The sequence below is a fragment of the Lepisosteus platostomus genome, chromosome 4 (genome assembly GCF_059453375.1).
Source record: "Lepisosteus platostomus isolate fLepPlt1 chromosome 4, fLepPlt1.hap1, whole genome shotgun sequence".
Classification (NCBI taxonomy): domain Eukaryota; kingdom Metazoa; phylum Chordata; class Actinopteri; order Semionotiformes; family Lepisosteidae; genus Lepisosteus; species Lepisosteus platostomus.
The window spans coordinates 51,079,218-51,223,396 of record NC_142614.1 but is presented as its reverse complement, the minus strand read 5'-3'; the positions used below and the strand labels follow the sequence as shown (position 1 = coordinate 51,223,396).

General features: G+C 36.8%; 2 protein-coding genes across 4 annotated transcripts; both read left to right on the top strand.

Moving 5' to 3' along the window:
• Positions 1–10,494: 10,494 nt before the first annotated feature.
• Positions 10,495–18,534, top strand: nfil3 (nuclear factor, interleukin 3 regulated). 3 transcript variants are annotated; one of them, XM_088629808.1, is made up of 2 exons: positions 10,495–10,685; positions 16,631–18,534. In XM_088629808.1, exon 2 carries the CDS (start codon positions 16,788–16,790, stop codon positions 18,210–18,212), a length of 1,425 nt encoding a protein of 474 aa, XP_088485934.1. In that variant the 5' UTR covers positions 10,495–10,685; positions 16,631–16,787; the 3' UTR covers positions 18,213–18,534. The 3 variants fall into 3 exon arrangements, with proteins under 3 accessions (XP_088485934.1, XP_088485936.1, XP_088485935.1); XM_088629810.1 differs by lacking the exon at positions 10,495–10,685 and adding an exon at positions 10,743–10,766; XM_088629809.1 differs by lacking the exon at positions 10,495–10,685 and adding an exon at positions 11,350–11,664.
• A 14,222-nt stretch (positions 18,535–32,756) lies between these two features.
• auh (AU RNA binding methylglutaconyl-CoA hydratase) lies at positions 32,757–116,195 on the top strand. The gene is made up of 10 exons (XM_088629812.1): positions 32,757–33,026; positions 34,309–34,376; positions 34,458–34,545; positions 52,933–53,019; positions 71,877–71,969; positions 81,940–81,996; positions 107,377–107,564; positions 109,266–109,316; positions 113,586–113,633; positions 114,766–116,195. Exons 1-10 carry the CDS (start codon positions 32,783–32,785, stop codon positions 114,841–114,843), a joined length of 1,002 nt encoding a protein of 333 aa, XP_088485938.1. The 5' UTR covers positions 32,757–32,782; the 3' UTR covers positions 114,844–116,195.
• Positions 116,196–144,179: the final 27,984 nt, after the last annotated feature.

The following is a 144,179-nucleotide window of genomic DNA, read 5'->3' as shown; positions in this document are numbered from 1 at the left end:
TGAAATCAATGCAGACAAGCATGTGGTGTCACTGTGGCACTGATGACAGGGATGATGAGGTATGTGCTTAAAATTAATTACTACTACTTGAAAAAGAAAATATATTGTTTAAGGCTTGTTTCATTACTTGAGTGGAGGGGTGCTATTTCAATAGTGGTTTCAATGAACATATGTATCCTTTTTAGCTTATGTGAGTTCTGTGTCAATTTAAGGTAAGTGGCATAACTAGAATTACTGGGAAAGCCTAGACAGCCTAGGCCTTAGTGAATAGAAACAAAGTCCCTTTAAATGACTAATATTTTTTGGTTTTGTTGTATGAAAACCTTCTGCCTTTAACATATATTTACCAACATTTTATCCAATAATAATTATATAATAACACTATTACCAAGACTGATTTAGCTTGCCTTCTTATTACATCTGTATTGTATCTTACAGTATATTTAATATATTAATAATTTTAATATATTATTAAGTGCTTGCTGTAAAGAAAAAAACATTAGTATGGTATAGTGGTTGGAGTATGCTACAGATCAAGAAATGCAGATATTGACCATGATCCAATACTGTATAATTAAGAATTTACATGTCTTTTAGAGGAGACTTCAACTTTCCCCACATAGATTGGGATGTCAAGATGTATAGGACAGTCAGCAGAAGAAACTTAAATGGTGAACATGATTAATACATTTCTTACCTAGTGTTTGTTGCAGGAAATGCCTGCATCGATCTTGCCTGCTCAAAAAATCAAGACAAGACACACAAAGATGAAAAAAAAAACTATTAGGGAAAGTGCAGAATGAGACACCGTTCAAAAAAATTAAAAGGGGACAGGATAGATGTTAAATCCAAGAAAAAAGAATGGAAACAGTTATTCTCCTTGATGCACAAAATAAATGTATTCCGAAGCTCAAACTATGACATCCCAAAAGATAAAAGAAAATAATTAGGAACTGTATAATGGAAAAGACTGTGATGGATCTAGTGTGTATCCACCTTACACATTAACAAGCTCCGGCACTAACTGTTTTGTCTAAATTAGGCAAAGTGGTAAGAAAATGCATGAATGGAAAATGGAAAAGAAATTGGATTATAAAAGAATAATGGATAGCTTAACGAATAGCACACAATAAACTGCATACTAAGGTAAATACTGAAATTGAAAAGAATATTGTGTTGGAGATTAAAATAAATGAAATTATTTGTCAGCACTACAACAGCAAAATAACTGTCAAGGATGAGGTAAACTATATCTGGGACAATAATGGGGAACATTAAAGGAAAATGGCTGATGTATTAAATTACTATTTCAGTCAGGTATTCAATAAGAAAGAAGTCAACATCATGTCTCACGCAATTGGAGGACACAATTATGTATTGGATAGTTTTAGCATAGAAGAGGAAGAAGTGTTTTGGGTACTAGAAGTACTCAAGATTAATAAATTCTCAGAGTTTACCAGCTATACTTAAGGAAACAAGAGATATTATTCAGGAACAATTGACACAACCCTTCCAACAGCTGTTCAAACTAAGGGTACTACTCAGGCACTGAATGCTGATGTAGTGCCCAATCAAAGAGCATAAAACCTTAACCAACTAATTACAGACCTGTAAGTCTGACTTCAATTACATGTAAGGTTATCTTATCTGAGTATTACACTGTACACATAAGGTTATGGAAATAATTAATAGAACTAAATTAGAAGATTGTCTACATAGAAATATTATCATAGGAAATGTCAGACCAACAGATTTCTTGTATGAATGAACAGTGGATCATGACCCATTTCATGTGACTAAAAAAACGAAAAATCATCAATTTCAGTAAGCTGAAGTCTACTCAGAATGGTACACTATTCAAGTTATCTTGAATGATTCGCTTTTAATGAATATTCTGAGGTTTTGTATCTCTACCAGTACTTCTTACACAATCTCCATTACTACGTCAATAGATGCGTCGAACTATGTTTCTATCTGTGTCATGGCTAATTATAGCATTTATGCAGAATATTCTCAAGGCACTGTCAGCATTAAAGGTCTTACTGGTCCCTTTGCTGTAGTGGTGACATTTCCACTGATGAACATGATAATTTTGGGTCTAAATTACAATATCAAGATGTTTGGATATCCATCATGATTTTGGCCACACTCTGACACCCATTAAAACACAGTTAGGTCAGGACTACTCAATAAACTATATTCCTATATTTCTACCCACTACATTGCTCTATCCTAACTTCCAGTTTTCTATGAATGAAATCAGGAGCCAGTGGTTTTAAAATTATATAGTGGAGTATATTGGAACAATTGCATGATGAGTGGTCATGATGTACAGTAGGTGAACCTCAAAATATTGGAGCATTACCTACTGAATTTCTACTAATTCAATATTACAAAATGTATGCTTCCAAGATAGAATAGGAGTTCAGAGTAGCAGATGCAAATGGATTGTGGGTAAATGGGTAAGAATACCTATAAATAACTGGCATCCTGTCCAAGATATATACCTCCTTGTGTCCATTTCTTGCCGGGATAAGCTCCAGCATGCCTGCAACCCTGTATTGGATTACAAAATGGTTAGAAAATGGAATTAGATGGAGTACCCATAAATAGACATAAATGCAGTGAAATGCATAAATATGTAGTTATACTGTAGTTATGCATTTACTATTATAGCATCATAAATACAAATCAGAATTCCATAATGTATAATGTAAGTTGTTCTTGCTTCCAGAGGTTTAGAAATTCACAACAAATAATACATAAGCCGGAGGACGGGATAGTTTCTCTTTTTTCAGTGCCAGTTTCACTATAGTCCCTGCTTCTGTTTGTGCAACTTTTACTTATTTTACTGAATGAGTAGGATGTCTAATATACAGTACCTTTACAGCAGTCTACACATAATGTTCTATGTACTGTATGTTAAGTATAAACATAATCATCAACATGACTTCCTTCCATCTAGACATTTTCTGTCCAGTTTTCCTTCCAATGGTCACAGTTTTAGAAGTGCTGTGCATGTTAAGAAAGACTGCATTTATTCTGATAAAATAATTAGAAACGTACAGTGCTCTAAATATTTTTTTTCCTTGTTTGTTTGGTTTTACTGTGATCATTGTAAAAAAGCAAAAACTCTATTTGCAACTTAAACAATCTTTGGACTTTTCTATCCATCGTTAACATCGTTAAAAAACATTAAAACAGTACTTAGTTTCACAGGAATATAAACACTTCAAAAATGTGATTGATGTCCTATTTAATTCCTTTACCTTTTTAGAAAAATGTGTCTGGAATTACTTACATTTGACAGGAAATTGTGTTCCAATAATTTGTGGACTTCTGTTGAATTTAGTAACTGAAATACACTATCATTCCCTTGAGAAATACTTTAAATACTACCTCTTGCAAATACAATTTCATTTATATTACCACAAGGGGTATACTGTGGCAAAGTCTTTGGAATAGGCCAGGAATGTCAAGTACATTAAGGCATGGCTTTTAATTTTCTTAAAGTTTAATTCTGTGCTGTTTAGTTTCTGCTACATGAAGCCAAATTTATCACAGTGCACAATAGAGGTCACTATTGCTGTTTGACTCATATTATACTAATATAACTTTGTACCCTTACATGTGTCTCATTACAGTAAAGAGACCGAAATTCAACTGGTAAAGGCACATGAAACCTGGATCTCACCATTTCAGGTATCTACTATTTAGTTAGTTGATTGGTTAGAATTTTTTAAGCAGTGACACTTCACCGGCTGAGCATTGACTGGGTTTTACTGGACTCAGATCAACCAGGACATCTTGAGTTTTCCACATAACAGTAATTCTGTGGCTTGTCCAGTGCCTGTCATTTCTTTGTTAGTTCTGTGGGATTTTTACTGTGAGAAATAACAAAAGGCTACACTGTGCAAATATAAGAGGAAAACCTGCTTCTCACCCAACTTTGAGACGAAAATTCACCTTTCAGCAGGACAATGATCCAACACACACAAGGGCAGAAATCCCTGGAGTGTCTATAGAATAAGAATGTCTTTGAGTGGTCCAGTGAAAAGTCCTGAGTTATTAAGATTCTGTAGAAAGACTTGAACCTGCTGTCCATAAGCTACAGTATCATCAATCAACTTGAGACAGCTTCAGCAACTTTGTCAAGAAGAATTAACAAAAAATGCATCAAGATGGCATGCAAAGTTAAAAGAAATATTGCCCAAAAAGGCTGAGGCTGCGATTGCTGCCAAAAGTGCTGCATTCAAATCTCAAATATTGAGTTAACAGGTTTCAATATCAGTATTTTATATATACAGTATATCAACATATTTCCATCTTGTCTCTGGGTTTTGTTCATTTATTGTATCTTATCTTACCCTCAGAAATTTTCAGTCTGAGCATTCGGATTTGAATAAAATACTAAGTTTTCAAAAAATGTAGTTTTACAAAATAGGAAGGATCCTTAGGAAGGATCTGAAGTTAAGTTGCAAGACTGTTCGTACATTTAAAAATGATACCAGAAGGCAACTATGAAGCAAGAGAGGAAAACAAACCTTTGACATAACGTTACATCATTCCCCACACAATAATGACATTCACTGAGCAGCTCTTATTCACAGGGCAGTATGTCTGCTATACTGTATGATCTGACTGGCTCCGTTCCAACAAGTCAGAGTCTGAATGTGTCTATCAAACCAGTATAAAGGTTCACATCATAGCTGATACACAACTGCTAATAGTTATGGCTTTGGAAAATTTCAGGAAATACACAAAATATAGTTCTAAAACTATACTACACTACAACCAACATTTATGGATAAGGGACAATTTTGTTTAAAAAAGGCTAGAGAGAAAAAATATTTTTTTCAACCTTTGGTTTAGTGACAAGGAAAAAAAAATAAACCTGTAATTATATCGTACATATTTCCTCGTGGCAGTCTTAACTTCAGGTGTTTCAAAGTGAAAGGTAACAATAACAATTTAAAGGAAATGCCATAAATGTCATATAACCACACAAACGTCACTTCAGAGAAAACACACTATTACAAACTAAAAATGTGAATATTGCACAGCACATATTGAAAAACTGCTGAAAGCATTGGGAGCTCAGTAAAGAACACTGAGAAATACATTTTCAAACATAAACAGTGGTAAACGGGCTTTCCATTACACATTACATTGAGTTGAAGGTAAACCAAAAACAAAATGAACAAGTCGTAGCTTTTACAACTGAATGCCTGTATGTGACCTGTGCTTCCAAGACCATATGTTAGCATTAATATTATAGATTCCCTTCCATGAACAGGAAGCAGGGGAGCCAGAGCCTTATCCACCAAACAATGGGTCCAAGGTGGAATACAGCCTAGATGGGGCACCAGTCCATCACAGGTCTGGCCCAGGACACAAAGCCACAAAACACATTCATACTCACAACCGGAATAATTTTCCCAGGAACCAATTAACCTATCAGTATGTCTCTGCACTGTGGGACGAAATCGGAACACCCAGACAGCAGCATGGTAATTGAACCCAGGGCTTCAGCGCTGTGAGGCGGCAATGCTAACCACTGCTTCACTGTGCTGCCCATAACACAGATTTTTGCCTTTTTACATCAGAAAAGAAAATGTATTTTAATAGCAGAAATGTTTATCTGTATATTTTAAAGGTGGATAGTCTACTCTAGCTCAAAGTTTTGTTTGAAACACAGAGGACCAAGAGATTACTCCTACACATAAACGTCACTACCTTTTTATGATGCTGTTTTATGCGTGAGCTTTCACATATCACTTAATTCCACTAAATATGTATTGATTTTACCACTGCAACATTCTGAAAGAACATTTAACACAAAGACTGTTCACACTTTGGTTAGTGAATTACAAGCGTTGAAAGCACATATTTTAACAAAGTGAAGTTGCAGTCAAGGTACACATGGTGTTATTTTAAGATAAGATCATTTCAAATGCTGTTAATTAGCATCATGTTCAAATGCCAGATGAACTGAAAATGGATGAGTTCGAGGGAGTTTATACTTTTAACATGTTACACAGTCCTGGAGTCCTGGATTAGTAATATTTACTTTACCTAACTTTGGAAAAATAAATTACACAATGTTTGTGAATAATGAACACTCAGTATAGCTTGTCTAAGCTTGTTGACTGCACCTTTTTATGAACCATTTATTGTATTGTAGAAATCCAAGTGTTACATAAACGAGTCTGTGTTTGCTTGATAGACATAACTATTAATTTTCAGCGTGTGTTAGATTTATCTTGTAGCTAAGATTTTAAGCATATTGCCCTATGAATTAAGTAATGATGCACTCTTGTGACAGGGAGGCTGCTCAGTTAATGACTTCATAGTTTGTTGTTGGCAGCCATGTGAATATATGAGGGAAATTCCATTTAAGTTAACAAGTTCACTTCCTACACACATGGCTAATTCAATTTAGGCAATAAGTTAAATGTCTCCTCTTTTAGTTCAAATAGTTCCAAAAATGCTGGTGGGTAGTAAGTACTCAACAGCTCTGAGTTGCTGTCCTTATTTCAGACTTAAATGTTTGTTCAGAAACTGGTTTTGGTTTGCTTAAAGGGGGCTGGGTTTTGTTTTGCCTAAGAGATAAACCGTTTTCAGTATCAGGTCTCCTCACACTGGTTCCTGGATTGTTCAGTTTGTCTACTGAGTTACATTCTGATCTTTTTATAATAAAGAGAGCAACTCAATGTGATTTTTTTCAGTTCTGCTACTGTGCTTCTGTATTTGTGGTATATACAGTATATACAGTGCCTTGCGAAAGTATTCGGCCCCCTTGAACTTTTCAACCTTTTGCCACATTTCAGGCTTCAAACATAAAGATATAAATTTTTTATTTTATGTGAAGAATCACCAACAAGTGGGACACAATTGTGAAGTGGAACGAAATCTATTGGATTTTTGAAACTTTTTTAACTAATAAAAAAATGAAAAGTGGGGCGTGCAAAATTATTCGGCCCCTTTACTTTCAGTGCAGCAAACTCACTCCAGAAGTTCAGCGAGGATCTCTGAATGATCCAATGTTGTCCTAAATGACTGATGGTGATAAATAGAATCCACCTGTGTGTAATCAAGTCTCTGTATAAATGCACCTGCTCTGTGATAGTCTCAAGGTTCTGTTGAAAGCGCAGAGAGCATCATGAAGACCAAGGAACATACCAGGCAGGTCCGTAATACTGTTGTGGAGAAGTTTAAAGCCGGATTTGGATACAAAAAGATTTCCCAAGCTTCAAACATCCCAAGGAGCACTGTGCAAGCGATCATCTTGAAATGGAAGGAGTATCAGACCACTGCAAATCTACCAAGACCTGGCCGTCCCTCTAAACTTTCAGCTCAGACAAGGAGAAGACTGATCAGAGATGCAGCCAAGAGGCCCATGATCACTCTGGATGAACTGCAGAGAACTACAGCTGAGGTGGGAGAGTCTGTCCATAGGACAACAATCAGTCTTACACTGCACAAATCTGGCCTTTATGGAAGAGTGGCAAGAAGAAAGCCATTTCTCAAAGATATCCATAAAAAGTCTCGTCTAAAGTTTGCCACAAGCCACCTGGGAGACACCCCAAACATGTGGAAGAAGGTGCTCTGGTCAGATGAAACCAAAATCGAACTTTTTGGCCACAATGCAAAACGATATGTTTGGCGTAAAAGCAACACAGCTCATCACCCTCAACACACCATCCCCACTGTCAAACATGGTGGTGGCAGCATCATGGTTTGGGCCTGCTTTTCTTCAGCAGGGACAGGGAAGATGGTTAAAATTGAGGGGAAGATGGATGCAGCCAAATACAGGACCATTCTGGATGAAAACCTGTTGGAGTCTGCAAAAGACCTGAAACTGGGACGGAGATTTATCTTCCAACAAGACAATGATCCCAAACATACAGCAAAATCTACAAAGGAATGGTTCACAAATAAACGTATCCAGGTGTTTGAATGGCCAAGTCAAAGTCCAGACCTGAATCCAATCGAGAATCTGTGGAAAGAGCTGAAAACTGCTGTTCACAAACGCTCTCCATCCAACCTCACTGAGCTCGAGCTGTTTTGCAAGGAAGAATGGGCAAGAATTTCAGTCTCTCGATGTGCAAAACTGATAGAGACATACCCCAAGCGACTTGCAGCTGTAATCGCAGCAAAAGGTGGCTCTACAAAGTATTAACGCAAGGGGGCCGAATAATTTTGCACGCCCCACTTTTCATTTTTTTATTAGTTAAAAAAGTTTCAAAAAACCAATAGATTTCGTTCCACTTCACAATTGTGTCCCACTTGTTGGTGATTCTTCACATAAAATAAAAAATTTATATCTTTATGTTTGAAGCCTGAAATGTGGCAAAAGGTTGAAAAGTTCAAGGGGGCCGAATACTTTCGCAAGGCACTGTATCTCACATCGCATCACTGTTTTGCACATGCATCTGCATCAGCTCTTACCTGACGCACAAGTCCAAGCTACTAAGCACTGACATGCTCTGTGCTCTGTTTTGTGCCCAACATTGTGTCAAACTTTATATCTCTGCTATTTAGGCTGCAGATTTCAGTGTGGCAGATAGTTTTATCTTCATAATCCTGATGATTATCATTTTATATACTGCAGCCCTACAGTTTAATTTAGAATCACAAAAGAACAGAACATGAATTGAACACTGGACCCAAGGGGTGTGAGGTGAGACAGGAATATGTTTGGGCCACTCAACTAGTAAAATCATCTTTATGAAATGGTTAAAAAGTTCTCAAAAGAAAAGAGCACTTCCTTGTTTAGCCCTCTCCGATGCTTGTTTATCCAAACCCTGAAAGAAAAACCTTTTGAGTACTCAGTATTGTGGAGTAATCCATATATCAATACTTAATAACTAAAGATTGCAAAAACGTATTGTTTGTTACCGCCATATACTAGTTATAGTGTAATGTTATTTCCATTTGCTGAAATGTTTTCACATTACTGAGTAAAAGACTGCATTTTCTGTGTAATGTTAAGGCCGCCACAAGACAGTCTTTAAGCAAACTGAGAATAATCTCCAATTGCTAGTCCACTACAGGTGAACATCTCCAGCAGTACAGGTATCCAATGGTACATACTGGTGGACTGCAGCAATCAGTCTAATCGATCTCCAGTTTAAAAATATACAACAGCAAAGCGCTACGACATTGAACCCATAAACCACAACCCAATAGTAATGAATGGATCCAGAGCTGTAAGCACTCACACTGTCTTTGTGAACACATCAATTAAAATGTGAATTTACTCCAGAGTTACCTACAGTATATCTAACTATACAGGAATTCTATTAAACAACTTTACTATAATAAAGCAGATTTCAAGTCAGTTTATTCTGAAAGTGTAGAGTTAAAAAAAGTTAATTACAAACATATACACCATCCCCTTCTAACATTTTTTACAAAATACTGTACTTTTGCAATAGCTTACTGTATCGTTTCTATTTTATCTATGCCGTATTAGGAAATACATTTGTTTGTATTTGCTTTTGTAAATGCCAAAGATTGGAAAACAAAAAACAAAATTACTGCCAGGTTTTGAAACTGAGATAATGTTGGCTACTTTAATGTATTTGTTCACCTCCGTAACACACATGCAAAAAGCAAATACAGGAGAAGATTTAACACTGAAGTCCAGCAAATAAAAGTGAAGGTTGTACTCAAGCTTTATGCCTCGTCAGGTCTGAACAGTTTTCTGCTGTGTGACGTGGAATTGAGAATACGTTGATCTCTCTGAATAAAACACTAGTCTATCACAGGGCAATGCAGAGTCATATTTAGGACTGGTGGGTGGACTGGAACAATATCGGGATAGCTACCTTTTCCAAGGATATAACAATAGTATCCATTGTGTTGTGGAACCTTAAGCCCTAGAGTACAGAGCCTTAACTTCTACTCAGCGTCACCCTCATTAGTCTGGGATGTTACAAAACCTTGTGAAAAAGTATGCATCTTTTTCTCTCTCTTTGCTGCGGACACATGGGTAGATAAGTTGAATGTGTTTTTGCACTGTCGTTACCAAGAGGATTTTTAAAAACAAATTCAAGTACTGTAGAAAGAAAATAAAGACAGACCTTCTACAGTGAAATGTTATGTTTACAGTCCCGTTTTGAGCGCATGATCCCCGTCTGCATTTCAACGCTTTTGAAACTTCCAACTAGTTATTTTAGTGTCCTCAGAACTCATCTGAAAAAATCCTTCAAATAAGACCCCGTCACACCCCATTGGTAATCCTACCGGGCTAAACATCTTTCTCTTACTACATACAGTAGTCACATTATACATATAACTCCGTTCCTCTCTAGCTTGTTATGCAATAGGTGCAAATTCGGTGCAGAAGATACACTCTTGTGTACCAGAGACTGGTTTCGCAGCTCGGGTAGGTCATCATTGGTTGAAATCAGATAATGCCTTTCTCGGATTGGCTGTTTTAAGTGTCAATAACACGCTGTGTTGCCAATACGTTTCTTGACTGACCTACTAACACAGATCTGTGGAGCAGACACTCCAGGACTGGAAAGCTAGGGAGAGAGAGGTTTTACTTCAATGCAATTGGATTTTGACCACCAAGGAAACTTAACTTGTTTTTTTCTTTGTACCGACGTGTATTTTAAACTACAATGTCACAGGACGTCACATCTTTGACATTTAGGTCGTGTTCGATTGAAAAGGTAAACCATTACTTGTTTATTGAAAACCTACAGATACTTAGTTTTTGAGGATTTATTCAATGGGATAATCGCCACCTTAAGGTAAATAGTTACATTGCAGTGTACCAGAGTGGCACGTAGTCTTTTTTGAACGTAATTTATATTTGCCGTATAATAATACAGTCTAAGGATCCACTGTTGCGAATTCCGTCTCTGGGTTTTAATTCATAAGCTTTGATGACTTTTCGGTGTCTGTGTGGAACGAGGTCCTGGCTGTGGCATGATTTTCAGGTTGTGTAAACATCACCGTTGTAACCATGACATAGTGACCCAGAAAATTAATCATGTGCGCTGTTCTGTATAGAGACGTTGATGTGATAAAAGTCATGATCCTGCCATTGTTGCTTTGTGGTTCTTAATTTATACGATCAATGACCAGTTAGGAGTGAATGTATTGTCTGAGACCTATGAATGCATACACGAACGCGGACTGGTGAGTTTACCAAGTTTCTCACTTAAAACCAGTTATGAATGGTGATTTTTATTTACTCAAATGTACATTATGGGCTTAAGCGTAGGTTTACTTCCCAAGTATTAGTAAAAGAGACCCTGAGGGGAAATAATTCAGAATTAAACACTTTGGGCTAATTTAGCCGGAATTGATGGATTTGATTCGTACGTGTGCCCGTTTAATTAAATGAAATACATAACATTCCTTCGTCATTGCGTATTTCATCAATATTATCAGTCACGGTTGTTCTGAGGACATACGACAGAATCGTTCCTGGAAATATTGCATAATGCAGCCACAGAATTTGCTGGCAGCTGGTGGAAAGAAAAGGGGAGCTGATTACGCGATTTTGTAATCCTGACAATAAAGGAATCTGGGACATAGACGTGAACAATGTTTAATTCACCCATGCGAATGTAGGCATTAAGGATTGTTTGACTAAAGATACGCTTTCTCTTACTGGAAACAAAATCACAAAACTTACAAGGGGTGAGTTGTTGTTAAACCTGCCGGCGCAGAGATTTTAAGTTTTCTTCTCGATTTCGGAAATCTTGAGTCTTGTTTGAATTACCGAGTCAGATAAGTGAGGCAAGCATTTGAAAATGCCAATCTTAAACCTGAATTGAACAAAACAACCATGAGGCCATGTTCCGAGCACTTCTTTAAACGAGGTGCAACGCACGCCAGAAACGGGTTAACCGGTAAACTCGTCTTTGAGCTAGCAATGTTTGCTCTCTTATGTAATAGTAGAATAGTTAAGTTACACTTTTGTGTTGTGATAGTATCTTTTTTTTTTGTGTGGCGCATAGCTAGTGGGATGTCAAGGGGCGTTGGTGTTTCGCATTCTTACGCAGGTCTGGCTAGACCGTTGTCCATAAAAGGGGAGCTGTAGTGTGGCTTTGCGTACGCTAACATCTAAAAAAGGCAAACCAGAGAAATACATATTTTTTCCTGTGCGCATACAAAATAATCTCAGCAACTTAAAAAAAAAACGAATCTGGGCTTGAATACACCAAGCTCTGAAAAGATTTTTAGTCTGAGAGGAGAATGGTCTGAAATATTAATATTAAAAGCACGTGTTTTACGTCTAGCTCACGAAACCTGACATCTTTTATATGTGCTTTAATTCCCGTTTTTTTCCCCTATCGGCTGCATACACGTGTATGGATGGCAGGGTGCATTCCTTTGTTCCTGGTGCGCTAATAAACACGACTGGCTGGCGTGAAAGCAGCGAGTCCTACGAGCTCCAATGGTGCCTTAGTCACGTACTGTACGTCTACATGTACAGTGTTGCAATGAACATTTAGCACAACAGCACATATTATAATATTGCTTAACAGTCCGGGAATCCAGTCAGGCAGCCCGCCCTAATCCGTACGATGAAATTTCTTTTAACCACAGACAATTAAGATACAATCCGATCAGCAACTGTCACCTGAAGGTCATCTGTGTAATTCAGCCTTATAATTTCCGACATGAATCCAAATGTTGTTCAGTATTTAAACGTCCCACAGATGCTATCCCGACGGATACTTAACTTCTTTTCACCCTTATCTATTTTTAGAGTTAACGCCGGGGGAGCTTTTAAACTATTTTTATCAGTGCAAGTGTGTCGAGCCGTTTGTCTGTTTTATGCGTGAGCTTGGCTTTATTTATTTTTAGTTTACAGAGAGGTAAAGTAATTGTGTAATCGGGATACTCCGATAAACGAGTGACATAATTCGAATCCGAGAGGCTAGCCGTAGTGAGAGTTGCTGAGGCAGTTGCATAACAATTTGCATTTGAGCAATAGTGCAGAGTTCAAGTAAGGCGTGCCAGATTTTCCAAAACTGTCAGAGTACAGCTTCAAACTGTTTGAAAAAATGCCTGAGCTAACAATGGAAACGTTTTACTGCCCAAAGTGGGTAACTTTTGTACTGTTTTTATTTTTAATACTTGGATGAGTTATTGTTACCTTTATGCGGTTATTTCAATCTTTTTATGAGGGATTTAACGGTGGCTGCTTTCTATGTTTTATATAAAACGTTTTATATTGTTCTTCCCGTGTTTTTTGTTTTACTTTATCTTGACGACTTTTTAAAAATCTCACCTTTTTTATCTCTACCTATTTTATGCATATTGGTTAAATAGCCCAATATATCTCTGATGCGTCTTTACTTTATCCATTATTCCCGAGGGTTTCTTTTCATTTTTTAAGTGAAGACATAATTAACTAGAACATTGAGTCCAGGAATCACTTACACTTATGTCCAAAACCTGATCATATTGTTCATTCATAGGTGTGTCGAGTCATTAAATGAATTGTATTTATGAATAAAATACTGTTGACTGTATGTTATTGTATAGTGATTTAAGTTATTATTCACTCAGAACTGTCAAATGTTCAGTTTATGAAATCATAATATTTTAATTATGGAGCCCAACTGAAACGAATGAGTCACAAATAGCAAGTCAGGAATAAATTAAAACAGGATGTGTATTTTTATCTTAACTCTGAACTAAGTTTAAAAGGACTTTTGGTATCTCAAAATAGTGTATTGAACTTACAAGTTAGTCAGATATATGTATACAGTATGTCTATAACAATCACTGTTATTGTGATTATTCATGTTATTTGATTAACTTAAGTCCTCCTGATTTTCTCTCTTATCCTCTCAAGTATGCCCTACGAAACCAAATTCAAATATTGTGGTAGCATCACCAAAGTTTTTGTTTCAGATTTTCTGTAGTAGCCCATGAAAGGTCTAGAGAAAATGCACAACGTTCACAATCCTTCCTAATAAGATGTACTTGCTTTTTTTATAAATTTAGAATAGACAGACGATTTTCAAATAGCCAGTGGCTTTGTTTAAAGTCTCATTTTCCTGCCAAGAACCCTGTGACCACACATGGGGAAAGTGTAGGGAGACTACTCCCATCTGCCCAATTCCTGCCATTTGTCTTTTCACATGTCACTGGCATCACAGCCCCTCACGAAAGGTTCAGTACCAACTGGACGATTGGTCCTTCCCTTGCCGACAGCACTGTATGCCAGGAGGCCACAGGTGTCAATATGTCGCTCGCAGCCAGTAGAGCCCACCTGCACTTGATGACACTCAGCCAGTGGTCCCTGTTGCAGTTGACTAGTGACATGATTCGGTCCTGATTCTGTGATCACAGAGCTTGGGCAAGGACCTTTGCTGGTTGAGTCACTGAGGTGGACCCAAAGCACCTACTTTTTGCGCATTGCTTTGCATGCTTTAGGTGTTTCACTCGGCATATGTAAGAGGTCTTCTAATCTGTAAGAGAACAATATATTAAATATAATCAAAATGTGGTGCAAGCCTTTATATCAGAGCACATCTTATAAATAAAGCACTGGCTGCTGACTAGGTTGATCTTACCTTCATCAGAGAACAGATGGTCTAGGTTTTAAACTATCCGTCCATTTTCTAACTGCTTCATCAGGTTAAGGGTAATGGGGGAGCCGGAGCCTAACCCAGCAAGCAGCTAGGCTAGGCGAGATATGCCCTGAATGGGATGCCAGTCCATCACAGGGCACACACAGACACATACACACTCATGCCAGGGCCAGGCTAGGTTTCCCAGAAACCATCTAACCTACTAGTATATCTTTGGTTTCCCAGAGAAAACTCCATTTAGATAGCATTCTAGGTTCAGAAGTGAACGCTGTGCCCCCAGCATTGTGAGGTAGCAATGCTAACCATTACAGCTCCCTACAATTTCAGGGATTTTTTTTTTTTTTTTTGAAAGCTGGGAGTGGGATTTGAACTTGTGCTCCTAGAACCATTTGGGCACCTAAGACTGTGGTTTAACTCATTGAGCTATCTTGTCTGGTTTTAAACTAGTTTCCGGAAAAAGTTAATGTCACATACCACTTAATATTCACTCCTTGTTACTACCTTCCAGGTCTTACTCATCTGGGATACAAGTTACTCATAAATGTAGCCTACCATGGCCCTCTGGGACCATGTGAATATAACCACTTTACTTCTTTATTTTGCCAGTTTTCTTGTTTTCAGAAAATGAGCGCGTTTTGTAATTGTCTTATGAATTTGACCATGGGTGTCTTAGTACACTTCAGATTTCATGTCATATCTGTCTTGTTCATTGAAAGTGACAATGTAATTTTCTAATAAGTTGAATACAGTGATGTGTTAGTGATATTGCAAGCTGGTATGATGATTCTTTTTTTTACGAGTGTACACGCACCCTTTTATGATTGAATGCAAATTAGTAGCCCTATGAATTAGTAATTTGCATTTACCAGTTGTAAATCTCTTCCAAGTACTGTTAGTTTTTATTTAAAGGTGTCTTCTGTGAAAGCTTTGATTTCTTTCCTTTTTAAATGAAGATTTGTAGCATTTGTAGGTTGTAACATTTCCATCATTTATATCACCCACATACGGTACATGGTGCAAAAAGACATTGTCATTAATCTGTGATGTTGTGAAAGAGCTATGATTAAATCTTGAAACATATGTTCACAAATTTGTATTAATTCATTGAGCTCTGATTAAACCACATTTTAGAATACCTACAAGAAAACAATAACTGTTAATACGTTTTGCTTTTGTAAGATGTATATCAATACATTTGATCTATTAATTATTTATATTTTAGATTGTAATACTCTAACATCATGAAATAGTGGACAATCTCAGACCCTTAAAGAATCCTTATGAAATTTAGTAGAATAGACATGAAGAGATTTTTAGGCAGAGAAAATGAACCTCTTTGTACTTGAGAGTACTAAGTATTTATTAAAGTTCTGAACAAAAAACACGTAAGTTTGGAATTGCTTAGGTGATGTGTGACTGCCTTTTGAAGGTAAATGGAACATAATTTTATTTCTTAAAGTGTCTTTAAAAGACACTACTCTGGGCAGTAGCAGTTGTCGCATTTCACTGGTGTAATTACATTTGAACTTGAGTGCACTTTAGTCAGGTTGAACTAGTATATGCTGCGCTCTTTTTATTAAGTTTGCTTTCATTATCTATAAAGTATGCCAAAGGGAACATTGAATTATGTTGTAAGCCACATCAGCTTCCTTTGAACAAAAACTGTTTCTGTAATCATATGTAGTGACCAAAGCTTAAGAGTGTACATTTTTTTAATAAATGCTTTTATTTTATGAATCTTGTTCAGTGTTTCCACTTCCATTATGATAAATAATGATTCTTATCAATGGTAAGCAGGACCCCAGAACTGCAGGGAGGCTTATTCTGTTTAAAACGGTATTCATTCAGTGTACTTTGCGTACTCCTTTTTCTCTGACAAAACTCTTTAAGGTGTTCTGCTAAATTCCCCTAGTTACTTGCAAAGGCTGACTCATAAAATAAGATCTTTAGTGCATTGCAGCTGTACTGAGTCAGAGGAAGTTACACTTGGCACATTGAGAGAAATCAAGATTCCAATTATTTATGACGTCTGCCTCTTTCTTCCCCTCTTTTAGGTATTGTAGAACCTTTGCCACTGAAGAAAGAAACCACCGTCTTCTGGAAGTAAAAGGCATTAAGAAGACTGCTGCATCTGAGTCTTACCTGTAGGAAAAAATGAAATCCTTGTAGAGCCTTTTTCAAAGCCAAAGCAGTGTTTTGAAATTTTGAAATATGCAATCGATTAAAAAAGAGCAGAGGACTGTAGACTCTTGCGGTGGAGATGATGTTTTAGTGCTTGCGGCTGCTTTACAAGGCTCGGACAGGGAGTTGGTGGGTCAGAAATTACCTGGTGTGGCTTTTAAGCAGAAGACCTCGACGTGCCGCAGGAAACGCGAGTTTATCCCCGATGAAAAGAAGGATGACCAGTATTGGGAGAAAAGACGGAAAAACAACGAGGCTGCCAAACGGTCTAGGGAGAAGAGGCGACTGAATGATATGGTCCTTGAGAATAAACTGATGGCCTTGGGGGAGGAGAACGCTACCTTAAAGGCCGAACTGCTGTCCTTGAAACTTAAATTTGGTTTGGTCAGCTCATCAGCCTATGCCCAGGAGGTACAGAAACTTTCAAACTCCACAGCTGCGTTTTATCAGGATTTTAACTTGCCCAATACAAGCAGAAGCTCTTACTCAGGGGAGTCGGAGTCCACCTTGCTGAGCAGCAGTTGCATTTCAGTTATTAAGCACTCCCCACAAAGTACTCTGTCTGATGTGTCGGAAACGTCTGTGGTTGCCCAGGATAGTCCTTTACGAAATACTTGCAGAACCCCTGAAATAATCAAACAAGAACCACTTGAGAATGGTAATTACACACGGGAAGCAAGAGAGGAGAATATCCCCTATGACCCGTACCGGAACTATATGGGAAACCCGTTCCCAGGAAGCTACTCTCAGCCTTCTCCAATTTTACAGATTACAAGGTCCTCCAGCAACTCTCCCAGAACCTTGGAAGGGGACGAAGGTATGGTGAGCAAAGCCTCGGATGGGGAAGATGAGCAGCAGGTTCCAAAAGGGCCAATTCCTTCTCCCATCGACCCAAAGAGCATTGGCGTCTCCACCGTCAAGGTACCAGATACAAACTCCTCAGCCCTGCCTCATAAACTCAGGATCAAAGCAAGAGCCATTCAGATTAAAGTGGAGGCCATAGATCCTGACTATGAGTCCTCAGGAAAACTGTCATCTCCCCTTGACATGTCTGCTAAAGGATGTTATCAGATAAGGAAACACACGACTTCAGATTTAATACAGTCCTCTATCAGTCCTTTATCTCTCCAAGTGACTAATCTCCAGGACTGGTCTCACCGGCCAGAACACTGGCACAACAAGGACCACCCAGTGACTGTTCCAAGCAACTGTAATAACAGACTTTGCCCTGCCTCTCCAGGGCCTTTAACCAGCAAACTAATTGTGGACCTGAAAGACAATTCTTACAATGATGCCGATTCTGAAAACTTGTATTTAAAACAGGGTATTGCTGACTTGTCAGCAGAAGTTGCATCTCTAAAAAGACTCATTACAAAACAGCAAGTGTCTGTTGTAGAGTTGGGCAAAAGCACTACTGATCATAGCTCTTTGTCTAAAGGATGTTACACAAAATGAAATCTGTGTATTTGCTCAATGGCCTGTTTCCACTGGAGCTCTGTTTGTTTTTCACTGTTGTGTTATTATAGTGTCTTATTGATGCAGTATGTTTTTAATGAATGGTGTCCTGTGCACAGATTGTTGTAGTCGGTGTGTATTGATTACTCTGTACAGTCTTAGTCAGGCTTCAGGTAAATGAAATGTTCACTTTTGTTGTAAATTGCAAATTTACATTTACAATAAATGTCTGTAGATAAGCACTGAAACTTGTGTTTTTGAACAACAGTATCATGTATTTTACAATAATGAAAGTAAAATCTAAAGTTTTTTTTTGTCTTAAGTGGTTTATTGTACAAATCCTTTGCAACCTTTAAAATGGCCAGAAATCTAATTGATTACAGATACAGAGAGGTGTGTGCCAAATTGTAACAACTTAAAATGCTAGAGCTAAGAGTTTCTCAGACATTTAGATCAATTGAAGTACAATATTCATTAAGAATGTATATTAAGTTCTTATTATAGTAAAGTATTTTGAAACATGGACAGCGGTAGCAGAGGATGACTGGCAGATTTAAAGGCTCTAGGTCCTGAAAGTTGTAACAGTTTTTGATCCCACAGCAATTGTTCACTTTGTGAAATGAAAACATTCTCTTTCCATTGGGTAGAAATGCAAGAAGCGCTGCTTTACAATTTGACATGTAAGCTAAAATGTCTGTTGTTGTCATTACCTGTTCTGTGGAGATAAGTGTTTTACCATATGGACAAAGTTCAGTGCTGCAATTTTTATCCATTTTATATGCAGTTAACATAGGTAGCATTGGCACCTTGTGTGACCCTTATCAAGTTTTACATGATGTTAATATTTCAATAAATTGCAAAAGCACATTTACAGTAAGTACTAAGTGCTCTGATTTAATAATTGAACAACATTAGTTTAAAAAAACAAGGGAATTGAAAAATATAATACTGCCCATAAAATAATTGTATTGAATATCATGTTTTCTAATACAACTCTTATTATTTTGTAGTAGAATGTCTGAAAATTAACAACAGATAGTGGTTTTAAGTAATCAAAATAGTGAAGTAATAAAGGGAAATGTACAGTAGCATAATAATTATTACATCAAATTATAAAATTTGGGAGTGTCAACGCAAAGTATGTTAACCAAGGAAATGAAACATTTGAAAAAAATGATGTCAAGTCATGATAAGGCAAATCATGAAACAAAAATACAGTAGATTTCACTATGTATGAAACACTAGTTAAAATTTCAATAACTCAACGTATGTTCAGTTGGAAATTCGAGTGGCAGCAAAAATCCAAACTTGTCAGTTTTTCTTTTTCTTGCCTCTGAGGAGTGTTGAAATGTTAGGTATCATATTAAATTTCCAGCAGCCATATCACCCTGCAACTCACATCTGGCAACCCACTGAAACTAAGTAGGTGTGAGCCTGGTCAGTACCTCGATGGGAGACCTCCTGGAAAAAACTAAGGTTGCTGCTGGAATATGTGTTAGTGGGGCTAGCAGGGGGTGCTCACCCTGTGGTCTATGTGGGTCCTAATGATAGATAGATAGATACTTTATTGATCCCGTGAGGGAAATTGCAGTGCAACAGCAGCTTAACACACACAACACAGCCACAGTGTAACGAATTATATACTAATAGTACAATACATACAATACAATACAAGAGTTACTCACAGTCCGGACACACAAGAGGAAACTAGAACAGAACAGTACACAGAAAATCGTATCACACGTATGAATATAAATATAGATGTAACCATAGATATAAATATAAATATAAATGTATTGCACAGGTCCCTGGCATATATTGCACAAAAGTGGTTGTAAACAGGAAAAAGAAAAAGAAAAAGAAAGAGAACAGATGTAGCAGTATATGTGTATATGCGTTTAGTCCAGAAACAGGTCACTGTCGCTGTTGCCTCTGCCAAGACGCAAGGTGGATGCGTTGTACAGTCTTATGGCAGACGGCAAGAATGACCTCCTGTAGCGCTCCCTGTCGCACCGTGGGTGAATCAGTCTATTGCTGAACGTGCTCTTCATTCCTGCAAGCCTGTCATAGAGGGGATGGGAGAAGTTGTCCATGATGGCCTCCAGTTTGGACATCATTCTCCTCTCAGCCACTACCTCCAAGGGGTCCAGGTCAGACCCAATGACAGAGCTCGCTCTCCTGATGAGCTTGTTCAGCCTTTTGGAATCTACTGCTCTAATCCCAGAGCCCCAGCACACCACTGCGTAGAAAATGGCACTCGCTACCACCGACTGATAAAACATGTGTAGCATCTTACTACACACATTGAAGGACCTGAGCCTCCTCAAGAAGTAAAGTCGGCTCTGTCCGTTCTTATAGATGGCCTCGATGTTCTTAGACCATTCCAGTCTATCGTCGATGTGCACTCCCAGGTACTTGTACGAGTCCACCATCTCCACGCCACTCCCATGGATGTAGACAGGAGTAGGTTTGACCTTTTTCCTCCTGAAATCTACCACCAGTTCCTTTGTCTTCCATTCCATTATATTGATGGGGACACTATACTGCAAACAGGTGCCGTCCTTTGGATGAGACGTAAAACCGAGGTCCTGACTCTCTGTGGTCATTAAAAATCCCAGGGTGTTTCCTGAAAAGAGTAGGGGTGTAACCCTTACCAATCATGGCCTCCTAATAATCCCCATCTATAAAGTGGCTACATCACTGTTCTTCTCCCCACTGATAGCTGATGTGTGGTGAGTGTTCTGCTGCACATTGGTGGTGGTGGAGGGGAGTCCCCATTACCTGTGAAGCGCTTTTGAGTGGAGTTTCCAGAAAAGTGCTATATAAGTGTAAGCAATTATTAATTATAAATTTATTGTGAGGTTTCATACAGTAAATTTGAAGGTTATTAATGGGCAAAATACCTGCATACTCTATTTGAATTACTTTTTTAAGTTTTCCAAAATTAAACATTTAAGAATAGTTGTCTGAAAGCTATTAGAAGAGGGGAATTCAGACCGTTCTAACAAGTCCAATGCCAGACCTAACTGAGTTAGTTGCTATTTGCTAAATATAACATAACGTCCTGTGTTGAGATCCTTTCAGTAATTTCTCAGAGCTGTTATGCGCTTCCTGTAATTAAGTTTCCATTTAGATAACATAGAAACAAAGGTGAATTGGGTTGTTCAGTAGTGAAAGCAAGTATGAACGGTGAAAGCATACCTCTGCCAAAGTATTTTATTCTGAAAATCCTTTGATAATGTACTTTTCTTTTTGCTTTTTGTTTTGTGTAAAATTGCTTTGGTGTTACATTTTGTTTGGTTGCCAAACTTAATAAGAGTAAGACTTTCTGTGATGGAATACCTCTAAGGAAATTCAGGTTGCTGCTGTATGTGGTGTTGGTGGACCAGTAGGTCACACACTTCCTTAAGGATCAGAGCTTCCAAGCCAATGGAATTTGGGACAGAGTTACAGAAGGTGTCGCCCTTTTGAATGAGGTATTAAACTAAGGTAATGACTACCTGGTCATTAAAGATCCTATGGCACCATTTAGAAGAGTTGGGATGTTACTCTACTTTCAGTGTGTAAAAGGAACCATTGAGGATTAAGTAAAATGTGCCCCGAGACAAATGTAAACTAGACGATGAAAGGGAAATTAAAGATTTACTAAACAAGTATTTCTCTCAGGTGTTTGCAAAGAAAGAAGTCAACATACCGCAGACAGCAGCAGGATTTAGTTTGTTAAATGGTATTAGAATAGAAGAGGTGTTTTAAAGTACTAGAAGGACTCGATAAATCTCCAGAGCCCAATGGTATCTTAACAATTTTACTCAAGAAAATAGGATATCATTCAGATGCTATTAATGTCACTCTTCTATCAGTTGCTCAGTAAAGAGGTAGCACCCATGTACTGGAGAATTTCCAGTGTAGTGCAAATCTAGAGGAAGGGTGACTAAGTCTGACTTCTATTACATGTAAGCTTATCAAAACAATTATTCAATCTAGAGGAAAACCTACTTTATATGGAAATAATATCCATTGGAGTAGTCAACATGAATTAAGAAATGTGAAGGGTTGCATAACCAACTTAAGAGTTAAGAGTTCTTTGAACAAGCAAAAACAGTATTTAGATTTTAATTTGGACTTCCCATTAAAGATCAATTCTTATATTACAGGTTGCTGGCATTCAGGGAAATGTGTGCATTTAGATTGAGGATTGGTTAATAAATAGAGGGTACAGATAAGGGGCTATGGTTAATATTATATGTATTTCTGGGATCTATACTTGGACTACTGCTTTTCCCAATTCATGTCAATGATCTGGACTCTGGTATAGTTAATAAACTAGTCAAGAGAACACGAATTAGGAGGATTATCAAACACTATAGAAACAGCAAATGAAATAAAAGATTTATATAAAATTCATGACTTGGCAAACACTTGGCAGATGACGTGCACAAAGTTTGGGGATTTGCATGGACATAGTAAAAACAAACTATAATTACAAATTGGGAAACGCTAAACTAGAAGAGGTTACTTTTGAAAAAGACTTGGGTATTTATTTGGGTAGTAAACATACTACTTGGGTAGTATGTTGATACTAGTTTACATTTTCCTTAAAAAGGCAAACTAATGTTAGACTGTACAGTCAAAAGTGCAAAATTCAAATCAAGGGATGTTACGTTAAAATTGCAATTGTGTACAGTTTAGGTCACCATATTGAAAAAAAAGATGTCTAGAATCGGTCTAGAGAAGAGTAGATGGATTTTGGTGGTTAAGGGAATGTCCTACATTGGTAGGATGAAAGAATTGAACTTTTTAGTCTTTATACTGAAAGCATAGGGACCACAGAGAGACTATACAGACTGCACATGGAAGGTGCCCCAGTCTAGAATAAAACCCAGGATGTAAGAGTGAAACAGCAGCACTAACATCCATGCTGCCAAGTTACTTAAAATGCATTTATTCTGAAGGTAGAAACAACACTTTTTTCTTTACTGATGGAATATTTCATCTCATATTTGATTTAGATAATCACTATGTTTTAAGAGATTAAAAACCTTTTATGAACTCATATCATTTGTACATATGTCTTGAAAGAGAGCAAATTCCAATTAAATGAGTAATTTCTTAGGTGTGTAAATCACCCCCTTCTAATGGACTGTAAACAGGCAGCTGCCCATTTTAAGACATTTTAAGGATAAGAGTGTGAATATGACCATTACCGAGGAGATAAGAACTAAAAAACGTAAAGGATTGATTTCTCATTGAAAACTGAATTCATTTACTTTATGAATGAGATTCATCATAAGTCTTTTGACTCACTGGCTGTCGTGTCAGGTTTCTGCAGAAATGACTACACTCCAAGCAAGAAAACAAACTATGTCTGTTGAAGGAACTAATCCATCTGCTTTCATCACCTCCAAAATATTACTTGGCTTACATCTCTCCACTATAGACGCTGAGATTCTACAGTCATGTGAAAAAGTACACCTTCTTTCAATTGTATGGTTTTACTGTACATATCATGACGTAAAAAAAAATAATCTAAACTAAAATTAGGTTAATCCAACCTCAGGTGACAAACAGCACATAACAGATTCCACTATGTTATTATTTATTTAACAAAAAATAAGCCAAAATGCAGAAGCCATGTGTGAAAAACTAAGTACACCCCATGATTCAGTAGCTTGTAGAGACAACTTTAGCAGCAATAACTTGAGTAATTGTTAATTCTGTTAGTAATTGTTTTCTGTATGAGTTTATCAGTCTCTCACATCGTTTTGGAGGAATTTTGGCCCACTCTTCTTTACAACATTGCTTCAGTTCATTGATGTTTAAGGGGATTTGTTTATGCATAGCTCTCTTAAGGTCCCGCCATAGCATCTCAATGGGTTTGAGGTCTGGACTTTGACCTGGCCATTCCAACATCTTGATTCTTTTCTTTTTCAGCCATTCAGTCGTAGATTTGCTGGTGTGCTTGGGATCATTGTCCTGTTGCATGACCCAATTTTGGCCAAGCTTTAACTGTTGGAAAGATGGCCTCACATTTGTCTCTAGAATACTTTGGTATAAAGAGGAGTCCATGGTCGACTCGATGACTGCAATGTGCCCAGGTCCTGTGGCTGCAAAACAAGCCCAAATCATCACCCTTCCACCAGCGTGCTTGATGGTTGGTATAAGGTGTTTGTGGTAATATACTATGTTTGGTTTTTGCCAAACATGGCATTGTGCATCGTAACCAAAGATCTCCACTTTGGTCTCATCTGTCCAAAGGACATTGTTCCATAAATCCTGTGGTTTGTTCAGATGCAACTTTGTAAACCTAAGCCGTGTTGCCATGTTCTGTTGTTTTGGAGATAAAGGGGCTTTCTCCTGGCTACCCTTCCATGAAAGTCATACTTGTTCAGTCTTTTTCTGATTGTACTATCATGAACATTTAAGATGTTAATCGAGGCCTGTAGATTCCTAGACGTACTATAGCTCTTGGGTTCTTTGCGATTTTTCTGAGCATTATATAGTCTGACATTGGGGTGAATTTGCTGGGACAATTGTACAACACCCACTCCTGGGAACATTGGCAACTGTCTTGAATGTTCTCTATTTGTAAATAATCCTTCACACTGTAGAATGATGGATTTCAAATTGTTTGGAAATGGGCTTAATAACCCTTCCCAGACTGATGAGCAGCAACAAGTGCTTCTCTGAGTTCATTGCTGATGTCTTTTCTCCTGGCATGGTGTTAACACACACCTGAATACTCCAGACCACCAAACTGCTTTTATAGAGGTGGTCATACTTCCTTATGATCAACTTATCAAGTGCATTTGATTAGCAGCACCTGGCTGCTAATTATCTTCTTAATTCCCATGGAAGCAATAAGGGTGTACTTAATTTTTCCCACATGGTTTCTGCATTTTGGCTTACTGTTTGTTGAATAAATAATGACATAGTGAAATCTGTTATGTGTTTTCTGTTATTTGAGGCTAGATTTGTCTAATTATAGAAGTTGGTGAGGACCAGATGATTGTTATTTATGCTCTGATATGTAAAACCATTGAATTGAAAGAAGGGGTACGTTCTTTTTCACATGACTGTATGTCTTGAGCAGCTCCTCCACTGCTGCAGTGTTCTAGTTGTTGAATTAAAAAGTACAGGGGTTATGTTTTCACTGATATTAATGCAAGCATGAGATTAACTACACTCACCTCATCAACATTGATGACTGATTGCTTTTATGAGCTGGCAGCCTCCATAACATCTGGTACAACAAAATCAGATCATTTAATTCTAATTCTCATGGTTGTGAAATGTTCACTTTTAGATTGGACCCTCTTTTATTACAGATCTTGACTGAGCACATCTTGCCTCTCTTGCTTTCAACTAATGTGAAACTGCTATTACTAACTTAATATTTTACTCTCTACATTGTGTATACAGTATATAGCATAAAACCTTTTTACAACGTTTTATGCTTGCACTCATCTTTATTGATTAAGTAATTATGACAGCAACAGAATTCATTGTGAGATTTACGATATGATTTGTCTGTTTACAGTGGGTATAGAAAGTCACCACCCCTTTAACATTTTCACCTTTTGTTGCCCTAAAGTCCACAAAGAAGACAAATAAAATCTGACTTTTTCCAGTTATATTTGCAAATTGTACCTTGCAACATCCAGGTGAAAAAAGAAAGCAATTTTTTAAAAATAAAAAAGTAGAATAACTGGGTTGGATAAGAGAACACCCTCCTGAGTTAATAAGATCACATTATTAGCCATATACAATTTCTTGCATTAGGAATTCACCTTTCCACATACCCCAGCTTGCTCTCCATGAGACAGGGAGAGAAGCTTGGGGTCAGAATGCAGGGTCAGGTATTGTACAGCACCCCTGAAGCAGCTGGGGTGAAGGGCCTTGCTCAGGGACCTAACAGAGTAGGATTCCTCTGCCAGCTGCAGACTTTGAACCGGCAACCTTCTAGCCACAGGCACAGATCCTTAGCCACAGAGCCACCGCTCCACCCATAATACTTGGTGGAAGCACCTTTTGCGTGAATTACAGCCTTGAGTCTTTTTGGATACATCTTTACCAACTTTGTACACCTAGAGGGAGGAATATTTGCCCATTCCTCCTTACAGAATTGTGCAAGCTCGGTCAAACTGTGTGGTGACTGTTGATGGACTGCCCTCTTCAAGTCATTCCAAAGATTTTCGATGGGATTTAGGTTGAGGCTATGACTAAGCCACTCCAGGACATTCACCTTCCTGTCCTTCAGCCACTGTACTGTTGCTTTGGGTCATTGTCATGTTGAAAGGTGAAACATCTTCCCATATTCAACTTCCTGGCTGAAGGCTGCAGGTTTTGTTCAAGAATTTACCTGTATTTTGCACCATCCATCTTCCCTTCTATCCTGACAAGTGCCCCAGTCCCAGCTGAAGAGAAACACCCCCACAACAGGATGCTGCCACCACTGTGCTTTACTGTAGGAATGGTGTTCTTTGGATGATAAGATTTGTTGGGTTTTCGCCAGATGTACTGTTTTGCCAAAAAGATCAATTTTGGTCTCATCTGACCAAGGCACCTTTTGCCACTTGGTGACAGAATCTTTAAGGTGCTTTTTAGCAAAACATAAACAAGACTTGATGTGGCTTTTTTCTTGCCACCCTCCCATACAGGCCAGATTTGTGGAGCGCTTGCGATATTGTTGTCACATGCACACAATGACCAGTCTTTGCCATTAAGGCCTGTAGCTCATTCAAAGTTGCCTTTGGGCTCTTGGGAGCCTCTCTGATCAGTCTCCTTCTTGCTCGGTCATCCAGTTTGGAGGGACAGCAAGGTCTGGATGGGGCCATACGCCTTCCACTTCTTAATGGTGGTCTTGACTGTGCTCCATGGGATACTTAAAGCCTTTGAAATCTTTTTATAACCATCTCATGACTTTATCTCAAAGTTCTTTTGAAAGCACCTTTCTGTCCATATTGGATTCTTTGCTTTGAAATGCACTTCCAAGCAGTGGAATCCTCTAGAAACAGCTACTGTACTTTGATTCTGAACAAATCAAAATCACCACAATTGATCACAGGTGGAAGCCCAATTAGTTTGTTGTGTGATCTGGAAGGAGATATACTGTACCTGAGCAAGTTTACAAATGCAATGGTAAGGGGGGTGTTCACTTTTCCAAATAAGGTATTTTACTGTTGTAATATTAATTAATTTTCAAAATGTTTTAGAAGTTTATTTTCACTTGGCTAATGTGGGTTACTCTGTAAATAAAAATGGAACAAGCCTAAATGAATTTATTTTTATTTTCAGAGTGTCATACAACAAAAGGTACAAATTTTGAAAGGGGATGGTGACTTTCTATACGTAGAAGAAAGTATATTTCATATACGTATGTAGAAGAAAATATTTTCATACTTATTGAAGCAGCACCTCACCATGCAGGATGATAATCAATCAAATATATAGCCAAGGTGACTGAGGAGTTCATCAGGTGAAATAAGTGGAAAATATTAGACTGGCCAAGTTTATCTCCATTTTTAAATCCCATTTAAGCATGCGTTGGGCATGCTGAAGAAAACAAAAATGAAGTTGTGGTACCCCAAGAATAGACAAAAACTCAAAGTGGCTGCTGCAAAGCACCTCAGATGATTACACAGAACCTGGTGAGCTCACTGGGTGGCAAATGTCATGCAGGTCTTGGCTCAAAGCGATGTGCAATCCAATACTGATTATATTTACACTCTAAAATGTCCTTAAAGGGGATGTGTCCCAAAACGAACAATCGCCTGAAATTGAACTGGCTTGAACACAAAGTATGGTTTTGTTCTAAGATAATTTGATATGTACATATATTATACTTCATCTCATGATCACAAATACAGGTTGTGATACAGATGATCAATTCCTATTGCTATATAGCAAACATTCTGGCTTTACTGTTCCAATACTTTTGAAGGGCACCTGTGGTTCAGTTCTGGCAGCTCAAAACACCTTCCACAACCAACCCCCCTTGTTTCAGGCAGTTTACCAAACGCCTTTTCATGTGCTCAGAATTGCATCATAAATATTTAAATTTAGACATGAAGGAAAGTTACCCTCCTTAGGTTGCCTGCCAAGCATATCTGTCTCTCATAAGACCTTGTATCTAGTTCTGGAATATTCTAATGCAACCAAAATGTCTCTAATAACTATTATACTCATTATATTTAAACAATAATGGACTTTAAATCCAGTAAACATAGAGTTAAAAAGCAAATGTATTGGCAAAGATGTCTGTAGAAACATTTTGAATGCCATATCACAAATGGTGACAGACACAAAAAATGTCTGTTCCATGGTGAATACGCACTTAATGGTTTTAATTATAGTAATATTACTAAATCTTTTCTTAGAAAATGCATTTGGGGTCCTGTAGAAGTAGGATTGGGTACTCTTGAACCAGAGGGGATACTGATGTAATAGAGAAATAGATGAGTAGAATATGTGAGGAATATTAAAAAAGGGGGAACTGAATTCTAAAGGTCAGTTCTAATAGGGTGAGGGAAGCACTGGGCAACAGAAAAAACAAACTTAATGTTTAAACTTAAAAAATAAGCATATGGAATAAAATTCAACCACTTAATACAACCACATGCACGGGAAACAGTGATTTAATAAGAGGAACTGAAATGTGCCTAGAAGAGCGCACAGGAATGAATATAAAGTTGACAGTCTTTTTGTTTTTACACTGATACAGTACATATTTTTCTGAATAACAGGCAGGACAGAAGGGGTGGTGTGGTGGGATTATATATCAAAAGCAACCTGCAAGATAGCGAACTGGAGCAAGAGACTACAGGTATCTTAGAATCTATATGGGTAACATAGTTACTTGTACAGTAGCTTAGCGTATGATAAGAAACGGAAGGTATATATCAAAGTCAACATTATATTTCTGTAAGATTTCGATTTTCCACACTTAACCTGGAATATTGTGATGGAGAACAAAGAAATTTAATATGATACGGCTGAATATGATTTCTTCTTTAACTGTACTTGTAAAGACACCAACTAGGGAAGATGCCCTTATTGACCTATTTAAAAAAAAAAAACAACTTGATATACTGTAATTAAAGTGATAGTTGTAATAGAACCACAAGGAAACTGTAACCACAATCTTTTGATGTATACTTGAAATATCTAAAAGCCGAATTTAAAATTAGGATTCCAGATGAGATTTCAAAAAGTGAACTAGAACAGATCATCAAGAGTAAATAGAAAATGAATGGTTACACGTCAAGCACATAATGTTAAAAATGAATTAATTCCTAAAACAATTGAGTTAAGATGTAGGAAAATGTGGCCTGACTCATTTCGAAATTAGAAGATCATCAGAAGGTAAAGAGTGCTTTAAAGACTATGCAAAAGCGTCCAAGATTCAAAGATAAAAACACAATACACTTAACTCCAGGTTCCCCAGAAAAAAAGACATTAGAATTACAAGAGAAACAGAAAAGAATATTGTAACAGTGGTACAAAATGCAAAGTTTCTTCATCAGTTTTATAACAATAAAATAAATGTTAAAGTAGAAGCACATGCGTATGTCACAATAGTGTGTTAAAAACTTAAGATGATAAAGAAAGAAACACTATGTTTAATAAATATTTCTCATAAGGTTTTACAGTGGAAATGCCATAACTCATGTTATGGAAACACTTACCACAGACTTGAGAATTGGACAACTACTAATACTTGACTCATCAATTCACAGACTTATTCTGGTTTTAATCTATGTAAATATCGAAGTTTTGAAAACAAAGGCCGTTTGTTTTCTTCATGTGATAATAAGTGTGCATATGTACTGTAGTGCAAGCAAGCTGGATTCAAAGCCTGGTCACAGACACACCTCAGTGTCCAAAGAAGTATCAATCCGACCACAACAAAAGATTAGTCTTCTGGCCCAGGGGATTCAAATACTCTTGAGAGGCAAGGAGAGTGAAGGCATTTAACAGGCTACTTTTACACTGTGAGTCACTCTCCACCTCTAAACTCTGTAGCAGCCTCAGCATCTGGAAGATGACAGAAACTTCATCAACAGAACACCTCGTATTTTCCTGAACAGACCAAAAGCACGTCAAACCTATGACTTATGTCCCTTGACATATCTTATGAGGGACCTGAGAACTCACATCACAATAAAATATTCTTTGTGGACCCTGTTTCAGTTGTATACTTATCTTATAGATAGCCATGAAACTGGGGTGTCACTTGTTAATAAAAAAATAGGAAAAGCAGATCTCTTGCTAGTTTTGTTAGTTTACATTTAGGTTTATGTTCTATATTTTCCTTGCAGCACTGGAACCCTGGGTACAATTACCTGTTTATGTTCTCCATGTGTTTGCACGGGTTTCTTCCTGCAGTCCAAAGACATACTGGTAGGTAAATTGGTTTCTGGGAAAACTGACCCTGGTGTGTGTGCACGCAGTGATGGACTGGATGTGTTGGATAAAGCAGTCAGAAACTGGATGTACGCAGGTACTGTATGCCCAACTGACCACAAATGTGCATCTGGCTCTCACTTGAGAACTAATTAGCACAGACTGGTTTGTCCACACTACCAAATATATTAAGTATTCTTTCTGGACATTTATGTTTGAAGATATTGAAATAAGATGTTGATAAGATTTAGTTTTGTTTAAGAATTTTTAAATTATCTTAAATGAGAACCTTCATAAGACAATTACATAACTACTGTATCTCTTCAATGACATCATCAGGTATGGCTGATTTAGAATTTAGAATATTTTGAATTTTTCAAAAGAAAGAAGACACTTAACGCAGGTCTCTTTAGTTTTGTACCTATTGTCCATTCACCATCAGAAAGAACAGAAAGATTCAGAAGACCGCCTTTTTAACACTGTTGCAAATAATGCCTGATTTATTGATATGCCACCTGGTAAATTAGGTATTTCTAATGCTTCAGAAATAACCTATGCAGTAACTTGTATTTAAAATGTAGCTTAGCATTTTCTTAAAAACAAGCCACTGAATACTAGATGTATCCGGTTCAGTCTGGTTCCAGGGTTTTGTTTTTGTAACACAAGATGTGAAAGAAGACATTGTGCATGTGAATCAGTTCGTCTTGAGTGGCGCTGCATATATGATTGCAAAGATGAGCAGGAGCTGAAAGTGTGTGGCCTGGTTCCTAACACTGAATGAACTCAGCGTGTTGGCAGAGACTGAGGAGAGGCAGGTGTCTGCAGAGTGGCAACAGGCCACGTGTGCTCTCTTAGCTTGGCTGTGATCTAACCATTGAGGCTTCTCTGGATATAATGGATGTTTGCAAGTATTAATTAGATTATAATGAATAGGTTTAGCCTTCTGCAGCCATACACTACCAGCAAGAAACCTCTAGTCAGCAGGTTTTAGGGTGAGAATGTGACAATTAACAACTTACAGTAGCTGAAATACATGTTTTAATTTAAAAAAAAAATATGTTCCATGATAGAGGAGGCCATGACGACCTTGGAAAAAAATCAACTAGATAAAAAGGTGACAAAGGAATTTGACAGATCTTAGGATCTGTTAATAATGTCACAATTATTTTTTCTAGAACTTAAAATAATACATTTCCTGCTACTGATCACATTTTCGATAAAACCTGATGGATGAAATAGAAGCCTGAGTTGAAGGATATTTTTGAATAAAAACGTTGTGGTTTTGGCTCAGTCTGTGTTACCTTTTTTCATACTGCAAGCCCCACAGTTTCTTATTAGGAGCATAAGGAAGGTGGGAAGTGACTGATGTCATTGCAAATTTGCAGGTGCCCACCCAGTTGCAGGACCTACGGTTTTAGTAAAAGGTAATAAATAAAAAATGGTTTCATTCATGTGGAAGGAGTTTTAGCCAAGGTTACAAAAAAGATGATTTGTGGTACTCAAGGGTAAGAGCAGACATTGACAGCTTGGGTTTATTTTCACACTGAGCAGCTGACAGGAAGAACTGCTGTTTCTGAAATAGTATCATCAAGATACGAAGTTAAGAAAGTTTACAGATGAGAGGAGACTAACTTTACTCATCTTTTTTATCCAGGTTTTCAGTGGGTTAGAACTAAAAACAGACCCCATCAACACCCTTCATTAATTTTCCCAGTGGCTCAGGTGTGTAAAAATGATTAGGCAGTTCAAAATACTTCCAGTCCTACTTGTATGGTACCTGCTATGCTCAATACTGAAATTAATAATTGTGTGAACAGCAATCAAAGAAATCTCCAGCAGACTGAACCTACACACATTCCTTCAGGAAGTGTTCGACTAAACATTCCTTTCCAAGGAGAACCTGCGAGACAACAGCAGAACACGCCTGCATGCTGTTTAAAAGTTGAGCTCGCCTGCTGCAAGTTTTCCGTTGCTTAATAAAGGTAATGTTTTAATTAAAGAAAATAGTGGTGTACATAGAAACCCCCCACCTCTATAAAAACGTTCCACTACAGTAGCAGATGGAAAACACCACGCTGCGCGCAGCAGAGCGCTGCAGGAGACACGTGACTAAAATGTCGCAGTTCAAAGTTGAAAGTCGAAATATAAACACAGACACGCAGTGCAGTATGGCGGTTCTGGCTGGGAGTGGAGTTCTGTCTCGGACGTTTCGGTCTGTTACATTATGCCCCAGCATTAACGGAGCTCGTAGGCTATACGTGAATGCAAAATCCCTTTACCATGCTCTCCTCACAAACGAATTGCAAAGACTTCGACCTGGGGGAGGTACAGTGGGTCGACTTTACAGCTCAGAGGCCAAGTCGAGTGGTGCAGACGACCTGAGCGTTAGGTACTTGGATGGAGAGGACTCAGGTATAGAGATGAATATTGTTAAACAGCCTGACCGAATACACAGTTAGTGAATATATTGCCACACAATTATTTGTGCTGCACGTTGTTTGCACACAATATGTATGTAGAAACGAAATACCGAAAGTGATTTAAGTATGTGCACGAATTGTAGTTTAATTTGACTGCACAATTGTATGCAGCTAACAAAATGTGGGTCGACTTTGAAATGCTTAGCTTTTGTTTCGCTTAGCTTTGAAATAGTTACGTGATATCTGATAGAAAGTATTTTGAAAGTTATAGAAGCAATACTCAACGAAGTAATACATTTAAATATATTCAGCAATAATTATTCTGCGTGAAAATCTTACAACGTCACACACAAATTATTTTCAACGATATTCTCAGTTTGTGAAATTTTATGTTTCGTGCTTTGCTGCTTGTGATTGTTACCTCCTGGTTAATGACCGTGAACCGCCTGTCGCTAGTGCTTATGGGAAGTAAGGCAGAAGACATGGCACATTCAATAGGTGCTCACTTACATTCATGAGTTAGTGGTGCAGACATTTTAGGTTTAATTCTGGGGTAGAGAAATTTAACTGTGTTTATGCTTACCTGTGTCGTGTTTAATTTGTGGATTTGCTGAAGAAGATAGAGGCCCTGGTAGTCTAGAATAATTTTGTCAGGTAAATTGGGAGATGGAAGATTTGGAATTTATTATAGGGTAGAAGACCAGTTGTGTACCCTAAATATTAGTAGTGCATGTTCAGCAAATCTGATCTTTTTAAAGAACAAATTTAGTTTAGAATACAGAAGTGGCTTAACCCTACTGTTAAAAAAACGCACTTGGCTTTTATAGCTTTTATAGCTTTTAGCCAAAAGGGTCATCTGTCTAGTATGTTAACGTCCCAGTTTTAAAATTGTGGTATGTTCGTGCTGGTCATATTAAAACCTTACAGTCAAGAATTTACAGAGGGTTTTCTCAACTGTAGCAACATTCTCAGCAACAAATTATTAAATCTTTTCCTTGCATTGAATGGTTTTCATTTTATAATGAAAGAAACAGCTGGGTGAATATATTTTGTAATGTTGAGTGATGCATTTTTCCAGTTCAGTTTAACAAAATATAGAATGACACATAGAAAACTTAGAATCATGTTTTTTTTTATACAATTGCTCCAATTAAAATATGAGTGGACTTTTGTAGTGTGGATAGTTTTTTTGTATTTCCTCTGGCTTGCTTTTTTGTGACAAACATGCCTTTTTAGAGCCATATATAAATACAGATCTTTGATTTCTTTTTTAGGAATTGTGGTGCTTGGAATACACAGACCAAAGGCTAAGAATGCAATAAGTAAAAACCTTGTTAAAATGGTAAGTCCCTATGTAGGTTTCTTATGTGATCTTTCCCCCTGTTTATTTTTAAGTTAACAGATTTTCATCTTTGTTTTCCAGATGACTGAGGCTGTAGATGCAGTAAAAAGTAATAAACGTGTTCGGACAGTCATCATATGCAGTTTGGTGCCTGGAATATTCTGTGCTGGTAAGTGGTTTTCAACTGACCTTTGGTAGGTCTATTTATATTTTTATATTTGAATGGAAGTTTAAAATGAATGTTTATGGTATCAATGTATGAAAATGCTTGTTGATTACTTCAGAAGTCAATTTATTGAATTTGAAAGTTTACTTGTTCAAAATTGCCCTAATGTCTGCTGTTACCTACAGGGTATGGAACTTTAAAAATATCTCAAAAGCTGATGTGATTGACTTAGGTGCAAAGTGGAATGTTTGCAGAATGCTTTTAAGGCAAACGCCTACAGTCTAGTTTGGCAGATGTTAGGCCTTGGTTTCACTATGGAGCTATCAGTTCTTTTTCAGGGTGGACAAAGTGATCTTTTACATAAAAAATGTCAGCAATGGCTGTGTTACATATTTGTAGATTGACATTCAAGTTGCTCATTTTGACCAGCAGATCTTAATAGAGTTGACAGAAGTCACCAGTGGCTTGTAAAGAGTTAAGGAGAAGGCAGTCAGCTTTTGTATTTTATGCTGATCGCTTTGCATTGTCTTTCTTTATCATGTTTTTCCTGGGCAATGTAGCGGAAATAAAAAGCAGTAATGTGGTAAGCATGCAGGAAATTCTAGATGATGAAATTCTAAAAATGTGCTTTGGATCAATAACAATTCTCAAGGATTAGGAGAAAACATTTTTCATTAGAAATGACTTAATTAAACAGGATTTGGTACTTCACATTCAGTAGCAGCATCATATAGTGTTATTGTTGCCACTACCACTACCACCACCTATCAAAAGATTTCAGAACAGCTGTTTGTAATGACGGCAACAGTCTGTTTTCCACTCTTTTTGTGTTGATAGAAAATGTATTTTACATTTACAAGAGCTGGTTTTTCAGTGCATGTTTTCAGATGGCAATATTTGAAAAAAGCTTATAGTTTAGATAATTGTAATTAACTTTCTCTACATGTGAGATCACCAGCAGATTTTCTTTTACATAAGGAAGTATCAAATTGCTTTAATGTCTTTAGTGTGGTATAAATCTTATCAATGGATAAGCAATGCTTTTGCAAACAGGACTTTCTGTATTACCTAAGAAATTGACATTGTTCCTGTGTATTGCTGTTTTGCATACACACCTCCAGATGTTTCTGTATTGTTGACTGTTGCATAAAGAAATACTTTTTCAGCATAACATGTTAAATGTGCCAAAATGTTCAAATGAATAAAAAAGCATAAACAAAATTTTAAGAGCAAAATGTCTACAGTACATATTAATTCCTATTTCTTTATAACATTTGTGAGTTTTTTTTTTAATATTGAGCCTAGTAAATAAACCTTAAATACCTGAAGCATTACATTTTTTTTTTTTGTACACTCATTTTTAAACAGCCATGTGGTTGTTCAAAGTTTTTTTTTACAACTTGGTTTAGTTATATTCAAAAAGTTTAATTCAAAACGGAGCACTTGAAATTCATTCGTCTATCTGTCTTGCAAATCTACAGTAAGTGTTAAGATTTCATGGTGGGTCAGAACGTTCAGATGATAACATTCTTCACAGCAGTTAGGCTCATGGCTTTTTGGAAGATTTTTGCTCCACAACTTTACATTTTAAAGATGTATTTCCTGATCTTGTGGATAAGGCCTAGGTGTGTCATAGGCCGTATTGTTGGGAGCACAGAGAAGAATTTAGGCTTGAGGACAGGGTAAGACCCTAAATCACACAGTGCCATGGGATATGACAAAGTAATCTGAATTTTGGTTTAATGCAAGATCAGGCAATCCCTGAATTCCTGACTTCCTACAGTTATAAATTAGGACCTGATTAAGACCTGGAAAACAGCTGATGTAACATCTTATTCTTATAACTTCTTTTAATAATTGGTTGGCATTATAAAAAAAAGCAGAAACATGGTACTCGAGGAGAAGAGTTGCTCTGCTCCCTGTTGAACCTGCCATCTGAATGATGGGACCCACCTCCTACAACACAGTGCACCACGCTGATGCATTATTTTGGAAATCCTGCGAGGGCAGCAAAGTTTTTTTTTCTTAGATTTCTCTCAATGCAATGTGTCTGTATAAGCATTCCTACTACATTCCTCTGTTTTTGTCTCATGTATTGCAAGGTGATAACTCAGAAGTATTTTCCACAGGATCACGTACAGTACTCTTTTGTCAAGGGGTTTTCTTCATGTGTGGGACTTGTGGGCTGACACAGGTCTGCATGAACCTGCTGGATGGCAGATGCATTTCCATCTGACCTGTTTGCTGATGATACTTTTGCTTCCATTTCTTTACAGTGTTTAACAGAGAGATAGCCAGGTGTGCTTGGTTAGACTGGCCTTTGCTTCTGATAACCTTTAACACTGGCATAGTAACACTTCATGTTAAGGATAAGGGGGTTAACATGGTTAAGGGGGTGTTAAAGATCACTGTCTGTCATTTACGATTTCCTCTATCCATGTATAAAATCTGTTTTTAATATAGTATTTAATTTGTAATATTAAGTCATTTTATTTCGTATTATGGAACACACAAGTAATTTTGTCAAATCTGATTAGCTATCGTTAATAAACCCTTATAAGTACAAGTTATTGTTTTGTTGAATTAATTTTAAATGGCACAAGAGAAAAGCTTCCTTTCTTAATTTGAAGTAAAAATTCTTACAGTGACAGAAAAATGAATATGACTGATTTATGAACTGATCACGTTGTTAATACAGGATGTGAATCTTATATCAGAGATTGGATATGTTAGTAGTTCTGCTATAACAGGACATATCTTGATTGAACCCCCAGCATATCATTTTGCTTTTGATAAAATTTACAGAGGTAGAGATTTTTAATCTCTGACTAAAGACAGATCCAAGAAATCAGGCAGGATGTGACAGAATTGAGATGTTTTGTTTAAAGTGCAGATTTTGTTTATTAAGTATGTCCTGCAGACTGGAAATTTGCACTTGTCTCTTTGTAACTAAAGTGACAGTTTGTATTTTCATTGTTTCAGGTCAGTTTTATTCTTATGTAAAGCAATGGAGAATGAATAACCCAATGAGTTTTCTGGACACATTCTGGGAAAGATACAAAATAATCAGTAGTTTCTTTAATATCAATACATTATTCACATTATATTGGTGCTTTTTATATTTGATCAATATTTATCTTATTTAATATTCAGACAAGGATATTAATAATTTGTTCATAATGTAAATAATATTAGGCTAGATATTGTTCACTATCTAAAGCCCCAAAATTAATAGTACTTTTTCAGTTTATATTCAGTATGTTGAAATTTTCAGGTATACAATGCACTGGGAATCAACAGAAATGTGTAATTTACAATTGCAACAAATTTAAAGTTCATGGATGATGACAAAATCCCTTTTGTAGGAGTGATGACATTTTGTTAAACAGACACAACATGGGTAAATTGATTATGTTGAGTAACATTATCAAAAGTGTTGATCAACAGGGGGTCTGCTGTGAAAGTCATAGTGTGAGGTGATCTAGTAAGTGTGAAACAGCCTCTCAAGTGTATTCATTAATAAAAGAAACATCAAAAGCATTTAATCAGTTACAAACATCGTTATACTTTATTTTTAAAACGATATAGAAATAAAGGTTTCAGTTTCTTTATATGCTTAGTATAATTTGGAATAGCAGATCACAATATTAGATGATTTTTTGCCATATGTTTTTACAGGAAACATGAGTAATGTTTTTCAAGCATGGGGTTTTAAAAAATAGTTTGGCTTTGGTGTTTTTCATGTTCCTCCTTCAAGATCCCTCAGTTTTGTAATTTCACTATTAGAGGGTGGGGTGTTTTGTCTTCACTAGAGGCTAGAAAGGTCAGTGTAATCTAAAAAAAGACTGAAATGCATCTAACTGAGAGATTACATTTCCAGGCTCATTCCAAGGTTTAGATATCATGATGAATCCTGAAGTACATTAGAAATATTATGACAATAGTGAAACATTTAAAACAAATGTAATTCAATTCAGTGCTGAGTCTTTCCACAGAAGCAGTTGGATACAAACTGAAATTCAGTGAATAAGAAAATTATAAACCATTCATTTAAAATAGGTTTATGGTCACATCTTATAAAATTATGGTCTTCAGTGCATCCTTAAAATGTTTTTCATTTCATGTACAATGTGAGGGTGTTTCAATATGTAAAGACACAATGGCCTGCAGTTGTAGTACTTTCTGTATCCTGGTTGGGGCATTACCCCTACAAGTAGTGGACAAAAAAGTGGAAGCATGTGGATAAATGAGGGATGCCACGCATGTTCAAAGGACTTCCACAGAGGTGTGGTTCATTTGTTAATTAAACTAAATAACATCCCAGCATAGGGTCATGTATAGAAAATGGTGGACAATCCTAGTTGCCTATAATCTGGCTAGCACGGTTGTAAGAGGAGACTTTGGTGACTTTGAAAGAATAATGATTGTTAGGGAATTTTTGGCAAGCCCTTCAGTGACCAACTTTTACTCCCTAATGTTTCATGAGTAATGGTGTCTCAGGTGATGTCTGCTTGGAAAAACAAAGTAATTTATATGGGTATTCCCATGGTATTCTGCAGAGAGCAAACATGGGCGAAAGTGCATACTACAGGATCAAAACATCCATGTATCAAAGTGCAAGGCAAAACAGGGTAACTGTAGATCAGAGGGCTGCTAATTTCATCCTGGGCCACGAGCAGGCAGTTTCATCAAAAATGGTCCACTGATATCTGACAATTCAGGATACCGTAGTTGGGTTGCTGTGCATAAATCTGTCATCACACCAGCAGTGCATCTTTGAGAGATTGTGGTCCAGTGGTGCCAAGAGCACAGGTAGTAGTGAGTATTTTTGATACGGTTAGACTAATAGTCATTCATTATGTCCTTGATGTGTGTTGCCAACCTAAAGAACTCTACTGCCCAGGCTGGGAGTTCCATAATGTTGTGTGGTGCATTTGCCTGGAATGGTTTGTGTGTACTCTTTCTGTTGGAAGACCAGGTCAGTGCTAATCGCTACTTAATGGTACCGAGTGATCACCTTCACCCAATGTTGCAGCATATCTTTTCTGCCTGGAGGGGATGTCTTTTAGGATGACAGTAGCCCGGTTGGTTTAACGAGCATGAGATCACCAGATCTGAATCTATCTGAGACTTTATGGGATATCCTCGAATGAAGGCTGAGACAGTGTTTTCCATTTTCTTCAATCAGGTGGAATTTGGTAGAGTTTCTCATGGAAGAATGATGCTGCTTCCCTCCTGCAGAATTTTAATTTTTCACATGGTACACTGTATTGCGCATTGCATACAGGTCATAATGGCTGCATGTAGTGGCTCAACACATTATTAAGTGACTTTACATTGGTTTTTATTTTTTTTGCTACCTTAGGTTTTCATTATAATTTCCCTATAAAAAACAAATTTGCCACATCTCACTTTGACTTTTTGTATTTCTCCTAAACACAAAAAAACTTTATTTTGCATGAGGAATCTCAGGATTGTACCCACCATGTTAGGAGTCCCTTTACGGTTACGTGAGAATCGCTTGGCTCTGATTCTTATAAATGATTTTCCCACACAACTTTTTATCCTTGATTTTATTCACCACTGTTGAATTTGGGTGCTTGTACTCCATGCTTTGCCATTTGTTTTCTGATGTGTAATGGTATATCATTATTTGTGTAGGTGATGAGAAAATGACCATCTCGATTCTTTTTGGTTATATTGGTACATATGTATGGTAGATTCATGGACATTAGTTCATTGGACCAATCTGGCCTTGTTCCATTATGCAGTTTCTCATCTAGAGCAGCGTTTCTCAGCCTGTGTGCCATGTCTCAGTGGTGCTTGTTCAGTCATGCTGCAAAATTTTGGCAAAGTAACATAAAAAAACAGACAATTTAAATATTGTTTCCTGATTAATTTTAGAGAGCACCCGTGTCATGTTGCAATTTCAGTGTATACTGTCAGACAGAAGCCACACTCATGAGACTGTTCACATGGGAATTGCTTGTTGTGAGAGTTTTCATATTTGAAAGATGTTAAGAAAAAAAAAGATATCATCCAAAAATTCACAAACAACTGAGCAAGAGCTTGGCGTTCCATTAATTCCTGCCAGGATAATATCACTGTGCTATTCAAGGCAAACTCTGATTAAAATTTTTTTCTAATATTATGTGCTCAGGCCAGTGACGTGTGGGGTGTGCCACAACATTTATTTGTGGATGATCCTGTCTGATTTATAACTTGTTTTCTGCATCTTTTCATGATTTAAAGGTCCCATATAACAGTCTATCTCCACGCAAAGAGATTAAATGTAACAAAGCCATAGAAATATTATTAAAACCTTGTATTGCTAAATATCTGCAATAAATAAACCACTCAAATGGGTAAATAACGTAACATCTCACACATTTTGCTTGCTGGTGTTTTCACTTATAGTAGTGTCCAAAACCTGCAGTGGTGAATAGCGCAGGGTTGCTTATGGACAAAGCAGCAAAAAAAATAATTCAAAACACACACCTACACAATGGTTCACAGTCAAAGTCCATAAGTTCCAAATCCCTTCAGTCGTAATTTTCAGTGTCAATAAAAAGAGTGTCCCAGTTCAAAAGAAAATGTACTAGAATATACTACTCCTATTTTACAGATTTCCTAAAATTTTTAATGTTAATTTAGGTTACTGTCCTAAGGAAGGAGAAACATTTGAAGACAATCTTTGTTCCCTGAGTGAAAACCTGTTAGGTTTAGGTGCAACAGTTTTAAGTAAATCTGTTTTGTGACATGTGATTCTGTGCATTGTGGAAGTATTTTCCAGTTGTAAATGGTGTGACTTATTCTGTAGTTCAGTTTTTCCTGTTTCCCTGGAAGTATTTTAGCGTAAGAAAGAATTTGGAAATTGGGTCTCTGGTTTACTTTGCCTTTTGGCTTGGGACACTTCCTCTTGTATGTTGTGTATTGAATCTAAAAATTAACACTAAAAGGATTTGGAATTCGGTTTAATTAGAAGAACTAAATAATTGTAAAAACCTTGCTCTTATCTTTTTGTTCATTTATATTAGTTAAAGTGTTAAAAACAAACTAAACCTCTGGGTGTGGAACTTGAATGAGATGAGTCTTTGAGCTATATGAATTCTCATCCAATTAGAATTAAATAATTTCTCGAGCTTGTTATGGGAGCTTGTTTTCCTTGAATGCTGAAGCTTATTCATGAGGCAGTGGTTTTTAAGGTCTGTGATCTAATTTAGCTTCACAATGTGAGTATTTGTGATTTTGAATAGTTGTATCAGGGATGTGCAAATATGTATTAAGAGATTTGCAAAACTTTATAAATGATTGACTGTACCTTGGTGACTTCCTTGGTGAAATAGTTTGTTGATAGTTTTCAGTTTTAATCTATTCATTAATATATTGAGTATATTATGTATATATGATATTTAACAAATTGTAGTTTTGTTTTAAACAAAATAGATTTAAATAAGTAATCAACTATATATATATTTTTTATTATTAGAAATTATTATAAGGATCCATACTTTGGAATAGCTTTATGTGCTGTATTAGTAGGGACTTTATTACACAGTAAAGGTTAAAGTGTTTCACTTAAACTCATTGTGGTTATTTTCACTTCTTTTTTGACACACAGATTTCTAAGAAAGTCTCAGTATGAAAAGGAATGTGGCAGTGTTTTTCATTTCCTCTGGAGCTACAGTATTCAAAATTTTATTTAGCGATTACTTGGCAAGTCTGGTTTGCTTAGTTTGCAAGTGTTCTTGAACCTTTTTTAAAGTCCTTGTGCATTACTTTACACTTAGTGTGATGGGGTAAATGGTAGCAGAACGAGTTAATGCAACTTTTGTTGCATTTTCTGTTTAGGAATCTCTTGGAATCTGAAAACTTTTAGGAATTTAGGAATCTGGTAAAAAGGTAAAGTAATTAGTGGCATATTTGAATACAGTATAAACTGTGTAGTTAGACTTTCATGATATTTGAATATTAGTAAAATAATACAAAAGTCTTGAGTGTGGTTTTTAAAATTCTAACAATAAAACATATTCTGTTGTTACATTTCCTCTTGGTGGTGTTTTTCTACTATAGCTAAAATAACGAAATGAGATAACTCTTTTTTATGTTATAGAGTAATCAGAATGTCTAATATTGAAAGTATTAAGTGCGTGCAGTCATATACTGTACGTCAAGCTAAAAATCAAAGAATCCGAAAGGAATTTAGTAGTGATGACAAAGCTAATTTATCAGAATTTTGTCATCAGGCTTCAGACTAAATGAAACATTAGATACATTTCTCTTAAAAGATTTATGTAGGGTTTTAGTTGGTTTGAAAGTCCCTACACAATGATGCGTACTGAAGTGTGACGTTAGTTTTTGAAACATATTGTAAAAAAAGAATCTACTTCTGCTACAACAGAGGTATCACCCTTGTCAGTGTTTCCTGAAAGGGACAGCACAGCTGCATGCTTTTATATTTTCTTCTGTTTTCCATACTTCAGATATGACTTTGGTGTTTTTAAAAGTGTTAAAATTAAAATTCAAGCATTTCTTATACAGCACAACTCATTACTGTCACATAGCAAGTATTTTAAATAGATCTGTAAAAAATTATAAAAAATACATTAACAGGAAGCATTTAATGGTGTTAAAAAATAACTACCCTGATGCTTTGAATTGTTGATGAAACGTCTGGGTTTTGTTAGGAACAGTAGTTATTTAGCAAGAACACTTAGTGTCTAATTTATTCATAGCCATATTTAGCTAAAGTCTTAGTAAAGTAAAAACAAACTTCCTGTTTTTAGACTGCCTTGCAAGAATATTCACTCCCTTTCAATGATGTTCCTTTTCATTGAGTTACAAATGTATGCATTTTTTTTTACATTTGCTGACATTTATCTTCTTTTCAATCTAAAAAGTGACTATTTTTAATAAAACATGGATGTTCAAATTTAACACTTTAAAAATGTATATACGTCATCTGGAAAGCAACAAAATAAGACATCATTGGAAGGCACTGTATGTATCACCAGGACTGCTTAATAATCTGGAAAGTATGGATGAGGCCAGGTAGGAACCTCTGGAAAAGTGTTTGAAACACCATAAGACAAACAAGAGAAGCATTATACCGTGTAGGTTAGTGATCACCTTGTTGATGACTCGTTTCCTTAGTTTCTTTGTTCAGTTATCTACACCTTGCGATGTGTTTAACAGGAAAGATGATTCATGGTGAAAACAAGGATATTTTTGTCATTAAACCTCTTGATTCACACATGAATCTTTACTATGGGAACGTAACTATTAAAAACAGGTGCGATCAATGGTTAATACTAAGGACTAGAACCTTTGAAATATCAATTACTTTGTCTTTACAGTAAGATCATTAAAGTTTCATTGCAGAGGACTGTTCTAAAGTTCTGTGAAGAAAGATATGACTATGTGGTTGGGTTTTGTGGAGTGCATTTTACAGAAATCAAGGTTTTATGAGTTGGAGGGGCAGTTTCCAATATGTACCTGAGTTGCATAAAAAAATAATGGACAAATGCAGTAGTTCTGAGCCCACATACATAAATACAATTTTTTTTGCTAATGATTACTAAGGAGAACATTCTTATACATGTACAGTAAGTGATTGAGTGAATTATTTGTTGTATCAGGCCAAACTGACTCTGCTCCTGATTCGTCTGAGGGATTTCAGTAAAAAGACGTGAAATACTAGGACATGAAATGAAAATTGTAAAGTTTTTGTGACTAATTTGGTGTCCGGTTGTATTTTTGCAATTGGGATAAAAAGTTTGATTGGCTCATATACAGAAAAATGTGTTGTGGATTTGGTTCAAAAGGCAGGAGTGGTAGATGAGATGAGAGTGAAAGCTGTCAAAAAAGTTCAAACTCCAAATAAGGAAGTTTGGTCCTAGAATCTCATTGAGATCTGTAGTGTTAACAGTTCAATGCATTATTGCATTTTTTTAAGTGAAGTGGTAGAGAAGCCTAGAATCAGTAACAACAGGTCATTATCCTTACCGCAAATAAAACAGCAAATGAACAAAAGGCTTTTGTCCTGTTATATTTTCTCTGTTTGCGGAATTGTGCACAGTTTTGATTACTTGATTACATGTTATTTATGTTATGTTATTACATGTTACTGTTATTGCTATTGTGTAACTGTCTATTGTCTTATCTTCTGTCCTATTTATATACTGCACCTGAGTGACTAATGAGAAACACTTTTCATTATACTATGCACCTGTGTAAGTTTAATGACAATAAAGTTGAATTGAATTGAATTGAAAAGGTGTTTAGTTAAGCAATGCAGTGAAAAAAATGTAGTCTTTTCTACCCTCAAGGGCAAACAGAATATTTGCATTTTATCTATGCAAATTAAAAATTGCTAAATTTGGTCTATTGAGCTTATATGTTTCTTCTGGAAATTATTCTGCTTTCATAGAGTAAAAAAACAGGATTATGGTTTCAAAATATTTACAGTTCAGAAATGTAATCTTTGCTGTAGTGCTGTTCATGTGTTGGAAAATGTGTTAATCCTGTAAATATACTGAAAAGTGGCAGACAAAAAAATTATATTGCTTGCTAGTGCAGCAGTATGTTAAACAGTGTATCTTGAAAAATATTATTAAAAGTAGTTAGTGGAATACAGTTGCATGAAAGAAAGAAAACAACCACCATGCTGTTTTAAATGTATTTCAGATAACTGTGTAACTGTGCTGTTTTCTTAAAGAAACAAAAGAGTTGTTAAACTGAAAAAAATAGACCTCGTGTAAAGTACATATATTAATTTAATTTAAAAGAACAGATGGGCAACTGATACTATACAGTATATTCTTTGTGGTATTCAGTGACTCATCTTTAAAATGAATCAGGTCTTGAAAATTAATTCAAAATAACCAATTTGCATAAAAGCCTATACCCTGGTGTTAATTTGCAGTTAACAAGCATGTGTTAACAAGCAGAACAAAAACATTAGTACTGAAACTTGTTACTGAATGTAGCAGTATCTAATTAAAGTAAGACAGAAAAGATTGTGTTTTGAGATCTTGTTTATTCCTTGTGATAAGAAAGAGTCTGGTTTGTACACAAGCTAACTGTACATGTATAAGGAATATTTTTTCTTTTTAAAAGGCTACTTAGATTGAGATTTTAGGTTTGGAATGTAGATTACTTAGATCCAGCCATTCAGAATGAACGTTGAATAATGCAGCACAATACATTCCACATACCATATTGCACCTTGCTTTTTTAGAATATTCTTGTTGCAGAACTCCATTACTTGTTAAACCACCAGGAGGCACTGCGAATGCTTAACGTGACATATGGAAGCATTTGCGAAGACACCTGATAACGCCTGTTTTCAAAACAGTGCACAGCCCCATATGGACAATCTTTTTCCAATTATAGAATTTAATTTGCATACTGTTTACTTTATTACTTTATTAATTGTATACTCTATATTACAGTACATTAAATATTAAATTAATATTAAAAAATAGTAGGGCTGTCTGCAAAACAAAATTACTCAGCTGGCTATATAAAAAATAGTTGTGAACACGATGTGCTTTTTTCACATTTACATTGGCATTAAAATCTTTTTTTTTAATGCTAATTTCAGCAACAAGTAATAAGGAAACAATTTTGCTTTAGATTTTGATACTGTACTTTAGTGTCTTTAAAACTATACTGTATTTACTGTATATACAGTATTTATACACTATTATACTGTATTTACTGTATATACAGTATATTTATACAGTATGCTGATCATACAGCAGTTCATTGCATACAATATCTGTGGATATGATTTTATGTGATTCCCGTGTGTGAGACATCGGGAATTGTAGCCTTTGTTTCCTAATTTATTAATGTGGTTGATGTTTTAAAACGTGCGTTTGTGTGAACAATAAAATAGAACTCTCCCCAAAAACCACCATAATTGGTGTTTTAGCTAATTATATTTTCTTAAAGATTTTGACCAGCTGCCGTCATTCGTAGCAGTGTTGATTTTTTAAAAATAAAGGTAATTCGGATCCGTTTCTCATTGAATCCTTGAATGTTTAAAGTTTCAACCCTTCTGTCGAGCCACACATTTAAAAATACGCTATATATTAACTTTAAGTAGTTTAAAAAACTTTTAAGTAGTTTTAATAACAAATCTGTAAAACAACTTGTAAAACAAACATTACCATATGACATATACAGACTTCAGTAATATTTGAAAATATTTGTAGGTATAAGTAATCAAATTTTGAAGCCAATATCTCCCATGTTGCATTTTAATTGGAGTGTTTTTACATAAATTCAACAGTCCATCCATTTTCTAACCACTTTATCCAGTACAAACCGGTGACAAAAAATGGGTGCAAGCCAGGATTCACCCTTGACAGGACAGCATCGCTGATTGTGGGAGGAAAGCCATGTGAACATGGAGAGAACATGCAAGCTCCACACCGATTACACCCCGGGGATTAAACTCAAGAGCAGCTCCATAAAGTTCCCCCCCTGCACATCCCCTGCACTACACACAGCATAAACAATGACTCCCATCACATTTAGTTCCCGAGATAATGTCTTATTTTTCAGGATGTGGCATCACTCATTATTATTAAATGTATTACTATATTTTGAATGACATATTATAATTAGATGCCACTGTTTGATCTTTAAATTGCATATATCACCAGCCCCACAATTTTAAGAAATATTTGAATGTGACAGAGAATACTTCATAAATTAAGAAGCTTAATATTTTGGAAACAACATGATTGTTACAAGAGAGTTAAACTTGACCTAATTTGAAACATTTTGGTTTTGTTTTTCATATTTTTTTCCTTGTGGCTTCAGAAGTAATGTTTTTTGTAGTTCATAGTGTAGGGGTTTTGTGCCTTTACTGGGACAATTATTAATTGTAGGGGATAACTCAGCAACACACACACACGGATACTAATACACGACAATACATTTATTAATACATAAAATGTGCATATAAACATAACAGATCTTATAGTGAGGGTTAGCAGAATACAAAAGGTATATATTCAATCACAAAGAGTTACAAACCAAGAGGGACATACATTCAGTATGCCATTCATTTAGACAGTTTTGAAAATGAACTAGGATTACATCTTCTACACTAGATACTCAAAGGCAAGTACATCACTCATAGGAATTAAATTGATATCAAATCAGGTTGAGGTAACAATTTAATTCTGGAGCTGTAATGCAGAATGTTGAATACTCATCCAATCTGTGTGGATTCATATCTCCGACGGAAACAAAGAAACAGTGGCAGGCTGTTGCTATGTCCAATTGGCATCCTCTGGCCTGGTGCCAGGCAGTTCTGGTTCGGCTGGAGGTGTGGGAGAAGGAGGGAGAGATTTCTGCTGCGGCGTGCTAGCAGTGGGCTCTCTGAAGACTGGCTAGTTAGTGTTTGCTGAACTAGCAGAGTTTGTGCACATGAAAAGTGACTGTGGATCCAAGCAAGTCACACTCTTTAGACGGGAAGAAAACGTGTTCCTTCCCGATTCAGCGCTAGTCCTGAATCCTGAGATTCAGCTGTCCACAGTTCCGACCGTAGTTCACTCATTGATCAGGTGAGTGTTCGTGGTGGGTTCACGAGGCTTGCTGCTGGGGTAACCTCGGGCATCCTTTGGTTATGCGCTGGCAACCTCTGTTCTCGACTCTTGGAACAAAGTAAAGTCCTGGCACTGGGACACACTGGCCGTTACGTGATTGTCCGAGATGAGTCTGAAAATGTCCTGGAGGAGCCCCTTCTGGGCCCTGTGCTGCCTTTTTTATCTGGAGTAACTACGGTCGTTCATTGGTTTAAAGTTCCATGGTCGTTCGAGACCACGTGGGGTTAAACCAAATGGAATGGCCTCTCTGTATCCAGCACCACTTAGGTGTCTGAATAATTAATGCCTCCAAATTGCTTTCTTACTCTGTCCAGGGAGAGTGGGCTTACGTTACTCTCTCACTTCCTCAGTGTAATATGGGATAGGTCCCCAGTACTACTATGGGGTTAAGAGATCATGAATGTAAAGTAAATATTTCACAGACTGTGATATATGAAATAATACAAACCATGTTAGATGTAGTAACTTTAAATTCTTTGTATTTAAAACAAAACTTTTAGTCATTTGAATGAATTTGCTGCACTCCATAACTTGCTTTTAGGTAAGGTGCATTAGTAACCAGGAGACGTAGGTGCGTCCAGGATGTCGTCCTATGGTGTTCACAGGAATTAGTTACTTACCTAAAGCTGCAGCAGTGACTGTTGGGAATCCATATTGAAGATGTAGAGCAGAGTGTGAAAATAAAAACCCACATTGGTGGTCTGGAGGTGTGTTCATATTATTACTTAATTATTAATATTATTTTAATATTTGACATACTGTGATACATAAAAGTATCAGAAATGTGGGGAAAAAAAAGTTTGCATGTTATTTTGTTGTGATAGGAAGTCTTTACTATGCCCAAGTGGCAGTTTATTAAAAAGGTTGCTTGGGTTTTGGCTGGAATTGAACCCAGGTCCCTCTCGAGTGATACCGTAGAATCCTACCTCTGAGCCACTAATGCAATGACGATTGGTGTGATGCAAGTGATTGAGTTACAGATATTTGTGCAGAAAATGTTTATGAAGAAGGTGGAATAATACCTACCTTATTTTTTATTTTTAGATGCCACTGTAGCGGCAATGCTTGTTAATAAGACAGAATTAAGCGTTGGTATGCTCCTAAAGGAGGCCCCATCTCACCCTCCATCTCTGTGGTGCAGCCACAGAGAAAGAATTCATGCAGGCTGATTTAAGATGTTTTCTTTTGATAAGAAACAAGCTCCCAGACGGGGATGCAATTAGCTAAGCCTGGCTATCATGATCAATAATAATAATAATAATTGCTTACACTTATATAGCGCTTTTCTGGACACTCCACTCAAAGCGCTTTACAGGTAATGGGGTCTCCCCTCCACCACCACCAATGTGCAGCATCCACCTGGATGATGCGACGGCAGCCATAGTGCGCCAGAACGCTCACCACACATCAGCTATTAGTGGGGAGGAGAGCAGAGAGTAATGAAGCCAATTCATAGATGGGGATTATTAGGAGGCCATGATTGGTTAAGGCCAATGGGAAATTTGGCCAGGACGCCGGGGTTACACCCCTACTCTTTTCGAGAAATGCCCTGGGATTTTTAATGACCACAGAGAGTCAGGACCTCGGTTTTACGTCTCATCCGAAGGACGGCACCTGTTTACAGTATAGTGTCCCCATCACTATACTGGGGCATTAGGACCCACGTGGACCACAGGGTGAGCACCCCCTGCTGGCCCCACTAACACCTCTTCCAGCAGCAACCTTAGTTTTTCCCAGGAGGTCTCCCATCCAGGTACTGACCAGGCTCACACCTGCTTAGCTTCAGTGGGTTGCCAGTTGTGAGTTGCAGGGTGATATGGCTGCTGGCGATGGTCATCCATTGGCGCCTATCAGTCTAGGGAGTGCCGAATGGACATCTGGACTGCATTCCTAAGTGTCAAGAGTAAGTGACTTATATCTCACCTTGACCAACCAATCAGGGACTGGCAGGGCGTGGTAATACCACGTGGGTCTCCAATGCCCGCCAAACTCTCAACCAATCAGCACACATCTGGGTCTTGATCAAAAAGGGAGCGCAAGCTCAGTTCTGAGCTCTCCTTGGCCATTTTCGCGCATCCTCAGAGACAATCACGTGACAACTGCTGTTGTCTGCAAAGGGACTTGGACTTTGTTCTAAGCGCGAGGCCGAGGATCCCGTACGTACTCAGAATTCTACCAACGTGAATGCTCCGCTTGATCAACGGCAGCCTACAGTTGGACCCCCGTCGACAACCTGAATAGCTTATTCAGAAGCAGCGCTGGACCGGGAACGAACCAGCTTCTTCCCAGGCAAAAGAGTGACTTGTGAGGACTCGCGGTCACACTCTGTGCATAGAGACTTTCTACTAGCCAGCCGGACTGCTGGTAGATCCCCTCGGAGCAACGACTGCCCTGCGCGCCGCAGTTAGATTCCTCCGCCCGTCCTACTCCGAGCTGCACCTCGACTGGTTGGCCGATAGCCAGAGGACGCCGGGACAACGCCCATTGGACAACCGCTGGAACAGAGGCTGCAACAGAGCCTGTCAGCTGGTTTGGTGTTCGTGCCGGGAAATTCCAAATCCAAACACAGTGGATAAGTAAACCCCATGTTCTACATTGCGTCTCGAGAATTCAATTGTACCTCAACACAAGTTGTTATCAATTTAATTCATGAGTAATGTATTTACTTCCGAGTTTAGAGTAACAGTGGGTAATAACACTGATTAGCGATTTGGTAACCGAACGATATATATTGACATATATTCTCTGTTGTGTATCTCTTTGTGTTTGCATCTCTTCGAGATTATATACCTTGTATATTGATAACCCTCACCGTAAGGTCTGCCGGTCGTATCCAGGCAGACTAGTATATGTTTGGTGCACAGTTTATATTAATAAATGTATCTCGTGTATTGAACCCGTGTGTGTGCGTTGTTAGTTGTTCTGACGATTGATTTTCTAAAAGCCCCAACGAACAACCTCGTGATTACTGCTACAATTAATAATTGTCTCAGTAAACCCATCAAACCACTACACCACTATACATGTATTATTGTTCGTTGTTATTCTTAAATTAATATTGTTAATGATGTTCAGAGACCTTATTAAACTTCAGTGATTTTTATTTTTAGCTAAGAAAATTTTCGTTTAGTTACATGATTCTATGATTAATGTTTTTTAATAATTATTAATAAGATGAATATTCCCTATTTAGAGGATTTAAAAAAGTACTACGACTTATTTGCAACAATAACAACAGCAAGTATTCACTGAAAATGTTAAAATATTATAGCTCTTAAACTTAAATTTAGAATGAGCACGTCAAAATATTTCCAAAATAATCACAGTAAGGGAGGTGGAATACTGTTGTATATGTTTTTATTTTATTTTATGCTACCACTACCAGCTGCTGTATGTACATTAGGTATAATAGATTTAAATTAATAATTTAATGTAGTCTATTACTTTCAGAGACGTTATACTTATACTGTTTTTATTTTCAGCTACCAAAAGTTTTCTTAAGTTACATAAGTGGATATAGAGACAGTAGAGAAACATTAAATGAAGCAATTGTTTTATTAACATCTAAGGCACCACAAGTGCCACCTAGCAATCGTCTTTGGTCATACTGTGCCCCAATACTGCAAACATGGTAATAAGAACTGATATGCGTTCTGAGTGGCTGCATCTGTACAACAGGTATAGATTTCTTGAAATTAGTACTTGAGAATTAAGTAGATGCTTAATGCTTTATGCTTTATTCATGACATTGCAATAAAAAAAGCATGGTCATAATATTATCTTAAAATTTCACAGAACACCATGTAAATGTTTCTGTAGTGAGTACCAAGCACCGCAGTAATTTTAATGTATCAGGGTAGGCAGCGTAGGAATCACTGGTGCAGTCTAGAAAGAGGTTTTGGAAAGATGAGTGCAATAGGTGGTCAGGGATGGAACAGATTGGATGTCCGCATCTGTCTTCTGTGGTAGAAATAGCTGTTTCTACCACAGAGGTGCTTTATAAATGTAAGAATAGTGATGATAGATGAGGGTAAACATGAGGCAGCTAGTAGTGGGTGACCTGAATGGACAAGAAGAAGCATGAGAATAGACAAGTGTCTGAAGATAGGAGGGTGCAGAGTGATGGACAGAGAGTGAGTTGAAAACAAAAATCTTGACATTGATACAGAAATAGTATACATAGAAACAAAGTCTTATGTCAAGGAGCTATGTGGGAGAAGTGAGCCAGAGAGAACAGAAGACAAGGTTGCAGTTTTAGATGAGCTGGAGAGGGTAGGTTTTTAAAGCTAGGAGGCCAGCCTTTAGAGGATGCAGAAATGAATAGCACAGGCCAGTACATGTAATAGATTTTTTCAGTGCTTTGTTAAAGTGTGTTTGTTAAAAAATGCCGTCTCAGAAGGTGTGGTTTGCCTGATCGCAGTAATTGTATATAGACAAAGAACGCGAGGGTAATGTGATGGAGAGAAATCTGAAACAGTATTATGGTAGGAATGGAACAGGTCTTGTGAAGAAAAATCCTTTCAAAACTATGAATAAAAAGTTAAAAGTAAAGGTCTAGTGGCATTTAAGACATTTTAAGGATTTAAAATATAAGGATTTGTTCATCATAAAAGCATAGCTGTTAAAATCTACTGTACATAATGCATTTTTAAATAAATATACTGTAGTAAAGCATTGTATAGAAAGGAATATTCTGTTGTTTTACTGTGCAAGGTATAGGAATTCAAGTTTCTTCTCACCTAGTCCTACTTTCTTTCTTGTGTAGGTGCTGACTTAAAGGAGAGGGCAAAAATGCATCCCAGTGAAGTTGGACCATTTGTTTCGAAAGCGAGAGCCTTAATGAATGAACTAGGTAAAGTATATTGCAAAAAATCTCAATTATGCACTCGGAGATAATTTACAGCATATACCACTTTTGGGTAGCACTGGTAATCCTGCGTAGTGAGTGCTATAACTGTGAATGTAACAGTTAAACATCCATTTCGAGGTCATTTAGGTAAATGAGAAGAACAGACAAGGAGGGTAAATAGTTTTCATGAATCCTATAGTTAAATGATCTTTATACCATCTCAAACTTTGTATTCATGGGTCCCACTATTTTAGATTAGGCATCAGCTATTTCTAACTAATACATATTATCTTTTCTTGTTAATTTCCCTAACCTGCAAGTAATATGTAGTACTGTACTTATTATCTTTACCAAACACCGATATACGACAAGCACATGTCAGATCTAGTTAAGCACTGAATTTCATCCAAGAAGTTCTTGGAGTTCTTTGCCTTTTCGCAGGGCTTCCTGAATTTTGCACTCAAAGGAAAGGGTATTAGTATGGTAAGTTTGCTAAGTTATATTTAAAAAATTGATCTGATTTATACATTGGTTTTAAAATAAGAATAAGGTAATAGTCTCTCATGAAGCCTCCTCAGAGCTGACCTTCTATTAGATAAGAAAATGAGCCTCTGTTACAGTCTGGTCAGTGGCAGCCTGTCAAGTGGCTCTACTAACAGTTTGAAGTGATTATGTATCTTTATTAATTTATACACTTCTGAATACTCTGCTCTGTTAATGTGGTTTGTACAGCAAGAGAGATTAAAAAGGAAGTGTCTAAAAAAAAAAACCTTTACAACAGCAAAATGAGATCCACTGCTTTTAAATTGATCTGGAATCTACGTTATTCTCAGAAGCAGTCATTGGTAAAGGAACAAATGGTTTCTGAATATACTGACTTTGAAATAAAATCTTCTCCTTCCCATTTTAGGAAACCAGTTCCTAATAGTGACAGGAGCTTGTTTGATTTTACTATAACTGTCCTCGAACTAAATCTTAGCTCAGTTGCATTTTTATAGACTTTATATTAATGCTTCCTGCTGGAACACACCTTTTAAAAGAACATTTAAGAAAAGGCAGTTTAAGTAATGGGTTTTCAAAGACAATAGTTGAGATTTGAAAATTATGTAATTGCTGATTATATGATTGTAGACTAGGCAGAAGACTAAAATATGATTATTTTCTCATGTTTCACTGGATTCATATCTTGATATATTTTCTTTCCTGAATAGATACAGCATATTTAGCCTTCCTTTAATCCCAAATAAATCTGGCAATTTATCCTTAAATAAGATTTTCTGGTCAGGACTTTTTACAGCACAATCAAAAACATGAATAATTAATAAAAAAAGACATTTGGTGTCATGCTAAACCAAAACATAATTAAAAGAAAATAGTTAATTTGTCTCAATTTAAACCTGATGTCACATTTTTCCTTTACATTCTTATTCAATGTCAAAAATCTTTACAAATGTTAGATGTTAACTTTCATTATGGTTTTCTACTGTAGTGACGTACACCTACATCCTCCACCTCCACAACAACACTAATATTAGGAAGTAAAATTTTAAAGGAAGTGAATCAGATATGTGTAGCAGATACACAGTACTCAGAAAAGAATGCCTAGCTTAAACATTAAATAAGAAAGCGGTAAAAGCAGAAACAAATAAAGCGAATTTTCTTAGAAAACCGCAATGTCCATTTCATGGTTTTCTTTTCTTGCAGTGGTGTTAAGCAAAGTGTACAATTTACATAATTTAGTTTCTGTTTTCTTGGAATCTATTTACAGATATCTTATCTTGTTTATCCATTACAGAAATATATTCACGTTATATGTCATATGCTGGCTGATTTAAAAAAAATAATTACAAAATACCCTTTTTGTGTGTAAATTGTCAAATGAGGTTAGTTTTATCTGTTAGGACTTAGTGAGGTGAAAGTCAGATATGTTTAAATGTTAAACCATCAAATCTAGAAGGGGTGTATTTTTTATCACACTGATGGAAAAAAGAAACGCAACACCTCCTCCTCCGCACCCTGGCCCTCGGGTCTGCGTGGAACAGGCTGAAGAGTGACTCATCCGTGAAGAGGACCTGATGCCACTGCTGACGAGTCCATCGCAGCCTCTGTCTGGCCCAAGCCAGTCGGGTGTGACATCTAGGAGGCGTGAGCAGAGGGCCTCTGACAGGTCACCTTGCTCTAATGCCAGCAACATGGAGCCTCACTGTCATGTGACTGATGCGGGCATTGTTTCTGCCGGCAGTTTCAGCAGCAGTAGGGGTGGCAGATCTGAAACAATCTCTCAGATGGACCTGTTTGATGTGTTGGTCCTGCTTTGGTGTGGTCACTCGAGGGCGACCGGATCTTGGGCGGTAATTTGTCCTGCTGGTCTGCGGAAACCTTCTCTGCAGGCAGGACACAGTGGAGTGGCTTACTCCATAGTGTCTGGCAATGCTGGCACATGACATGCCTGCCTGCTGCATGCCAATGGTCCTCTCCCTTGCTTCTGGTGACATTTGAGGCATTATGGAATGCACAGAAAACTGAAGTGTGGCCTTCTTCTTGCAGGGACCTAAGCTTTGAATTAAGGCCTTTTTAAAGGTGACCTGATCAGGCATTGTTCCGCCTGGAACTCATTGGGTAAAAGTGCACCTAACAAGCTTTCATGTTGTTGGAAATTGCAATGCCTCACTGCACAAGCTGTATTGCTGGTCAGAGGGCTTAAAACAAATTGACAACTTTTTGTGATAGTACATAAGCTATAACTATAGTATTCTGATTCCATAAAATGTTGTGTTTCTTTTTTCCCATAAGTATATAATAATATAGTTTTCACATTTGAAAGGTAAATATTTTGTTTAATATTTCCATGCTTTGTTTACATTTTTTTCAAGTCAGTGTTTGATTCTTTCAGAAAGAGAAAGTCTGTTTGCCTCTGAATTGACAGGCACCCACTTACTGTACATTTATGAATTGTTTAGAAATGCTCTCCAGAATGTAGATTTTTTTTTTAAATACTCAAATTATATAAATTAATTTGGAGATTCTGACAAGTCAATAAAGCCAGCAGCCATATCACCCTGCAACTCAAAACTTAGAGAAGCCAGTAGGGGTTGCTCTCCCTGCGTTCTGTGTGGGTCCTGAATTGTGACAGGGACGTTATACTGTAAAGAGGTGAATTCCTTCAGATGAGACATAAAACCGAGGTCCTGACTCAATGTGGTCATTAAAAATCGCAGAGCGTTTCTTGAAAAGAGCTGGGGTGTTACTCCGGCATCCTGGCCAAATTTCCCATTGGCCTTTACCAACCATTGCCTCCTGATAATCCCCATCTATGAATTGGCTTCATCAGTCTGTTCTCCTCCCCACTGATAGCTGATGTGTGGTGAGCTTTCTGGCGCACTATGGCTGTCGTCGCATCATCCAGGTGGGGCTACACATTGGTGGTGGTGGAGGGAGGAGAGTCCTCATCTGTAAAGCGCTTTAAGTGGAATATGCAGAAGAGTGCTTTATAAGTGTAAGGGATTTAATTAATTAAAGGTATTTAGCTTTATATTGATACTGTAGGTGTATGTGAACTCTTAAAATTTGTATCAAGAGTTTGTAATCATTTCATTTGCATATGAGGGTGTTACTTGTAATCTTAACATTTCCAAACATAAGGATAGACTTTCTGGTCTTTACAATTCATCATATCCCCGACATATACTCAACATATAAAATATAGGCTTGATACATCTTTTGAAAGTTGATATACTGTACATTATCTGTTGAATATGAACACATATTCTGTTTGAATGATCAGAGTACATTTTATCCTGTATACAGCCCTGGGCGGGGATCTGTTGTAATTCATTCATGATAACTGCAAATGTTTTACTTATGTAAATTAGAACTGACTGGTTTAAAGTACATTATATTTAGGAAGTATATCTAAATATCTTATATTTGGCCAGTTAGCCCTCACATTTAAGCAATTGCTCATACTTTGTTTCGATGTGAAATTTGAATTTACTCTCTTCATTTCCTGGCTTTCAAACATGTTCAAATAAGGCCTGAAAGGACATCCTGTGGCTCTGTGTTGATATTCTGTTTATACTACAGTGTTTGTTTAAAACTGCTAATTATTTTCAGCATTATTGAAACAGCATTTGCAGTAGTACTGCATATTGTTTAGTAGCCATACATAAAATAGCACTAGAAATATGATAGGTTCTGTTCAGTCTTTTTCCATTCAGTTTCTTCCAGCTTTGCTTTCTGTAACAAAGAGTGAGTATTTGATAGCAGATACTGTATTTAGAGATGTTTTGTAGGCTAGGTAATATTCACCTTTGAGGCCACAAGACTTTTAGCTAAAGTACCACCTAGAGTGTGAATCTAAATATTCTATTAAAAATGTTTAATTTTGTATTTTTCAATATTGCATTAAGTAAAATGAAATTACTCACACAGTCTTCTTTATATAACAGTGCACTTGGGTATTTTTATATTTGTGATTTCCTGAACATTGTTGTTACATTTAAAAATCTGCATGTTAACATATGATAGTTTTTCCGATCTGTGCTTTTGTGTTGATCCTGCAGATTCAAAGCTGACATTTTTATTTATATAAAGATTCAAAGTGTTGATACAATATACTGTACATGTACAGCTAAATGGATAAAGTTTCGTACAGTTATTTTTTCCAGCAAAATTGCTAACCTTGGCTGGTAATATTTTATAAATAAACTGCTATAGATTAATTTTCTTTGACTATTTAGTCCTACCTTTGATTTTAGAGCATTGTTGTTCTAGATGTAATTGACAGACCTTTAATTAAAAATACTGCTGGAATTCTGACTTTGATCTTGGCCTTTTCTAAATCATTGGATCACTCTTTCTTTTCCCATAACATTCACTCTTTGTTCTGTAGTTTTCACTTTGCAGAATGTATCTTAATTCCTCTTCATATGTAGCAAACATCACACATTCTGAAAACATTTACGACATAGTCATGCAGAATCTGTAAATGTAGCAAATGTATACATAAGATAGATTACTCTTTGAGTTATGGCATTTGAGTTAAATATTACATAACCTTCGATCAACTGTCACCTTATGGTAGGTTTATTTCTATCAATTTATTTGCTGTTATAAAAAGTATGTATATTCCTTAATCAATTTCAGTTCAACATCTTGGCTATATGAATAATAAACAGGTAAAAAACAGTAGTTACCCGAGTCTTTTTTTTGCCCATGGAGATGATATAATCCTTTCTAGTGTTAATTTTTTTCTTAAAGGTACATGTTGATCATGTTGATTTAAATATGTAATGTGAGCCTTTGATACCTTTTAAAATGGACAACTGCTGTAGGGTAACTGATTGTGAGACTCAGGCAGGGGTGGTGTGCAAAAGCAGTGAATTATTTTAAGTAGGCGGGTTTAGTTAAAATCACATACAAATACAGCTATTAGGTACAAAACTAGTGTTCATTTCTTTAGTGTAAAAAAGATAAGCAGAACAACAACAACACAAAAGCCTAAGCTCCTCTTTGAGCTGATAGCTAGACCTCTATACAGTAGTTCCCTCTTTATACACATATATGGCTTATTGCTGCCCTCAAAACAAAAACTCAAAAACACTCTTCCAAAAGGGCTAAGCCCCTCTCATAGACTCTTCAGAAAAACTCACATGGCCAAAAGCTTCAAGGTTCAAGTATCCAACAGTATCTCCCACGGTCAGTCAGTTTATTCTCTGGTGAAATTGCACATCTCAGTTTTCCCTTGTTTTCAGATAACAGATTAGACCAACCTGGAAGCCCTGCTTCTTGTTTTTTTTTAAAAAATATAACCTAGATAATAGTCTTCTCCCAGCTAGTCAGGTTTTTGAGGGTAGCAACTCATTCCCCGCATCATGCTGAAGAATGTGGTTCAGACAAAGATCTCCATCTTGTCTCATTGTAGCACACTCTTAAAATTGTTACAGGGCTTTTGAAGAACAGATTAAACAGTTTACCACATAGGCAAGAAGGTATGCATACAAGTTCCCATTAGTGACTGTGAATTATATTTCTGTTTTTTTTCCATTATCATGACAAAGTTTTTTATAGTCACTGGTATAAAGCTAATAACTTTAAAAATTATTATAATGTTTTGGGGATTTAAAATACAGATTTCTAGAAATAAGTGTGTAGCATCAAAAGCCCTTGTCCAAGAAAACAGAAATTGAAAAATCATTCCTTTGTTCTTAATGGCAAATCTGTATACACTTTAAGTGTAAAATGGTGACTCGAAATTTACCAATCTATTTTCTGCATCCTGACTTTATTTAGGCTTAACTCTTACTTCCTGTTATATGTACTGTAGTGAGGTTCTTATGCAACACCCTCAATTAAACAACTCTTCTTCGGTTATTTTTTTATTACTGAAACTACACTTGCCTCTTACTAAAATACTTCAGTATATAAAAGATTGCTAATAGCATTAACAATTGTTAGCCCTTTTCCTATAAATATTTTTTGTGTCATCCATATGCGGTATATAAGTAGAATAAAACCTTTTAATTTAAGTGAATAATAGTATGTATATTACCAATATTAAGTAACTAATAGTATAATAATGCTAATATATATATCACTGATTAATATTAGTATAGAATATTAATGAATAGTCACCTATAGAGCACTGGTTCCCAGCTTCTGTCCTGGTTCTAGAGGAGCACTGTGCCTGCTGATTTTCATTCCATCTGAGCTCTAACGCTGGTGCTAAATGATGACCTCATCCATGTTTTTTTGTTTAGATTGGACTTTGACTATGACTTCTTTGGTTAGTCCTGAGTGTCAAACAATGTTACCGATGCTCTTTCCTACAACTTCACCATACAGAACTTTGAACAGTCTTTCCTCAACTTACCTGCATTTTTCTCTGACTAAACAAGTTGACTAAATGGTGCTGAGAAAAATACCTAATTTGTGAATTACAATTTCCATGATACCCTTGTTTTATAAAAACTGGTTATTTTTACAAATTCAATTTTTTAGATGAAGTGGTATATGAAGTAAAAATAATATAAATTAGTGGATGTGAAATAAATGAACCCCTTTTTTATTTAGAACAGTTAAGGGTAAAATTAGAAGCTGGTCGAATAATCAGGTAACAAATAAAGACTTGGACCGACCATGTCCCATATGAAGTAAACTTTTTGAATTCACTATACAGGTTAGTGAAATGTGTTATTCCATGGTCTGAAGATCACATTCCAAAGTAATTTCAGGGGCTTCAGAAAAAGAGTAGTTCATGCTCCTCAGGCTGGAGAGGTTAATAAACAATTTATAAATATTTGAGTATTCAGATAGCCCCCAAATGAAAAATTTTCAAGACCACAGTTAATGTGCCCCTGACGAGTCATCCTGTCAAGATCTCCCCAAGAGCAGCCCTGAAAATAATCCAGGAAGTCACAAAGAACCCCAAGCATCTTGCAGACCTCTGTTGCTTTGGTCAGTCTTCATACTTCATCCATCAGAAGAAGACTCAATGGTACAGGGGAAAATGTTTTCACCCAGAATAACAATGCTATCCATCTCATGTGTGCCAAAGAGCAGCTGCAGTAGACGAATCACAAGGCCGGAAGAATGTTCTCTGAACAGACGGAATCAAAAGTTTAAATCCTTGGCAACAATAAAAAATATTTTGTGTGGCAAAAACCAATCACTCCCTTCCAACAGAAAAACCTCATCCTGACTGTCAAGCATGGTTGTGGGAATATCATAGTTTGGGGCTGCTTTACAGCCTTAGGATCTGGGTGGCTTGCAATCATTGATGGGAACCATGAAATTGATATAATATCTGCGGATTTTGAAGGAGAATGTCAGGCTATCCATTTCTCAGCTGAAACTGAGCCAAAAGTGGATCATGCAGCCGGAATGATTCTTAACATGCAAGCAGATCTACAACAGAATGTCTGAAGAAGATGAAATTTTGTTAGGGTATGTCTTATTTACTGCAGTTTTCAAGCAGTTTTTTTTCCCCACAAAAAACTTTCCACAATTTGCAATAGAATTTAAGTCAGGACTTTGACTGGACAGCTCAGGGCCATTCACTTTCTTTTTTCAGAGACTTCAGTAGTTTTATACCCTTCTCCTGATCTGTGCTTACTTTGACCGTCTGTGAAACCTCCTTTAGACTTCCCAGTTGAGTGTTTGCTTGAAATTCAGTATCTGACCAAGGAAGCTCATAGAGTTTTTTTGGAAATCATAAGAACATTTATTAATATATATTTTTTATTTTGAATATATGGAGAAGGTTGTGTGTGTACAACAGATATTAATTGCTACAGTACATCAAAGTGTAACTATCATTTCCAAATTCTACCTTTTAATGCACCTTCGATTTCCAAACAAATTTTCCAATATACCTCAAAAGTCAGTTCGAATGTGATTAAGAAGTCAGGTGGAGCAAACATCTTTAGACACAATGCTTCTTCAGGACCGGAGCTGGGAAAGATTGTTGTAGAGATTGTTAATATGATTATCAAGGCAATAAATGAAGTATACTGTGTTTGAATTTTGTCAAACTACCAGTTTTACTTTAGAATTTTTTTTTTACCTTGTTTTCCATTAAGGTTGAGGGGAAAATGGCTTTAAGTTTCAGAAATGATAAAATACCCTCTACAAAATAAAGATATAGATATAATTTTTATAAGCACCCAAATACTTTTTAGTTTTCAACTTGGAATCAACAGTTATTTTTTCTGCATGTATGATATTGGAAGTTATTACTTGTTCAAATGCTTGATTAGTTATGACCCCATCAGCAGTACAGGAGAAGCAAGGTCTGTGGAAAAAGAACTGCTTTGCTCCGGTACTCACTGTAGTGTTACTGGTGGTACTGCTGTGCAGACACCTGAGGATATCAATGTTTATTTCACACCACCTCAGTTGTATAGTCCATGGGCAATTGTGCACTGCTTCTTGGGGAGTCCTTGATACAATTAGGTGGATAGTTCAGAGCTCAGCTTGACTGACCAACTTTTTTTTTGTTTTGCTTGCTGGGCTATTCATTAACCTTAGCTCCATGATACCTTTTTATTATCTTGTACATTTTAATGTTTTTATTTGACTGCTTCAGTAGTTAGCAGTGGAGATTGCTAATCAGTTCTTTAGAGATCTTAAAACCCCATGGTTCTAGATTAGTAATTCTAATACATGAAGTATGGTAATAGACTTTGAAAACGTTTTTTGTAATGTCAGTTTGAACACCAGATTTGCCAGTTTTCATGAAATTCTTTTCTCTGTTGTTGTTATATGCTCACTAATTCAGACTTGCTATGTTACATTTTTTACATGTTTGAATAAGTACAATGCAACCACAGGCAGAAATGTGCTGGGTTTATTTTCAGAATGTGGTTTCAGAAAAAAATGAGGAGCAAAAACCTTTACCTCTATACCATTCAATATAAAACATTTATCTACTAGACAGTAGGCATTTACCGCATATGAGGTATTTGTTATATCTGTGTTAAATCTAAAAAAGTTTGAGCTTCATGGAGTTTTATCTTTTCAGTGCTGTATGATCACAAGGGCTCTGACTCTTGTTGTTGACATTGCTCGACTGGTTACCTAGCAGGGCTCCTGGTCTTTATTGACTCATCTTTTCCTGAAAGAGAAACCACAGTGTGAGTTTAGAATTTTGAAGCTATAGCATTACAGAATTAGAAATGGTTGGCAGTTATAGAGTATGTGTGATATTTTTAAGAAGTGATTCATCCCGGTTTACCTTTGTTCACTCAGGCTTCTTTTTCCAATTAATATTTTGACAAAGCAGCTCAAATTACCTCTATTAAGAGTAGGTAGCATGGTAGTAGGTAATGCGCAGTGGTTAGTTTCGCTTCCTTGCAGTGCTGGTTCAGTTCTAGACGTGGGGTGCTGTGTGTGTGGGGTTTGTTTGTTTTTACCTGTTCTTTTATTTGTTTTGGGAGGTCATTCCACAATTTAAGGGATTTGTAACTTAAGGCTTTGCTGTCGATAGTTATTTCGGAGGTTCTTGGGGCTACTCGGTAACCACTGTCCTCAGACTGAAGTGCATTGTTTGGAACGAATGGAACGTATTGTGTCAGTAGTTTGCATAAACATGGGAGAGCTACACCTTTTAGTGCTTTGTGGATCCGAAAGAATGCAGTAGGGTCTCAACATCTGCAAATTTAACCTTCACATATTCGCTTATTCGTGATTCAGTCTGGCCAATGAAGCCTTGAATGGAAAAAAAAGCAAGTCAAAAGTTACTACCAAGAGCCAAAGGTTGTTAAGCCCAACTTTTAAATTAACTACACAACAGACTAGCATCGTGAGATGAATCTAGCGAGTAAGCGAACCTTTCATTGTGCCCTGCTCTAGTACAGAGCAGGTAAAATCAAGTTCAAGTTCAAGTTTGTCATTCCATCCATATACAAGTATACAGAGGAGTGAGACATCGTTCTCCAGGTCTACGGTGCGAATACAGACAAGGCACTGATAAGACAATGCTATAGACTAGGGGTGTCCAACCATTTTTAATGCAAGATCTACTTTTTCATTTGCTAGTCTAGCTTGATCTACCAGTGTGAATTTGAAGCTCTGATATAGGAAAAACAGACTGTGGGCAAATCAGTACAATAACGATACCCATCACTAAAATGTCAGCAAACAAAAGCAAGTGACTCATGTTACAGTGAACAAGTACTGTTATGTTCCCAATTTTATAAAAAAGAATATCCTACTTTAATGTGAGCATTGGCACTGAGAAGCTTACTTGAAAACACTTGTTTTTTTAACGTGTTGATACTGCTGATCATGTCGATTGACAATTTTATTTTGTCTCTGCAATTTGACATTCAGCAGTTCAGTCGAGTCTGTGAGGAATGCTAAATCCAGATGCCACTGGTCATCCTCTAACTGGGTATATTCACCATGTTTAGATGACTTAAGAAACTCTTTGATTTTTGGCAACAGCTGTCTGAACTTCGCCAAAAATGTTTGTTTTTGAAATCTCCAAACAGCAAGTCAGCTGCCTCAGCAAAAGTGTTTTTTTTTTTACGATGCAATTATTTTTGCTTTCCTCTTGTATTAGGCCTTGTGAAAACCGACTATTGTTAGTTGAGATTTTAATTTTTCCACTTTTCTTTTCCGTAACTTACTTTTAGCGGGAAAGTCTACATACATTTTGTGTGCAGTTTTGAAATGTTGGTCTGTATTTCCCTTTTTCGCGTAGATGCTATCATTGCAGGTTTAAATGCGAAAGTACAAAAAAATAATCATGCTCCCATTCCTTGTAGTAATGGTAAGTTTTCGGTCTCTTTGCTTAATCATTTTCGCTCAAACACTACAACTATCAAATCAAACTTTTGGCAAATTTGCCACAGCCAGTTTGTCCACTATTTACTTTACAGAATTGTGCAAAGAATACATCAGACAGTGTGCCTGACATTAGGCAAAAACAATTCCAGATTTGGAGTAGGTGCAGTAGGTACCAGGAGCTTGTTGAGGAGCCTGACAGCGTGTGGGGAAAAAAGCTGTTACAGAGCTGTTATGGACTCTGGTGGAGCTGGCCCGTATACTGTGATACCTTTTATACCAGATGGTAGGAGGGCAAAGAGGTTGCAGGAGGGGTGGGAGAGATCGTCCACAATACTGGAGGCTTTGTGTGAGCAGCATTTGTAGTATATGTTCTGAATGGATGGAAGGGAGGCTCTAATGATATTTCCTGCTGTGTTGACAAATCATTGCAGGGACTTGAGCTCTGAGGCCTTACAATTCCCAAACCAAACAATGATGCAGTTTGTCAAGATGCTCTCGATGGTACCTCTATAGAATGTGGATAGTATGGGGGGGAGTTTGTCCTTCTCAGTTGCCGCAGGAATTGGAGACGTTGTTGTGCTTTTTTAGCTAGGGAGGTGGTGTTGATGGTCCAAGTGAGGTCATCTGTGATATGCACACCAAGAAACGTAGTACTTCTACTGTAGCTGTCTCCACAGGGGAGCCGTGGAGTGGGGAGTGATCAGGGCCCTCCTGAAGTCAGTTATCTTTTTTGTCTTATCTACATTTAAAGACAGATTGTTGTTTAAGCACCAGTCTGCTAATTGCTCCACCTCCTCTCTGTATGGTGTCTCATCGTTGTTACTGATGAGGCCCACCACTGTCGTGTCATCAGCAAACTTGATGATGCAGTTTGAACTGTGCTTAGCAGTGCAGTCATGAGTCATCAGCGTCAACAGGAGTGGACTGAGTACACACCCCTGGGGGGTTCCGGTGTTCAGTATGGTGGTACTAGATATGTTGTTTCCAATCCGGACTGTCTGAGGTCTCTCGGTCAGAAAGTCCAGAATCCAGTTGCAGAGGGAGGCATTGAGATTCAGCAAGCTCAGTTTTTCTATGAGTTTCTGGGGGATGATTGTGTTGAATGTTGCTTGTTTTGTTGATCAATATTATTTGAATTAATTTGAAACCAATGCATTAATACTTTAAATATCATAAAAGGAAGGAATGTCTTTTAACCATACATACTATATACTATTAAATTCTGTGAGGGTATAGGAGTGGACTTGGTTACGTGAGAATTTGTTCGCAGTGGGTCTCCACACTGACCCACTGTGAATGTAGAGACCCTACTGTGCTTTACGGTTTGTCCTGTGGCCTATGTAAAGATGTTAAAATTATTTTAAAAGGATTTTTGTTAAAAGATGCATTTCAGAAGTTTGAACAAGCTGACGTCTCGATATGCTGTTATATCAGATGGTAACCCATTCCACAGGAGTCGAATCTGTATGTAACAAATGTGTGTAGCTGTTGTTATTGTGTTCTGTGTAGAATACTTGAATAACTTCTAAGATGGAAAAAAGTTATCCTAGACAAGTTTTTACATGCTCATAAAGCAAGAGTTCTTGGTCAAACAGTACATCTAAATTATCAATGAAGGCAGCGTGGCTAAGGCTATAGTCATTTAGATACAGTAGTTTATGGCTGTGGAGTCATGGGTTTTCATAGTCAAATGCTATGAAAGTCAAATTGTTTCCTGATGATGGCCCTATGCTGACCTTAATACCATATGGGGAAAATAGGTAGTAACAATCTGTAATTAATTTTTTTTTTACAACTGTTGACTATTTCAGAAATGGAGTATTTTAAATGAAAATGAATGCTGTTATTCAATTTGCAAACAAATTAAACCGGTGTTCTGATATTATAGCTTATTCTGTATAAGACTGTGGACTGAGTTTTTTTTGTTATTTAATATTTCTTTTATTTTGAGAAAAAAAACTCTCACATACAGGCATTTCTCATGACAAATCTACACACAATGTAAATCTGTAACTTTCCTGATGGAAACTCATTTACTAAAGCATAACTCATGAGGCACTTCTACATAAACATGTTAACTCTTTGTTTACCAAGTTATGTCTTCACTACACAGACTGATGCAGTTCAGTTGAGATGGATCTGTGAGATGAAGAAGTACAGTGGGTGCCCGCATTTATGCTCCTACTGCACAACCAACAAATAGGCGATTTTGGTCCATGAATGTAGATAAAGTAGTTACTAATAATTTTATGCTAATAGGCAAAAAATTGCAGTTGTAGAACTTGCTAATACTGAGTTTTTACGTACTGTATACTGAAAACAGTGTAGGTCCCAGCATAGAGCCTTGTGGAACTCCAAATGTATCTTGTCGTAAATGCATCTGAGTGTACTATGATCTGTTTGTTAGGTATGATTAGACTCAGTAGAGGACACAGTTATAGAGGAGGACTAAGGTTTCTGAACAATTAATAAGTATCTAATGGTTGATGGTGTCAAGAGCTACACTTCTATCCAGAAGGATAAAAAGAGTGATGTCGCTGGTGCCTAAGGACATAAGCACATCATTCACTATGCTAATTAAAGCTGTTTTGGTGTTGATGAACTGGGTGACAACGACTGCATTTTTAAAATAAATATTTTATAAAAAAGAAACTACAGTATGTGTTTTTCTCAATAATTTTCAATAAAAATGGGAGATCAGAGGTAGACCTGTGATTTATTTTTTAGTTCAGATTTGGTTTCTTGAAAAATGCCAACATTAAGTGTAGCTAAAAAAAGTGCCAGAAAGCATAAAAGTGTAAATTATATTTAATATGGATTAGGAATGTGTATGAAGCAAGTCTTTTAATACACTAATTGGCTCAGGATCTTAACTATGACATGTTTTGTCGGTTAATGCAACTAATTCCTGATGACTGTGTGGAAGGTTTCAAAGATAGCCTTATTGCTACAAGGCACTTAGGGACAAGGTAGCATTTCTCATACTGGGTACAGTACTGTTTGATTTCTAATGCTAGCATTATTTTCCTTTAAAAAAACTTAAGTCATTGTTTCTAATATTAGAAGGTAGTTATAGTTATAAAAGCGGAGATTATTGTTTTTCAAATCTAACAGGTTTGAGTAATAGGCTGAGGAAGCTGAAAATAACACTTCATGAAACTATCACTCCAAGCAATTTTTAAGACTTGCAACTTGGTTGTAAAATTATTAAATGGTTGCTCTTCATTTTCTTTCTATGACTTTCTAATGTGGCATTATCTAACGTCTATGTGATAACAATTTTGTTAACAGAGGTACTTGAGAAAAGAGCAGTTAATGTGGTCTTAAATATTTTACTCTATTACAATTACTGACTGCAATATTAACCTTTCTAAAGCCGTCTTCATACAATGTTCTGAAAAAAAAATTACATTGACTATCATTACCTACTTGGAGAGTAGTACAGTCAAATAAAATGGTAGATAAGTGAAATATGATTAACTGCTGCTAGACTAACTTGTAAATAAAAATACATTTCATGTGGGTGAAATACAAAGTAGAAAAAAGTTTGTAAAGCTGATAGTATGTATCTTACCAGGTTGCCATAGATTTACTGCTTTATATCGATAAAATGTAAACAAGATATAGAAAGTTTACTGCTTTATTACAATGCTGCAGTTAGAGCATTTTCTCCATAACATACATAAGGCCATTGCTAATTTCACTGTGTCAATTCCCTGTGAAATCATTCTTTAAGAGGAATTTTTAACTTTGATTTTAAAGCCCTGCGTTTTTTAAATGTCTCTCCATTTCTCTGAGGTCTGTTTCTAGATGCCACACATTATTTTTAAATTGTACTTTTTTCTTTTCCTTTGCTTTCAGCATAACTTATTGCATTTTTGTGTTTTATATATGATAAAATGTCTGTGATGTTTTTTATGTCTGCAAGTGTTTAGGTTGAATTGTGCTTTCTAGAATAAATGGCAGATGTTAATGACAACACTGATTTTGCTGTGTTGTCAGAAGGCTGTAATCCAGCATTGCATATACATGTTGCCTGGGAGAAACTATATCCCTTGTGAGACATGCTACAATACCTTTTCTTTTGGAGGTGTGGAGTTGTGTGATTAAGTCTACTTAAAGCCCAGAGACTGAATTGCTTTATAATTTTATATGCGCTGCAGCTTGTCAGCATAATTTGTGTAAAATTCCATGCTGTGAAGTCAGTTGTGGTCTAGGTGTTAGGTAATTGATAGTACATTTCATATCATGAAGGTTTCTACTGTGACAATGTGATAAATATTTTGTTCTACATATACTTTTTAGCACAGTACAATCTTGGGCTGAGAGCGTTAATAGCCATGGCACTCCATGGATACATCATGAACTGTCTTCAGGGTCTTCTGCTGCTCAGCATATCATAATCTGGTTGTACAAACAGACATAATTTATTCACCGCTAATTTGAAATGTACATAGCAGTGCAAACTCATTGTCATGCTATAGCTCTAGTTCATGCTACACAGATTTAATACCACTAAAATGATTCTTGACATTAGGTTTTGATATTGTATGTTTGGAATTGCACTTTCTATGTGTTTTACATGTGATAGAATGTCTGTTGTGAAACAATTATTTTATTTTTTGAATATATTGATTAAACAATTATAAAGTAGATATTTGTCATACACTGTAGTAAATGATGCAGAGTTGTGGCATGGTCAAATAAAGGCAAAAGTAATTTAGCCAATACCTTTTTTAACTTTTCTTGATAACTGCTCTGTATCTGATCTTGTTAGGGCCCATTTGTTATTGTTAAGTATATTATATTATCTGTTTAACTGTGGGAAAATATCGAGCTAATTGTGGATGTTTCTAGGCATTTCTAACTAACATTTTTTCTCCTTAGTATGTGTAGGTGGTTGGTGATATATATTGCATTTAAGTGAAGTATTAGAAAACATAAAAAATAACATTTTAATTGCATTTGCAAGATTCATCTCGAAAATAAATGTGGTATTGGATTAAAAAAATTAAAGGAAAAATAACATTTTATATTTTTTAAACTTTAATGTAAAAAACTCCAAAAAGTAAAAAGAGGAGTGGTATTCATACTTTGAGATTTAGATCTTTACTTGAGTGTTGAAATGTACCTTACACAAATCTGTGGTTTATGTTCTGTACTTGTTTCCAGATCAGGTGGACCTACGGTGATTGCTGGGAAGATTCTCAGGCAACATTAATTATTATTATACTGTAATAATTCCTTAAACTTACATAGCGCTTTTCTGGACACCCCACTCAAAGCACTTTACAGGTAATGGGGACATAAGTTTGATAATTGTACATTTTTCCCCTTTAAATGTTACTAGACTGGTGCTATATACAGCACATAAAAGCCTTTCATGTAGATTTGCTCTTTGTATTTTCTAAGTGAAAAGAAGTTAACACATTCTCTGCAGCGAACAAACTTAAACTTGACATATTTCTGCACATTTTGATGCATAGCTACTCTTTATTTGCTGAATTTAACAGATTGAAAAAATAAAACCGTAAATGTGGCACGTGCAAATGTTTTGGCACCCTATCAGTCAATACTTAGTAACATCCCCTTTGGCAGAAATCACAGCCTCCAAATGTTTCTTGTAGCCAGCTAACAGTCTTTCTGCATTAGGAGTTTTTTACTAATATGGGGATATGGGGGGTTTTGCTTTGCATTCCTGACCAGTCTACGAGCAGTTCTTTGGGAGGTTTTTCTTGGTCTTCCAGAACGTTTGCATACAACTGTACATCTTGGACCAGGGCAGTTGAAAACCACTGGCATAGATGGTATTCATTTTATTTAAATCAAGATGTTGAACCTAGCCAGTTAAGATCAGATTCTTGAAGTCTTTTTAAGGTCTATTCTTACTTTTAAATCTATATATTTTTTTCTCACTTTTAAATCTGGTTGCTATAGGATCCTTTTTTAGATTTCAGTTTGCAATGAATTGGAATGACTGCATAGGCAATGTTTTTTTTTTGTTATTTTTAATTTCATCTTATACCAACATTACTTGAGATTGCCAGTTGTTACTTCATTCATTTCTTTTTGTCGGCACATTCATTTCTTTTTCTCGGCACACATCATTGCACTGCATTAACTGGAAAAGAAGGATAGAGGGTAAAGAGGCTTTTCAGACCTGTCCATCCATCAGTACTTTCTTCTTTTGACACATTACAGGCTCCACAGGGACTTACAGAAGTGCTGACTGGAGGATTAGCCTGTCCCTCACAGAAATGTCTGCCAGGTTGCTGGAGCCTGAGAACCAGCCCTATCCTTAGGGGCTTTCTGTCAGTTGTGTACTGCCACTTGGCGATTCCTGGTCACTGTTGGCTTGTGATGTGTCCGGGCTCAAATTTGGAGTTGAGCTTCTTGAGAGCACCTGTTATCTTGCTTATTTTAATCAGTATTTTTCTCTTTATGTTGTTCAGTAATTTTTGTTAGGGTTTTGTGTTGTGTTAGATAGCTCTAAACCAAGGGACCTATGGGCCATGACCTAAAAATTGGTCGCATTGTCATTTAGGGTATGTTATAACATGGAACTCTTGAAATTTAAATTTCCTCCTAAACAAGCACATTTTTATTAAAGCCTTTTAATGCCACAGTGGAAAAGAAAATATGATTGAGTTATTAGGAGATAACATTGCATTATTTTTCAACAATTATTACTGAAAAACCTATAAAAATTCAACAAATAATGTTGTGAAAGTTTGATTAAAATAATTCTTTAGGAACCAGAATACTATCTTCATAAAATAAAAATAAAAAACTCAAGCATTCCTGGGTTAAACACGTGTAACATTAACATATATTCATAGAAGAGTGTAATCTGAGAAGGGGGACAAACTGGTGTATCATTTCACATGGTCACAAAATCCCAAGATCAAACCACCCTTATGGTTACAGGTAAATTTAAAGTGGCTTACTTATTAAATTTGAAAATTTTATTTTTTTATTGTGAAACAGACAAGTGAAGTTGGTGTGGACATGGCTCATTTTTCATGGTGCTTTTATCCGGAAGTTATCTTGTTAAAACAGTAATTATTGCAATTAATGCAATAAATTAATGGGGCTGAGAAAGTTTTTTTTATTATTATCCTTTTCTACATTTTTTCACTTTTCTACTTGGGAGAAGCAGGTTTTTCTAGCACTGTCCATCACAAAAATTGATTAAGCCAACTCCAATCAGACCAGGACTCAAGAAGCCTCCTTTAAATTACACAACCATGGTTTGAGACACTTTCAAAGCTTGTGCAAAGTCAAGGTTCACATTAGTATACCATTGCTGTTTTCTAATATTTTTGCTTTTGCAAGACTATTGAATACTACTAATAAACTGATTATTAATCATTTTTAATAGTATTTTGTATAAGTACCCTGCTCAGAATGAATGAATATAGTTTCATGTGTTAGAGTTTCTAGAGATGATTAGATTATTTTTAATGTTTTACTGATTGCAGTTTAGAGGACAGCATGCGTAAAAGACACTGCATTTGATTCTTTAGAAAAGCCTTACAAGTTTTTATTTCATTGTGTTTTCCTCTAAACAGGTAATCTTCCAATGCCAACAATTGCAGCAATTGATGGTGCTGCTTTAGGGGGCGGACTGGAAATGGCTCTTGCTTGTGACATCAGAATTGCTGGTAAGAATGTTTGCATTTTCCTAGTTGTGTTTTGTAGTCATGGTGATGCTATGGTCTGCTTCTTGATACATTGCATGACATTTCTTTCTGAAGATTTTTCATTTATATGGAAGTGCATTGGTAAATCTCACTGATGAAATTTGATCATTTTACTTGTTTATTTAATGATGGCTTTTTAGTATATACAGTACTGTACTCATTATGCTACAGTATGAATGATACTGTAGGTGCAATGTAGAGTACATTTTTGTGTAATTCTATAGCTATCTTTGATCATTGTTTTCAACCCACTGATTTCAAGTTGCCACAAATATTGCAATGCATTCACTTTAAGTTCAGAGTGTAAGGTCAGCATTCGTTTACGTATACCTTTGAGGTAAAGCAGTAGTTCTCAAACTTTTTGGACCAAGTACCACCCCCGATCACAAACCAACGCATCCAAGTACCACCTACAAGTCATCTTCTCATAGGAACCCCAGAAAATCTCAATGACCAACATGAGTGCTCGTGTGTGCACACACTCACATACACGTATAATACATATTATAATAATAAAATGTATTGGATATAGCGCCTTTAAAGGTGGCTTCTCAAAGCGCTTTACAGAATGACAAAAGGAACAACAACAGTTAAAAATAAACAATAAAAAAACACCCTTTCAGTGAGAGGAGTGAGCCTGTTTAGTCGAGCAAAGCAGATGTGAATTCATTGGTCGAGCCTTGATACAATTCACAACAGAGTCTAACAGATTTTAAATCGTCAGGCATTTTCTTGACGGCCAAGGCCTCACGGTGGGTGCTGCAGTTCATATCTGGAGCAACCTCTCTAATTCATGCAACTACACCGCTGTTTCGGCTTGTCATCTCTCTAGCACTGTACAAACTCTGACGCATTTCATTCAGTCGATGCCATTCTCTTTGATAAATTCATTCAGAAGCTGAAATATGTGCTCTCCAGTAGTTCCTGTTGGTAGCAGCTTAAAGAACAGAAAGTCCTCAAGGGACTCAAGTGACTGAGTCTTTCGGTGGGGGCAGCAGGTCGAGCTGTTCAGCAGCTTTTTCTCCACACATAATACATGTCAGCTCTTTTGCCAATGGTAAAAATTTCTTCACAAGTAGTGTGGGGCTTACCTGCTATAGCAATCCGCAAGCTTGCCTTTTTCCCCGTTTCCATTTCAGGAGTCTGTCTCAGAAGTTAAAATAAGTTTTTATTTCATGTGCATGGGAGCGAAACACAGAGATGCTCGGTGTATTTTTCTCAAATCATGCTTTCCTCTGCTCACAAGATTGCCAGTGTTCGTAGTACGCATTTCTATGCTTTCCTGTGCTTAAAGCGTTGTCATTGTTCCAAAATCACGCACATTCTCCTACCTCCCTATTTGCTGGAGATAACTTTCTTAAATATAATTGGTCACTTGCGTTTGTAGCACGCATTCCTATAGAATGGTATAGAATTACATAGTAGCTCTTGTGTCCACTCAAGTATTAGCGCACGCTGTATCGTAGTACGTAGGCTGCGTATTCAACATGTTGAGTTGAATTAAATGTAGTGACTGACTTGGCCAGCCTAAGATTTTCTGCCTTTACATTGGCTGTAACATTTTCTTCAATACAAAGATGAGCAAAAAGAGGACTGGAACAAAGTTTTATGTAAAGCATGAAACCAAGATAAATTTTACAAAGAGATGGAAAGGTTTCTATTGAGAAAGAAAACAAGTGCAGAAACTTCAAAGACCGCCACCTTATATGTAAAACATGGTCTGAACATAAATGACCCCCTCTGGAACTGTTGACTATCTACAGTATGGTCACCTAAAACTACTGGGCTAAATTCAAAATGCTTTGTTATATCAGATGTTTGCATTAATGTACCCCAAAATAAAAAGCATATTATATTTAGCTTTTGTGTTAATTTCGTGAACCCAAATATAAAGTACTTAACTACAGTATGAAGCAAAAACAATAGTCCCAATACTTTGTAAGGGCACTGTTTATATGTTTCTTTGAGAATTATCTGCATTTATTTTGTAATCAAGCTTACTAGCCACTAGATGTGAAAATAATCTATTGATCACAATCAATGCATCTAACTACCTCATGCACAAGATTATACTTATGAATCTGTTAATTATATATGTGTCCTAAGTATATCCTGTGTGCTTTCATATTTATGAATAGATTTGTTTGCAGACTATTTTAATTCCGTCCTGTCTACAAAACTGAGTTACCTGTTTTGTAAAACCATATGCAATAAAAAAAGATTCTGAAACTTTATTTGTTAATACAGTACATGTACAAACGTTTATGTACATTGGTATATGTTCAGTCTTGATGTTTTATATTTTAATAAATTTAGGCCGTTATGAATAAACATTTTCATAGCTGACTCAGGCAAAATGTGCTAAACAGGGTGAAGTCCATTTCTAAAATTATTTTTAATAATTGCTGTCAAATGTTTATCAAAGCCTAGTTTCACATACTACAATTTACTGTTATTTCCTGTGCTTCCACTTTTCACAGGGATTTATCTGCTGTGATAATGTGATGTCACTGACTAATTTCTTTAGTTCTTTATATTTTTATCTTTCCATCTGTGTGACTTTGTGTGTGCTTTTGGTAATTTACTTTGATATCTATGATCACGTGAGGTGAACTGTGAGTTTCTGGCATTTCAAAGAAAGAAAATGACTGTCAGCTAAATTTAAGGCGTAACTGCAAGAAACATGCATACATATGTCAATATGAACTTCAAAGGATGTTTTGCAAATGAACTTTTTTGCAAAATGGAGCTTTTTTATCTTTTTGCAGAGAGTGTCAATATTTATGCTTTTGTTAGAGATGTGGTAAGAAGGCATTACTATTGCTACCGTTGAGTGCTTTCAAATCAGTTTTGCTCTTTGGTAATAGACCGTAATAATGTTTACAATTTCTCTGTGAGGCCATAAAGAAAAGTGGCAGCATAAGCTTATCTGAGAGTGCAAAGTAATTGTAACAGGCAACATCAAAGTGAAACATATGAGGTGCCGTTTAGCCATTATTCAATGGCCCCCTGGCCCGGCCCTGTGCATGCTGCGTTGACAGAAGAACACTCATCGCAGGGGTCATAGCCGATGACAATAAAGCTATTGCTTCTGGTGTGGCTAAGATGTTATTTATTAATTAAAGCTACGGCTTGGCTTAGTGCCTGTTGCGGTTGAGGTTAATTTCTTTCCTCCATCTTGGAGCACAGCAGAAAATGAGAAAACTTGTTTATACATTTTCTCAGCCAATCACATTGTCCCATTTAGACGGACCGCCTACATTGGCCGTAATTCGTAAGGTGCAGAGTGGTGGCACTGTGGCTAAGGATCTGCGCCTGTGGCTGGAAGATTGCCGGTTCAAATCCTGCAGCCAGCAGAGGAACTCCACTGGGCCCCTGAGCAAGGCCCTTAACCCCAAGTGCTCCAGGTGCGCTGTATAAATGGCCGACCCTGCGCTCTGACCCCAAGCTTCTCTGTCCCTGTCTGTGTGTCTCATGGAGAGCAAGCTAGGGTATGCAAAAAGACAAATTCCCTAATGCAAGAAATTGTATGTGGCTAATAAAGTGATCTTATTCACATCTCACATACACATAAAATGCTCTCACACTCTCCATTTTTCCTCTCCCATACATACACAAACACTTTCACATTCATTAGTTTTACATCTCACATACACATAAAATCCACTCACATTCACTACTTTTTCTCTCAGGTTCACATTGTGAAGGAGTGTTTTATGTGTATGCGTGAGGTAAAACTAGTGAATGTGAGAGTTTTTTGTGTGTATGTGAGAGAGAAGATTTAGAGTGTGAGAGCATTTTATATATTAATGTGAGAGGTAAAATGGAGAGTGTGAGAGCATATTGTGTGTATGTGAGAGAAATTTTTGTGTGTATGAGAGGTAAAGTTTGAATAATGGCCTAAACAGCACCTAAGAAACATGAGGTTGCTCTTTTTCAAATCTTCTTGTTCCTATTTTCATGCCATACCTGTCACTAAATACTGTATAACTGCACATCTCACATACACATAAAATGCTCTCACACTCTCCATTTTTCCTCTCCCGTACACACTAGGGGTGTAACCCCGGCGTCCTGGCCAAATTTCCCATTGGCCCGTACCAATCATGGCCTCCTAATAATCCCCCTCTATGAATTGGCTACATCACTCTGCTCTCCTCCCCACTGATAGCCGATGTGTGGTGAGCGTTCTGGCGCACTATGGCTGCCGTCGCATCATCCAGGTGGATTCTGCACATTGGTGGTGATGGAGGGGAGTCCCCATTACCTGTAAAGCACTTTGAGTGGAATGTCCAGAAAAGCGCTATATAAGTGTAAGCAATTATTATTATTATTATTATTATTATTATTATTATTATTATTATTATTATTATTATTATTATCTGTGCTGAAGTTGAGCTTGGAGAGGTAGGTCTAAGAGGGTTGTCAGGAACGTGTCAGTCAGTAGTAAATCCAGTACACATGTTGCCTTTTTTTTTGATGTAGCATAATGTTATGCCTCACTCAAGACATTCATAACAGTTTTAAACAGATTGAGAACATCAAGCTTTCAATTGTTTTTGTGCAGTAGTCCCAAAATATAGGAGAGGGGAATGTCTGTATCTTCCATCTGTTTCGTTATATTCCGTGTTCTTTTTGATTCTCTGTGCCGTTTGTCCTCTGATATTTGTCATTATATGTTGTGATTAGTAGGAAGTGTACAAGATTGTGCAGGACAAACTTATTGTTCTAATTTTTGTTCAAGATATAAAAGTTGCAGACATAGTAAAAATAATTATAGGATGAAATCTGACAAACATTTGCTGTGAGTAAGTTTATTAGGAAGTGTTTGAAATTTGTACAGACAGTATGACAAATGTAAAACAAAAGCCAACATAGAAATATGTAATTTCTTGAATAAATAACCTTTCTACAGTGCTGCTTTTTGTTTAGTTAGCTGCTAAAAGAAAGTCTGTTTTATTGAGGAGAGTAACATAAAACTGTATTGTATTGTGCTTCATGAACCTACACATTGGATACATTAAAACTTAACATAATGTTAAAGTTTTGAAATTCAAAAACTGAATTTTAATATATACAATTATTTATTCTGAAAAAAATATGAAACAATCTAGTTGTAAATATGCAATAGCCTTGTTATCCAATATTAAATAGTTCGTATAGCAGGAATGCCAAACTCAATTTGCTGTGGTGGGTCAGAATCTATTTAAATGCATTTCAAGCAGGCCACACATAGCATAAATTATCTAAATAGTAGGTTTACCAAGATTATTTATTTGTAGTGTTTTGGATTCATTTTTTTATTTTACAACAGAATACATTCCTTTAAAATGCAATTAGTAATCATTGCATCTTCATTAGATGTCAGTTTTGCAACTTAACTCATTATACTCTAAGTGTGGGATATTGTTTAGCATTAGTACTCTTTTACAATATCCTTACTGTGATTATTATACCCTGGTTAAATAATAAAATAATAAGCCTTTAGTCATTAAGATTAGACTACTATAACACCTTCCTTACTGATGTATTTATTAAGATACTAAATCATTTTGATTATGTCCAGATATCCATGTGCTACTCAGCCTCAGCATGCAACTCCTGTGTATTGGCTCCTTGTAAGGTTTCGAGTAGATTTTAAGGTTGTTCTGCTTATACATGAGACACAGGATTGTCCAACCGCAGGTTACCTTAGTTTCTGTCCTTGGATCAAATCTCCCTAGTTCTAGACTGAAGAAATTTTGTTCCTTTAACCTGTCTCTATAAGACAATTGTCTGACACCAGAAATCATTCTTAGTCCTTTTTTAACCTTTTTTGTGCTGTGGTGACTAAGCATGAACACAATATTCTAAGTGAGGTCAGGTCATAACATTGGTAAACTTCAGCATAAAGTTCTTTGATTTATATTCCACACTTTTTGCTGAATATCCAAGCATCGTCTTTACTGTTTTAATCTTTTGCCACATTGTCTTGATGAGAACACAGAGAAAGTTTTGTAAATTCAAATATATTGATTTTTTCTTAATTCATTTAACATTGTTATGGCACAGTGGAGAAATAACGGGCTGAAACCCAGCTGATGAAGCTGTGTTGCAACTGTGGAGGATGTCCTCAGGTTTTTGGCGCTGGTCGGAGATTAAAGAAAATAGCTCGCCAAAAGCAGCCGAAGGTACATTGAGGATAGTGCTGGCTGACTGGGAGCACTGCTAGTAGGCGGCTGCAATCTGGTCTGGTAGCCAGTAACGAGAGAGAAGCGCTCAAACATTAGAAGCAGCTTTACAGAGTGGATTTCTACAACGAGAGTTTAGAGAGAGCAGAAGCTCAAAACTTGGTCAGGTGCGCTGACAAACACCGTGGTGCAGTTTTGCGACCCGTATTCCCTTTGGTAGCTCAATGATGGTGCGGTTCTTTGGTGGTGTAAAGAGAGGACCTTAATTGGATTGATTAATTGGTAGATTGGATGCCAGATTGGTATGCAGGTGGTTTAATTGTAAGGTGCCCAACCAAGTTCTCGGACCCATGAGAGGGCTGTGATCACCCGTTGAAATGTCACAGTCTCCCGGGACAACTGAAGACTGGGAGCCTTAATGGGTGCCCACCAGGCACCAGACAAGGCTTTTGGGGAAACCAGACTTGAAATCTGTAGATCATCAGCGGCATGTGACGATCCCAAGCAGGCTCTCGGGTCCGCTTCTCTGGTTCATGCCCCCCTCCTTGAATGCTGTTCTGGATTTGGCAGGAGTCCAGAATTCGCTGTGGCCTATGTTCTTCAGAGTGGTCCATGGGAGGAGTATCCTGAGTTGATGGTTGCCAGTGTGGGTTTTAGTAGGGACACGTGGAACATAGAGGGAACTCTGCACCCCAAGGCCTAAGGCAGTAGGTGCCAGCTTTCCTATGCTCCATTACCTCATATGGGCCAATTTTCATGATGGTAGTTGAAGGCAGAGGTGTTTTATGGAGAGCCAAACCCACTGTGCTGTCCTCAGGGGTGGTTCCTCCCTCAGGTGTTGGTTGGCTGCATTGTCCTGGTGTTAGGTGGCTCTACAGAGATTTGTCTAGGCCTGTGAAAGAATTGACAAAGATATACAAGGAGAATTCAGCTCAGAGGAGGATGCAGAGACGTGGTACCTCAGGATATGGCTCCAAATCCTGATTGACCTGCTCCTTCTGGCCATCTGCCTCGGGGTGGTAACCTGAGGAGAGATTGATTCAAATTTCCAGTTTCTGACAGAAGGCCCACCTGAATTTAGAGACAAACTGGGGTCCACAGTCAGAAACCAGTTATAAAATCAGCAGAAATGTGTTGCTAGCGTTGGTTTTGGAATGTCCTTCTGGGGTTGTGTGGGAATCCCTGGCCCAACTACAGAGCGGTCATGTCACCACATAGGCTTCTATATCCATCCTCAAGGATGGCCACCACAAATAATGGCAGATATGCTCCAGGTTTTTATGATCCATAAACACCATAAGTGGGTGTTGTGCTCCCTTGAGCAGACTAGTGATGGGAGCCACAACCGTGGTGAAGTTTCAAATTAATTTTCAAATTAAGTTTAAAAACCCCACAAAGCACTGGATTTGTTTCACAAAGATGGCAAAGGGCCAGTACTATCCTCCTGCGGCCTTTCCAGGGTCCATCCGGAAGCTCTAGGAAGGCCACCTCTGAAGGTCTTGCATTTCTCCAGTTTTGCATAGTGAAGGTGTTGCTTTACATGCTCCTGGCTGTTGCAGGAGAATATGTTGTCGATGTACACCACCATGAAGTCTTCTGTAAGATCCCAGAAGATGTCATTCATAGTTTTGCACAGGCTGTAGGGCATCACTAAGTACTAAAAATGAAGGCTATCTTCCACTCATCTCCTTCTCTTATTCAGGTGAGGTTATAAGCCCCTCTCAGGTCAATCTTCGTGAAGATCATTGCGTGACTGGCCTTCTCCAAGAGCGATGGGATGAAGGGCAGTGGGTACCAGTTCTACCTTGTGATTTTATTTAGCTCTGTGCAGTCAATACAGGAACGTAGGGATCCATCCTTTTTAGAGACAAAGAAGAAGCTGGCCCATGCCGGTTACAGTGAAGGGCAGATGAAGCCCATCTTGAGATTTTCTACAATATATTCCTTTATCGTCCTGGCACTCAGGTACTGAGTGGGGGCAAAGGTGACCCCGAGGTAGTGTGATGCCAGGCAAGAGGTCTACAGGACAGTCATTGTCCTGGTTTGATGAGAGTATGTGAGCCTGCTGGTACTAGCTAAAACATTCCAGTAATTCTGGTAGGCTGGTAGAAACTGGGGAAGACTGGGACCCAAGACCCGCACTGCCACTGCTTGGAAAGGAATGTCATGGTCTCCCGGATCAAATGAGGACTGGGAAATGCCAGAGTTTGGAAGCGATCCCACAGTTTAGAATCACCCATCTGAAATGTATGGTGTATCATACTTCTGATTCCTGTGTAGATAGCTGGTCTTGTCAATGATAAAATTCATTTGCTAAATTTCTCCTATGTTTGTGTCATTTACAGTGCAGTCCGTAAGTATTTGGACAGTGAAACATTTTTTGTAGTTTTGGCTCTGTACTCCAGCACGCTGGATTTGAAATGAAACAATGACTGTGAGGTTAAAGTGCAGAATGTCAGCTTTAATTCGGGGGTATTTACGTCTATATTGGGTGAACCATATAGGAATCACAGCCCTTTTTATACATAGTCCTCCCATTTTAGGGGACCAAAAGTATTTGGACACATTAACATAATCTTAAATAGAATTTGGCCTTCGGAATCAGAGAATACGTTCATTAGAGTCACAGGTCTGCAAAACTGGTGACTGACTGCCCCTGAAATACAGGCTGAGCTCAATGCAGCTAGAAGTACAGTGGTTTCAACATTAACTGTTCAGAGGAGGTTGCGTGAAGCTGGCCTCAAAGGTCCAGTTTCTGTTTTTTGGCCCAGGCAAGTCTCTTCCTCTTATTCTGCCCTCTTAACAATGGTTTCTTTGCAGCAATTATTCCTGGTAGGCCAGCTTCATGTGATATTGTATCTTGCGGTCTGTTATTTTAAAAGCAGTGTTGGAATGATTGGAGAATGTTTTGGGAAGATTTAGCCTCATAAGATGTTGATCCATTTTGTCTTCACTTATATGGGCCTGTTGTCTAGTTAAATATCCCAAAGTCTGTTGCCTGATTATCTTTCCTAATGCTTCAGCTGTCCAAAAACATGTCAACAAATATTCTCTTTCTCAGCAGCCAGAATAGCTCTCCAAGATTAAGGACAATAAAAATAACCAGCCTGCACTTTAATAACTAGACCCAATACCCAACAATATTTTACATGCCTTTGGATTGCTAAAATAAGAAATTACACACAAAAATGTCAACAATAAATAAGATGAGTTTTGATATCAAGAGCTGCCTGAATTAAATTCCCATTGGCTGAACAGTCATAGCAGAGCTTTGTCTCGCACAGTTCTTAAAATGTCTTGACTCTTCCAGTGATGGAGGAATTCATGGTCATCAGAGTATAACAGTTTTATGGTACAGGGGCTCAGCTGCTAAAGTAATTAAAATTCTACTGAGATAGTTATTCTTTGAACAACCAGGTTTGTTATGTTATGTAGTCCCATTGCAAATACTATCGTTATGGAGAAAGGCCCCCTATGTATTTCATTGGCACACTACTGTATTTTCCATTATGCATACAGTATATTAAACATTGATGTTACATTACTAGTCTAAAGTGATTAGTACATTAGAAATCTTTTCAGTTGATGAAGGTCCACAAAGGATTTACTTCATTTTATATTTCTATTATTTACTTTTTGATAGCTCTTGTTGATTATTTTAATTGTTGTCTGGGTTCATTTTTTAAATTGAATTGTCAAATTTCATGTCATCCATACTTTACAATTAACACTTTCCAATATTTTTTTCCCTTTCCTTACAGCCAGTACTGCTAAAATGGGATTAGTTGAGACCAAATTAGCCATCATCCCTGGAGCAGGTAAGATACTCTGTGAAACTAGATGGGGATGGATAGAACATTTTGATGATGCCATTGAAAGAAAAGACAGAATTGTCCCACACTTGCCATTCAGAATGCTTTAATCAGTTGTTTTTGTGTAGGGTGTTTTTCTGTCTGTCTAAGGAATAGTGTCAGGGGTTATGATGGCTTTTTGAGATCATGTAGTCACTATATATTATGGTTATGAATTTTAGTTATCTTTTACTGTATACTCAGTGCCAGGGAAATGGAACCATCTTAAAACTTATATTTCCACCATATATCAAGTCAAAGTTAGCAGCTGTTTTCCTTTACCAATTTAAGATCAACCATAATCCTAAAAATATCCATGAGTATATGCAAAATGTTATTTTCCCAAAATTTGAATTATTGTAAGTATTGGATTCTATGTTTAAAGAGGGAAATTATAAATTTGTGAATTAGAAGCATGTGCTAACGTCTCCTTTCATCATGCAGTTGAACTTGGCAGTAGATTATTTCACCTAATGAAAAACAGTGACCAAGTGATTAAACCTTGGTATGCCCCTTACTCAATGCTAGCCAGGGCTCTCTTAGACTTTTTGGGTGCTGTGTCGTGTGACTTGATGTCCCAAAGTTTGCTGTCAGTCTTTAACATTGCCTATTTAAATAAATGCTGTAAAATAGCATCTTCCACTTTTTTATATCGGCAAATATTCTGGGTATTTCAAAGGAATTTTATGTTCTCTTGGTATAAAATGCATGTCAAAGTTATTATATCTGGCAGAGGTGGCCATCTCTAGTTCTGGAGAGTGCAGCAGGTCTTATAGGTCATAATTTCTCATAATCATAATTTAATAATGACCTGGGGCAAATGTGAGCTTTGAGCAATTTACTAAGTTATTTGGTTAGGAATGGCCAAATGTGCCCCTTATGAACTAGATGATGTTGGTATTTTCATTTCATATTATTGCTAAACTATCATGAAACTAAACATATCACCAGCCTAAGTACTCAAAAATGGATGATTTAGGGGTCCCCCAAAACACCTTCTGGATTGTAGCTTTCCAGTACCTGAGTTGTACATCCCTGATATATAGGAACTCTATAACTATGGATACACAGATACAGTGCTATTGAAAAAAATCTATTGTTTAGGGGCGTGGATGAAATAGTTTTATTTGTGTTTGTACTATAGGGTTGCAGTTTACAGGCAGTGACTTTAGAGTTACCTTGAGGTATTTTTCCAAGAAAAAGCATCTTCCTGTCAAAGTATTAAAGAATTGTCATGCAAAGTATTAACATTAATGTTTTAGTCCTTTGAAATCACCGTGATAGTGCAGTGCTATCGATTCATTGTTTGGAGAGCTCTGCTAGTAATGTTTACATTTTTATACTGCATGTGAACAAGCTGAAACATTTTGAATCTGAAGCTACATACTGGCATCTGATTATATTTTCTGTCATAACACCTTTCAAGGTCTTGGTTTGCATGGAAGTGACACATTCAGAGGTCTGTGCAATACCACTTTGTTTTGGCTTTTAATCCTGATTAATGTTGACATTTAATGGGAATAATAATTTTCTTGATCAGACCATTTAAATTATTTTCAGTAATGAAAAATTTCAAGTTAAACACACTTTTGTAATTAACTTGAAATGCTTTGCTCTTCAGGTATTGAGAAGAGCTAAGTCAAATGAATTTTATGTGTCTGTATGCTAGATTTCATGTCCTCGTTTTTCTTCTCTGCTCTGAGAGTCCTTGCTTCTTACATACCTAAAATACTGTTGTTTATCTTCTTTTCTCTTGTCTTCAGTATATAATTCAGAAAAAGGTCAGTCATAGGTGTGCACTGTGTGGTGCTAACCAGTATAGGAGCTTTCACGGAACCACTTGGGAAAATGCAAAATCAGGAAGGGGTCACTAGATAGTCACTTCTGGTGTTGTGTAAATAAACGGACTTGTCCAAAAGCAGCGCTATTGGAAAATGACACCGAAGCTCACTCTACCTGGGTAGCATGTACATGAAGACAGAAATGAGCTCAGGGTATGTCAGTTCGGACAAGGTCTGGTCTGTTGCTTAAAATGTATCCTTTTTGAACGTTTGTTGAATATCCTGCCATCACATGGCTGCAGCCTTAATGATAGCCTGTTTTGCCCATGTAATACATTGACATGTTGTTGCTTTGAATTAAACTAAGGCACACCCTATTTAACTGCTGCTCTGAACGGTGTTAAACAGGCGTGTCTATTGATCTGAGTTGCATGGTAGGTTGTAACATGATTGTCTTATAATGGTCTTGTAAATGACCTAATCTTATAATATTTCTAGAATTCAGAAACAACCTGAAAATTAGTCAAATGTAAGTACGTAACAATGCGTTATATAAGATGTTCCGTATTTGTTGGATTTATACCATACTGATGGAAAAAAGAAACTCAATATTTCCTGGAATGAGAATACTATAGTTATAGTTTATGTACTTTCACAAAAAGTTGTCAATTTGTTTCAAGCCCTCTGACCAGAAATACAGCTTGTGCAGTGAGGCATTGCATCTTGCCAATCATACGAAAGCTCTTTAGGTGCACTTTTACCCAATGAAGCCAAGGTAGAACAATGCCTGATCAGGTCACCTTTAAAAAGGCCTTAATTCAAAGCTTCACTTTGACTGCACTCACTTTGACTGCAGAAGAGGTTTCAGCAGACCAGCAGGACGAATTACCGCCCAAGATCCAGTCGCACTCACGTGACCACACCAGAGTAGAACCAACGCATGAAACTGGTCCATCTGAGAGATCGTTTCAGATCTGCCTCCCCTACAGCTGCTAAAACTGTCAGCAAAAACAATGCCCGCATCAGTGACAGGACAGTGAGGCTCCATGTTGCTGGACTTAGAGCAAGGCGACCTGTCAGAGGCCCTCTGCTCACACCTCCTAGACGTCACACCGGTCTGACTTGGGCCAGACAGAGGCTGCGATGGACTCATCAGCAGTGGCATCAGGTCCTCTTCACAGATGAGTCACTCTTCAACCTGTTCCACACAGAGGGGAGGGCCAGAGTGTGGAGAAGGAGGTGTTGTGTTTCTTTTTTCCTTCAGTATATATAGTGCACACACACATTTATATTATTTATTGAGCATCATGAGTAACATGTCAATTCACAAATATATTATTAGACAATCTATTTTGTAGCAGGTGGACTGACATTTTATCTACCAGACATGGCATAGGTGAATAATTGTGCTGATAACCACTTGACATCAGCAAGTTTGATCTGTAGGGGGGTGTACTGTGAAAGTTACAGGCTGGTAGTGTGTGGCTGCATTCAGAAGATGTAAAAGATATGTAATGGGATTTTGTCTCATTCCTCCTATTGAATCTGGACATGCATGTGTCCATTCATTGGTCTCCGAGCCCCTAGGTGTCACACATTTTTGAAGCTCTTCCAGCAAAAATTCAATGGAACTCCGGCGAGTGGGATCTCCAGTGCATAAGGATCACCATTGTTACATGAGCAGCCTGAGAGCACTGCAGCATCATGTTGTTAGGTTGCCATCAATCACTACAAGTGGACTTCTGTAGTGACTGGACACATCTGGCTAGTCAGATGTTGAGGACCATTACACTTGGACCTCCACATTGAAGTTGGCAAGGTGTTATAAATCATGGTCTCCCTGATTGTGGCCTGTCATTGACAGGCTGTTAGGAATTGCTGGCATCCCAGACAGCAAGACCCTGTGTGCTAAGTCCTACCTCCAACATACCATTGGCACGAAGGTTTTGTTCTCTTAATAAACAGAGAGTATGCAAGCCACTAAGGGGACTTCCAGATTGACAAAAATTACATTTAAACATTTATTCAGTATCTAAAATTCCTATATTTGTGGAGAAAATGGGTTCTTAAATAATATAAGGTTAAGTTCCACCTTTCTGCAATATGTATTTTGAGTTGGTGGTATCTGTGAGATTACTGCCTAAGACTTAAGTTATTTGTTTACATTGCTCAAGGAAACTGTGGTTAAGAAATTTAATTATAGATGTAAAAATAGTGTAACCTTTTCTGTACATGGAGGCCTGTGGGTGTTTAGAACACCTAATTTGTGCTTGTATGAGTTGCTTTATTAGTTAAATGAAAAGGAATGAATACTGTATATGAGTAATACCTCCATGAAGGCACCCTCTTTAGTTTAACCATTTTTTTCTCAATTTATTTGTTCCTGCCATCAGATCTGAATTTCTTAATTTACTAAACAAATAATGTTACTTATATAAAAAAACTTAAAACTGATATACACTGTATTATCACTTGTGAATGATGACTATTATTAATTTATTACAGTTTTCAGGTTGTTTTTGTGTATTAAGTTTTACAATATTTATTTTAAAAAGTGGTGAGGTGTTCTTCTGAGCATGGTAAATGTTGTTAAAGATGGATTGAACAATATTGTGAAAAACATTAGCAGAAAGGAAATGTCTTTGTGACTATCTGAAGAAACGAGATAGGTTTATCATGTGTTGACTAAAGTCTAAAGACCTCAGAGTGGTTCCCCGATCTCCATTGCAGAGCACTGGCATGGCCTCTGTGTTCCCAAATCTCAAATCTCAGTTTTCAGCTTTGCGGATGCCAGAGCGATTAAGTAATCAAGTCTAACCCAAGCAGTAGTGGGGACCACCAGGCAGGGATTGCATTGATGTTCTTCAGGAACACTGAAGAGTGTACTGCAGAGTTTGTGTGTTCGCTGAATGTGATTATAGGAAGAAGAGGGCATTTTGAACTGATTTTAAAATGAGGATGCTTATCCACTGTTGAAGAACAGGGTACTTATGAATTCTCTGTTATTAAAGTATATGTTATTTTAGCTTAACTATTAAATCTATTATCCACAGCAATAATATTTTAAAGAATAAATTACCCTGCATACAGCAAAACATGAAAGGTTTGTGTGATACTATTGACATTAAATGAGGTGAAGTAGAAAAAAGGTATCTTAGGTACTTTGGTTCTTATTACAGAACGTTCCTCCAGTACACAATATTGTTTGTATTAAATTTGTGTTAAGTGTGGTGTTACCCTTAACAAAATATGAAGTTTTACGATCCATTTATTGTTTAATAAAAATGTACAAGTTGTAATTGTTACAGTGGATATTTGTATTTTTAATGTTGTTAGCACTGATAGTAATATTTGTGGAAAAAAATATTTTTAAAAAGTCACTACAGAAGGAAGTTTTTTTAAACTACAAAACTCAAACTCGGTTATCAAGAACATTGTTTCCTTAGGGAGAGAAATGGGTCACCAGATGCTATGGTGGTCTGGGGTTTAGTGATGTGATTGTTGAATTGAAGCCAAGGAATGTTTAATAAAAGAAACTTGCTAGACAGATTAGCTCATTCTAAAAATAATGTTAGAGCATAGACTTCAGGCAGAAGTCTCAAGCAAAATCTTCATTAAGAAAAAATATTTTTCACAGGAAACCAGAGTGACTTTGAGAAACTATTTTCATGTCTTAAACCTGTTAAGTTGAAATGATAGTAACTTTTTAAAAACTAGTCTGGTGATTCTTATGAGCATGTTTGGTAAAGAAGGTTTTGGATGATGACTTCCTTATGTTTGACATACCTTTAAACTGTGACATATAGTGCTGAGTGAGGAAGAAAAAAGGGTTTGTTTTATAGTCTATATATTTGTTCTTTAAGCTCCAGACTATGGTAAAAATAATTGTCTGATTTTGACTAATTATAGCAATTTGTTTAGTACAGAGGTGTTTCAAAAAGTAAAATCAGTTCACAGAACTGTTTTTAATCATAACATACCTGTACATAGTCCTCCTGTTTTACAATGTACTGATTTCAGAGACTCAGTATTTCTTGAAAAAATCCCATTAGAAGGTTTTAGGTTATTGTATCAGCAAATTATGTTACTGTGATAATGTGAAAAATGACGGCGAACACATCACTGCAGTCTCAACACTGCCAGAGTCTTTCAGTCCCCCTCCAGGAACCTAGCTCTTCCTTGTTGTTCCCTTCTTGAGGTGAAGTGAACACTCCTCTTCCTTCTTGGCTGCTCTTTACTTGTTTTTACACAGCTCACTAGCTTACTTATTCTCACTGTCTCTTTCCTGTGTCTTTATGAAGCACCAGGCATTGCAGTATTCAACCAACCTAACTCCTTGTTGCCCAACTCTGTCTTTAGTTAAATATCCACTCAAACTGAACTCCTCATCAAGCACCAGATTTTCACTAAAGACCACGAACTCTTCCCAATATCTGCCATTCATGGCTGACCCTGTTTGGCCCGGGACACATCTCTGGAAACATTACTCTGGACTCTGCCTTTTAGACTTTTCTCTCAAGTGATGCTACCTAGTCATATGATGCTCAAATTCCCAAGGTGCTAATTTCTCCAGTCAGGCTTGGTTCAGCTGACCAACCTTGTTCCTCGTCAGCACACTTTACCCCCATTGATCCTGGCAAACAACTACCACACAGCCTTCCTGTCCAGAACCTGTGAAGACCATCAGTATAGCTAAGCTGTGTATTTGCTAAGAGTCAAGCATTTATGACAGCCCAGTTTGTTACTAGGAAGAGCTTTCGCACAGAGCCTAGTTGCAAGCTAAAACCCTTTTTCTCCCAGCTGGTCGTATAATTTGCTTAATTAGCCTATCTCAAGTGCTCCCTTACCTCACCTGGAGTCTTACTCCCTCTGAGTGCTACTTATTCAAACCAGCTGTGCCTCATTCTGCAGGCTCTTGTAATTAACAGGAGGGCATTTTGGCTCAAGGCCACACCACTGTGCAAGGGTTTTGAGCCAACATGGTGGAATTCTAACAAAGCCGTCTCTCATTACCTCACAGATACCCACAATTATGTTTGTTTTTCCTTCATATTTTCAACCTGGGTGTTCAGGTTTATAACATTTTTCTATTATGTCTTTCATAGTTTAATGTAAAAGATGACTTAAGGCAGAGTAAAATAATATTGCCTTCAAAGTATGAGAAATAATTACATTTATGTTGCACAATTGTCAAGTTTTCAATGTGACTACCATATTACTTTCATTTTTTCATGTCTCTTATTAGTATATATACCATAAGCATATCATAAATGATATAATTTGATGCTTTTATTTGTTGATGCTTCATCATTCTGTATTTCAAGTAAAAATGGGAAAAAAGCTGCTTAAAGAGAAATGGCAAAAATAATCAAGAATGGTTAGATTTTTTTCTGGTTACAATACATGGAACTTAAATAGGCTTCTCTCTCTTCTAAGGCCTGTTGTTGTCAGTTTCTCTCCTGGATGAAAAGTGGGTCATTTGCTTTTTGGCACTTGCCCACACTTCAGAGGTTTATTCAAAGAGCACATCTCCTAGAAATAGAGTGATGCAACATCAGCAGAAGCCATATTTTATTTGTCATACATTATTTCCAGTGCTCTGGATACAGTTCATTCACTGGCCTGTTATTGAATGTAATTCATCTATGGCATGGCTGAGAAGCAAATTTCACTTTACACTTAGTTTAAACTACTGAGTGAAATAGGTTTAATACAGGTGGGTAGCTGCGTACTGCATGCGTAGGCTGCAAAGGAACAAGTAATAGGTTTATTCCATGCTGAAAAGAGAAGAAAGACAACACAACGTTTCGGCCGTTTCAGGCTGCGCTGTTCTGCTTCCTCTGGTGATATACGGGTTTTTCGTACGAAGCCGTAATGAGCAGTATTTCTCGCATTGTGAACATGTTTACACAGCGGTCCCCCTGGATTCCAGTTAGTGTGTAATTACGCATCGATGAAAAAACGGAGGTTTAAAAAAAGAGAATTCACTGACTGATAGTTTTGTGGAGGCTGTGAAGATTTTCACAGGTCGTGGTCTTTAAAATGCATTTGGTTTGAAGGCTTTCTGTGTTTCCCTTCCAAAGATATGGACAGAAGAATATTCGAGCGTGGTAAAAAATGGCCTAAAAACGACATAGTGAAGGCTGTGAAAACAGCCACATGTACTTTGTACACACAGGAAGTGTTTTTGTAACTCTAGGACGTTTTGTGAAAAAGCTACAGGTGTGCCAATTGTAATCATTTTTATTTTTAAATACATTTTAGAAAAGTGTCATCTATACAAAAAAGTTGCATTTAATACCACTTGATATTAATAAATTAATAGAGGTAAGCTCTTTATTAAAGCTCACATCAAAGATCAAGCACAGATCAAACAGCAAGATCTCACACACTGGGACTGATCTGTGATCTGTGATGTGGTTGAGTGTGAATTGTGGTGCTCTAGCAGGGCTAGCTGTGCTGAAAAAAAAAACAGTTTAACAACTCTTAAGCATACTGTAGTTTTTGTTAACACGAGTTTATCAGTGAAAAGACCATGGGCATTTTTCCTCCCCCCTACATTCTCAGAGTAGAATATAATTTATTATTAGCACAATTTATTACAGTGCTTAATTTAATATTATTGATTACTAATAGTTTATGCTAACACCTAACTTTCTTAATTAGATGTATTTAAAACAATGAACTAAGTGTAACATAGCGTTCAGAAATACAATTGAGAGTTTTGTGGTGTATGTATAGATTAAACTTTTCTGAAATGTATAACAAAATTAAAGACTAAAATCTGTAATCTTTCCACCTGTAATGTCATTACACAGCTTCGCGTTGTGAATGTTTTTCCATGTTTACAAAGAAAGTGGAATACAGTAATACTACGTACTATATAGATACATATTTTTAGATATTTAGATCCTTAAATTAATATCATTATTAATTTCTTTAGATATGTGATTACATACTATATTCCCTATTATAAAATGGATAATTCCGGTCCTGAAATCGGATTCTCTGATATACGCACACCCCGAAATTTTGACTTTTTACTGTGTGATAAAGAAATTTTAAAGACTACTTCTTAGAGTAAATAAAAAAGCTTGGATTCTCATGTATCTGATACACATATCATTTTCTGCTGTCTTGGTTGCGCTCTTGAGGATCCTTGTGATATTTTGAGCTCTCGTTGAATGATAAGTGTTGCATAGTTTAAATAATTTTCATTCTTAGAAATTATGAAATGCTCCCACAGCGAAAAAGAAAATGCCTGACGAACTAGGGATTGGACAGTTTTTCAGTGCTTGTATGATCGATGGAAATGTTCAATGATTAAATGTTCAATGTATAATGATTATCATGCTGTAATACACAGTTTAAATTTAAAAGTCTAAAGAGTATACAACTTAAATTCTTAATTGAATAAAGATTGTCCGTCACCAGTGATCGGGATTTGAAACCGGATGTTTTCTGGTGACAGCTCAAATGCTGTACAAGAGAGGTTAAGCTTTATTAGCTCCACCTGCCAGTTTTACAAGGTGATTCCAGATACTGTGAACATAATCTAATTTACATACGGTAAATTGTGGTATAATGCGACACGCCCACCGCGTGTACGGCAGCATACCCCGCTTGTTTTGAATGGCTGCATCTATATATAAACGTACAGTAATATGGAGCATGTAAAAATGTTTCCGAAATAACCACATATAAGACTTTGATGCTTAAAATGTTTAGGGAGAAATGGAATACTTGTGTGTATTTGTTCTTTAAACTACCAATATCAGCAATATACAGTTTACATAATATGTTTATGTTCCTAAATTAATATCGTTTATGACCTTCAGATGCGTTATGTTCCCCTTCTTTTTATGCTCCGCTACTAAAAGTTCCCTTCAGTTATAAAAATCCATACAAATATTCAGTACTAAGCGTATTAAAATGTGCACAGTAAAGGTATTAAATGATTAAATCTTTTCACTACCGACCAATGCACCACGAGTGCCCCTGTCGGTCATTTTGCCCAGCCAATCACGTACCGCAGTACGCCGCAGTGGCTTGTGGGTAGTTGCGTGCAGTACGGGTTTGTACCGCGATGTTTGAATGGCTGCATGCATGCAGTTCACATATTTCAGTTATTTCTCTAAGATTTTTGCGGACATTTACTGTTGCATATCTAACCCTCAGAAGTCATCAGTTTAAGCATTCAAGTTTTGAATTAAATATTAAGTTTAAAAATGTGCAGTACAGTATATGCATCATTTTGTAATTTCACAAAATGGGACACCATAGTGTCTGAATACCTTTGAAAGACATGATATTTTTTTTGCATTAAGTAGAAATGTTTGCCACCACAGTCTGTCAGTCTTTCATTCATTAACTAAACTTTGTCTGCATTATGGATCAGGATTTTAAGTTTATTAAAATTAAACCTTTTCTTATCTTTCATAATTAATACGTGTCTCAAGTGTTATCAAAAGTGCATACACTTTGACTAGGTTATACTGTAGTTTTCATTTCGGTGGCAGGAATGTTATATGTGCTGATACTTGGCATTTTTATTTGCACCCACTTGTGTATCCCAGAAACATAATATAAAATAACCATAATTTTCTAACATATCCTTATAATGAACAAGTGTAACTCTCTTTGACAGTTTTACTTATTTCACTTCTTTAAGTCATGTGGAGGTGGCCATTTTTGTCCATTGCACCATTGATCATGTCACATGTTTGGTCTTTTGGATAAGAAGTATAACTTCCTTTGCCTTTCTTTTGTGTATTTTGAACTGATGCATGCTCTGTGTATGCATTGTGAGCACTTTTGTCAGACTCGGACACTTTCAGTTGTCTACTGACTTCTATTAGTTGCTTGCTAGTATTGTTCCATCTCTTTTAACTTACCTAAATGACATGTCCAAAAGGTGATTCATTGTGATGGTGATTTTATGAATGAACTGAAAAAAGCCATCATGTTGCTTTAAGAGAAAGATGTGGACTATTTATGAATAAATCATGATTATGTTAGATTTTTATTTTTTTGATTACAGTGACTCATTTTTTTATTTTGAGGCTTAGTGGGTGTAAATCAGGACAGCTGACATGACAATAGTACATATTTTCCCAGGACTGCTAAAGCTTGATGTGCCACAAAAGGTACTTGTCATCTTGTTCCAGGCAGTCTGAAATCTCTTTTTTTAAGCACACATTATGTTGTGCTACTGACCTCTCTCCAGACATTTAACATATAGCTCTATGAAAATGTACATTCAACTAACAGGCTTTTCTGATCCTTTATTAAACCAGGTAAGTCAATGGAGAATGTATTCACATTTGTAATGACAATCTGTAGTATACATAGTTTAGATACATAATGATCCAAATAGACAGCAAAGGTGGAAGGGGGGTAGGTGTTCAATTATAAATCAAAAAGAGTCATAAGAAGTTAATGTAGATGGATCAAGGGTCTTAGAATCTACATGGATCGGACTTACATAAACATTGGGGAAAAAAATGTGTGTAGTTGAAGTAATAGACCTGGCTAATGGCTACTGATTTTTTCACAACACCTACTAGGAAGGGTTGTATTGATCTAATGCAGGGTTCTTAACCTTTTTGAGAGTGCAACCCTTTACTCGTCTATATTCCATATTAATTCTTGTCAAATTCCTCTTAGTTCACCATTTCTGTTGCAAAATATAAACTCTTCCTTTCTTATTCCCTGGAACCAATGGCATACTCAACTGCACTATCCCATCCATAGCTGGTCTTCCCTTCACTGGAAGATGCTGTACATGTTCCCTGTCTCCTCTAAAACATACTACTTGCAAGCTACTTAACCACTGGCACCCAGTTTCCAAAATATAATCAGCACCTATCTACTACTCTATAGAGACACTACAGAATTACAATTAATTGAGGAATACATACAGTTTTCAAATACTAAATTCACTAAATTTGGAAAAACACTCAAATCTCTACAGCACAAGATGCCACTAACACACACTGAACTGTATGAGCTTAGACACAGACCTAACCCTATGCACCTGACTGCAGATATACTGTACTCTGATGGGTGCTCTTGAGGACCTTTCAGTTATGCACAGGGCCAGATGAAACCGTTTTTATGAGGAAAATCAGCCAATTAATGTACTGTAGGTGTGTAGCCTAATAAGGTTGGTTTACAGATTCACTCCTCTTTTACATGTAGGTTTCTCTGTCTATCAGGAGGGGCTGGGGATGAGGTTAGGGTATTTAAACCAGCAATTATGGTGTATCAAGTTAGTCTTGTCATGATCTTTGTAAGATAACTGTTCTTTGTATGGTTATTTTTAATTTTTTGTTGAATATTTTTTGTCTTACCTTTTTAAATACTTTTTCTGCACAAGAGTGCTTAGTAAACTTTTTCAAGCCAAGTTTATGACTTCCAGGTAGGGACCTATTGCCTTTTTGTGTAGTCATACTGTATACGGTTAATGGATGATTTAAATTAATTAAAACGTAATCGTATTGTTACAAAATAAGGAGTCTGGAAAAGAGCAGTTGAATAAAATATAAGTGACAAAATTGTGTAAAATGTTCACACTGTGGGTCTGGTTTTTATAATTGAGTTAAACATCTTTTCCTGTTAATGCCTAAACCCTAATATCTGCTACGTCAGAGAATATGTATGCCTTTGTGAAACATGACTCATGCTCTCTGAACTACAGGAAAGTGATTTCTAGTTTATGGATTATACCTGTTGCTTAATTGCGAGGCACTGGATTTGCATCTATTTTCTTCATTATTTTTCCAGCAACCACTCATACTAAACTTCTAGGCATTTTAACTCCTTCTTACTCCAGAATTAAGCCTTCATAAACCACCTTTCTGAATCATTAAACACTTTATTACGGTCTTTTGCACTACTTCTAATCTAAATAAATTGTAGTTAGAACCTACCAGTCTGTACTTGGCAACACCACTGTAACTTATTGTAAGGCAGATGTCCTAATACAAAGAACACAAAATCTCTAGTACAAACATGTTGAATGTCCTACTATGGTGTTCCCCAACCCTGGTGTTGGGAGTCCAGTCTGTCTGCAGGTTTTCCAGCAAGGACCAGCATGTCAGGAGATGGGGAAAGCTGTTAAACTGGTCCATTTAAGCCATACTCACCCCTGCCCTCCAGGACAAGGTTTTGGGACCTCTGTCTAAGAGGATTTCTCATATAAAGACCAAACAAAATGTGTTATGGTATTTGGTGATTATAATAATGCTGTACTTTCATACATTGACTATTTTATGTGTGATATACAGTATGTTGTACAATAGTTGCAAATACACATTCATTATAAAATAGGGACTATTAATCAACTCTTCCTGCTAGAGCTTGCTGATGAAGTAATAACCAGACCCATGATTAAACAGATGTTTATTTTACAACACAGCAATATACCCAGTGTTTTACTACTATTTTTTACAGATATTCACAATTCTGTGGATTCCAGAGTGCTACCTTCAATATAGAAAACACAGATCCTAGCCAGGACTAAATCACTCTTTAAAGCATATGTTAAATGAATGGAAACCTATTTCCCTATTCCAAAAGAATGCATCACTAAACAAGGAGAGATTTAGCTTGTGGATTCTACAAATAAATGAGACAACCCATCCCTTTACTTAAAGCTTACTTAACATTCTCTTAACATATTAACATATTCTCTTAACATATTCTTAATGGTCAAAACAAAAACCATTCAGGTAATATTTTAGTTTAGGTATCTGTTGATTATATTAATAATGATATATACGGTTAATAAGTATTATATGTATTATATACTTATATATTATATACCCTAAAACACCTTAAAAAACTGTCTGTAATCTGTGTAAGATTAAAAAGGTGTGTTGATGAGGAACAGGTAGATAAACCCATGCTGAAAAGTTGAAGACAAAATGCACCATGGTGCCTTGTTCAGGCATGAGGGAGGAAGAGACAGTGTAGGACTGTTAAACACAGAAATAAGGAGAACTAAAGACTGATTGCTTCAGCAGGTGGTGGGACCAATATACTGTATTATTGAAGGGAAATGCGTGAGAACCAATTCAGCTAGCTATTCAAGGATGTAGGTGGGTGGGGATCCAGCTCTGCTCATTTGTGAGGCAAGGAAATGGGTGATGACATCTATACAGTAGGGATGCAATGTCTTTGATGAAGATAAATTCTTGATTAGTCCAAAAGCTTTGAAAATCTAAGATGGAAGAACACCCAATGGGTACATCAACACAAGAAAGAGAACATTTTGCAACATTATTACACTTATGCAAGTTACTAGACCGGTATGTCATTCTATACATATATTCAGTTCCTCTAATACTACAAATAAGATTTTAAAAACATAAATAATTAACTTAAGGAATTGGCTGTGTATATTAGTTGAAGTGATGAATCTCATAAGATAGCAAGGTTTGTGTTATTATTTTATATTCCTGTTTAAAAGCAGACTTTTAGATCAATGACCAAACATTCACATTTCTTCATTTGATCTTTTTGCTGTCAGTGCAGTATTTTGAACCAACAAGTATTTTGAACCAACAAATACATTTTAAAGAAGGAGAATTGTTTTAGAACAATATCTATATATATATATTTTAAAATGGGACAAACTGCTTTGTCCAGAAAAGAAATGTTAAACTTTTAATAGACAATTTACATTGGTTTCAGTAGCATGTTTTTAAGGAGATGCAATGAAGAAACTCACAGAATACAGTGATTAAATAGCAAATATTGTTACACAGAATGAAGATTAGTCAATCTTGCTTCCAATAATTAAAATTTAGCAATGCAAGAATGAGCTTCTAATTTTTTGTTCAAAGTCTAAAAATATGAATAAGTTAGTTTCTCTTTTATCCCTCTGTCATTCATTTGACACTCTGTTATTGATATAACCTTCTTTCTCTCTATATAAAAAAGAAAAATGTTGCCTACAGTATGCTAGTTTATATGCATGAAGTTCCTTTTCTGCATGTGAGATAGAGCCATCATCTCTGACTTCATAAGTGTCATAATAGGGCATTGCTGTTCTTCAGGCTTGTCCTTTAACAAAAGGCTCAACACGCCACATCCTTAGCTGATTGTCCTGAAATGTCTTTAATAGAAATACCCCCAGAAAAAATGTATAAGCACCCTTAGATTGTCACAAGTCAAGTCAGCAGTGTTTATCAATGTTTTTATGACCCAAAGATGTAGTCTAAAAGACCGTAAAGGCATCTTCGGCGTAGAACATGATATGCCTGCTTTTCCATTATGAGGTATAATCTCCCTTTTGAGCTTAGATCAAAGTTAGGCATTCAGTAATTTACCAATGGCGGGAAGTTGTGTAGTCTGCATAGTACATTTCCACCTTATTTGAAGTGGTCAAAAGTTTTTGATGTAATACCTCATATTTTCTCAGCAACCAAGATTGGGATTTGATAATAATCTTGGGACACATTTTTGTGTTATGATAATGGTTGCAACAGGACTAAGTAGCATCACATGACTACCTGCCTAGCCATTATGGCAGCCAAGTTTATCCTTCAAAGCTCTTCCTGTGTCCAAATGGAGACAGGATGCATCAAGATAATAACAAAAGCTCTGGGTCCTTATTGTGGTTACTTTATACTTGTCCTGAGAAGATTACAATTATTTTATTAGTCTTATTGAGTCTCTATGATCTTAATACAACATAATGCAGTGCAGTCACAGCTTTGTCTCAAGAGACACAGGGTATTCATGAATATGATTTTTAAAACAGCTCAAGATATCTCGTAAGGTCTTGATTAACATTTATATCATGTGCTAAAGATGTCATTAGAAGCAAAGGTATTTTTTTCCCCACTACCATTTGCTTCTAATGACATCTTCAGCACATCATCCAATGGTTTCTGCTTTCCATAGTAGAGGTTCACTTTTTTTCTTTTGCACATATAATGCAAGAGCACCCAAGTGACCTTTGAAAACTAATTCCTGAACACTTGGCAGGAATCTGGTAGTACCAGGAAAATTTAACTGTGAAGAAATTCTTTCCTGTATCATGTTACAAAAGCAGTTTTGTATTAAAAGTCACTATTGCACAACATGATGAGAAAACGTGTTTTGTTTTGTTTAAATTACCAGAAGCTTTAGATAAAGCAGCTAAAGGGCATCGTTTCTCTAACTGAATTCAAAACAAAAGTAGAGTGAATCAGCTGCTTTTATTTTTTACAGTTATTTGATACACATCTGTTTTAAATGACTGAGTTTGTACAGAAAAACATAAAAGCAATATATAGCAATGCTCAGGTTTTTGACACTTGTTTAAAGTCTTTTGAGTTGTTTTGCAGTCATCGAATAGGTACTTCCGAAAGCACCATTAAAATCATTTTAAATGTTCATTGCAGTATACAGTGAGAAATTGCAATATACTGTTTACATTTTGGGTCCTGCATGGAGAAAAAATATTTTAAAAATTCTTAATTGGAATAAAAAATATACATATGGTGAAGATGTTAAGGTAACACCTAGTCTTTTTCTAGGAGCCTGCTTCATATCCATCATAAACTCGCACGGATACCTTAAAACTAACTCATGCCAAGGCGGTGAAACATTCATCACTTCTCATAGCAGGCACAATGACAATAACTGAAATCTGAGTGTTACACATTGCTACACTCATGTGTGATGCAATGTAGCTGGGCTGTTCCTTGTGTAAATGCTTTTTTATCAAAAACTGTTGTGTAATACTTTTGCAACAAGGTCAAATGCAGAGCACATGCATTACTTGAGATCTGAAAAAGTAATTTTTAGTCAGAAATGTGCAGTTTCCCAAGCGATATAATTTGTGGAAAGCCATGCACTCTTTTGTCATCAGAATAAGGAAGGCATGACTTAAATTCCCATGAACTGTTTTAAAGCAAATGAATTCTCATCACTACAGATGTGTCCTCATAGTCAAACTGCAGCTACTGTATGTACCTAAGGCTCAATGAATAATGTGCTCCACAGCAGCAGTTATACTGTATCTAATCAATCCATTAAAAAGTGCTCAGACTGTGAAACATTTATACTCAAGGAAATATTCTGCTTTACTCAAGTGATTTTTCACTTCTCATGGACAAGTTCTTAGCCAATTTCAGCTAGTCTTGGGTAAATCTTGCTGCCTCTCAGGCAGCTCGATTGCTTGCATACTTCAGTATCTGTATCGTATACTGGTGCTCACATTAATGGACTGATTGCATTTCACTTGCCTGTGCTTTTACTGTGGCTTTTGTGTGATTTTTACAGGTGAATGTGTGCTCAAAATTGGGGGAAAATATTGCTAATGGATACAAGTTATTGCTAACACCATATTCCTCCAAACATTAATATAAAAGAAGACATATTTTCCAGTTTATCACTCCCTAAGGTGTCTTTATATTATTATTGTACTGTATTTTTTTATTCCAGTGCTAACAGAAATGTTAAGAAATGTTTAAAGTGAAACAAAACATTAGGAAGCCAATTAGCTATGCAGAGTTCTCTGAAACTCACTAGTTATATCTTGTATGGCAAACCTTGTGACATGGTAGGCTTCCCCTATTCATTTCCTCATAAATATTGTCAGTTATTGAATTTTTCTTTAAAAAGCATCATTAGCTGAATTCTAAATAGCAGTCTCAGCAGAAATAAGAAAACAAGTGCAAAAAACAGGATGTGAACCAATTACTAAGATTGACATAAAATGTATTGCCATCATTATCAAGCTGTTGGTGAAGATTTGTGATGTTTCAAGGTTGTAAGTGTGTTATGGCTAGTACCTGAAGTTTTACTTCAGGTTTTAAAAGGCCATGTGACCTTTAAGGCTCCTAATCTGTAGGTCAATCATTATCCTCCAGCTAGTGCTGTAGTTACTCTTTTTCAGCAATTATTAGGTAATCATAATTAATCATACAATTAGAAATTAATAAATGTGTAAAGAAAATTAAAAATGGATGCATGAATTATGAAAAAAAAAACATTCCATTTAATGAATGAGTGCAACAGTATTCACTTAGTGCACTGTGCACTGACTGGCAATTGATCATTTAAATATCTAAAACAGAAAATACAAGCTTGAGATGAGTTGAGAGAGGGAGAGAGAATGTGAAAAGGAGACCTATAAAAAATACAGGGGAAAAAAGCCTTGCAACATAGGCATGTTATGATTTACAATTTGATAGAAGCATTAGTTTGTGCTAATATTCCATGAAAAAAGTTAACCATGCTAAAATCCATTCTTAACAGAAATATACAAAATAGTGGGCAAATTCCTACACTTAGGAGTATTTCATGTAGACTGCTGGTTTGCTCAAAAGAAAAATCCTGATGTTCTGCGGTGTATTTGTACAGTATTTACCAATGAATCTACAGCTGCAGTTGATCACTATGTGTTACATATTTTCTTTTTACAAGGACATTGATTTACCAGTGAATTCACAATTATTTTAGCATAAACTGTAGTGGTACAGTACAGACATTGTAAAATAGATTTGCTTTTAAAAATGTAACTGGACTTGTCTCTTATAATGCCAGTTACTGTACATGATCGAGGTATACAGTGACATTTTTCAAGAACTGATCCATATTCAGTACAAATGCCACAATATATACTGTATGATACAGTATATGATGGCCACATAGAAGCCCTTGCCAGTAATATACGAGGCAAATAATTTCCTGAAACCAGACAAGCTTGTTGCAACCATGCAAATTGCTAATTATTTTATATTATAAAGATCATCTGGGAGATCCAGATGGACAGAAAGACTATATTCTTCCTAGAAATCAACCTCCAGAGCCATTTACAACATGATTAAGCACTTGGTGTTTTGAAGCAGAATAACATTACAAATACTGTGCATTAGGTTTTACCACGGCTTTTTAGGAAATGGACACTTTTGCCAAACACAGTGGTGAAATAAAAGGAAAACATTCTTAAAAGACTCATGAGGTTTGGAAACCAAATCTTTACTGATTGTGTTGCATTAAATAAGATTGATCTAATATAATAATTAACTTAGAGTCAGAAAGCATAATAAATTACATTAATAAAAACACAGCACTGCACAGATGCATAGCACTCTAATACTATATACAGATTTTGTGTCAAAACCCATAATGAAGTTGCTGAAAAACTGACTGCATATTTCATTTATTTCCAGTATTCACTTGAAAACAAGTGTGTGGGTATCTTCCAGTTAAATGGCCAGCAGCCATATCACCCTGCAACTCACAACTGGCAACCCACTGAAGCTAAGCAGGTGTGAGCCTGGTCAGTACCTGGATGGGAGACCTCCTGGGAAAAACTAAGGTTGCTGCTGGAAGAGGTGTTAGTGAGGCCAGCAGGGGGCGCTCACCCTGCAATCTGTGTGGCTCCTAATGCCCCAGTATAGTGACGGGGACACTATACTGTAAACAGGCGCCGTCCTTCGGATGAGACGTAAAAAACCGAGGTGTGGTCATTAAAAATCCCAGGGCGCTTTTCGAAAAGAGTAGGGGTGTAACCCCGGTGTCCTGGCCAAATTTCCAATTGGCCCTTACTAATCATGGCCTCCTAATAATCCCCCTCTATGAATTGGCTACATTACTCTGCTCTCCTCCCCACTGATAGCTGATGTGTGGTGAGCGTTCTGGCGCACTATGGCTGCCGTCGCATCATCCAGGTGGATGCTGCACATTGGTGGTGGTGGAGGGGAGTCCCCATTACCTGTAAAGTGCTTTGAGTGGAGTGTCCAGAAAAGCGCTATATAAGTGTAAGCAATTATTATTATTAATTCCATTCCATGCTTTGATGAGCAATGTACATCTGAAGCAGATAAATACAAATTCCTTACTGAAGTGTTATGTGAATTTAAAAAAAATGACAGATAACAGATTGACAGTGACAGATAAGCAAAACACAGATTCAAAATAAATGTATTGATACAAGGAAGAATATATATTAAACTTGCCAGAGCTCCTTCCATGACCAATACACCACTCTGTCTTGCAATGACAGGGAGTCCCAAAGTGCTGTACTGTAGGTCTCTTTACCACTCATTAATAGGGGGCCAGTTCACTCCACTCAGCCTCCTTCCCAGTCATCCACACCAGGACCCATGCCAAAGTAAGACTGCGGTTGTGTTAGTTCTGCTGCATCCACTAGCAAGTTTGAGACAGCAGTCAGTGCAGTGACAGTGAAAACTGACTCCAGTGCCTTCTGCCATTAACAGAGCCCAGATTCTTCCTTAGCCAAGAGAGCATCTATATTCAGGTGTTTTCAACTGAAGTATGGTACCCTACTTCATTTATAGGTCTGAGGGGCCTCTATGGAAGTGCATTTAATTCAATACACAGCTATCAAGTTATATTAATTAATACAAAAAATTTAAAAAGCAGCGTGTCCAAATCTGCTGCAAAAACTCCTTCATCAGTCCTGCACAACATGATGCAATGATACAATAAACTATATGCATAAACCTTTACAACCATTTGTGCAAATAATATTGTAGGCACACAATTATTTGTCATGGTTCATAACAAGGCATAATTTCAGCCATAAGCTATGATCTGAACTCTGAACTAGAGAGACATAAGTGAACATTTTGGAAGAGACCATTAGAGATTTGAGAGGTCATAAGGACTTTGAGTCCTTTATTAAATTTTATTTTGGTATGTGGTTTTTGTTCATGTTGTTTTGTTGTGTTGTGTCATGTTTGTGACAGTTATGACAGTTTTTATCGATGTAAGGCAAGAATAAAATATATTCTTGAAGACGCACTACTCTGTGGTGTACTGTTGTTAAATCTAATAGCTCTGTAAGAATGTGGATTGCAGCATCTCATATCTTTTAGCATCTAATCGCATTGAAATTGTCGGTGTGAGTGGTTGTAAAATGAAACTCAAAGTTGTTGATTGCATGTTGTCAAGCAGTGCAGATGAGTAAAACATAAAATAGTTGCTCTTATTCAGTCTGTGAACCTAACTTTCAGATAAGAAACCTGCACACATTCAAATTTGCTGGGTCCCATTGCATACATTTTCATATGGGTCTTCCTCTCTCAGTAATTGCTGGTGAAATTAAAAAGATGGAAGAGGTCTTCTTTGCCCACTCTGACTCTACTTGACTTCAAAACCACAGAGTGAAATATTTTTTCATCCTTTGAACCTTGGTCTCAAGGAGTATGGAAAATGTTTGTTATTTATGTACAGTATAGGCTTTTCTAATTAGAGAAGCAAAGTACTTGTAACACGTTTCTTTCAAACACGTTTGACAGAGTGTAAATGTGGCTGGGCTCATTATATTTTTCATTGAAAAGGTTTCTCATCAGTGATAATTACAGCTCTGCTATTTTTGTGGCTTCTGAACAGTCACTTAATTGTTTAGACTAATTTAATATCTAGCATGATTCATCATTAAGGGAAAAAACTTTTACATATGTATTTTTTTCAGATGAGAGCTACCATAATAAATAGAAACTGTTGTTGTCTCTACTCTTCAAATTATCATGCTGCCCTTACTTGCTTTTCAACTTATTAGTCTGACATGCTCTTTAATGACTATGCATTGAATTTTTCAGCATAGGCCCTGATTGAAAATCATATAAGCATATTTTCTTGCTTCTAGTGTAATTTGTCTTTCATAATGATGTAAATTTAATTTGTCTGTGATATTTATACTTTATTATTACTTTACTTTATTCTTTCTTGTTTTGCTCAAAAAGACATTACACATATTAAGTTTCCTTATTCATTTGAAAATGTGTCAGTAAAGTTCACATTACAGAAAAAAGTACTCAACTAAGCGGCAAAAACAGATGAACAGGTAAAGGTTTATTCCATTCTGAAAAGAGAAGAAAAGAAACACAATGTTTTGGCTGTGGAGCCTTCTTCGGGTGTGACACTTGTTCCTTTGCAGCCGACACATGCTGACCTACTGTACTTGCACTACTTAAGCAAAAACCAATGTCTGCCTGCTTGGCCCAGAACATTTGTGTGACACTTTGAAATACGGGGGAAAAAATTAAGATGGAGTGAATTTGTTCACATTTCTGTCAAAGAAAAACAGGTTGTAACAGACAACAAGCAGAACTGACAGATCTACAGTAGGTTTTTACTCAAAAGTGCATTTAATCATTTGCAGTGGTCACAATGACATAATGTATTGTGCATGTCTAAAAGAATATTGTGGTATTGCCAGAAGTAGTCAAAAGTTTGGATGATATCTGTATACATTATGTATTTTCTAATGCAGTTTGAAATTCACAAAGTGAATAACTCTGTTGCATAAAAGGTGTTGTTTGCGTCCAGGAGCTGACAAAACTCACTTCGATCTTAATAATCCAGTCATCCTCTAGGTAAAAAAAAATCAGCATTGAATATACAGTAATTGTTGACTGACCTTGTAATAGTAATAGACTATGTAATAGTTTTACATACACATACAGAATCTACATCAGTTACATGTACAGTGATATATGTAAGGGTAGTGGATATTATGAGTGGAGTGGCATGATCAGACAATTGTTTTTAACTTTTAATTGTTGCAATAATGACCTCTTGTTGTGCATGTAAAGTGGAAGTTGAAACCCAAACAGTAACTCTGCTGGAAAAAATAAGATATATTAACAGAGAAGAATTTTACTAGTCTTTACCTGAATTGAACAACAATAAATGGTATATCTATTTTTTATGAGTGAATGAAATAAGCATTTTCAAATGTTAAATTACAGTATGTTCTTCAGGGGTATTAACGTTGTTCGCATTTACTGCATTTTCTAGCAAACACTTCTTGTGCAGCGGAATGATTAGACTCCTTTGCAGTGTTTATTAATACAATGGACTGGTTTGTAGTATATAACTGTCATCCAGGGAAAACAATGAGTTATGATTATAAGAGGTAAGAATTATTGTTTCATAACATAAAACACGTCATACAAAAAGAATGTTAAGATGTACTTCTGGTAAGATGTTAAATGTCTCATTAAAATGAAGTTCCCATTAATTATGTTTGACAAGCTGCAATTTGTGAATGTATGCTTTATATTCATTTTCAAAAGGTATGGTATATTCATAAAGGCTGTTCACTAGTTGATTTTTGCCATACTGTATTATTTTCATGTTAAATCAAATTTAAAATCATCTTAGTGCTGACTTTGAACATTGCATTTAAGATGTTTGTGGAGTTAACCTATTAGTCAGAAATCCTTCACAGCTATGAATGTACATTTCTGTTTTTTTTATAATTATATGTACAGTATTTCAAAGGAAAATAAAGTAAGCACAAGGATTCAGAGATTGAGTAAGCACCAGAAAACGAGGCATTTCATTCAGTGTTACATAAAAGTAAAAGATCACTTTTAAACAGATACAGATAGGCTCTTAGCAGGCAGAAATGAACAATGCCATAGTCACTCTGTTTATGCAGAGATTACAAATTCTTTCCTTTTCTGGTGTTATGGTTCTGGTGCAGCTAACTACCATTTATAAGAGCTCTAGCTTAAAAACATTTGCGTTAGCAATTCATTCTATGCCCTTACAATAACAGTCTTTGAGTGAATGTGCTTCTTCTCTAGACACATCTAGGTCACGTTTTAAAACTGATTTGTTTAGACAGCATTTCTCTTATCAGAAAAAAAATGTGAGAATGTTGAGACATGTCCTGCATTCGTACTAAATATTGTATTAGAAAGACCTGATATTCTTCCCTTAACAACAACAGAAATGTAATGGGAGCTGCTTTGTTAACCCATATTATTGGGTACAATTACTTTTAATTGGATTATACAGGTTAGAGAACAAAAGAATGTTCTTTAAATTCTTCATGATACTACAGGTAGTGGACAAAATGGAAACCCCAATGTAAAGTCATTTAATAGGGTGTTGAGCAGCCATGTACAACCAGTATGACCTGTGCCTGTATGTGCTGTGGCGTAGGCTCTATGTCCACTAGAGAGTCAATCACCACATGCCTGGTTGATGGAGGTGGAAAACACTTTCTCAGACGTTCCAGAATATCCCATGAAAACCTGATTCGTTTTAGGTCTGCTGACGAAGAAGGCCTTGACATCAAAATCATGCTCATCCACCCACACTTGCTCTGTGGGTCCCAGTGTCATCCTATAAGACACTCCTGGCAGGAAAGAAACATCGCAACATGGGGTGAAGACGATCACCCAGTACTATTACATTGTGATTGGCATTTTTTCCTTTATAAGGTATAAGGCAATGCACTCAAATGCCAGAAAAATGTGACTCACAACATTAGTGAACCACCAGAAGCTTTTACTTTTGGGACCAAGCACTCAGTGCTTTTGTGTCATTCTTGGTTGACCGTTTGTGATTAAATTGGCTGCTAGTCCCCTGAATAAAATTAGCAGTTAGTTGTTCTGCAGTTGCTCACCTGTTTTGCCTTGCATTTCTGCTCACTGCTGCTCTGTGCTGATTATATCTTTCCAGTGAAGGTCCATGCTGACATTACCATCAGAAAGTTGTAATGTCGTGGTCACTGAATCTCCTGCCAAACATGCCCCAGCATTGTCCTCTCATTCAAAGTCACTGAGGTCTCCTTTAGCACCCATACCAGCCAGAAACATGGGCAACCAGGTCTGTTAAATATTTTACACATGCTCTTAAGCATGCTGGGATGTTATCTGCTTAATTAAAGTATGAGCACACCTTGTTGAAGCCCTTGCTTTCAATATACTGGTTGTCTCTCATTAACCCAGGTGTTTCCGTTTTTTGTCCACTAGCTGTATAAACAGTAGGCTTTTAACAAAGGCCTTTTACTGCTATTGGTGTGTTATTGAATGACTCGTGCCGTGATTATTCTAAGTGCAAATTTGGTCTTTCAAGTCAGACAGTTGCAGCTATGCTTAATGCATCTTGAAAGAATACTCTGGAAATGAAACTGCGTCCTAACAAGACATATCAATGCTGTATGAGTCATGCATCCCCGAGCTGCATTTCCAAACAGCCTACACATTTACAGATGAAAAATTCTAGTATATTCTGTGTTGGCATTAAAGCAAAACCGCTGTTTTCATCAAGCACATCAAGCATGTATAAATAACAGCTGAAGTGATCATGGTAGTTGTAAGATTATTGAAACTAAAGATTCTTTTCCCCCAATGTAACATTTTTCGGAATAAATTGTTTTCCTTGTTCTTGATGTTGTTTATTCAAAAAGACATCTTATTGTTTTCTGGAAGACTCCTATTTTTCCATTTGTTAAATGCGGTATAGGGACTCCAGATTAACAGGGCTTAACAGCAATTAAAATAATGTGTTCGCCCCAAGCAAATACATGTAAAGCTACTGTTTTTGAAAGGTGGATAGCACCACTATGGAATATTACATTTGTATATACATATTGCAAATGTAAGAAAAAGTAGTAAAAAGAATATTGAACCAAGAATATTAATGTTTCTAATAATATTAGTAATATTAACTATAAATATAAGAAGTATTCAATAGCATGGACATTTTATTGTATGATGTACATACATAGGTACGTAAGAATTCAATGAAATCTTTGCTGGTATCCTGTAACCAAGCCCGATCTGCTGCCTTTCCCTAGGTGGCACCCAGCGACTGCCTCGTGCAATCGGAGCGTCCCTAGCCAAGGAGCTCATCTTCTCGGGGCGAGTGGTGGATGGAGATGAGGCCAAATCCCTGGGACTCGTGAACCACTCAGTGGAGCAGAACAAGGCGGGAGACGCTGCCTACAGGAAAGCACTAGACCTGGCGCGAGAATTCATCCCTCAGGTAAAGTGCTTTCTTTCGTGTGAATCCCGCCTTCTTCAACATTAAAGCTTCCCAGACTGCGCCTTGGGCTGAGTCAGCACAGTACATGCTTTTATTTCAAGATATGTACCATTGTTTCTCTGTTCAGAGCAGGACTAACAAGCATCTCTTTCCACTCTTGTCAAGAACAGTGGTTTTCCTTCATACTGTAGATCAAGCACAGTGGTATGTTTCAACCTACAGTAAACATGTTTTGTTTTTAGAGCAAACATCAATCTGCTTTGCTAGATAAGGAATTACATACAAAACATTTTAAGATTAAAGACTAAATATCTTTTAATGCCTCTAAGGGCTTATTTAAGAAACTTATATTTCCAAATCTTTGCTTGAACTCTGTTAATTTACTTCGTATAACTCAGTTTTAAATAGAACTAATTGCATTCTATTTTCTGTACTGTTTAAAGTGCTGGGTAATGTAACATATTTGTATTCCAGTATTAGATTATTGTACTATAGTACTGTGCACTCAGCCATTGCACTTGTATCTTTTGCTTTATAACAGGTACAGTACATCATTTTTATTTAATCTGCTAAGTCTAAAAGTTTGTAGTGCAAAGCTTGTGCACTGAAAAACAATTATTTATCTGACAAAGAAAATAATGAATTGCATTGATACTATGGGTCACTAGAAAGTTTAGTTTATTTTTAGTTTCTTTAAGGTAATACTGTGCCATATATTTTAAAGTATATATGCCATATATATGTAACGTATAAATAACACATGTAGTAATGGCCTGACCTTTGAGTGTGGTGTGAAACCCGTTTTTAAAGAGATAACAGAAAATATAAAGAATTGTGACTGTCAAAATTGACTTATTAGCATCTTAATAATCATGGCTCGGTGCTTCATAGTAGATGTTGCAAATATCACTTATTAACATATGCAAATTCAGTATATTAATAAAACATTGACAGAAAATGCTACTAAAAAAAACCTTAATCCTGACCATATCCTGAACCATTATCCTGGCCCTAACTCAAGGGTTATTTCCAAAAGGTAGATGGCTCCCTCTGTAGTGCCTCATTAATGCATTTACAGCTGATTATTAGTTTAAAAGGTGTAATTTTGCAACCCACAACCCATTCCATTTAATGGGTCATTAGCGATCGCATGATACTGGCCAATAAGAATAAGGGATCCCGGTGTCCTAAATAAAATTATACGCAGGACTTACACAATGTGGCCTACCTAAAATTCCTCCTTAGGTCAATTGGTGTGCAATGGTACTTCTGGTGCATGATGATGGATTTCTTATTATAGAATGAATTAGTATAATTATACTGATATAATTACTAATTTGAATTATGCATTATTATTTAATTATGAATTCTATATTTTTTTTCTTTGCTAGCCTTTGAGAAACATAACAGACTATTTAAAAATGAACTGTTTAAGAAATGTCTGCCTTGTTGTTCTGTGTGTAGAGGACTATAGTACAGTACATACGAGTTCAACTACTCTAGAGTAGACCCTGCTGAACTGATGTGATCTCAAAATAAGAACTGAGCTCTTTCATTCAGTAACTAATCAAAACCTAAACTGGTATCTAGATCATAGTAAGAAGTAAAAGTACAGGGGGAAAAAAACAGCTTAAATCCTTTTTCCTTGTTTGTGAAGTACTTTATGTTTATTTAACAATTAACCTTGTTTCTCAATTACAGGGACCCATAGCAGTCAGAATGGCTAAACTTGCCATTAATCAGGGGATTGAGGTAAGATTTTGACACAGAACTCTTGTTAATTTTATACATCATCTCCCATCTCATCAATGCACTTTAAATGCACTCTGGCAGCTATAGTGCGCCAGAACTCTCACCACACATCAGCTATCAGTGGGGAGGAGAGCAGAGTAATGAAGCCAATTCATAGATGGGGATTATTAGGAGGCCATGATCGTTAAGGGCCAATGGGAAATTTGGCCAGCTTGCTGGGGTTACACCCCTACTCTTCGAGAAATGCCCTGGGATTTTTAATGACCACAGTGAGTCAGGACCTCGATTTTACGTTTCATCCGAAGGAAGGTGCCTGTTTTACAGTAGAGTGTCCCCATCACTATACTGGGGCATTAGGACCCACATGGACCGCAGGGTGAGCGCCCCCTGCTGGCCCCACTAACACCTCTTCGAGCAGCAACCTTAGGTTTTCCCAGGGGGTCTCCCATCCAGGTACTGAACAGGCTCAGACCTGCTTACTTCAGTGGGTTGCCAGTTGTTAGTTGCAGAGTGATATGGCTGGCATATACAACATGTTGTTAATAATTTCTGTGGCATTGTAGGAATCAAATGGGATGACCGTGTTTAGCTTCTTGTAAATCTTTGCTGTGTGTAGCAGGGATAATTATCCCTGGTCTTGGAGAGCCATAATTCCACAGTGTTTATACAGCAACTCAACTTCTAATGGGATGGAATGAATTACATTTGAAAACCTGCGTTTAAATTCATCTATTTTTTGCATGAAATCCTGAACATCAAGCAACTTTCCAAAACAAGAGTTTTTAAATAAAAGTTTTAAATAACTAAGTTAAATTAAAAATTGCATTTATAGATACATTTATGGATTATTATGAGTTAATTATAAACCTGTTAGATTTTGTTTGTTTAGTATCAACATTGCTTACCAGTGGTATGTTGCTCTAAATGTTTTAAACTTTTTAAAGTGATGTTGGAAAAAGAGTGAAAAATAAAATAGACAGATATATCCCTTTGTCTTTTCTAAAGAATTTGCAGATATGACTGTTGCACTGTTCAATTTATAATCTGGCTGTATGCACAATTAGAAAAGAGAGAAGCGCATTCAACTAGTCATGTTCATTTGGGACTTTGTACATTTGTACAAACAAACCTTGATATAAAATAAGCAAATTTTGTATTGATGGTTTAAGAAGTGTCAGCAAATCTTCTACAATTATGCAATTAGAAGTTAAGACTATTATTATTTAAAGACTTAATTTAACTTAAGATATTACATTTCCTGATAAATTGTGGAAGAATACCAATCTAAAGAATATCTTGGAGAAGAATATTATCTTGGTGTGTGATTTTGAAGGTGATTGTTACACCTGAGGTAATTTAGGATTACTATTACAAGGCGCTGGACACTTTAATTTGATTATTTTTCAAAAATTATATATTTTTTCCACTAAGATGTTGTGGAGTAGGATGTGTAGATTTTAATTCATATTTATTCCAGTGTCTTACGCAGAAAAAGGTGAACGTTTTGAAAAAGGTTGTGAACTTTCTATAAGCACTTTAGTTCATAATTTCAGGTGTATTTGTTGAGCAAATCTCTTAAATACGTACAGTATGTTCCATTCTTCATTTAAATATCTTTATAAGCATAAATAGCTTAAACAATCTGACATTCATAATAGCAGATCATATTTAACTTTGACCTAACTTGACGATGCAGGACAAAACAACATATTGTAACAACAAAAGGCAGATATGCTCAGTAGGCAGTTTACAATGATTGATTAATGAATTTAATGCTGTATTTCAGTATGTTTTCACTAATAAGCAGTGCTTAATGATCTCTAAGATTGTTAGATTTTTAATTTTTGCAAATTGCTTCTGGTTGCAGCAGCTCCATATACAGCACATTATATTTACAAAAAACACATTTTCTGAAAGAAACATCATTATGAAACTCAACAAAAAACAAACTGTTTCATGAGTCTGGGAACCTGTGAATAACATATGGATGTATGGCAGTTGAATCACTATTTAGGGTGTCCAACTGATCCAGTGTAAGGCCAGTGTTTCAGCAATTTTCATTCCTGTTCTTGATGAGAACTAATCCAGCTAGCTTAACAGGATTAATGTAACAGCTACTCCCAGCTCTTTAGGTGATTCTGATTAAATGAGAGCGATAAAACCTGCAAACACACTGGCCAGGACCACTCAAGTTCAACACCAATAACATAACATACTGAATGTTCATTTATTCCCTTTGTAAAATCAAGAAAGTTTCCATCACACATACTGATAGACCAGCTGTATTTGGAGTTTAATTTAAGATATTCACCTCCCTAATTTGATGAAGTGCCTCTGGCAGCTACAGCTGAGATTTATTTTATTTGTTTTATGGCAATAACTTTTAACTTATACAGTAGTTTATAAAATGTGCATGGCTTATATTAAAATATGTATACTGTTTAGTGAATTTCTAGTTCTATTTTAAAAAATGCAGAAATCAGAAACTTCTCTGTCAGTACAGTAGCCATTAGAAACTGTGTTCTCTTTACCTGACCAGACTTGAAAGTCTCTACTGTAATAAAGACCATTAATTAATTTATCGGGCCTCCTCTTTTTCAGCATGCGACACTGACAAAAGTGAACAATGACAAAAGCATGGACATATCATCAATGTTCTTATTGTGTCTTGGTCCTAAAGGTTTCTTCTGTGTTTTTATTAGTATCTTTTGGTATACTACTGCTGTTCCTGTGGTACCCAACAAATTTGGTAACTCTTTTTCCATAGCAGTTTGATAAAAAAAATAAAAAGAATGTTACTTTTTTATAAGTAACTTTTTTATTCTTAAATGGCTTCAATCTTCTAGTCTCTGCTATTGTCTCTGCTGTCCATTAGGGACAGTATCATTCATTTTGCTTTGTAGTTTCCAGACTTTCTCTTTTATTGTTATTAAGTTCTGTTTCCTCTGCAGCATTTGTAGGATGGAATTTTATTTGAAGAATAAACTTTTTGTGTTTTTTAATGCAATTTTAGGGCTCCCTACTGGGTCGTAATCAGAGGGGCACAAAAGTCACTGAATGGAAACATTCAGATTTTTTCAGTTGATCACACAAAAGCCTGTGAAATTTTAATGTCGAATTTTTTCATTACCACCTTCCTAGGTTACAAAGCAGTTCAGGAAAACCCTAGATTTTCCAAGTTCTCTAGGTGGTAATGGCACACCGGTACTGGTCACCTGTGCATATGCAGTCACTTTGAACTATAAAATGTTACCATGAGACCAGTTCAAATATGGCTAAGACTGCCAACTAGTGAACTCATATCTATCTATGTCTATTACTTGACTAAGCAGAGAAGAAACTTACCTTTTATTGTGTTACCTGCTGGTAATGCTTATTGAATTCTGTGACAGTCTACTGGACTTGTGTCATGGTAAACTTTTCTTTTAGCCTGATTTGTTCACAGTCTCAACCTCAGCCCTTTGTTGAAAATGCTTCGATAATCTTTTGCACTTATGGCATATATGGTTCAGTGTTGCACAAGCACATGCCATATGCTGGGTGGCACAGTGTCAAAGTGGTTAGCATGCTTCCTTGCAGTGCTTGGGCCTTAGGCTCAAGTGCTGGGGTGCTATCGGCATGATTTGTATGTTCTCCCCATAATTGCCTGAATTTTCTCCAGGTGCTCTGGTTTCCTTCCACAGGCCAAAGTCAAATACTGTAGGTTAATTGGCTTCAGGGAAAATAAGCACTAGTTCAGTATGTGTGTGTGTATGTGCGCGCCCTGTGATGGGTCTGACCAGGGTATATCCCACCACGAGCCCATTGCTTGCCGGGATAGGCTCCAGCTTCCCTGCAACCTTCTATTGGATAAAGTGGTTAGAAGATGGATGGATGAAGATGTTTTTTTCCCCGCAGTGAATGTCAAAACAACTGAAAAATGTAATGCCACTTATAGTCAATACCTTAATGTTTTTCGTTATGATTTAATTTTATGATACTGTACATCTTTTATGATGTATTTTTTCAGTAGATGATGAAACTACAGTACATAATATCTGTCTACGACCTACATTCTCATTTCCATGAAGAGTAAAAATACGGTGTTTGTAGGGTTGCATTTTATATTTATATTGAATATTGAGGTCAATCTTTGCCATTTCTATTTGGTAATTCATTATACTGTACATTCTAACAAGCACCAAAAGAAAAAAAAACACCAGAGAGCTCGTGTTTGACTTTTATGTGGGAGTTTTTAAATTTCAGTAATGTTATTTTTTTCTCTTTTAGGTTGACTTGGCAACAGGTTTAGCAATTGAAGAAGCATGTTATGCTCAGGTACCTGAGATCAGGTTTTATATTTGTATTTACTTTTTCAAAGCCTTTTTCTGCCAAAAAATACAATGTCTTGTAAAAGTATTCCGACACTTTCTTTGGTGTCTTATTTTATGAAATTACAAAATTACTGTATGAGTGCACTTTTTTTTAAACTTGATCTCCTATTCAGACCCTGAATGCTCAAATTAAAAAATCCATCCTATAGCGTGATGCCCCAATGACAATACTTGACTAAAGGGATGGTTTGGACTATGTTTTTAGCCAAATGCTTTGCATTTATACTAAAAGTTACAATGTACACCACAAAACTTTTTGCCACATGGTTACATTATCATGGAATATTTTGATGCAAACTCGTATGCATGGGTCTTACACTGCTGTATAGCCCAGCTTTGTGAAATGACTGAGATATTGTTGATTCATGGTTATTTCCCACCTTCTCGGTCATTTATGTCTATAACTCTTTCAAAGCCATTATTGACCCGTTTGGAAGGACAACCAGATCTTGTCAGTGTCTGGGTAGTATGATAAACGTATACGCTTATTAATTATTTGTTTTGCCATGTACATTTCCATGTTATGAGATTCTTCATTGCTCTTCTTTTGATCTGTACCTTTCTACAGCTTTATCCCTTCATTATTTTGAAAGCTGCTGTGTCTTCATAATTGAAGTAGGTTTGAAATTCAGAACTTTACTGAGAGATCTTACGGAGACAGGTGCATTTATTCTGAAATAATGTGTGCATCTGTTATTGTAGACAGACAGAGGCCACTCAGCTAATTACGTGGGTTGTTAAGATAATTTGGTTCTCCTAAATTAATTGAGGCAAAGGGTTTGAACATACGGAATACTTATGCAAACATGTCTTTTCCATTTTCTTTAATATAACTCGACAACAATTTAAGATTATCTGCTATGTTACTTTCCTCAACTTTCCCTCTATTTCGGTTTTTGTTCCCCCTTGCCTTTGTCTTGACACTTTTTTCCATGTGTGGCCTTCACTTCCCCTTATCGTTCCATCTGTTTACACTGGGCACTGACGTTTTGAGTATTTTCAGAATTAGGCAGTTTAGCCCCTGTTACCTTTGTAAAAAATGTTCTTAAGATATTTTTATTTAACGTGCATTGTAGGTAATTCCGACGAAGGACAGACTTGAAGGTCTTGAAGCTTTCAAAGAGAAGAGACCTCCACGTTACAAGGGAGAATAAGAGGAAGACCTACTGAGCAGTGCTGCCTTCTTTTGCTTTTCACTTATTCTGTGTCATTCGTAAGGTATAATGAAAGCGATATAGACCTTCAAAGCTGTTAGCATTTGAGTTGCTTGTGATACATGTAAATGAAAACATATGTAAGGCCGGGAAAACAGTTTGGAGTAGAAAGAAAGACATCATAATGGAATATACACAGTGTTTGGGACAGTTACTTTTAAGAAGTAATCCATTATAATTGTTTGCTTTTGCAAGGGAATACTTTTTAAAATTAACATGATGTTGGAGGAAAAGATTTTTGTCTTCACTTAGAATTATCCATGAAGTATGTGCATTGTTACTATATGAAGTAATACATTATCTGAATCTGAATATCTTAAAAGCAATTTCCCCCAACTTTTTATTCATTTTAAAAGTATGTTCTTACACAAGTAACTTCTATACTTTTAAATTTAAATTAAATTAAAGTAATTTGCACAAGATTAATATAAGCTAGTATGTTATGGAACATTGTGAACAGCTGCATTTAGATCTATATGCTATAGGTTGTCCTAACTACAATATCTGTGGCTACTGTATGTCATTCAACTGTTACACATACCGTGTTTCAATCAATTAGGCATTCTAAGAGAATGTAAGCAATTTCTTTTTAACAAAAGTAATAGAGAAATGCATCACATGCATTTCGCAGAAACAAACTTAAATTATTTTTAATACATTTTGGATTTTGAAAATGTTGCTTTTGAATTACATTAAAATCACTACAAGGGATGAAATGTTAATCAATGTATTTTGTTTTGTTTAAAAGGTTAAGAATGTCAGTGTCATTACTGCCTCGCAAAATGTAGTTGTTATAATAAAGCATATTGATTAATTTTCTCTGTTAGGAATGCTGTTCGTTATATAATGACCGCACTGCAGTTATATAAACTAATTTAAAAGTACATCTGGTTTCATGGATTACTAATATTGTTTAAAAATACCTTACTGTAAAAAGGCATTGGTTTACGAAGGAGTGTAAAAGGAATACATGATCAGTACTGTACTGTATTTAATAACAAACTTAGACATAAATACTAGTATATGAAATAAATATAATTTCATGCTGCATTTAAGGTCTCTTGAGTGTCTGAATACCTCTAATAGTATTATCTCTTCCTGTCCAACTAGCAATCTAAGATACCAAAACATTCCTTGAATAAAATAAGCTTGGATCCTTAGAGATATACAGAGAAAATGTCTAATTACTGCTATATTAATTTTGTCAAACTATATTCATATGAAATTGAATGAGCTTTGCTTCAAGAAATGTAAAAAAACTAAAATGCAATAAACATACTAACTGAAAGTAATTAATATTGTTTATTTTTCTTCAAACTCAAATATTTTAGTTGATAACCTATTGTGTAATTGAAATCTACAATTCGCATAAAAAACAATTCACATATAGTGTGTACATTTACATGTGAAAAAGACATTTAAAAATTGCATAGAGACTTTTATTCATGATTTTAAACATTGTGCGTCCTAGTTTCTGATGGGTAAAATACCCTTATATGCCCGCAATGTGGTAACATTGTGCTCACAACCTACTTTAAATGTGTCGTCTTCACAAGTTATTACCACACATTATTTTTATTGATGTTTATTCCATGAATGTTGTTAAACACTGGTTACAGTTAATAAACTGCAGATATATAGTACTGTCTATAAATCCTGACATTTTTTTTACTTTGACAATATAGTCAATGCTGTGAATTTAGAGTTGAAAAAAGAATCTGAAAAATTGAAAGCCATTGTCAATGGATTATCTCACTGCAACCTGCATTTTTTAAATATACGATTCTACACGTAATGTAATAATTTGCTTCACTTTCTCTGATTGACAACTTAAAAGGATTTGGCACACAGTAAATGTTGAAATCTTAGGTATATTCCATAACTAAGATGCAGTGGTATTTAATTTGCTTTAACATAATCTAAGATTGTTAGGAAATAAATGAAATTACGTGGAAGTCATACACAACATACTTAATATTTTTCAAATAAGCTATACTTTTTCTACCATCCTTCATTATTTAAAATTGACATATCTTTAATTCCTTGGAGACTTCCAGGGTCATTTGTCACTGTCTTAACAGTATGCAGAATGTGTCAGATCCGTTCTAACTGATTGAGACAGCAATTATAATAGGGGAAAACATAACATGTTAAGGTGGCATACAATGATAGTTATTAAGCACAGGTTTCACTGAGCAGTCTAGTAGTTTGAATTGTGGCTTTCATCTACTTGCCTTCATAGCCTGATTAGGTACAGTAAATAAAGAGTTCCAATTATTTTTATGTGTACACAGTTTTGTACACTGAGGGTGTAAATTATAGTTTTGCCTGAGCAATTCTATTGCTCAGATGGGAAAGACAGGAACAGTTAAGCTTTTTATCGATATGAATATTTTTATCCAGACAGCATTGTTTGTGATATTATTACTACAAACAGTTCTCTTGAAAATGTCCCCCTTTTTAGTTTTATCTTTATGGGAATTCAGTGTTATGGTTGTAAGGGTCTCCAGCGGCCCATTAGTATCAACACAGCCCAAATCATTTCCAGAGGAGTAATTGTGCTGCAGGTACAGTAGCTCATCCACTAATGTTTCAGTGGAGTTCACTTTCACTGCTAGGTTAGTAAATGGATTTAATGGATTTAAAATGTAATTATTAATTTAAAAGCAGGTAGATTTAGTCTGTATGTCTAGGATTGTTATCAAATTCAGAAAAGAGATGTATTACCTGCTTGATGGTATTACATGGCTTTGGAGATCCAACTCCAGATATATGATATACTGTACATTACATGAGACAGAGTAAAGTCAAGTTATTCTATAACCTTTGACTTTACATTTTATTAATGCATGCAATTTTATGATGATAAACATGAATAATCAAATGTGATATGTGTTATATAGGGACCACTACGTACTGTACGTAATCAACCTATTACCTATTGAGTTCACCATTAACAGATAGGAAATGTCATAGACTGGCAAGTGGTGTAGCAGATAGATGGCATTAATGTTCATTCTTTCAATCTGTAAAACAACTGCCAGATCAGCAAACCTCAGTGATAGCTGATATTAGGGGGATTAGCGATCTCTACTTTTACTTAAAACAATAGTTTGAACCAAATGAAATAGTCATTGCAAGACACCGATTGCAGATTAAAGCAGAAAGTCTTCAGTGACTCTCGCCAAATGACGATGAGACTTAACAACTGTAAAGAACCTGCACAAAGAAGAAGGCATGATGTAAGGTCTCAGCACGTGTACTTGGCATGGTGCAGCAGGTTGTACAACATCCTTTCCGGTGCTGTTTCATTATGATTTGTGGAACTAACAAATGTTGAAAGGAACATTTGTTTTCCAAGACACTTGAGCCCTGCAAACCTTGCATTCCCCACCTGCTGCCTCTTCAACTTTTTCTGTCCAGGCTCAGCTGTCACCTCTGTAGATGTGCTTGGCCAGCCCGACCTTTGACAGTCAGGAACACATACTGCCCTTCAGGTGTCTGTATTAAACAGTGAACATCTGATGGGTGACAGGGACCCAGAAGTAAGTTTCTTTGCCACAGAGGTCTCTGAGTGCTGAGGCTGAAGCACTTCCTTCCTGACAGTTCCGTTTTCCTTGGTCTGCAGTATCAGGACATTAGAAATGCCAACCAATTTAGCAGTTTGTGATTGTATTTCTAGTAATGGGTATGGATAGATGGAGCAAGAAAAACAGATTGAAGTGTTTGTGTATATTACTAAAAGAGAGGGTTTTACTTTTTGAGCCCCATTTAGTTGAGTAAGTTATTTTTTAACATGCTGGTAATCATTGACCTTATTTTCTCAAACCTTCCCTGTACAGTATGTTGCTCATAAAATATTATTGAAGTAGTTAATTACTTAGACCTCACACAGAAAAAGATGCAGCATTAAAACTCTGATAAGCACTCTTACACACAACACTATGACAGTTCTCACCAGTTATCTTGTCTAACAGATAATTACATTACAGTAATTTATGCTTCACCTAGTTACTCCTGCTTTGCAGAATCTGGTCTTATGAAAGTTCAGAATGCAATTTAATTTTTTGTGATTATCCGTCATTGTCAAGGATGTGGAACCGAAGGAGCTGAGCTCACAAACTTTTAAACTTTTAAACAATTTAAAAATTTTGCTCACTTATTCAATCCTCCCCCCCCCCCCCCCATTTTTTTAAAACAGAAAATGAAAAGCAATAGTTAAATCATTTTGAAAACCATTTAAATCAAGTATTACACATTTACTCTGTCAAAACCATGGAAATAATTTATTTTAATTTATTGCAAATTGAACAGCTAATATAAAACTGCATTTTAACATATACTGTAGAACAGTTTATGTCTCACTATTTAATTTCATTTCCAGGCTAATACAATTTGATGCTACATTACATCTTTGGGAACTCAGATGATTTATGTCTTGTTCAAACTGGTGTCAGACCCTATCCTATAATTCTACAGAATGCTTAACCTTTTTGGTCAAATGTTAAATGATTGCCAGTACATCTTCTGCTCCCCACACTGTATGGGAGGCATGTGATGGACTGTAAAGAAATACCAGATGAAAAGTGAACTAAATTAATTGATCTGGATAAAAAAAGTAGCAAACCTTGTAGATAGACATACTGTATTGTCATACAGAAACCTTACGTCTCTCTCAATTAAAGGTTTCTTATATTTTTTATTCTAATTTTATATATTTTTAATTGTCCTAATACTTTTTTTAGTTTATTTTTTGTATTAAAGATGACCTGTTAGTTCTTCTGTCAAAAAATATCCAGTACATAATGCTAATAAAATATTAAGTATTAAACAAATGTTAAATGTTTTCTTTTTTAATGTATCTTACTAAAAATTTACATGCACACAAACTTTACTGTTTCCAGTCAAATAATGTTACTTCTGTGATCAGTCTTTACAGTGTGATGAAGCTTACAATTTTTTTTGTCTTGTGTTTACAGTAATTTAAAATTTAATTTAATAGTGATTTGAATCCGTCCTTGTTTCACCTTGTTGGTGGTTCCTACTGAGCCATTCAATCGCCGGGTATGTGCAGCAGGCACTGCCCGACCCATTCCAATCAACCACCCTCACACTGCTGATGCACATTCAATGGTCTAATTAAAAACACGTCAGCTGATGCATCTATGATGGAGAGGATTGCAAGCAATCTTCATCTGTTACCACTTTTATAGTGTTGTGCACATTGTATGCGCAGGGATAAATAGGATGAGCTGGTGTGCTGGGGCAGTGGGGTGGCTATAGTGATTAGTATTGCTGCTTTGTAGTGCTGGGGCTCTGGGTTCAATTCCAGATCTGGGGTGCTATCTCTGTGCAGTTTGGATGTGCTCGCCATATCCACATCGGTGTCTTCCAGGTTCTCCAGTTTCCTCCCACAGTCCAAAGACATATCGGTGGGTTAATTGGCTTCTTGGAAAACTGGCCTTAGTGTGAGTATTTGTGTGTCTGTGTGTGTGGAGCGGCGTTCTTTCCAGGGTGTGTCCTGTCTGGTGCCTGTTGCTTGCCAGGATAGGCTTCAGCTCCCCTGCAACTCTGTATTGGATAAAGTGGTCATAAAACTGGTGGCTGGTGTGGGGTTTTCAGAACTATCCTCCTAACAGCATCACAGTCAGGACTCCCATCATGCTAATAAGTTCACAATACAATGTAAATGTAACTGGGAGAAAATGCTGTTTTTATAAATGTCATATAAAAAAAACTCATATAATGAAGAGAACAGACTTTCCTGTGGTGACTTAATTTATAAAAATCCCTACATTCTGTCGAGGTTCCAGAGGTCTTCGGTGGCAATGAATTCTCCAAGCTGTTTTTTTATAGGGTTAAATCATGAAAACCATTTCTGCTGGAATGTTTGAAAATGATACATATCCTTATTACATTTCATTGAAAGAGTATTCCATAGGTTTTGAATACATTCTGCAAGTACCTTCACTGATTGAACAAATTAAAAAAAGCTATTAACTTAATTTACAAAGACAGTATGCAAATGTATGGCTGGTATTAATAAGCAAGGCCAGTTGTGAAAATCTCAGGGTCGCCAATCATCAAAAATGTATTTTCTCTGTGCTGAGAAGACCTTTTCTGTAGGTCATGAATAGCATGTTAATCTGTTTCTCATTGTGTATTCATCTGAACTTCAGAAAGCAATTATAAAAAAATATGGCAGACATAGTGGCACTTCACTATATTCATGTTCAGTGTTACAGCATTAAAAGATAACATACAGTACAGTAGGTTCAAAGGCTTGCAAAGCAAAAGAAATGTCTGTGGTTAAAGTGACATTGGGATCTTGCTCATCTACTGGTTTTTATTTTATGGTTTGTGTTTTATGGCCTGAGCTGAAAAAATAAATTGATATTTTCCGATGTGTATATAATTTCATCAATTTCCCTACGGGATTAATAAAGTATTATCTATCTATAAATGCTTCTGCAAATGTAAATAAATGGGGTTCAGTCACTTCTGTTCTTCATAAAAAGATGTTATAGTTGCAAATAGTACATTCTGTGGCAAACAGATCCATAAAATATTGAAAAAGTTCCCCACCCACATGAAAACAACATTTTTTGATACTGCTCTATCATTCTGTTAAGTTACACCATGTCCTTTTGAAAACTACAATAACTGTGGCATGTTTCGTTGATTGTATATTCTTTGGGCTTTTTATTGCTAAAGTGTGGAGTGTATACTGTATCAATGATGTTTGCTATTATTTTTCTAACCATTCCCTGGTTGTTTACGTGGTTGTGTTATAGCATTGATTATGTACTATGGTGTAATAAAGTCATGTTCAGTACTTTATTGGTATTGATAACTGCTTTGAGGGTTGTTCAGCACATATCATTTCATATGGATGTAAATTAAATAACTGACTTTATTAGTGTCCCATGACACTAATTATCTTGTAAATATGTAAAGTTTGAGAGACAATCTCACCATGTATATTGAGGAAATCAAGTGAAGCCACTTCTGAAGGTGTTATAATCAGCTTTTCGAGTACAGTTGTTCTATCACTCATCCAGACACCACTACCTTGAAATCAGCAAGAAATCATCTGAATCTGTCAGAGAGTGAACCTCTAGTTCTCCCTGTGATTTATGTAAAAATAACTTGTTTGTAGACAATGGAGATTTATATAAGGATTCCAGAAGCTTTGATTATTGATTTGATTTGATTAGCATGATTAACAATGCAAAGATTTCTTTAATATGAGAGATCATCTAAATTCATATGCTGTATTGTACATGGTGAATTAAACCTGGATATTAGGTGATGACATCACTTTTTAGTCTAACATATATTCTTTGAATATGTAGCCTTCATCTTCATACTGTAGTAAATATGAAGGCATTATGGATACCATGTTCTTAAAACACAGGTGACAAGACAGAATTAAATCATGGTTTCAATATACATAACCATTGTATAAGATTTGGTAACATTTCTTTAGTAGCTTACAGAATACATTATATAAGACATATGTTTCCCAGAATGTTAGATCTAAGAATGCTATCTTTTTGGAATCTACCTGAATAAGTGTTTTACAGTATTTACATATTGTACTGAAAGGTGGGAAGTAAGGTTCCAAAAGTAATGCATGATACCCTACCAGCCCTTGAAAAATGTATTGTGGTACACAATGGTTGAGCAAATTCTAGTTAAGTGCAGGGAAAACTTGCAAAAAGTGTGAACAGAGAGACCTGATAAAGCATCATGTAAATCAGGAATTTTTAACCTATGGGTCACGACCAAAAAATGGGTTGTCATGCTGTTTGGGGTGTGTCGACACTTAATCCTAAAATGAAAATTCCACTACGCTAATGTCATAGGCTTACCTCATGTTCTATATTGTATTACTCACTAACAGAATAGAGTGTAACAGAGAGACTGAGCCCAGATTTGTATAAATAGCTCCCTTTGTTCCTGTGTTCTCCCTTTTACTAATTATCATCTTCTTGTTTTTCAGTGCGTGTGTCTGTGGCACTAGAATGGGGCATGGCCATTGGAGCGAAAAAAGAAAACTGTTCTGCCCTGGAGGTGTCTGGTTATGTAGCACCCAATGGGGAGTGAAAGGAGAGAAGGAAACTAAGGTACCCCCTAGTGAGATGATGAGATTTGGTACTGTATGTGGAGGTCTCTCCCACGTATGTTACCACTGCTCCAGCATGAGAGAAAAATAGGGGCGAACTTCCCAAATTTGAGATATCTGAGATATAAATCTGTTAAACTCATGGATGTGTTTGAGTGAATTTGGCAGCATCCAGGTAGACATAAGTGGGAGAAGAAGCAAAGAGAAGTATAGTGACGCATTATCCCAGGGAAGCCTCAGCTGTTTGAGACCTGCGAGAAAACTATGGCAATGGTGGCAGATGGAGGCAGCACAAGATGAGGGGCCTGAGAGGCTGCAGGAAGCAATAACTGCATGATTGTGATGTGAAGCAGGGCTGGGCAGGTCAGGTGCATGATGAACAACGGATAAATAACGCCCAGTGACCCCTAAAGTTCTTCTGGTAAAACTGATTCTGTCTTTATGCAAGGTTGAGCTGGAAGAGATACCAGCTGCTGGCTAAGTTCAGCCTGGTGATGGCAGTGAGCATGGTCAGGGTCCATTCTTGGCAGGAGGAAGCATGTCTCTGGCTGCAAAGCATAAAAACTGGCATTCTCCCAATCTGATTCAGTAACGGTTTGGCAGTTTGGCGTTCACAGTGGCTGGACACAAGGGAAATACCACTTTCATACCTAGTGCCTGAGAGAGGCACTGAGGTCTGTCAGTCTGAGGTTCAGCAGCCAGCTCAGGCTGGAGCAGTGTGGGGTCCTGTGGTTGGAGCCTACAGGCAGCCAGGAATCAAAATCACCAAGAAAATTAGGCAAAGGGGATAAAAAGAAAACAGCACCATGCTTCACTAAGTCTGGAGAGTTTGGGCTGAGGAACCAAACTAACTCAGCAGCTGATGCTCATCTCCCTCCTCTGGGGACTGAGTAACTGTAGCATGAAAAGGGGACAGAACATGAAACCCCTGCAGACGATCGCAAGCACCACAGTATAGTGTTGTGGGAGGGTTGGCCAATAATGTCATCACTCCAACGCCCCCACAATTTAGGATAATTGAGTTTATTCTTCCTTTCGGATGGACGACATTGGGAAGTACAGACGCAGCCACCTAGAATAAGCGAGGTATCAGTATACAGCACCACGACATGCCTTTCTTATTTTTTCAAATAATCGGATGCAGAACTGCACTGCACTGTAAAACAGCCATGTGGTGCAGTGAATCCAAACAGCTGTGTGTGGTTGTCAGACAAATCAGTACAATATTAAATGTTTATTATCCCATTAGTGCATTCCTGTGATGATCATACTGTATGCATATTAGCAACAAACAATTTCATTATATACAATGATTACATTTTTGAGACTGGATGTTGTTACCACGTTGCTAACACAACTACAAATGAGATATGTGACAAACTGTTATGACAGTAACATGACAGTAGATTTTTCATTATATATAGTTTATAGAATTATTAGTAGTTTTATGAATAGTAATTAGAAAACAGATAACTTTAGATTTTAATTAATATATATATACACATTATGGCTTTATTAACATATAGTTTTTAAAAAACAAACTAAAAAACTAAGAAGAATGCAGATTAAAATAAAACTTTTAGATTAGTGATTTGAATGATGTCTCACATACTGTAAGGCGCATTGTAGCTGATACAAGTACTCACTTTGCACTATACTGAACTTAAATTCTGTTTAATTTTAATTTAAATGGCCACTTGCAAAACAGTGTTGTAAATAATTACATTTAGTTGATATATCTGTGGATATTACTTTACAGAATTCATCAACTCGGCAACTTTCCTTACTCATTTTGACATTGTTTTGCTCTGTCTAACTGAAATTGTATCATCGTGAATAGTAATGTTGAGAATGTGGTTAATTGGAAAATATAATCTATTTGGCTTACATGCAGAATTAAAAACTACAGTACATTCTCTGGTTGGTGAGGCATATACACTTCCTGTTCACTTCAAGAAAACAAATTAAAAATATTTTGGAAATGAAAAATTACTAATTGCCAATTTGTCCCTTCATGACATAGCTAGGAGTTAAATTACATATTAAGGCCTCAGTGGGACCTGAAGGACAGCATGATTGAAAGGCAGACTAGCATGTCTATAAAATACTATGTTAAAGTTGAAATTTCTTGTCACTAGGTGCTATGAAAAGCCAAACAAGGTGTATTGTACCACAATCAATTAGTGGCTGCCCAGCTCACAGAAGTGTTTCACAATATTGTGTATCAGCATTTGTATTGGGGATGTACTATATCAGATATTACACTGTCTATTTTTATCAAATGTCTCCAGATATTTACAGTACAATGCATTGCATGGAATGAACTGGATTTAAAAATGCAGTGGAATGTCCTGATTTGGGGCACAGCACACATACACTAATACCGAGGAGCAAGGTGGTGGAGAGATGAAGAACAGGAGAAAGATACTGTAAAAGTACAATATAAACTTCACACTGAACATGACCGTGTTTAAAAAGAGCTCTCAGTTTGTTTCTCTCTAGCTGACCTAGTGGTTGTTTTTATTTACAAAAGACATTACATTACAAGTCCTTTCAGAAACAAAAATACTGTACAGCCACAGTAGCTAGGCTAATTTATATAACATACTGTATAAAGTACGTTCTATTCTCAGGACATATTAGAGATCATTATTAATGATCTCTTAATCATTTTTCGTATTAGAAAAATCATTATTAGATTAAGATAAACTCAGAATAAATTAAGGTGCCATTTCAGTAACATCTAATGCAACACAACTGCCACTTATCGATCTGTTTTCAGCAGTGATAGGCTGATTGTGACACACCTGCCAAAATGTGGGTAAAATGCAGTGTGCTTATTGTTAACTTGAGATTTGATGCATATTCTAGAAGACTGCATCTGTAAATTATTTGGGAAAAGTGAAACAATGATATTTAAAAATTGGCCTTGGATTTTCCAAGTCTTCTATAAGATCAACTATCGGTTCTTTGTTGTAGCATGTTACTGTAATAATAATAATAATAATAATTGCTTACACTTATATAGCGCTTTTCTGGACACTCCACTCAAAGCGCTTTACAGGTAATGGGGTCTCCCCTCCACCACCACCAATGTGCAGCATCCACCTGGATGATGCGACGGCAGCCATAGTGCGCCAGAACGCTCACCACACATCAGCTATTAGTGGGGAGGAGAGCAGAGAGTAATGAAGCCAATTCATAGATGGGGATTATTAGGAGGCCATGATTGGTTAAGGCCAATGGGAAATTTGGCCAGGACGCCGGGGTTACACCCCTACTCTTTTCGAGAAACGCCCTGGGATTTTTAATGACCACAGAGAGTCAGGACCTCGGTTTTACGTCTCATCCGAAGGACGGCACCTGTTTACAGTATAGTGTCCCCATCACTATACTGGGGCATTAGGACCCACGTGGACCACAGGGTGAGCGCCCCCTGCTGGCCCCACTAACACCTCTTCCAAGAGGTGATACTGTATCACCTCTTTGATCAGAACCCTCATGGGAATATGAATAAATCTCTCGAAGATGACAAAGGCAGCGTTTATCTTCATGAGGAGAACAAGGAACTCAACAGGAAATGTAACAGGAAATGTACAGCAATACTGTATCTCACCACAAGTGTAGTCAGCTTGCATCATCAGGGGAAAAACACCACACAGACTTCTTTGTCTTTTCCCTTTCAGTGGACAGATTTTGTGATCATCAAGGAAATGAGTAGTACTTTGTATCACTCAAAATGCATAACAGATTCATATTTCCACAGCATACCTTGAAAACTACCATGTTAGCCAAGCATATTACAATATTACAGTAGTTAACAAACAATCTGTCATTAAGTATTATTATTGTAAACCTAAAGAAAATGGTTTGCATCAGAACTTTAATTCTGGTTGTTTTTTTTTTTGTTGGTGAAATTCAGTTTGTGTATAATTCGGGCCTGGTTTACTTAAACATAGAGTGAGGAATTAAGACAGGGAAGAAGGATCAAACAGAGAGAACAAAAATGATAGATTCCATCAAAGAAAGACTCAAAAAAAGTTTTACAGCTGCTTGTAACTGTTTTGCATTGATTAGCTTAAACTAAGAATGAAGATGGGTGTTTCTCTTTGTGCTGGGGGATGTGGTCCACACGGAGTTTTTTCAAAACCCTTACAGTGAAACCTCCTGGGAAAACTACTTAACTAAGCTGCCATTACACATTATACTACACTGAGCACATTTTGCAACCATTAGCTTCACAGAGCAATGGCTTTTCACTCAAGCAGGAAATGGAAACGGGGGTTGGGATTGCATTGCCTCAGGATCTTGGGAATGATTAATTGATTGATGTAATCCTTATGTAATAAAGAAAGAAAGCAGGAAATAGCATCCAAATCAGTTTTTTTTTCTAAATTTATAAAGAGGCCTAGAGCACAACCATACAGTACAAGTCATTAACCTTTTAAATAAAGAAACGCTAAAAAGCAAGGAAGTAACTTAAAATAATTTTAGTACAAAAGATTATGTAAAGCATTTTTATTTTTATTTATTTTTATTACTGTACACCATACAACACTGTGCAACAAACACTGAACTCCTTTGAGTTTAGGAAAGTGCAGAAAGACATATTTTGTGTATATATTGTGAGAATGAAAACTAATTGGCTATTGCTGTTTCTAGAAGTCTCTTTATATGGTCCCAATCCCCCCGTGTTGTTACTCCTCAAGAATGAATTAATATGAATTTTCATAATGAGTAGTAACCGCATGCTCTGAAAAGACTCCATAAACCTGAAAGGCGATTCTTGTATGGTAGATGTATATGAGAAAGTAGACTCGTCCATGAGGGAGGAGTTTATGTTGTGAAAAACAATTATCATTTGCCCCTTTATTGTAGCCAAGGACCTGTAACAACAGGTCCTTGGTGTTACACTAACAAGTGTTACACTGTAACAACAAACCATTTGATAAAGAGAGTTGCTGTAAGTGATTCATCAAAAAAGGCCAAAACTACTGAAGACAACACACAATCTGCAGGCAATGACTGGTTAGCCTTTGTTTTAGTTCAGCATATACTGTACCTTTTTACTTAAAAGCAAAAAGCAATTTTTATTGCTGAGCAAATCTGATATTTTTTAGTAGCTGTTGTTAATTCCCAGTTGTGAACTTTTCACTTTCTATTTTGCCAGCAGTCATATCACCCTGCATCTCACAACTGACAACCCACTGAAGCCCAGCATGTGTGAGCCTGATCAGTACCTAGAGCTCATCTGGGAAAAAACAAGTTTGCTGCTGGAAGAGGTATTAATTAGTGGGGCCAGTAGTGGGCGCTCACCATGCGGTCTGTATGGGTCCTAATGCCTGAGTACAGTAATGGGGACACTATACTGTATAAAGGGGCTGTCCTTCAGACATAAAATCAAGGTCCTGATTCTCTGTGATCATTAAAAAAAAAACTCAGGGTGTTTCTCGAAAAGAGGGGTGTAACCCTGGGGAATATTCCATTGGCCTTTACCAATAATAATAATAATAATAATTGCTTACATTTATATAGCGCTTTTCTGGACACTCCACTCAAAGCGTTTTACAGGCAATGGGGACTCCCCTCCACCACCACCAATGTGCAGCATCCACCTGCATGATAATACGACGGCAGCCATAGTGCGCCAGAACGCTCACCACACATCAGCGATCAGTGGGGAGGAGAGCAGAGTAATTAAGCCAATTTATAGAGGGGGATTGTTAGGAGGCCATGATTGATAAAGGCCGCTGGGAAATTTGGCCAGGACGCCGGGGTACACCCCTACTCTTTTCGAGAAACACCCTGGGATTTTTAATGACCACAGAGAGTCAGGACCTCGGTTTTACGTCTCATCCGAAGGACGGCGCCTGTTTACAGTATAGTGTCCCCGTCACTACACTGGGGCATTAGGACCCACATGAGCCGCAGGGTGAGCACCCCCTGCTGGCCCCACTAACACCTCTTCCAGCAGCAACCTTAGTTTTTCCCAGGAGGTCTCCCATACAGGTACTGACCAGGCTCACACCTGCTTAGCTTCAGTGGGTTGCCAGTTGTGAGTTGCAGGGTGATATGGCTGCTGGCATATCATGGCCTCCTAATAATCCCCATCTATGAATTGGCTTCATCACTCTGTTCTCCTCCCCACTGATAGCTGGTGTGTGGTGAGTGTGCTGGCACACTATGGCTGCCGTCATATCATCCAGGTGGATGCTGCACATTGGGGGTGGTGGAGACGAGTCCTCATTACCTGTAAAGCGCTTTGAGTGGAGTCTCCAGAAAAGCGCTATATAAGTGTAAGCTATTATTATTATTATTATTATTATTATTACGATGGGAAATTTGGCCAGGACACCGGGGTACACCCCAACTCTTTTCGAGAAACGCCCTGGGATTTTTAATGACCACAGAGAGTCAGGACCTCGGTTTTTACGTCTCATCCGAAGGACTGCGCCTGTTTACAGTATAGTGTCCCTGTCACTACACTGGGGCATTAGGACCCACATGGACCGCAGGGTGAGCGCCGCCTGCTGGCCCCACTAACACCTCTTCCAGCATCAACTTTAGTTATTCCCAGGAGGTCTCCTGGGATATGACCACTCTTATCCTATTGGCACACTTGTATTTTTAACACTAAAATGTTTTATTCTCTGCATAAAAACAGCAATACATCTATCAAATGTAATAGATGAGAGAAACAGATTCTAAGGCAGAATAAATGGGAGAGGAAAAACAAGCATATAGTGTAGAATGATATTTATGGGTACTTGAAAAATAAAATAACTGACCTACATAGAGACAGGTTTGGCATAGTTTAAATTTTAATTACGTTGGAAAATATTTCTCTTAGGAAGTATGCTTGAATTTAAAGATGGCTCTTGGTTTCTATGAATTTAAGTTTTTTTTTACCACAATGATCTATTATTCATTAATGTTAACTGCCTGATGTACACAGGGTGTTAAATTTAAATATTAACAATCCAAATTGTGTGTACAGATGTTAATAATTAGCTAAGAATTCTCAGAATGACTTGTAGACCTAATATCTTATTTTTTGCAATGAACTTCTGATGCACACTTCTGGAGTGGCTCTTGACTCTTTTTAAAAAAGCCCTCACTCCCTTTAAAATAAACAAATGTGTGCAGCAATGTGCTTTCTCATTGTTAATGGCAGAAATGCAAGAAAGACACAACCACATCAGAAGCTGCACCCTGCCTCCATCATCCCAAGCACTCACGAATCCAACAGATAGAAACAGCTCCAAGAAAACAACATTAAGAAAGAATTATATTCAAGAACAGTAGGCCAAGGGATAGGGGTTTCAAAGAAGCACCACCTTGTTTTAGCTCCTCCACCTGTGGTACATTAAGCAATTGTTGTCTATGAAATGTTCCAGGAAGTGTTCATTCCATTGTACTGAGACAACTCTTGTTCATGCATTATATAAAACACGTTTAAGTTAATTGAACTACCATTCAAGATCCTGAAGATTTCTTCTCATTAGACATACTGTACAGCATCAAGGACATTTAACAGATATTGTTACATCGTCTGGGATGCCAGGCACTTATTACTTCTTATATTATTAAACTGGTTTGTGTCCTATTTTACTGGCCATGGAGAACAGGTTTCGATCAAGGGTTGCACCTCCCAGACTATTGGACTGACCTCTGGAGTACCCCAAGGACCAAGTTTAGGCTTTTTTTGTGTTTTATGCTTCCAAAATGTATCTTACTGTATATGCTTTCTTAGTCAGTGCATTCAAAGTGGATATTGTGATTTCATAAGCACATGATGATGTCTAACTTCACTATCACTATCCCGCTATCAATTATCAAATAAATCAGTCTGGGGCTGACTCAGTTAGTCAGAATGTCTCGTTTATACTCAAAAGTGGATGTATCACAACATTGTGAAACTAAATCTGAGTAAGGCTCATATGCGACAGAAATATTGGTTGTCTGTCCTTTCCAAAATTATTGCAATGAATACTGGTTGCTTCAACAACTGTTAACTAATGAAGAGTTTAGGTATCCTTTTTGTCTCTGAAATACATTTTGATGCAAAGTTTAGTTATTTTTCTTATTTTCAATATTCATAAAATATTGTCAATATACACCCTTATCTAGATATAACTATTGCAGAACCTGATCCCTTTATCAATTCTGTCAGAAATAGATGATAGAGGACTGACATGTACAACATTTTCAATGTTATTTTATAAAATAATAATTAATAATTATTTTATGCAGAATTCAGAGATTTGTAACAATCCTTGTTTTACTTACAGTGTTTTGTACACAGACATTCTTGTGTCACGCATACACTAAGAAGTAGTACAGTGTGACATTTATTTAAGAAGAACAAAACAAAAATAAGCTCTGGACTTGTGTCCACTGCACTATTTCCTGGATAAGTTTATTCCACTGAGTATAAGCCACTTTGAAGTCAACAAAGCAGCTCATTAAATACTGGCATTTGTGTGTTATATAGTAGGATTGTTTAGGACCCTCATTGTTTCTTAGTTAAACAATCAAGAGGGAATACAAAGGGAAGCACATACTTGCCCCACACAAAAGAACAGCTGCCAGCCGGGTAAACTGTTTATAAGCCCTGATTCCCGAGCCTACGTGCATTGCTAGTTAGGTTTTCAGCAGTGGTGATGAAATGCCTTGCATTTTTTCCGGGAACAGACCACAGATAAAAAAGGGCCATTTGGTTCACTAGCATTTCAAGATAAACCTGGGGTCATTTAAAGCTGTAGTAACAGACATTGTTTAATTTTATTATGTGCCGAAAAGCAGCCAACTCCACTCCCACTCGGAAAGGAGATAATGAAGGCCAAAACAAATAGTCACAAAAACTGATAATGAAACTGGCCCTGAATCATGTACTTTTAACAAATCTTAAACTAATAAAGCTAATGTTCTTAGCTTTAATGCTGAAATTTTAATTTTACAGAAGATGGTTATACAATATCTGTCGCCATAGTGGATATTAAAATAATTGGTTCCAGAAAAAATGTCAGCATGACTCCTACATGTTCAGTAAAGGTGAGAGTGAAACAATTTTGCAAATGTCAGAACTCCTTAATTTTAAGTTCCACCATTACATTATACCGAACTCCTTTTTGCCCAGTTTACACATTAACTCTTGAGAGCGAGAGAGATCAGCCCACAAAAGGAAAACAGACCATGTTAACAATGAAGAAACAGAAACAGGTCATGTAAACAGATGCTAGAGAGATAAGAGGGTAATTATTACAGCTTCAACTATTGCAGTGACAAGTACACAGGAATTTCCCAAAACACAAAGTTAGCATACAGTACAAGTATTAACATTTGCTTGGGTGATTCATTTTACTCTCTGTCAAGTACTACATAGTTTGGAAAGGCATGGTAGTGACTGTTCAACACTCCATTATTACTGTTATATTTGGGTAAAAGGTTTCTACTTTTGGTTTAGAAAATTACATTTTTAGACAATTTTTTTAGATGTTTGTAATAGAGAAGACAGGGCAGAAGACAAATGCCAGCCAAGGGTGTCAGTGGTCTCCATAAAATTAAGGTATTTCTGACAGCTGACAGGTACAGGCTGGTTCTGATTCACCATACCATTCTCTCAGGAATGTACTTTTTAGGCAGGGATTCATCTGTCAACATGACAATGACCCCAGTAGTACAGCAACAGTGGTGAAAGAATATTCTGAATGTAAAGAGATGGACGGAACACTCCTCAAGATGCCTTGGCCTGCACACAGTCCTGACTTGAACAACAGAGGCCATATGGAGTTACATGGAAGTTGCAAATGGCACCTAAACTTCTTGAATGAATTGTGGTTAGAGCATATCTGGAATACCACTTCCTGGTCTGTCATTGATAAACTGCATGACAGCATGCCAAGATCTGACTAAGGTTAAGTGCCCCCATACCAGATAATGTTTCATAATAACTCACCGAACAATTAAATAGTGTTTTATTCATTTTTGGAATAATTAATTGTGTGTAAACTTTTAACATCATAGGTATTTTTTGCTTTCTCTTAAAACAGTTTGGACAGTTTAAATGATTTTTTCTTGCTTTTGATATTTTTTCTTATTATTATTGTTATTATTACCATTCCAGTTTCTAGACGATCCATTTTCTATCCAATACAGGGTTGTGGGAGAGCCAGAGCCAATCCCGGCAAGCAACTGGCAGGATACACCTTGGATGGGAAACCAGTCCATCGTAGTATTACTATTTTAGATTATTCCTGTATTTACTTACAGTGATTTACAAAACAGATATCAGTGCAAAAATACATAAGAAAGCTTTCTACCTAATTCAGTCTCCTGATAAGTAATAATGTGAATAATAATAATAATATTAATAATTGCTTACACTTATATAGCGCTTTTCTGGACACTCCACTCAAAGCACTTTACAGGTAATGGGGACTCTCCTCAACCACCATCAATGTGCAGCAGCCACCTGGATAATGCGACAGCAGCCATAGTGCGCCAGAACGCTCACCACACATCAGCTATCAGTAGGGAGAAGAGCAGAGTAATGAAGCCAGTTCATAGATGGAGATTATTAGGAGGCCATGATTGGTATGGGCCAATAGGAAATTTGGCCAGGATGCCGGGGTTACACCCCTACTCTTTTCGAGAAGCGCCCTGGGATTTTTAATGACCACAGAGAGTCAGGACCTCGGTTTTACGTCTCATCCGAAAGACGGCGCCTGTTTACAGTATAGTGTCCCCATCACTATACTGGGGCATTAGGAGCCACATGGACCGCAGGGTGAGCACCCCCTGCTGGCCCCACTAACACCTCTTCCAGCAGCAACCTTAGTTTTTCCCAGGAGGTCTCCCATACAGGTACTGACCAGGCTCAAACCTGCTTAGCTTCAGTGGGTTGCCAGTTGTGAGTTGCAGGGTGATATGGCTGCTGGCATATCATGGGCTCCTAATAATCCCCATCTATGAATTGGCTTCATCACTCTGTTCTCCTCCCCACTGATAGCTGGTGTGTGGTGAGTGTGCTGGCACACTATGGCTGCCGTCATATCATCCAGGTGGATGCTGCACATTGGTGGTGGTGGAGACGAGTCCTCATTACCTGTAAAGCGCTTTGAGTGGAGTCTCCAGAAAAGCGCTATATAAGTGTAAGCTATTATTATTATTATTATTATTATTATTATTATTATTATTATTATTATTATTACGATGGGAAATTTGGCCAGGACACCGGGGTACACCCCAACTCTTTTCGAGAAACGCCCTGGGATTTTTAATGACCACAGAGAGTCAGGACCTCGGTTTTTACGTCTCATCCGAAGGACTGCGCCTGTTTACAGTATAGTGTCCCTGTCACTACACTGGGGCATTAGGACCCACATGGACCGCAGGGTGAGCACCCCCTGCTGGCCCCACTAACACCTCTTCCAGCATCAACCTTAGTTATTCCCAGGAGGTCTCCTGGGATATGACCACTCTTATCCAATTGGCACACTTGTATTTTTAACACTAAAATGTTTTATTCTCTGCATAAAAACAGCAATACATCTATCAAATGTAATAGATGAGAGAAACAGATTCTAAGGCAGAATAAATGGGAGAGGAAAAACAAGCATATAGTGTAGAATGATATTTATGGGTACTTGAAAAATAAAATAACTGACCTACATAGAGACAGGTTTGGCATAGTTTAAATTTTAATTACGTTGGAAAATATTTCTCTTAGGAAGTATGCTTGAATTTAAAGATGGCTCTTGGTTTCTATGAATTTAAGTTTTTTTTTACCACAATGATCTATTATTCATTAATGTTAACTGCCTGATGTACACCTCGGTTTTACGTCTCATCCGAAAGACGGCGCCTGTTTACAGTATAGTGTCCCCATCACTATACTGGGGCATTAGGAGCCACATGGACCGCAGGGTGAGCCCCCCCTGCTGGCCCCACTAACACCTCTTCCAGCAGCAACCTTAGTTTTTCCCAGGAGGTCTCCCATCCACGTACTGACCAGGCTTACACCTGAAGCCAACAACAAATGAATAATTGTGCAATACTGTATTTCTTGAGTACATGCTTAGTCAGTATAAGCTCAAGAAAAATTGTCTTACTAAATAGATAATTGCAGTGTAATTACAGAGAACAACTATGAAGTTTTTTATATGTGTGTTTTTTCTCTTACATCTTCTAGCACAACCATATTTAGCTGCTTAGTTTCAGTCTGGTTCTTCAGTTTTATGTGTCTAGTTTGAACTTGGCTCTTTAAGGTCAACCATTTGAAAGCAGTTGCCCATGGATTTGAGGTCGACAGCTGTTACTTTGGCTAGCTTGGAAAATGAAAGGGCATCATTACGGAACAACATATTTAAACCATCAGCATAACATTCTTCTGTCGAAAAGGCTTTCGCCTAAGAATACAGCTGTTGAGATTCATGTGCTTGCTATTTTGGGTTTGTCTGTGTTGCTAAAAAAGGAACCACTGTAGTGCTCCCTTTGAAAACACACTGTCAGCTTCTCTCACAAGTATGAAAAGGCAATTCTGTTGAGTAAGCAAGCCCTCTGATTTTAGGAAGGCTTTGAACTACAAGTTTTGAGCAATCAAATCTGCTCAAAACCATAGAGTCTATAAATTACCATCTGTTACAACATAAGTTATTTTTCGTCTAGCTGAAAAGGACCTGTGGGCTGTTTTACACAAGCCTTGCAGTGTTCTGCTTTGTGTGCTGTTTTTTTTAATGCTGCCAAGTTTTAACTGTCAGTTACTGTCTTGTAATGCATACAGGAGCTTATTAAGCAACAGTCTGAATGTAAAAGAATGCCAGCTAATGTAAACACACACATATGGTACATTACTGAGAGGTATTAAAAATGCTGTTTGTTCCAGTGCTGTTTGTTCTTGGTTTTGTTTAAGTTATTTTTAGTACATAATGGGCACAATCAGGAGTAGTAATGTTGGTTATGAGCAATAACAATTTACTCAATTTTGAACTATTGTTATAAATATTTTGTCTCAGACAGATTAATATGGATATGGAGTATTTTTAACCAACTAACAATTCAGATTGATCAGAAATTTAAAAACTAGGTCACAGAAAGTAAAAGTAAATTACACACAACAAACCAATATGAAGTATAGCAGCTAATTCCTCATTTTGGCCTTTCAAGTGTAACTGACTGATCGTGTTTCTTGTTTTTGATATCATGTTTCTCTCTAGGCCTCCACAAAGCTAAAAGGCTACTTTTTGTAAATATACATTTATCAGGATTGACTGGTTCCTTTAAATACAATGTCTACAATTCAGTGAATATAGAATAGAATAGATGTGTGTTACTGTGTACAAAACAAAGATCTGTGTGGATTCATTCTTATTATACAGTTAATGACATAAAGATATAACATACAGAAAGTTGCTAAACTTTCAGTGGCAGATTTCCACAGAACTGTGTTTATGCATAAAGAAAAGCATTCCTTAGTACACCAGTGACTACAAAAGTTCTACTTTCACAATAAATAAGCAAACAAAATTTTGAACTCTGTATTTTGCTTATGTATCTGTATACCTGGATAAAACTGTTCTACCTTTGACCAAAGAATTACATTATTCTTCTGATTCGTCACAGATTGTATAGATTTAGTTGCAGCATTGCTACATAGATGACTTGAGACTATAAATAGCAAAGCAGCTTGTAAAAAACATGCTGACTTCAGAACATCCTTTCGTAAACTAAAACCTTTACTTTTTTCTTATAGAGCCCAAAATAAATTAGCATCTTAAAGTAATAGTACAGTTTCCGGTTCTTACAACAAGCTAAATTGCATATTTGGGCATGAGAACAGATCATTAAAAACAGAAGAAATCATATTTCATATTAATCTCTATTTTTCATCCATTAATCTCTATTTTTCATCCATTAATCTCTATTCTGTCAGCCATCAGAATCTACATATTTAGCTTGGATTTAGAATGTTTAGTAATTGAATGGCAGACCTTGTTCATTATAGCACAATAAGTTTAGAAAATATATTATCTTTTTTCCAACAAATCTAATATCTATCTATCCATTTTTTAACTGCTTTATCCTACATACAGGGTCTTGGGGGTAGCCTGCGCCTACACTAGCAAGCAACAGGCACAAGGCAGGATACACCTTGGACTGTAGGAGGAAATCAGAGCACCTGGAGGAAACCCATACAAACACAGGAAGAACATACAAACTCCACTCAAATAGTACCTCAGGTCTAGAATTGAACCCAGGGTCCCAGCACTGCAAGGCAGCAATGCAACCACTGCACCACCATACTGCTCCTTCAAGTTTAATGCAATCATCACCATTTTTGTGATGATTGCATTAAACTTGAAGGAGCAGTATGGTGGTGCAGTGGTTGCATTGGTGCCTTGCAGTGCTGGGATATAGTGTTTTTAATCTCAAAAGATCTCAAAGAACTTCACAAACAAGAGAGAACTCACTTCATACATGATGCACTGAAGTCATTATGAGCTAGCATTGAAACTATAGCACAACACATACAAATGTGAGAGATTGCTTCACCAATTTAATTACGGGGAAACTATAGGAAGGTAGGATTGTACAAGACCAGAGTGGAATTTTAGCTAGGACCACCAAGGTTACCTTGCCTACAGGATTTTTAATAACTTAGTAGTCAGGACATTAGTTTCATGCCAACAGTTGGCACCTCCTACAGTACAGTGCCCACTATCACTATACTGAAGCATTGGTTTTAGAACCCTGGCTCAGAGGGAAGAGTGGACAGTGGACTTGGACAGTACTTGGTAACAGTAATCAGTGGTTTTCCATCACAAAACTGATCAGGTCCTAATTGTTCTAGTTTATGAGATTTGATGAGATTGGACTACAGTACATGGTAGTAATGCTACAATCAACAAATGTATTTGACATTTCCAAGACTTAATTATGCTAAATACACATACAACATTAAAAGAAGGAAAAACGGACTAAGTAAAGAAAAAGAGAATGACTAGGCAGGCTGACAAATTTTGCACTAGCACAATATAACCTGGACATCTATTCAAAAACAATTTCTTCTAATATATCGGACCAGGTGCGCTTCATGAGGTATTCCAACAAACTACAGTAAATACCTTTATTTACCACAAAACTCACATCTCAACAGGAAAACACCCAAGTGTTGCCTGAACAAAGATTCATCATCAAATAGGTGAAGCAGAGGGGTCAAAGACAGTCACCTCTGAAAACATTTCAGTCTCACACAAAATGTTGAATCACTTGGCACTCCCGAAACATATGCAAGTATGTACAGTAACAGTCATGTATTGAGTGGCTCTTTGGTAATGAGAGTTAAGAGCTTACTTTATCTGGGACCACTGGTAAAATAATGTGTATGTTCTACTGTAAATAATAAAATGCTGAATATCATAAACAAAAAAAGAGAAAAGTACAATAAAGTAAATGGAGAAAAAAACAAGAACATACAGGTTTTTACAGATGTAGGCAATCATATGTAGACCTTGGTAAATGGACATGTTTTCAGTTTAGATTTGAAGACAGTTAAAGAAGTTCCACAACACTGGACCAATGACAGAATAGGCACAATCACCAAAAGTCCTTGATTTAGTCCTGGGGACAGTGAGAAGAGGACTGAATGGAGCCTATGGGAGGGAATGTAAACATCGAGGAGTTCAGATGGATGATGGAGCCAGATTGTTTAGAGCCTTGAAAGACAGTAACATTATCTTATATTGATTACATGACTTTATAGGCAATCGATGTAGAGACTTGACCGTAGGAGTGATATGCTGCCAGGGTCTGGTGTCTGCAGAGTTTTTAACATATTGCAACTTGTTGAGAAGAGTCCGTAGAGTAAAAAGTTAGAGAAATCAGGCCTTGGTGTTATAAATGCATGAATCAGGCACCCAGCATCGGACATTGATAAAAAAATTGCCTATTAAGGGTAATATTTCTAAGGTGAAAGAAAGATGTCTTAATCAAATTTTTCACATGTGCTTCAAAAGACAGGAGAGGATCAAGTACAGTACGACTCCCATATTCCTGACTATGGCTAACGCGTGAATGGGGAAGCCGTCCCCCATTACTGTGAAACCCTTAAGTTCATCCAGCTGAGATTTGCCGCCAACTAGTACAATTTCTGTTTTGTCACTATTCAGCTTCAGGGAATGCGTGTTGAAAAAGGATAGGCTTGTGTGGTAATTTTGTACAGCAAGATAAAATACCTGGAACTGTTTTTGAGTGTCTTGCAGAAGTAGGAAAACAGTGGTATTTTTTCATAGCAGTACTGTGTCATGGACAAGACTGGACAAGAAATGGAGGGAGTTAGTTCCCCATACATTACCACTGGAAAACCCCTTCCATACCTTCATTTCCTTTGGGGTCTTATCTGGAGAGTTTCCTTTTGATGGGATAATCATTTCTGTACAAGATCTCTGAGTTGACAAAAACCTTTGCAATCAAAAGTCATTCACAACACAGGAGTAAAAATAAATTAGGTCTGATCTTACCCACATATAATGCAACTGAATTGGCTTCTTCAAATTTGGCATCTGATTTTAAAGATTGTTCCCTGCACTTTATATTTTACTACTAATTTTGTTTCAATGGAGTCTATAAAGATTTCCTCTTGCTTCCACTGGCCTTTTAACCTGCTAGCTTGGCTCCTATATTTAAGACCTGTTACATTCCTTTTGGGCAACATGCCCAAGTTCCCAAATTAGTATCCTTCAGTTTCTTACTTTCTCCAGCCTGCATGGTCTTCCTTGTTTCACTCTCTTTTATACTAAAATGACAAGTCTCAAAGAGCTTCACATACAAGAGTAATACTCATGGTAAGCTTGAACTCCCCAGTTGTATTTAGTGTTGATGGAGGTGCATATTGATTTTTCCCATTTATTTGATGGCCCATGTTTGCAAAGACATGTGACCCACTTCGAAGCTAGAGAGTGTAATGTGTAACGTAATGGCTCATGTTGCCTATTCCTTGTAATATAATAAGTTCTTCATTTGTAATGTACCACTGATCCAATGTAACCTATCTATACATATTGTAGTACTGCAGCACCGTTTCTTTTTTCTAATAGAGAAGCCACCCGTACACTTTTTGTGATACTTAAAGAACTGCTGTTATTGCACTAACTGAAACAAACTGGTCAATATCACTCGAAAACAGCAAAATCCCACTCCAAGCTATGTCTTGCATGGCTTACAGTTTAACCCAGTATTGCTTTAGCATTAACCTCCCCATAAAAAGTATATACTGTATAGATGCAGCCATTCAAAGTGAGCGGTACAGACACGTACCGGAGGTACGTGATTGGTTGACCGACAGGGGCACTCGTGGTCCGTTGGTCTGTCGTAGAAAGATTTACAGTACAGTAAACGTCTTTACTGTGCCCGTTGTAGATATTGAATTTTACCACTGAAGGGAAATCTTAGTAGCTGAGCATAAAAAGAATAGGAGCATACTGTAACGCGTGTGAAGGCCATAAACGATATAAATTTTGGAACATAAACATACAGCACTGTATATGGCTGGTCTCGGTACTTTAAAGTAAAAAATACACACCAGTATTCCATTTCTCCCTAAACATTTTAAGCATCGAAGTCTTTAACTAAAGAGATACCGGAGTCAACAAGCATACTTTTAGAATTTGATTAATAGGGAATATAATATGGAATTCTTTAGATACGCGATTCCATATTATATTAGCAGAAAAGCTTAAAACTACCACTTTTTCACACGCTATTTCACATGCTAGTTAAATACAGTGCCTTGCGAAAGTATTCGGCCCCCTTGAACTTTTCAACCTTTTGCCACATTTCAGGCTTCAAACATAAAGATATAAATTTTTTATTTTATGTGAAGAATCACCAACAAGTGGGACACAATTGTTTAGTGGAACGAAATCTATTGGATTTTTGAAACTTTTTTAACTAATAAAAAAATGAAAAGTGGGGCGTGCAAAATTATTCGGCCCCCTTGCGTTAATACTTTGTAGAGCCACCTTTTGCTGCGATTACAGCTGCAAGTCGCTTGGGGTATGTCTCTATCAGTTTTGCACATCGAGAGACTGAAATTCTTGCCCATTCTTCCTTGCAAAACAGCTCGAGCTCAGTGAGGTTGGATGGAGAGCGTTTGTGAACAGCAGTTTTCAGCTCTTTCCACAGATTCTCGATTGGATTCAGGTCTGGACTTTGACTTGGCCATTCAAACACCTGGATACGTTTATTTGTGAACCATTCCTTTGTAGATTTTGCTGTATGTTTGGGATCATTGTCTTGTTGGAAGATAAATCTCCGTTCCAGTTTCAGGTCTTTTGCAGACTCCAACAGGTTTTCATCCAGAATGGTCCTGTATTTGGCTGCATCCATCTTCCCCTCAATTTTAACCATCTTCCCTGTCCCTGCTGAAGAAAAGCAGGCCCAAACCATGATGCTGCCACCACCATGTTTGACAGTGGGGATGGTGTGTTGAGGGTGATGAGCTGTGTTGCTTTTACGCCAAACATATCGTTTTGCATTGTGGCCAAAAAGTTCGATTTTGGTTTCATCTGACCAGAGCACCTTCTTCCACATGTATGGGGTGTCTCCCAGGTGGCTTGTGGCAAACTTTAGACGAGACTTTTTATGGATATCTTTGAGAAATGGCTTTCTTCTTGCCACTCTTCCATAAAGGCCAGATTTGTGCAGTGTAAGACTGATTGTTGTCCTATGGACAGACTCTCCCACCTCAGCTGTAGTTCTCTGCAGTTCATCCAGAGTGATCATGGGCCTCTTGGCTGCATCTCTGATCAGTCTTCTCCTTGTCTGAGCTGAAAGTTTAGAGGGACGGCCAGGTCTTGGTAGATTTGCAGTGGTCTGATACTCCTTCCATTTCAAGATGATCGCTTGCACAGTGCTCCTTGGGATGTTTGAAGCTTGGGAAATCTTTTTGTATCCAAATCCGGCTTTAAACTTCTCCACAACAGTATTACGGACCTGCCTGGTGTGTTCCTTGGTCTTCATGATGCTCTCTGCGCTTTCAACAGAACCTTGAGACTATCACAGAGCAGGTGCATTTATACAGAGACTTGATTACACACAGGTGGATTCTATTTATCACCATCAGTCATTTAGGACAACATTGGATCATTCAGAGATCCTCGCTGAACTTCTGGTGTGAGTTTGCTGCACTGAAAGTAAAGGGGCCGAATAATTTTGCACGCCCCACTTTTCATTTTTTTATTAGTTAAAAAAGTTTCAAAAATCCAATAGATTTCGTTCCACTTCACAATTGTGTCCCACTTTTTGGTGATTCTTCACATAAAATAAAAAATTTATATCTTTATGTTTGAAGCCTGAAATGTGGCAAAAGGTTGAAAAGTTCAAGGGGGCCGAATACTTTCGCAAGGCACTGTACTTCGATGCTTAAAATCGTTAGGGAGAAATGGAATACCGGTGTGTATTTTTCCTTTAAAGTACCGATTCCTGGAATCTGACTGGCTGACACCCTTCTGAAGTGGTTCCATAAAATCTGGTATACGGAAAAGAAAGCATTGATACATACAGTACAAGTATCTTTTAATACAGTCTTTGCTGTGCTCTTGAGGATCCTTGTGATATTTTGAGCTCTGAATGATAAGTGTCGCATTTTAAATCATTTTCGTAGTTAGAAATTATGAAACGCCCTGTTAAAAGCAAGGAAGTTTTTATGCCCGTTGACGTAAAACAAAATGCCTGACAAAGTATGGCTTGGACAGATTCCAAGTGCTTGTACAAATGTGCTAAAGAAATTATACTTTGAGTATACAGCTTGTCCAAAGTCATCCATTATTAATACTATTAGTAATATCTTCGGTAAAGGCTTTGATGCATAAATATTTCTGATAAAGGTAGGTTGTGTACTTTTGTCCAACTGAGCAATCTTGCTTTCATAAAATATACCAACATTTTAATGACTGATGATTAACATGCTGTAATACACAGTTCAAAATTAAAAGCTCAAATGCTGTACATGAGAGGTTAAGCTCCCTCTGGCAGTTTTACAAGGTGATGTCGGATAGTTTCCGGCATGACGTCAAATGACGCGCGATTAACCACGTGATACTGCGTGACACCGCGTGATACCGCGTGATACCGCGACACGCCCACCGGGGTATGCCGCAAAATACCGCACCCATTTTGAATGGCTGCATCTGTATATGTAACAGTTCTCGGTCGATGATGTTAGTTGAAATAGGGACTGTCAGTACATACAGTACATCTGCAACTGCATGCATTCATAAAATACTTTTGCATTGCTGTAATAAACACCAACCTTATTCAGGTTTTCACAATGCAGATACAAGTGTGGAATGGTAGGTGCCTTTTTTGTATAGTTGAAAAGAGAATCTCTAATCTGCTCCTATATTTTATATACAGTATTTATAAACGGTTACATAACCAGCAGCAGTAGGAATAACATTTCCACCTATCCTAATCCGCTGCATCTCCTTTCCACTCTGTCCAGCAGAGCTTCACATATAGGCATGCATACAGTATCTGTTCTTGTCTACTCCTGAGATTCCACAGATTAAACTGCTAGCTAGTAGTGCCAAAATAGCAACTGAAATAAAGATCAAGTGTAGAAACAAAAATCATGATATCTTTGTCAGTAATAATTTTTTGTTCTCAAAAACTTGTGATGCATATACTGTAAAGTGTGACATAAAATTATCACCGAGGTTTCAATCTTAATTTCAGGTTTTGAGCATAGATGGTGTTGACATTGGGCATGAATGTTATTATCCTTCGTGTCCCTTGTGGGAGGGTGCTTGTATCACCAAGGTGATAATCCTATTAACCTCTTATATGCTTTTGAATTTAATACACATGAGTTATGGTACAGTATATGTATTGTACAAATATACAGTACCTGCTGCATACTGTACCTAGCAGTGTAATGATATGCTCCTAAATGTCAAATAGATATCAAATGTACTGACATTTTATGACCTTACTGACATTGCCTGATCAGTTTTCCTCAGTATTTCCTGAAAATGATATCATGCTATTTAGCCTGAGAGTGAATGAATGTAGCCATTCCTGGTCTTTTTCTGGGGACTAAAATTCTTGCTGGTGATGAAATTATCTACAGTAATCATACTGATAGAAT

Coding starts and splice junctions, on each gene's coding strand:
- nfil3 (XM_088629808.1), top strand. CDS start 16,788: ATGCAATCGATTAAAAAAGAGCAGAGGACTGTAGACTCTTGCGGTGGA.
- auh (XM_088629812.1), top strand. CDS start 32,783: ATGGCGGTTCTGGCTGGGAGTGGAGTTCTGTCTCGGACGTTTCGGTCT. Junction 34,546..52,932: donor GCCTGGAATATTCTGTGCTG/GTAAGTGGTTTT, acceptor TTTCTTGTGTAG/GTGCTGACTTAAAGGAGAGG. Junction 71,970..81,939: donor TTGTGACATCAGAATTGCTG/GTAAGAATGTTT, acceptor CTTTCCTTACAG/CCAGTACTGCTAAAATGGGA.